The sequence below is a fragment of the Eleutherodactylus coqui genome, chromosome 4 (genome assembly GCF_035609145.1).
Source record: "Eleutherodactylus coqui strain aEleCoq1 chromosome 4, aEleCoq1.hap1, whole genome shotgun sequence".
NCBI lineage: Eukaryota > Metazoa > Chordata > Amphibia > Anura > Eleutherodactylidae > Eleutherodactylus > Eleutherodactylus coqui.
In genome coordinates, this window is record NC_089840.1 from 32,658,587 (window position 1) to 32,767,518 (window position 108,932).

Consider the following 108,932-nt stretch of genomic DNA (forward strand, 5'->3'; position numbering starts at 1 on the left):
AATCCCCGCCTGCTGAATGGTCTGCCTCTGATTGGTCACAGCCCTGACCAATCAGAGGCTGAAAACACTCACACACCCATTCATGAATTCATGAATGGGTGAGTGACTGCTGCCTCTCAGCGCTGAGCCAATCAGGGGCAGGTCTGACTCACATCCATTCATGAATTCATGAATGGGTGTGAGTGAGGCATGCCTCTGATTGGCTCAGCGCTGAGCCAATCAGGGGGCAGGTCTGACTCACACCCCCTTCACACCCACTGCAGGACGGCCGCACGGAGCTCCGGTTGCAGGCAGAAGGTGAGTCTACAATTTTTTTTTATTTTAACACATTTTAGGATGAATTGCAGGTAAGGGCTTTTATATTTAAGCCCTTACCGACAATTCATCCCGGGCTCGCCTGCAGCGCATTGCTTTCAATGGAGACGGCTGTTTTGCCGTCTCCATTGAATGCAATGCGCTGGACAGCTCCGGCCCGTTTCTAATGAAACGCGGCTAGGAGCAGATTTTCGGGCGATTTGCGGGCGACTTGCGCGCACCGGTCACGCGATTTGCGGATGCGCATCCGTCATGCGATCCGCAAATCGCGCGAAAAAACGCCCGTCTGACTAAGGCCTAAAAGTCAATCGGGATGAACAAATGTGCACGCAATATGCTCGGAAATGTGTGAAACACTGCAAAACACAATACTGGACATAAAGAAGCACAAACCTGTGGACAAGGGCAGTAAACCACCAAGCCCAAGAAATAGGGCACTTACAGGCTATGTACACCTTCGCAGTCTCATTATTCTATCAATGACTTTTAGTAATTGGTTTTCATTAACAATTTCAGATTGTTTGGTTTCTATGCTTGTAGTATTTTCCAAGGCTGGACGACTGGAATTTTAGTAATTTTTGTCAGGCAGAGTAAGCTGAAAGTTCTTCCCCTAGCCTGTTCCCCTGTTGCGAAAGTACATGCACTGCATTTCCACTGAGCTATTGCAGAGGGTTTGTATGACAGTGCCGGGGAATGATGGAGGAGATCAGAAGGACAGAAAGCAGAGTAGAGAAAGCTACTATTACAGAGGGTTATAATTAATCTCAGGTGAATTTCCTTCTCTTATCAGCAGTGAGGGGGAACTGACCAGCAGCTACACAGACAGAAAATGGGGAGATAGCTGTGTAGAATTGAGTGGGCGTGATTATGCTACACAGCCTCTGAAAGAGGAGAGGGGAAGGGGAGCTGAGCTTGTGTGCATTCATAAAAAAAGACCAGCTGATCGGTCTTAGGAACACCCCTGAGTCAGAAATATATGCAAACAAGTATGAGGCTTTCTAAATGCATGAGAGGGAAAACTCAATGCAAACGAACAGATGAATGCATTATTATTTTTTTCTGCAAAGACTTAGTAAGATAAGTGTGTATTGATTTTTCATGTACAATGTTTTCCATAGCTTTCTGCAGCCCTTTTTGTTTTAATTACACCCTTCTCACTTTCAAAATCACATAACTTTTTTTTTATTTTTATTTTTCCGGCAAAACATCTACCAGAAGCTTATTTTTGGTGGAATATCTTGTATTTTTCAAAGGAACCATTTAACGTACCATATAATGTATTATAGGACATTTAAAAAGTGTGGTGAAATAGAAAAAAATGCAATTCACACATTTTTGGGGGGAGGTTTGTTTTTACGAGGTTCACGGTGCAGTAAAAATGGTATGTTATCTTTATTCTACATGTCAGTATCATTATGACCATACCAAATTTATGTAGTTTTTTAAAAATGTAATACTGTTTTAAAAACACCTTTTAATAAAAATTGTTATCATTTGACCCCCATAACCTTTTTACTTTCCATTGATGCAGCTGTGTGTGGGCTCGTTTTTTTACAAGGTGACCTGAAGTTTTTATTGATACAATGTTGGCGCACATACAACTTTTTAACTGCTTTTATTCAATTTTTTTCATAGAATTTTTTTATATTTAGTTTTTCCAATGATTAAAAAATAAAATTGTATTCTACTTGTTTTTCCCTTTTTTTCTCTTTAGTCCCTATAGCGGACTTGAACTTGCGATCGTTTGATTGCTCATACAGTATAATACAATAATATAGTATTTCATTATATTGTATTCTGACTAGCAGTCTATTAAGGTTGTAAGATAGATTGATGGACTGTATGCCGTAAGATGAACTTGATGGACTGTACAACATAAGATAGACTGGTGGACTATATGCCATAAGACAGACTGATGGACTGTACACCATAAGATGGACTGTACACTACAAGACGGATTGATGGACTGTACACCATAAGATAGACTGGTGGACTATATGCCATAAGACAGACTGATGGACTGTACACCATAAGATGGACTGTACACTACAAGACGGATTGATGGACTGTACACCATAAGATAGACTGATGGACTGTATGCCATAAGATAGACTGATGGACTGTATGCCATAAGACAGACTGATGGACTGTACGCCATAAGACAGACTGATGGACTGTACACCATAAGATAGACTGATGGACTGTATGCCATAAGATAGACTGATGGACTGTATGCCATAAGACAGTCTGATGGACCGTACGCCGCAAGGCAGATTGATGGACTATACACTGTAACACAGACTAATGAACTATACGCTGTAAGATGAACTTGATAGACTGTACGCCATAAGACACACTAATGGACTGTACGCCATAAGATAAACTGATGGACTGTACACTGTAACACAGACTAATGAACTATACGCCGTAAGATGAACTTGATAGACTGTACACTGTAAGACAGACTGATGGACTGTATGCCATAAGACAGACTGATGGACTGTATGCCATAAGTCAGACTTATAGACTGTACGCAGCAAGACAGACTAATGGACTGTGCGCCATAAGTCAGACTGATAGACTATATGCCATAAGACAGACTGATCAACTGTGCGCCGTAAGATGAACTTGATAGACTGTACGCTGTAAGACAGACTGATGGACTGTACACTGTAAGACAGACTGATGGACTGTATGCCATAAGACAGACTGATGGACTGTATGCCATAAGTCAGACTTATAGACTGTACGCAGCAAGACAGACTAATGGACTGTGCGCCATAAGTCAGACTGATAGACTGTACACCATAAGACAGACTGATGGACTGTACGCCATAAGACAGACTGATGGACTGTACACCATAAGACAGACTGATGGACTGTACACCATAAGACAGACTGATGGACTGTATGCCATAAGTCAGACTTATAGACTGTACGCAGCAAGACAGACTAATGGACTGTGCGCCATAAGTCAGACTGATAGACTATATGCCATAAGACAGACTGATCAACTGTGCGCCGTAAGATGAACTTGATAGACTGTACGCTGTAAGACAGACTGATGGACTGTACACCATAAGACAGACTAATGGACTGTGCGCCATAAGACAGACTGATAGACTGTACGCCAAAAGATGAACTTGATGGACTCTACACCATAAGACAGACTGATGGACTATACGCTGCAAGACAGACTAATGGACTGTACGCCATAAGACAGACTGATGGACTGTACGCTGCAAGACAGACTAATGGACTGTACGCCATAAGACAGACTGATCAACTGTACGCCGTAAGATGCACTTGATGGACTGTACACCATAAGACAGACTAATGGACTGTGCGCTATAAGACAGACTGATAGACTGTGCGCTATAAGACAGACTAATGGACTGTACGCCATAAGACAGACTGATGGACTGTACGCTGCAAGACAGACTAATGGACTGTATGCCATAAGACAGACTAATGGACTGTACACCATAAGACAGACTAATGGACTATGCGCTATAAGACAGACTGATAGACTGTGCGCTATAAGACAGACTAATGGACTGTACGCCATAAGACAGACTGATGGACTGTACGCTGCAAGACAGACTAATGGACTGTACGCCATAAGACAGACTAATGGACTGTACGCCATAAGACAGACTGATGGACTATACGCCGTAAGACAGACTGATGGACTATACGCCATTAGACAGACTGATGGACTGTACGCCATAAGACAGACTGATGGACTGTACGCAGCAAGACAGACTAATGGACTGTACGCTATAAGACAGACTAATGGACTGTACGCTATAACACAGACTAATGGACTGTGCGCTATAAGACAGACTGATAGACTGCATGCCATAAGATAGACTGATGGACTGTACGCTGCAAGACAGACTAATGGACTGTGCGCCATAAGACAGACTAATGGACTGTACGCCGTAAGACAGACTGATGGACTGTATGCCATAAGATAGACTGATGGACCGTACGCAGCAAGACAGACTAATGGACTGTGCGCCATAAGACAGACTGAAGGACTGTACGCCATAATACAGACTGATGGACTGTATGCCATAAGACAGACTGAAGGACTGTATGCTGCAAGACAGACTAATGGACTGTGCGCCATAAGACAGACTGATAGACTATATGCCATAAGACAGACTGATCAACTGTACGCCGTAGGACAGACTGATGGACTATACACCATAAGACAGACTGATGGACTGTATGCCATAAGACAGACTAATGGACTGTACGCTGCAAGACAGACTAATGGACTGTATGCCATAAGACAGACTGATAGACTATATGCCATAAGACAGACTGATCAACTGTACGCCGTAAGATGCACTTGATGGACTCTACACCATAAGACAGACTGATGGACTGTGCGCCATAAGACAGACTGATGGACTGTACGCAGCAAGACAGACTAATGGACTGTACACCATAAGACAGACTGATGGACTGTACGCAGCAAGACAGACTAATGGACTGTACGCTATAAGACAGACTAATGGACTGTACGCTATAAGACAGACTAATGGACTGTACGCTATAAGACAGACTAATGGACTGTACACCATAAGACAGACTGATGGACTGTACGCAGCAAGACAGACTAATGGACTGTACGCTATAAGACAGACTAATGGATTGTACGCTATAAGACAGACAAATGGATTGTACGCTATAAGACAGACTAATGGACTGTGCGCTATAAGACAGACTGATGGACTGTACGCTATAAGACAGACTAATGGACTGTACACCATAAGACAGACTGATGGACTGTACGCAGCAAGACAGACTAATGGACTGTACGCTATAAGACAGACTAATGGATTGTACGCTATAAGACAGACAAATGGATTGTACGCTATAAGACAGACTAATGGACTGTGCGCTATAAGACAGACTGATGGACTGTACGCTATAAGACAGACTAATGGACTGTACGCTATAAGACAGACTAATGGACTGTGCGCCATAAGACAGACTAATGGACTGTACGCCGTAAGACAGACTGATGGACTGTATGCCATAAGATAGACTGATGGACCGTACGCAGCAAGACAGACTAATGGACTGTGCGCCATAAGACAGACTGAAGGACTGTACGCCATAATACAGACTGATGGACTGTATGCCATAAGACAGACTGAAGGACTGTATGCTGCAAGACAGACTAATGGACTGTGCGCCATAAGACAGACTAATGGACTGTACGCCATAAGACAGACTGATGGACTGTACGCTGCAAGACAGACTAATGGACTGTATGCCATAAGACAGACTGATAGACTATATGCCATAAGACAGACTGATAGACTATATGCCATAAGACAGACTGATCAACTGTACGCCGTAAGATGCACTTGATGGACTCTACACCATAAGACAGACTGATGGACTGTGCGCCATAAGACAGACTGATGGACTGTACGCAGCAAGACAGACTAATGGACTGTACGCCATAAGACAGACTGATGGACTGTACACCATAAGACAGACTGATGGACTGTACGCAGCAAGACAGACTAATGGACTGTACGCTATAAGACAGACTAATGGACTGTACGCTATAAGACAGACTAATGGACTGTACGCTATAAGACAGACTAATGGACTGTACACCATAAGACAGACTGATGGACTGTACGCAGCAAGACAGACTAATGGACTGTACGCTATAAGACAGACTAATGGATTGTACGCTATAAGACAGACAAATGGATTGTACGCTATAAGACAGACTAATGGACTGTGCGCTATAAGACAGACTGATAGACTGTGCGCTATAAGACAGACTAATGGACTGTACGCTATAAGACAGACTAATGGACTGTACGCTATAAGACAGACTGATGGACTGTACGCTATAAGACAGACTAATGGACTGTACGCTATAAGACAGACTAATGGACTGTACGCTATAAGACAGACTAATGGACTGTGCGCTATAAGACAGACTGATGGACTGCATGCCATAAGACAGACTGATGGACTGTACGCTGCAAGACAGACTAATGGACTGTGCGCCATAAGACAGACTGATAGACTATATGCCATAAGACAGACTGATGGACTGTACACCATAAGACAGACTAATGGACTGTACGCTATAATACAGACTGATGGACTGTATGCCATAAGACAGACTGAAGGACTGTACACTGCAAGACAGACTAATGGACTGTGCGCCATAAGACAGACTGATGGACTGTACACCATAAGACAGACTGATGGACTGTACGCCATAATACAGACTGATGGACTGTACGCTGCAAGACAGACTAATGGACTGTGCACCATAAGACAGACTGATGGACTGTACACCATAAGACAGACTAATGGACTGTACGCCATAATACAGACTGATGGACTGTACGCTGCAAGACAGACTAATGGACTGTACGCCATAAGACAGACTGATGGACTGTATGCAGCAAGAGAGACTAATGGACTGTGGGCCATAAGACTGACTAATGGACTGTGCGCCATAAGACAGACTGATGGACTGTACGCAGCAAGACAGTTTAATGGACTGTGCGCCATAAGACTGACTAATGGACTGTACGCCATAAAACAGACTGATGGACTGTATGCCATAAGACAGACTGATGGACCGTACGCAGCAAGACAGACTAATGGACTGTACGCCATAAGACAGACTAATGGACTTACGCAGCAAGACAGACTAATGGACTGTACGCCATAAGACAGACTAATGGACTTACGCAGCAAGACAGACTAATGGACTGTGCGCCATAAAACAGACTGATGGACTGTATGCCGTAAGATGCACTTGATGGACCGTACGCAGCAAGACAGACTAATGGACTTACGCAGCAAGACAGACTAATGGACTGTGCGCCCTAAGACAGACTGATGGACTGTGCGCCCTAAGACAGACTAATGGACTGTGCGCCCTAAGACAGACTGATGGACTGTGCGCCCTAAGACAGACTGATGGACTTTATACTGTAAAGACAGACTGATGGATTTTACGCTGTAAGAACTTAAACAGATGAACATGTTTTTGTTTGTCTTTGCGCTTTGGAATATCCTGCCCCCAAAACGCACAGAATAGAGCCCATTGATTTATTTTTTCTTGAATTCTTTATTTCTCATTTTCAATTCAATTACAATTAACCATAATCCTGTTTGCAATGTCAAGTATATACATTTGTCAGAAGTGTGTAAATCTCTATTCTTAACAATGCTTTAGGAAAACAATAAAAGACTCTTTATTCTCTTCTCCAGCTCCACTTATTGTTTGGTCTTATGAACCAGTATACTCTTAGCCTGAACCCTTGTAGTCGGTTGTTGTTTAGATTAGGTCAGTTCTTCAAGTATGACGACCAAGCTGGAACTCGTGACCTGCTTCAAGTTCTTATGGTTCTGGATATGAGAGATAACAGAGCTTACATATTTAACCACAAACTCATATAACGACAAGACACAAAGAGACTGGAGGATACAATGAAGGGGGGGGGGGGGGGGGGTCAGACACAAAGGGGAAGTTAAGTAGGGAGGGGTAGGGGAGTGCTGTGACCTTTAATTGTTTGTGTTTAGAAGAGCTCGGTATTCCGCCGAGTCCTGAAACTCCATCCAGTAGTACCAAATCTTCGTGAACTTTTCCTGGGTTCCTTTGTGTATCGCTGTAAGGTCCTCCATCTCCATCGGCCCCTGTGTCGCATTGAGCCACATTGCCACCGTGGGAGGGGTGGTCTGTCGTCAGAGTCTCGGGATGCAGGACCTCGCCGCGCTTTCCCATAAGCATACAGGTATTTGTGCGCGCATTAGCGTAATGATTTTGCGGAATGAACAATGCTTTTTTGCGCATGCATCGGCGTATTTTACTGTACATTTTGCGCTCATAAGGCATGTTCATTTGCAGACGGCAAAAATACACACTGATTGAAATGGCTAATTAGTCTAATTAGTACCAGATGTGTTATTTTCCTGTGCAATTACGAAGTGTTTCTTGCATCTCCCAGCACATTCCCATTGACTTTTGTTGCGCAGGAAAATAGAACATGCTGTGGGGTTTTTTTGCGGAACCGAAAAGAGCAGGAAAAATACGCAAATGTGAACGAACACATTGAACTTAATGGGTTCTGTTCTCTGCATTTTGTAGGCGAGATTTTCCTGCCCGCAAAAACAAGTAAAAACATGCCTGTCTGTTTAAGCCCTTAGGGCTCATTCACACAATGGAATCTGCGCAGCTAACTTACATGTGCAAAAAAACATGACTATTAGAACCAATGGTGTCCTCCGGGAACATTCAGATGAAGGAATTTTAGCCGCGCCCCCCAAAAAAAAATCGCGCCTAAAATTTCTCTGCTGCGTGAAAATATCAGTCCTGACCTATTTTTGGTGCTCAAAGCTCAGAGGCCTATATAGACTCATATGGGTGACTATGAGAGCTGGCCAGCAAAGGGAGATGAAGGGATTCCTTCATCGCCAGAGACTCCCTTCATCTCAGTACAGCTGTAGGGGTTCCTCTGCAGGGGAGATGAAGGCAATAGGATGCTGGCACCCCCTGCAGTGATTTTCGGGGAAGGGCTTTAAATATAAGCCCTTCCCTGAAAATCATTGCTAGTTGTAGTAAAATATAAAAAAATATATATACTTACATCTCCACCGCTGTCAGGGCTCAGGTGCGTCAATGAGTGGCCGAGCACTGCCTGTGATTGGCTGAGCGCTGTGACCAATCACAGGCAGTGCTCAGCTGTCATTCATTGAATGGCTGAGCGCTGCCTGTGATTGGCTGAGCGCTCAGCCAATCAGATACAGCCCTTTGAGCAGGCGGGGATTTAAAATCCCTGCCTGCTAAAAGAGCTGCAGAGCAGTGCAGGGAGACCAAGCAGCTAGATGCACCTGAGCCCCAACAGCGGCGGAGAGGTGAGTATATATATTTTTTAACACATTTTAGGGATGATTTTCAGGGAAGGGCTTATACTTTAAGCTCTTCCCTGAAAAATCACTGCAGGGGTTGCTGACAGCCCATTGCGTTCAATGGGGCCACCAGCAGCAGCAGCCCCATTGAAAGCAATGGGAGAACATTGTGATCTCTGCTACAGCTGTCACAGCTGTGACAGCTGTGGCAGGGGATTCTTTACTCCCTGCGGGGAGTCCCCTTGTCACTGAACACTGTGACAGTGCTGTCACAGTGTTCAGTGATGAGGGGACTCCCCGCTGGGAATATTGACACGTACCACGGACCTATGCGGTGCACGTATGTCCTATCTTTTGCAGGTATGTGCGTTTGCACGCCTGTAAAACACGGACATGTAAACATATCATAGGAAACTAATGGTTCTAATAGATGCGCAGTTTTGTGCGCGTGTAAACACGCTTGTGTGACCGAGGCCTTAGATGCATCAATTTGCTTTATTTTATAACAGATCCGTTAAACTGATAGGTAAGGCCTCCTTCACACGACCATATGTGTTTTTACATTTGCCAGTACGTACCATATGATCGCATGAATTAAGATTTGACGTGATCGAGTTCCGGTCTTTAGTTGCGTATTTCATTCCATTTACACGGGGAGCTGCTGCATATAGGCAAAAAATACGCTGTAGCGTGGAAAACCAGCGATCGGCAGAAATCCTCGGAATGACTGATGATGATTTATCCGTTCAGTTGTTGCCAACTTTCAGTCACCTTGTGGATCATCATACGCCATTCTTCCCTGTTTTCGGCAGCTTCCTTCAGATTTTCCACAGTCATGTTTGTGTCAGCCTTGATTATGTCTAGCCAGCGTGTTCTTTGGCGTCCTCTTCTTCTGGACCCACTGACTGCGCCGAGCATTAATGTTGTTTCCAGAGAATTGGCTTGGAATGACTAATAATTAGAGATGAGCGAACGTACTCGTTTAGGGCACTAACTTGATCGAGCATCGCTTTTTTCGAGTAACTGCCTAATCGGGTGAAAAGATTCGGGGGGTGCCGGGGGTGAGCAGGGGGTTGCGGAGGGGAGTGCGGGGGGGGGGGGGGGAGAGAGAGAGAGAGAGAGAGCTCCCCCCTGTTCCCCACTGCTACCCACCGCTCAACCACAATGCTCGATCGAGCAATTGCCCTAAACGAGTACGTTCGCTCATCTCTACTAATAATGCTTAATTAGTGCCAGCTGTCTTCTTTGCCCTGCGTTGTACGCAGGTAAACTCCCTCCTTTTTTTCTAGCTTCCATAGAAGTCTATGGGAGCCCACAGCGTATTTCGGCAAAAGATAGGGCAAGACCTAGCTTTTCACGCAGCGTATGAAACCTGCAACCGAAAATAGTCGCACATGTGCTATTTTTCCCAACACAATTATTTTATGCTTCGAAAAATCATTCATGGATGCCCTAGCTACAGTGGAAAAGTGTGAAATAAAAAAAACGCCATGTAAATGACCCCCAAAGGTCCCAAAATTTCAGTTCACGCCTCTGAATACTGGAGTCTGTTGCAGAAGCTCCAGAGGCATTACAGGACATGATGTATTGATATTTGGCGCTGGTTTCCCCTTCCTGATTCTCTTTGATTCCAGGCCAGAAGATGACTGGTTAGCATCTATTTGCCCCATTCTATACAGGACTAGTGTCCTTCTAGCTCAGGCATCACTATATATACTCCATATATACTGTAGAGTATGTGCAGGACCTTATTCGCACTGGCAGGCACACTCTGATATCGACCCTTGCATTCCAGTAGGACATTAGAAGTGCCAACACGCATATCTTTTATCACCGCTTCTGTGGCGCTCTGAACACGCTAGAATTCCAGCTGATTATTAGGCTCCACAAAGGCGAGCAGCGACACCGAGTCTCAGAACGGAGAGCTTTATGGCCTTTATGTCTGTCTTTTAATCTGTTTTATACTTTGCTTCTTTTGTGAATCCATTAGCAGTTTTATAACTTGTCTAGTGAGTGACATTCATCAACCTCAAAGCAGACTTACTATTGAAGATTGGACACTTTGCTTTGCGCTACATAGATGATGTGTTTTAGACATTTCAGACAGTTTTTTTTAGCCACATCTAATAAAGGGTCATGGCTTTGTGGGAAAGGCATGGCGAAAAGGCAAGATTGTATGACAAAAGTTGTGCACAATGGTTGGCACGATTTTTGGTGTAAATGAAGCCAACTAATAGGTGGTATGAATTTCGATTGGATAGTGTAAAGACATGGCAGGTTTATCATTCACCAGAGCCGCTGTCATAAATCTGGCGCATTATAAGATTGTTCAGTCTGAAGGTGCTTTCACGCAGAACAATTATTGTTTGTATTACTGCAATCCAGCAAGAATCTGAACCGCATCTATATGACATGGCGCTCGGTCATGTTGGGAGAGACACAAAGCTGTACCAAAGTATTGCCACTGGGTGGGTAATGCCACATTGTCCAGAATGTCTCTGTACCCACTGGCGTTGAGGGTGGACTTCACTATAACCAATGGCCCTAGTCCTGACACCATAAGAGAACCTCCTCCAAACCTCACCGTTGGGATGATACAGTGATGTAGAAACCGCTCTTCAGGCAAGCACTACAGCCAAGTGCCGCCGTCTCATCGGAAGATGGTGTTCTGTGATTCATCTGTCCATTACTTCCGCTCATTTACAGTCCAAGAACAATCCTCCAAGCTCCATTGCAGGCTCTACCATGCATGCACTGCTGTGATGTCGGGCTTGTGTGCAGCTGCTCGTCCGTGGTGACCCTTCATATCCAGCTGCCTACTGATGGTTCTGGTGCTAATGGATGTTCCAATGGCCTGTGAGACCCCCTGGTGTGGGCAGATGATGTCCATGATGCCTTCACAGCTCGTACAAGGTTTCATTGTCCACGTTGTATCAGTTTATGAGGTCTCACCGAATGTGGCTGCACTGGGCACACTGGATGGTTCCCATTTCCGAATAACATTGTCAAAAGTGGACTTTGGAAGGTCCAAAAGCGCTGGATGTCCCATACTGATTTGTTGCTCAGGGGACATCCCACCAGCATACATCTGTCAGTATACGTCTGATGCTTTCTGTACTGGGATATCCTGTGTGATCCTCTCCTTTAGACCTAATTCTCACACATCTGATTTTAATATCCCCTTCACCATATATATGGGGAGGGCATAAAGATTCCAATATACTATGTTGACAAAAGTATTGGGATCCCCAGTAGATATATGTATATATATATATATATATATATATATACTGTAAGTATAAGGTAACGAGCATGTTCTGCAGCAGCACTCCCTATAAATTGCTAGATAGTAGGAGGGTAAAGGGCTCAGACAAGTTGTATTGTCTGGTGATAGCTGTCACCCCGATGCAGAACTAATCTGCGCCTGTTAAACTTCCCTAACAACTCGGCCAGTTCTGGCCATTGTCGATACGTCTATTCCAATTTCCATAGCTGCTGCCTTATTGAAATCCCAGCACATGCCGTCCCCAGAAGGCATGTTCTCGTCGGCCAGACTGACAGCTATTGACAGTTAGATGCAATGGGCAGCAGGGGAGCTGGACCACACAGTGCCACTTGCATTTAGCACCCTTTAGGCTGTGTGACTTGGGAATCAATGTAATGGAAAGATTAAAAGACCTCTCCCTTCCCCGCTGATAAATAGATTACAAGGGATTGGCTTATATAAAACCACGGCTTGAACTGCTGCTTTGTTGTTTTTTTTTCTCCCTTCCTTAAAGTCAGCTTAAGAGGGGGGCGGCTTGGAATGATCTGAACCTTTCACTAGCTCCAGCCGCTTTGTAGTTGACAGGAACACTCAACAACTTGTCCTGGCTTTCCACGGCACCGCTGGGAGAATCCCAGGCCTGGCCCGGTCTTACATGGAATACGAGGAAGACGATGATGACATTCTCTTTGCCAAATGGATGAGTAGCTACTGGGGACATAGTGGGATCGAAGAAAGTGAGAGGAGCCATAGGAGAAGGCAATCCCGTGCCTTGTCAGAGAGAAGGGCGTCTCTTCCATGTCCGGTAGGTCTAGAATGTGGATTATAGATATATGTAACTCATAACTAAGCAACCCGAGGATAGGTTCACAGTTACATGGAGCGATGACCAGTTGGGTGGGATTAATAATTGGTTTTAGAGTGGGCGATAATTATCGCATCTGTGGGAGGAGGTATATAACCAATCTTTTGTTGGACACCAAGGATCATCTTGTGGGGGTACTACTTCTCCTTGTGAAGGCACCAGCTTTTAGAGGGGTTGTCAAGTTGTGGAAAAACTTTGCTAAGTGGGGAAAATGTGAGAAAATAATATAGAAAGCATTGCTTACCTGTTAGAGGGGTTGTTCGGGATTTTTATGAACTCTTATTATTGATGAGCTATCCTCAGGACAGGTTGACTCATCAATTGGGACTCCCGCTGATCAGCGGATTCCCAGACCCGCTGTTAGTGAGGACAGCACAGGATAGGTCAGCCATAACTGATCAGTGGGGGTCCACTACTTGGGGTCTCCGCTGATCAGCTGATCGCCAGGCCTAGTGTCAGTGCAGACAGCAATGTAAGCAGATAGCGCTGTCCATATTGCAGTGCCCAGTTTGGTACTGCAGGCACAGCTCCCATTTAATGCTATGATCACTGTGATAATCTGAGGATAGGAAGACAGGTCATCAATAGTTAAAGTCTGTAAAAGCTGGAGGCGACTCCTTTAGGCCGCTTTCACACGGGCGAGAAAATCACGCAAGATTTGTGCGTTGCGAGATGCACAAATCTCGCATAAATATTAACCCTATACTTTTGAATCGCGTCATATACATGAGCAGCATGTCCTATATTTTCGCGTTCCTCGGAACGCATCGCCTATTGTTTTCAATGGGACAGGAAAACACATTGCACAGCATGTGATGTGCACGTGAGTGCGATGCGAGGATTCCCATTGAAAACAATGGGAAACACTTGCCGATCCTCTGGCGCGCTAAAATCCGCGTCGGTGGACCACTACTTTACCTGAAGTGATATGAGGCATTTTTAAAGAAAAATGCCTCACATCTGCGGGTGAATCGGACATTCGGGAGCATGATATAGGACCGAATTTCATGGCCCGATATCACGCTCGCCCGTGTAGGAAGCATTAAATCCTGAGCTGCTCCAACATAGCGGCTCCGGTCCTCCCCACCGGTCTTTGTTTACATGGCTGTAGTGGTCACATATCTGTATACTTACATGACGGCTGCAACCAATCACTGGCCTCAGCCGTTCATAGCACAAGAGCTGAGACCAGTGATTGGCTGCAGCCGTCTCATGGGTATATGGACATGTTACCCCTGCAGCCATGTAAACAAAGGAGTGTGTCTATAGGCTATAAAATGTGCAAAAGGTTGCAATTGCACCTGGGTCCTGGAGGCTGAAGGGGCCTAAAATGTCCCTTTTGGGCCCTGTTATAGATTTTGCATTGGGACCCGGATGCTTTAAGTTGGTTCACACTCATTTTGGCTCTTTGATAAAAGAGTATTAATCAAAGAACAGTAAAATAACAAGTTCTGAGAAATTTACATACAATTGATGCTTTGATTGTTGTTTTCTTTTTCTTTTGTTTCACTTTTTTTTCTTTTTTTGCAAAAGTTTTTTAAAAAGAAGCGAAAAGTTCCCATAAAGTCCGGGCCAGATCTGTGTGAAAGTAATTTTCTTTGTACCTGCAAAGATCAATCAGACATTTTTTGGGATGACAAATAAATCACGTTTTTTTTAAAATTTACTTGAAAGTTCCAAATTGTAACATTTTTTGTTCCATAAAACAAGATATTTAGTTGTTGGATGGATTGGCCATAATTTCTGTGCAATATTCTCTCAAAAATCGGAATCTTTTATGTAACGATGGTGAACCGAACCTGTCCAGTTTACTATTTGTGTCACATTTTTCAGATTCTTTGAAGACGTTTCTTGTTCTTTTTATTCTTTTTGCAGAGGTTTTTAGTTTCACTGGCTTTGGTAAGAATGCATATTTGGTATTTCAGCCGCACTTCAGTAGCGGTGAGCGATTCCAGCGACCTGATTGATTGTTGGGTACACACACCCCTTTGGAGATGTGCGCGAGTGGCCGGCCCGTTAAATAAGCAGCAGCAGGGCCGTAGGGTTAGGGTTTAGGGTTGGGCTTAGTCGGCAACTAAGCCCAACCCTAAACCCTAACCCTAAACCCTAACCCTAAACCCTAACCCTAAACCCAAACCCTAAACCTAACCCTAACCCTAAACCTAACCCTAAACCCTAACCCCCCTGCTGCTCTCGTGAAGTAGCACTTGTGCACATCTCCAAAAGGAGGTGTGTACCCAACAACCAATCAGGTCGCTGGAATCGCTCACCGCTACTGAAGTGCGGCTGAAATACCAACTATGTGGTCAGAATACAAAGATTTCTTATCTGCTTGTTTTCTGGGACTTTGGTTGTTTATTTTTAGGATTGCAGTTAATGTGAAAGTGCTATGGAGTTAGTCTGTAGTGAGTTACGCGGGCGCCATACTGGGTTATTTTCTTGTACTGCTATTTGGAATATACTTTGCCCATTTTTTAGCAACATAAACCATAGGAAGATAAGAATCCACCGCTTGCATTCCCCTGTGGAAGTGCAACGCCATTTCTACTTTAGCGCCAGAGTGGTAGTAAGACGGCTGCCATTCAATATTTCTTGAATACTTTCTATCCTTATCAGATTTAAGATAGCGAGGGGAATTCATCAGGTCTCTTTCCTAGAGTTCCCCTTTAAAGGGAACCTGTTAAATCCCCAATGGTTCCAAGCCTGCAGTCGTTACATTACAGTGACAGAGAAACTGATTTCAGTGGTTTGTCATTGCCACCAATGACTTCAAGAGTTCTGGAAAACTTTATACCAAAGATTGCTGCGAGCAGCAGAGCGGAGTCCGCTGCAGCTCATTAATATTCATATATTCATTGTTCAGCCCGCCTCCTGCCACTGATTAATGGAACTGATTAATAGGTCTCTCCAAATGCAGAGTAAGGCCCAAAGATCCAAATTCAAGCCACGCATAGCGAAGCATGGGCGACAGCAGCTGACCTAAAATATGCAGATTTGCTTTGCGGACCTTTTGCTGTTCCCGCATAGATGGTTTCCATTGAAGTCAATGGAAGCCGTCCGATCCGCGGCCCGTATACAATTTGCATTGCAGACAGACCGCAGATTCCACAGGAAAGCAGGAGTTTAAAAAACAAAACCTCTACTGCACATGTGCGCCAGCTGGCACTTCCACACGCATCCGTAGTACAGAAAAAGAAGCCCCGGACTGGTAAGAGGGGTCGCTGGCCGCGGGCAGGGTCGGATTCCATTGTGGGCTCCCACATGTGGAATCCGACCCACCCATGAGGCCTAATGCAAAAAGACCTGGTAATCAGCAGCAGGGAGCAGGGTGAGCAGTGAATAGATTAATATTAATGAGGCGCACCACACTCATCTCTGCCCGCGCTGCAAACTTTAACCCTTTCCAATCCACTGTCTGACGTCTGAAGACATTCTGATTTAAGGCTGTACAGCTTCGATGTCGGAAGACGTCCAGCAGGGTATTCATACTGTAAATTACTGGCCGCTCTGTGATCGGGGGCCTCTCCAGCATGTCCCATACAGTAGTACTGGCTCTAGCCAGCAGATGGCGCCATTGTATAATGGCAGAAAGAGAAAGCCCCCTAGGAAACCCTGAATCCATAATTCGATTGCAAAGGGTTAAAATGTAAGTTTTAAAAAACTCCCCAAGCGATCAGTATGAGTGACAGACACACTGATTTCAGCTCTCTATCTCTATATTGTAGTACCCACAGCCAGGAAACCGTTAAGAATTTGACAGGTTTCCTTTAAAGATACAAGGGTCAATATCAGGTGCCAGGGTACCAGGCAACCTCTTAAAGGGAACCTGTCATCACTTTTGAGCCCCATAAACTCTTCAGGGCCCCATAAATTATTTTTTATCATTATTCCAGGGGGTTCCATCATATAGAGATCAAGGCTTTTTCTTACCGATGCTGATTGCTACAGGACACCCCTGCACAGAGATGTCATGGACACCTAGTCGCTTGCATAAAATGTTCTTTGTTGAATCTTGTAACATTGAGCAGAGGAAGTAATTCATTACACATGGTTAATCATGCAGACAGTTCATGAACGAGTAAGAAGAATTACAACGATCGCCACAGTGTCAAATTGAAATAATAAAAAAACAACTATTTCTGACCACTAGAGATGAGCGAACCTACTCGGCCACGCCCCTTTTTCTCCCGAGCGCCGCGATTTTCGTGTACTTCTGTACTTGGGCGAAAAGATTCGGGGGGTGCTGTGGGTGAGTGGGGGGTTGCAGCGGGGAGTGGAGGGGAGAGGGAGAGAGAGAGGGCTCCCCCCTGTTCCCCGCTGCTACCCCCCACTCCACCACGCCTCCCCCCACCCCCCGGCGCCCCCAAATCTTTTCACCCGAGTACGGAAGTACTCAAAAATCGTGGTGCTCGATCGAGTAATTACTCGAAACTAGTAGATTCGCTCTTCTCTACTGACCACCATAACTTTTCTATGTTTCCATCATACTGCTGTGTGAAGACTTGTTTTTCTCAGGGCAAACTGTGGTTTCTATTGGTTTCGTTTTGGGGTGTACATATGACTTCTTGATTACTTTTTGTTACATTTTTTTCTTGGTTTTGGGCTGCCTGTCCACGGCAGCGATATTCTGACGCATGGGAGGGACAGAACTGACAGGTCGCCGCGGATCTCGCAATGACAACTTCCCCTGTGGACAGCCAGCCTAATTAGGGTGGCCAAAAAACTTAATTCTGGCGTTGTATATTTTTGTTTCTGACATCCTTCACTTTGTGGTAAAAATAATGATCAGACTTTTATGGATGAGGCAATATAAAATGTGTTTATTTATGTTTACATTTAAATTTTTTATTATAGATAAAGTCAAAGTTTTTTAAACTTATTTTTCAGTTTTTTTTTATAGGGCAGCTTCAGACGAGCGTATGCGAAAATACGCTTGCCTTAGTGCAACATATTTGCGCAGTGAACTAGGTTGATTTGGCGCTTGTCTACTACTTTGTGCATACAGGCCCAGTTCATAAGCGCGCGACACCCCCACCATCCTGATTTATTAGGCTATTTTGCCAAATGAAGTCCATATGTATTCTTTCCCCTGCTGTTTTGCGCAGTGCATTGTGTGCAAACTTGCACACATCCCAAAGACCTCTATAGGGACCTTTGCTGCGCAAATCCGCAGACAGATAGAGGCAGACCTATTTTTTTGCACATGTATCAATTCTGCACAAAAAAAATTGTTAATGAGAACAAACCCATTGACATGAATGGATTCTATTCTCTGCGTATTGCACGTGCTGATTCCACACACGCATTGTGTAGTGAAATATGTTCATCTGAAGGAGCCTTTAGTCCCCTTCAACCTGAACCTGCAATTGTTTGATCACTTATACAATATACCGCTATACTTCAGTATTTCGGTATATTGAATTTCTACAGGCAGAAATACAAGGCAACTCTGGGTACCTGCTTGCCATGACCTCAGAACAGCCAACCACAGTCTTATTGACAAAGGCATTTAAATGGTTAGGCTGGGTTAACATAGGGCGGATGCTAATCCCGTGTTTGGCCAGCCATGTGGAGAATTTGTCAAAAATAATGTCCACATGGAACGGCCAATCCGTTGCGGCAAAGCCGGCGCTGCTGCGCGGATTCCCGAGACGCAGTATGTCAATTCTTTTTTTTTTCCTCTATGGGAAAGCTGTCCACAACAGAAATCTCAGTTTTTTTTTGCTGCGGCCAAACTGCGAGATTTCCGGTGGGATTCCGCCCTGTGGGAACCCAGCCTTAATAGCCAGGATCGGAGTGTCAGCTGTCAAAGAAAGCCAAAACCTGCACTGTATAGAGTGGGCTTGGCTTTCAAACCTGCTCTGTACAAAACCCACGCATATCCAACATACATGTACATTGGATGTCACCAGGGGGCTATGAACCGTTAAAAAGGGAAGAAACGGTGGTGCCAGATCCGGCATTTGTGGGACAACAATGGCACCTAATGGACCCCATTGACTATTATGAGATCAATTGAGTTTCCGTTATGGAGTCTGGTATTGTACCAGAAAAAAAACCTCTGCATGTTGCGCTATTTTTTCGAGTAATTAAGCATAATCCAAATGAAAAAAAGTTCGGTACGGTGTGAGCCTGTGGAGCAAAGTGTGATTGTTCTCAGCAAGAGAAACCAAGTAATCTTGTAGATATGATACCTTTTAATGGCTAACAAAAATACATGATGTTACAGCGAGCTTTCGGATCTTTTATGGACCCTTCTTCAGGCTTCAAGATCTGAATGACACCAATGTGACCGGTCGGTTTCACATTGCATTGATTGGACACTGAGAAGTTTAAGAGATAAGCGGCAGTGATACGGCAATAATTAGCCAGATTCACCGTCCAACATTTACATTTGTAACATTCCCGCGCCGTGCCAATATTATCAGCCAGCACTTCTCTAATCTTCCCCTGGAAAGCGTTCTCCGTGCTATTAAGCTTCTATATCGCTGAGATATTATGACAGGATGCCATGTCCCCGGTACTCTAAATCCTTCTGAACAAAAATTGCATTCGGCATTTCTATCACTCTGCAGTTTAGTGTCATCTGTAAAGAGGATCATCTGTAAATCTTGTGCTGCTCCACTTAAAGCACCAATGGGATCTCGGTTCATTCTTCGCTTCTTTTGGGTCTGAAAGTAAGAGAATGCAATTTATCAGATTAAAGTTGTACTATTGTATCATGTGGCTGGTGGTTTACAGGCGATTCGGGGTAATCCTGTGTAGGACAAGTCAGAAACAAAGTTACACTGAAATCTGAGTTCTATGGCTTGTTGGGATGGGATTATAGGTTACCATATGGGATGTCCTTTATTAATAAAAGGCAAGGTGTATTGGGGACATCTCACTTCTTAAAAAGTATGTACCCCCCAAAAAAGTATGTGCCCCATAAAAGTATGTGGCCCTCCAAAAAATCTGTGGTCTCATGAAGAGTATGCTTTGATGTAAAAGCTCATATCTATGGAAAAAGCAAGGCAAATTAGTTCCTGTTTCTTACGAAATCATAACAAAAACTATAAAAACTGCAGGGAATACACAAAAGAGGATCCATGTCTCCTGCCCTGAGAGGATTATCATCCTACCGATGTTTCCATGTCTCCCTACCTGAGAAGATTATCTTTCTGGGGACACTCACTTCCAACAACTCCTTACCTGAGAGGATCATCCTACAGGCGCTTCTACGTCTTCTGCCCTGAGAGGATGATCATCCTACCGATGCTTCCATGTCTCCCTACCTGAGAAGATTATCTTTCTGCGGACACTCACTTCAACAACTGCTTACCTGAGAGGATCATCCTACAGGCGCTTCTACGTCTCCTGCTCTGAGAGAATGATCATCCTACCGATGCTTCCATGTCTCCCTACCTGAGAAGATTATCTTTCTGCGGACACTCACTTTAACAACTCCTTACCTGAGAGGATCACCCTATGGGCGCTTCTACGTCTCCTCCCCTGAGAGGATGATCATCCTACTGATGCTTCCATGTCTCCCTACCTGAGAGGATTATCTTCCGGCAGACACGTCAGCATCTCTTTACCTGAGAGGATCATTATCTTGCAGATGCTGCCATGTCTCCCACCCTGGGAGGAGGATTATCATTCTACAGATTCCATGTCTCCCTCCCTGAGAGGATTACCTTCCTGCAGATGCTCCCACATCTCCTTACCAGAGAGGATCATCCTGGATATACTTCCATTTCTCCTTTTCTGGTAGGATTGTCATCTTGCTGATGCTTCCATGTTTCCCGCCCTTGGTGGATTATCATCCTTTAACTGCTTTCTCGTTTTTTGCCCTGGGATGATGGTCATACTATGGACGCTCCCACATCTCCTGCCCTGGGAGGATTATCATCCTGCAGATGCTTCCACTTTTTGCATTCTGATTTTTAATAAAAAATGTAACTAAATCACTGGTTTTCTGGGGCAAATGAGAAGTTTTTTGCACAACAGCTTTATTACTAATATGTAAATAATGATGATCCTATTTATCTCTATGGGTGTAAGCTTTTTCAGTCATTAGTTTTGTCATGAGTTTTTTCTAAGGATCATTCATGATCTATTTTGTAGTGGTGAGATCAGTGTTTGAGCAAGTGGAAACCTGATACAAACTTGAGTTATTTTGACCAATTACAGACCACAAATTGTGTATGTAGAGATTATGTAAAATAACAGCACTAAAACCCCCAAAGAGGGCTTGAATGAAATGGGGACCAGATATTTGATACAATACTGGATCCCTATGTAGCAGGGTGTCAGATTCCTTCTGTTACTGTTGATTTATGAGAGACTGCAGTACCATGTTTGGACACACGGGAGCTCCAATGTAAAAGTGAACAAGCCTAATGTAAGATACCTGCTGGAAGGTTCTGGTAGATAGCCTGCGAGGATATAAAAGGATGTCGATTGTGGTTCTGAAACTTTCCGTTTGCCGCTGACTTATGAGACAGCTCTGTTAGGTGCAGATGTTCTGGGACTTTTAGGAGCTGCTATGAAATACTACCTACTCCTGGACCGTGGCTAAAAATCGCTAGCACTGTAACTCCATTGCCGGTACATAGGGAAGGCATATCTGGGAGCTTCCAGTGACCACCCCGGAAGGTAGAAAACAGGTCAAACTCTCCAAGAAGCTTAAGTTCACAGGAAATGTGTGCAAATCTCACTACCAATGGTTCCACCTTTTGGAGCCAAGAGAGCCGGTCTTTGGTGATTATTGTGTGCACGCATACTACAGGAGGAGCAACGGAAGTGTGGACTGTTCAATGACATTGGGTTTGATCTACCCATGTGGGGACTATTTAAAGGTGTCCGAAAGGTGCTAGGACATTTTGAAAACTTGTGTGATTTTGCATTTATTGTGTGACATATAATACTGAAAATCTGATATTCACTATTAACAAAGAGTGTATTTGAGAAATAGCTGCTTGCTTTGTGCTAAAGGGTTTGCAGTCAGTATAGAGTTGAAAGCGGTTTTAGCCGGTAGCTGGTTATTATTGATAATATTGTTTTTTGCCTGTTAAGGGGTTTTTCCTTACTGCTAGCCCCAAACCTATAACGGAATAATAACAAGCTATATTTATATAGTGCAAACATATTCCGCAGCGCTTACAAGACAGGGGGAATAAGAACAAAACCACAGTTACATGAAGTAATCAATTGATGGTAACAGTAGGAGTGAGGGACCTGCTCCAACGAGCTTACATACTACAAGTACTGGGGTGATACAGAAGGTAAAGGGGCTGGAGATGTGCGCGGTATGGCGAGGTGGAGAGTGAGGGATGCTATACACATACACAATAGTCAAATTGGGCTGTATAGTGGCCGAATCAGTATGACTGCAGGTGCCGGTTGATTACAGCTGGCAGGGATTGCAATCCGTAGGACAGGGAGCATGTTATCAGGCAGAGTACAGAGAGTTTTGCTTTTGGGGATATGGTATGCCTCCCTTGAGAGGTGTTTTTTTAGAGCATGCCTGAAGCTTTGTGTGTCAGTGATTGCCCAGATAGTTTTGGGTAGCGCATTCCAGAAGACAGGTGCTGTTCTGGAGAAGTCTTGGAGGCTGTAATGAAAGATTCGAATTAAAAGGGCACTTAATGTGATTTAGTAAGCAGAGGGAGGGCGCGGGCTGGGTGGTGGATTGAGATTTGGGAAGCAATGTAGGGTGGTGTAGTGCTATGGAGGGCTTTGTAGAATAAAAACGTACTTTGGTGAACACGTCCACTTATTTGACATCGTATCCAACATTCCTGGGCGCTTTGCCACATCCTGCTATACCTACACACTTGCATACATAGAAATGGTCCCTTTGCTAAGCTGCCATGTTTTGCCACATATTGCCACATTTATTACTGCTGTGGTGCCAGAATTCTGGCATTAGTTGAGCATTTTTGGTGCAAATGACATGTGGCTTTGTAAAACGTCGCTTAATTAGTCTAAATCTGGCTCCAGTAGTTGGTTGGTGTACACTGACCACATCTCTAGACAAAGATGCAACAAATGTATCAACATCTGGTGACATTGGATACATTTGTTTCATCTTTAAATTGAAGAAGGAAAGAAAAGCTGCCAGAATACTTGGTGTCAAAAATTCCCCTGCTGATGAATAAGCCCCAACGTACAGAGCTGTGCTAGATCCAAAGCAGTGCGGCTCCTGCAAACAGCTGATTGGGGGGAATGCCAGTCGTGAGACCTCCAAGCATCTGATACGGGTGACCTGTACCGAGAATAAATCATCAATGATACAGTCCCAGAAAACCCCTTCTAGCAGTATTTATATCCCTACTGACATTGTTTGCGAATGTGGTGTTGTTATTTTATTCATTGATCCATTCGCTCATCTAATTATTTATTGATCTGTGTATTCTTTCTCAGCTGCGCTGTTTGTTTTCGGGCCGCACGTTTGTCGCTCTGATAAACATGTTTGCTCAGTTTTAAAAACTGTATATATATATATATATATATATATCTTAAAGATAACCATATATTTGGATTTACAATTCAGATACGGTAATTGCCCCATATAACTAAGGGCTCCATCACACCAACGTATTTGCGCAAAATACAGAGAGAATAGAGGGTGTGTTTACATAAGACAACTATCGTCTGACTAGCGGCTTGAATCAGTTGCTACAGCGATTTGTTAGCGGATGAATGACTGTTGTCTGTGTACTTTTTACACTAGTAACTGTTCACTGGTTGTTCATAGTCTTGGTTGCTGAAGCGCACTCCTCACTGCAAAGTTTTTGGCTAGTTGTTAAAAGACAAACAACTGCCTGTTTGCACCCGACAAGAATTAATCAACCAGCAACTACTTTTACGTGAGCTGAAATAAAGCGATTAGCAACTACTGAATGAATTATCCCTTGTCACCCTGCTGGTGGCCATATTTATGTGAGATGGGCCAGGGGTTAGGCTGGGGTAACTCCCTGTTTCCCATAGGAGATTCCGAAGAAGAGAAGAGGAGGGTGGAGCGAATTCTATGAAGAATATGATTTTGATAGTGAAGATTGCAAACATTTTTTTGAAGATATATATATATATATATCTAAGTCCAGTCCAAGTTTTGCCACCGTATCTAACGGGGTGCAGTAATATGATTCTCAGAAAATCAAAGACCATGAACCTTAGGCACAATCCTTTCGACTGAAGGAAATATCGAAACAAGGGAATCAGAGGCGTAACTTGAAGCTTCGGGGCCCCAATGCAAAACCTGTAACAGGGCCCCCAACTATAATTCTTTATTCAAAGTACTGGGCTCCCTATATGGAGAAGAGAGGCCTTATGAACCCCCTAAGGCTCCTGGCCTGGGTGCAACCGCATCCCCTGCATCCCCTATAGTTACGCCCTTGAAGGGAATTAATTCAACTCTTCTTTATTAGTTATTAAAACAGCCAACTTAACGCGTTTTAAGGATGCAGCCTCTTCCTCAGAAAATGGCAGGTACCTGTCATTCTTCTCCTCCTGACTGTGGAAACCATTGGTCTATTCCTGCACTGCACTAAATTCAGACATTTTATGAGGAAGGGGCTACATCCTCGAAACGCATAAAGTTAGCTGCTTTAAAGGGGTTGTCCCGCGGCAGCAAGTGGGTCTATACACTTCTGTATGGCCATATTAATGCACTTTGTAATGTACATTGTGCATTAATTATGAGCCATACAGAAGTTATCAAAAGTTTTATACTTACCTGCTCCGTTGCTGGCGTCCTCGTCTCCATGGTGCCGACTAATTTTCGGCCTCTAATGGCCAAATTAGCCGCGCTTGCGCAGTCCGGGTCTTCTCTTGTCTTCAATGGGGCCGCTCGTGCAGAATGCCGGCTCCGTGTAGCTCCGCCCCGTCACGTGCCGATTCCAGCCAATCAGGAGGCTGGAATCGGCAATGGACCGCACAGAAGAGCTGCGGTCCACGGAGGAAGAGGATCCCGGCGGCCATCTTCACCGGTAAGTATAGAAGTCACCGGAGCGCGGGGATTAAGGTAAGCGCCGAGCGGTTTTTTTTTTTCCGTCCCTGCATCGGGGTTGTCTCGCGCCGAACGGGGGGGGGGGGGGGGGGGGGGTTGAAAAAAAAAAAAAACCCGTTTCGGCGCGGGACAACCCCTTTAATATCTAATAAAGAAGAATCGGGTTAATTCCCTTGTTTCAGTATTTTTTTTCAATCAAAAGGATCCATGGTCTTTGATTTTCTGAAAGTCCCATAGGAAATTGGGCCAGTTCACTGGGTCAGGTTTTATTGGCCAACGGAAGGTTCACCTTGGTTTGAGATAAAGACTGCATCAGAATGGTCATCATAGTGCTTTTTTCTGTATAGGCGGTAAACCGCATTACCAATCCCTTATGGCCGGGCTCCAGCTAAGTTAAAGCAGGGCTCATATGAGATGCAAAATCCCAGTGTTGGCTTCTCACCATAGTCACCCATTGTATCCTTCAAGGGAAGCTCTCGTAGGCAGACATCATACTGCTTGCTAAAACAACTTTATTAACAGTTTGGACCCACTGTGCTAACCGACCATCCTGGCTTTTGGACCAGACCTGATGTGGCTGCCAGCTGACCCCAGAGGTCAGAGGTAATGCTGCAAGGCAATCTCAGATGGGAAATCTTGCCCTTAGCAAATCTGGAAGATGGGAAGACCCCTGCCTAAAAGCAGGGTAGGCGTCCTGAGAAGAATGACCCCATGCTGGAACCTTAGGGCTAATTATCCATGATAGGGCACAGGGATGAAGTACTGAACATAGGGCACACAAAACAGGACTGACTTACCACAGAGACTGGAATGATGCACAGACTAGAAGGAAATGGAAAAACTCACACAGGCAAAACCACAAGGCAAAGAACATACAGAATAAACAGCAACAGGATCAAACAGACAAAACAGTTCTGAGACAGGCGACCTAGATATATCAAGTATCTGATAAAAACACACATCAAAACTGAGGCAAAGAGGGAGGATTCCCAGCTCCCTTAAATAGGAAGGTGATTGCCATTTAAGCTGCAGCTGTGCTGTGAGCACTGAGAAGGGTTAACTAGTGCAGTGCTGATATAAGGTAGAAGAAACAAGTAGAATACAGAAGGAGCATAGTGACGCCCGAGTCTCCCTGGAACAGCAAGAGGGGAGTAAACATGGGTAGCAGACCTAACACTTGGCCTAAGCTCTGACAGCCCTCCTCCTAGAAACCGGGCAGAAATCATAGAGCGGGAGCCTTCTACTTCTTAAACCTTTCTCCCCAAAGGCACTTCAGCAGCAAAATATGTATACATATATCTTAGCAGTAACCAAGTAAAGCAATAGGGCACAAAAACGATAACCCCCTTACATTTACATGGAATAAATGTCACTTATGTTTGCTTGATCAAGCGATTATCCGGATGATAGTTGTTCTGTCTAAAGCCACCAAAACCCAGCTAATAAGACTGAGGAAACACCAGCACTGATGAACAGGCTGATTTGTGTCCTTCTGACAGAGATTTATGTCACCAGTTTCAGCTCTTTGTCTGTTGAAATGAGCTGGATTATTGGGAAACAGTGGAAATTTAAGGGTATGGTCACACATGGCAGATTTGTTGCTGTAATATCAGTGACTGTGTCATACATCCGAACCCATAGATGTGAGTCAAAAATTATTTATGTGAGGTTTTAATGTAAAAAAAGCTTTAAAGGGGTTCTTTGACCTTTAACCCCTTAAAAGCAAAGTAAATTCATGGGGCTTGGTCCTGGACTTTAATTCCAGCCGATAGTAAATATACAGCACGAGATTAAAGCTCCTGTTCCTGCAATCTTGCAGGAGCAGGTCGGGTCCTCAGCTGCTAATCACAGCTGAGGACCCAGAGGGGAAGACAGAAGTGGTTCTTAAGTGCTTTTGCCTTCTCCTTTACAGGCTACATAATGCTCAATCAGCGCTATGTAGTGAAGGGAGAAAGTGTGTTACTTCCGCTGTTCGACCTGGCGATCACATGATTGCCGAGTGCCCCCTGCCACAGCAAAACTGCAGTGTCATAGCAGACCCAGACCAGGTGTTTTTTAGTGGCTACTGTGACTATAGGTGGATGTTTTTCCCCATAAGAGGGACTGCTATGGATGCTGCTGCAATGGATTCCCCAGCTACAGTGGAAAAGTGTGAAATAAATAAAAAAAGACAATGCGAATGACCCCCAGAGCTCTTATTTGTGCCTATATACTAATTTTAAAAATAAACAATTAGAAATGTAAAAACCTTTTAAATGTTTAACCTTCATACCACTAATAGTGATGAGCGAGCATACTCGCTAAGGGCAATTGCTTGAGCGAGCATTGCCCTTAGCGAGTACGAGCCCGCTCAAGAGACAAGGTTCGGGTGCTGGCGGCAGGCAGGGAGCTGCGGGGGAGAGCGGGGAGGAACGGAGGGGAGATCTCTCTCTGCCTCTCTCCATCGGCTCCCCCCTGCTGACTGCCGCAACTCACCGCTCCCCCGCGCCGGCACCTGAACCTTGTCTTTCGAGCGGGCAGGTACTCGCTATGGGCAATGCTCGCTCGAGCAATTGCCCTTAGCGAGTATGCTCGCTCATCTCTAACCACTAGTAAAACAGTCAGTGAAAAAAGATATAAAAAATAGCCAATATGTCATAGGAAAAAAAACGCAGCTGAAGAGAATAAAATAGGGCAGTAAAACTGCCACATGGGGAAAATCTCTAAAAAGTGGTCTTTTAGGCCAAAACATTCTGGTCTTTAAGGAGTTAAAACAACTTGCCCCATGTGCTTTCTCTTGCCATATGAGACGTATAACTTTATTTTATTTTCCCATCGATGGGGCTGTGAGAGGTTGTTCTGTGCAGAGCAACTTGTAACTTCTATTGGTACCATTTTAGAATACATGTGATTTTTTGATTACTTTTTCCTCGATTTTTCTTTAGGAGATGAGGGGACAATACTGCCAGTATGTATTTTGTTTCTAAGACATTCACCATGTAGGGTAAATAATTACATATTTTAATAGTTCGGAATTTTACTGATAATGCCAATTGTGTTTATTTTATTTGTTTGTTATATGCTGTGTTTGGTTTTCGCCAATCGTTGGCGCAATGTTGGGCATTATGGCCGATGTTCTCCACTTTGGTCTGGTCTGTCCAAAGGACATTGTTCCAGAGGTCTTGTGGTTTAGATGCGGCTTTGCAAACTTTAGCCAGGCTGCCATGTTCTTTTTAGAAAGAAGAGGCATTCTTCTGGCAACCTTTCCAAATACTCCATACTTGTTCAGTCTTCTGATTGTACTGTCATAAACCTGAACACTTAGCATGCTATGTGAGGCTTACAGAGTCTGAGATGTACGTAGCTCTGGGGTTGCTTGCTATATAAGCTATGCAGGGCGCATGGGGGGGGGGGGGGGGCGAATTACAGTGGAATAGTATTTGTGAATGTGATGCAGGGGCATTCATCTGGGAAGTGAATGAGGGGCATTCACCAGGGACATTCATCACAGACATTCACTAGTGGCATTCGTCATGAGCATTCATGAGGGACATTCACCAGGGGCATTCTTTGTGGACATTCACTGGGGATATTCATTATGAGTATTCACCAGGGACATTCATCGTTGGCATTCGCTAGGGGCATTCATCATGAGCATTTATGATAGACATTCACCAGGAACTTCACCAGGCTCATTCATCACAGACATTCACCAGTGGCATTCGTCAGTGGCATTTATCATGAGCATTCATGAGGGACATTCACTAGGGGCATTCACCAGGAACTTCACCAAGCTCATTCATCACAGACATTCACCAGTGGCATTCATCATGGATATTCACTGTTGATATTCATTATGAGTATTCACCAGGGACATTCATCGATAGCATTCACTTGGGGCATTCATCAAGAGCATTCCTGATGGACATTTACCAGGAACTTCACCTGGCTCATTCATCACAGACATTCATCAGTGGCATTCGCCAAGGACATTCATCACAGGCATTCGCCAGGGACATCCATCAGTGGCATTCATCATGAGCGTTCATGAGGGACATTCACCAGGGGCATTCATCACAGACCTTCGCCGGGGGCATTCATCACAGACATTCATCAGTGGCATTCATCACAGACCTTCGCCGGGGGCATTCATCACAGACATTCATCAGTGGCATTCGCCAGGGACATTCATCACAGACATTTACTAGGGACATTCGTCAGTGGCATTCATCATGAGCGTTCATGAGGGACATTCACCAGGGGCATTCATCACAGACATTCACTAGTGGCATTCGTCATGAGCGTTCATGAGGGACATTCACCAGGGGCATTCTTTGTGGACATTCACTGGGGATATTCATTATGAGTATTCACCAGGGACATTCATCGTTGGCATTCGCTAGGGGCATTCATCATGAGCATTTATGATAGACATTCACCAGGAACTTCACCAGGCTCATTCATCACAGACATTCACCAGTGGCATTCATCATGGATATTCACTGTTGATATTCATTATGAGTATTCACCAGGGACATTCATCGATAGCATTTACTTGGGGCATTCATCAAGAGCATTCCTGATGGACATTTACCAGGAACTTCACCTGGCTCATTCATCACAGACATTCATCAGTGGCATTCGCCAAGGACATTCATCACAGGCATTCGCCAGGGACATCCATCAGTGGCATTCATCATGAGCGTTCATGAGGGACATTCACCAGGGGCATTCATCACAGACATTCACCAGGGGCATTCATCACAGGCATTCACCAGGGGCATTCATCACAGACCTTCGCCGGGGGCATTCATCACAGACATTCATCAGTGGCATTCACCAGGGACATTCATCACAGACATTTACTAGGGACATTCACTAGTGGCATTCGTCATGAGCGTTCATGAGGGACATTCACCAGGGGCATTCATCACAGACATTCATCAGTGGCATTCACTAGGGGCATTCACCAGGAACTTCCATGATGGACATTCACCAGGGGCATTCATCACAGACCTTCGCCAGGGGCATTCATCACAGACCTTCTCCGGGGGCATTTCTTCCCAGACATTCACTGGGGATACTCATCAGGGGCATTCATCAGACAATTATTATTTTTTCCTACCTCGTTGTGTTCTGCATTGATGCCTGCAGGGATAATGATGCTCCTCTATTTTATGACTGCTGAAGTCTCATCTCCTTTTCCAGGCCCAGCTCTCTGCCATGCATGTGGCCCGATTCCACTCAGCTTCCAAGGCACCATCTCCTGTCTATCTGAAGGGATACAAGGAGCCTCATGGGGATAAAGACACCAAAAGCAACAACCACTCCAAATTAAGCAAAATCTTCTCAGTTGACACCTCAGTGCCCGAAAGCAAAGAACAGAAAAAGCGATCAAACTCTATACAGGAATTCTCTGAATCATTCGATAAGCAACTGCGCTTCCGGACCAAGCGCTCCACCTCTCTGGTAAGAGCTTACGATTGGATGTAGATCAGTCCTTAGATTGGCTCTAGGTGGGCCTCCTATCTACTCCACCATCCAGCACTATACTACTTGGATGTCACAGTGTCACATGGCATTACACTGTACCCAGTTATGCCATGCAGTGTCCAGAGAAATAGCCCCTACCCTAACTTGACAATACACAGAAAACACCGCAGTAAAAAAAACAAACAACTGGCCATGACTCTGCCAAGCAACGTCAGCTGGCTGCCTGTGGTCTCCAGATCTGAAGGTGGCCCCTATAGTAAAATGGTTGTCATCCAAAGAGAAGGCAGAATACCTGGGTAATTCAAGGGCTTTCATAAATTAAAGGGCTTTTCCAGGTTTAGAAAAAACATGTCTGCTTTTTTTCCCCCCAAACAGCGCCACATCTGTCCATGGGTTGGGTCTGGTAATGCAGCTCAGGTTCATTAAAGTGAATAGGGCTGAGCTACAGTACCGCACACAACCGATGGACAGGTGCAGCATTTTTTTAGGAAGAGAACAGCCCTGTTTTTGTAATTCTGCACAACTTTAAGTAAGTCTAGCCAACACCAAAGTGATATGTACAAGAAAGGTCATAAAATCTTTAAGAGGAGCCGTGTCTTACAATCACATGCATGCACGATAAAGAGCAGAGAGTAGGACTGCCTGGTTTAGGTCATCATTGACATGAGCAGTGAGTTATCTTCTGCCTGAGCTTTGCTGATGACACAAGCACAGAGATCTAGTCAGTCACTCTAGATGGGTGGGGGACGAAGTGCTTATAAATAGTGCCATGTTGTGTGTACAAGTGCCCGAGGGCTCCCATACAGTGCCTATAATGTGCCCCTTCATCCTATCTGTCCTCAGTCCAGCATGTAATTTACATAGTGTTTAGGCTTGGGTCAGGACTTCTTGGCCACAGGCTGCCTCATTCACCTTTTTTAAGCGCCTAATATCAATACTCTGGACTCACTAGTCCTTACACACCAAACTCACTAATCTCCATGCACCAAACTCAATAATCCCCACATCCAGACTCACTAATTTCCATTTGTTAGATTCACTCATTTAAACACACTGGATTTGCTAATCTCCATACCCTGGACTCACCAGTCTCCATGTACTGGACTCACTAATATCCATATCCTATACATGGGACTCACTAATCTCCATATCTCATACATGGGACTCACTAATCTCCATATGTCATACATGGGACTCACTAATCTCCATATCTCATACATGGGACTCACTAATATCCATATCCCATACATGGGACTCACTAATCTCCATATCCCATACATGGGACTCACTAATCTCCATATCTCATACATGGGACTCACTAATCTCCATATCTCATACAAGGGACTCACTAATCTCCATACACTGGACTCACTAATCTCCATATCCCATACATGGGACTCACTAATCTCCATATGTCATACATGGGACTCACTAATCTCCATATCTCATACATGGGACTCACTAATATCCATATCCCATACATGGGACTCACTAATCTCCATATCCCATACATGGGACTCACTAATCTCCATATCTCATACATGGGACTCACTAATCTCCATACACTGGACTCACTAATCTCCATATCCCATACATGGGACTCACTAATCTCCATATGTCATACATGGGACTCACTAATCTCCATATCTCATACATGGGACTCACTAATATCCATATCCCATACATGGGACTCACTAATCTCCATATCCCATACATGGGACTCACTAATCTCCATATCTCATACATGGGACTCACTAATATCCATATCCCATACATGGGACTCACTAATCTCCATATCTCATACATGGGACTCACTAATCTCCATATCTCATACATGGGACTCACTAATCTCCATATCCCATACATGGGACTCACTAATCTCCATATCTCATACATGGGACTCACTAATCTCCATACACTGGACTCACTAATCTCCATATCCCATACACGGGACTCACTAATCTCCATATGTCATACATGGGACTCACTAATCTCCATATCTCATACATGGGACTCACTAATATCCATATCCCATACATGGGACTCACTAATCTCCATATACCATACATGGGACTCACTAATATCCATATCTCATACATGGGACTCACTAATATCCATATCCCATACATGGAACTCACTAATATCCATATCCCATACATGGGACTCACTAATCTCCATATCTCATACATGGGACTCACTAATCTCCATATCTCATACATGGGACTCACTAATCTCCATATCCCATACATGGGACTCACTAATCTCCATATCTCATACAAGGGACTCACTAATCTCCATACACTGGACTCACTAATCTCCATATCCCATACATGGGACTCACTAATCTCCATATGTCATACATGGGACTCACTAATCTCCATATCTCATACATGGGACTCACTAATATCCATATCCCATACATGGGACTCACTAATCTCCATATCCCATACATGGGACTCACTAATCTCCATATCTCATACATGGGACTCACTAATCTCCATACACTGGACTCACTAATCTCCATATCCCATACATGGGACTCACTAATCTCCATATGTCATACATGGGACTCACTAATCTCCATATCTCATACATGGGACTCACTAATATCCATATCCCATACATGGGACTCACTAATCTCCATATCCCATACATGGGACTCACTAATCTCCATATCTCATACATGGGACTCACTAATATCCATATCCCATACATGGGACTCACTAATCTCCATATCTCATACATGGGACTCACTAATCTCCATATCTCATACATGGGACTCACTAATCTCCATATCCCATACATGGGAGTCACTAATCTCCATATCTCATACATGGGACTCACTAATCTCCATACACTGGACTCACTAATCTCCATATCCCATACACGGGACTCACTAATCTCCATATGTCATACATGGGACTCACTAATCTCCATATCTCATACATGGGACTCACTAATATCCATATCCCATACATGGGACTCACTAATCTCCATATCCCATACATGGGACTCACTAATCTCCATATCTCATACATGGGACTCACTAATATCCATATCCCATACATGGGACTCACTAATATCCATATCCCATACATGGGACTCACTAATCTCCATATCTCATACATGGGACTCACTAATCTCCATATCTCATACATGGGACTCACTAATCTCCATATCCCATACATGGGACTCACTAATCTCCATATGTCATACATGGGACTCACTAATCTCCATATCTCATACATGGGACACACTAATATCCATATCTCATACATGGGACTCACTAATATCCATATCCCATACATGGGACTTACTAATCTCCATATCTCATACATGGGACTCACTAATATCCATATCCCATACATGGGACTCACTAATCTCCATATCCCATACATGGGACTCACTAATCTCCATATCTCATACATGGGACTCACTAATATCTATATCCCATACATGGGACTCACTAATCTCCATATCTCATACATGGGACTCACTAATCTCCATATCTCATACATGGGACTCACTAATCTCCATATCCCATACATGGGACACACTAATATCCATATCTCATACATGGGACTCACTAATATCCATATCCCATACATGGGACACACTAATATCCATATCTCATACATGGGACTCACTAATCTCCATATCCCATACATGGGACTTACTAATCTCCATATCTCATACATGGGACTCACTAATATCCATATCCCATACATGGGACTCACTAATCTTCATATCTCATACACTGGACTCACTAATCTCCATATCTCATACACTGGACTCACTAATCTCCATATCTCATACACTGGACTCACTAATATCCATATCCCATACATGGGACTCACTAATCTTCATATCTCATACACTGGACTCACTAATATCCATATCCCATACATGGGACTCACTAATCTTCATATCTCATACACTGGACTCACTAATATCCATATCTCATACACTGGACTCACTAATCTCCATATCTCATACATGGGACTCACTAATCTTCATATCCCATACATGGGACTCACTAATCTCCATATCCCATACATGGGACTCACTAATCTCCATATCCCATACATGGGACTCACTAATCTCCATATCTCATACATGGGACTCACTAATCTCCATACACTGGACTCACTAATCTCCATATCCCATACATGGGACTCACTAATCTCCATATGTCATACATGGGACTCACTAATCTCCATATCTCATACATGGGACTCACTAATATCCATATCCCATACATGGGACTCACTAATCTCCATATCCCATACATGGGACTCACTAATCTCCATATCTCATACATGGGACTCACTAATATCCATATCCCATACATGGGACTCACTAATCTCCATATCTCATACATGGGACTCACTAATCTCCATATCTCATACATGGGACTCACTAATCTCCATATCCCATACATGGGAGTCACTAATCTCCATATCTCATACATGGGACTCACTAATCTCCATACACTGGACTCACTAATCTCCATATCCCATACACGGGACTCACTAATCTCCATATGTCATACATGGGACTCACTAATCTCCATATCTCATACATGGGACTCACTAATATCCATATCCCATACATGGGACTCACTAATCTCCATATCCCATACATGGGACTCACTAATCTCCATATCTCATACATGGGACTCACTAATATCCATATCCCATACATGGGACTCACTAATATCCATATCCCATACATGGGACTCACTAATCTCCATATCTCATACATGGGACTCACTAATCTCCATATCTCATACATGGGACTCACTAATCTCCATATCCCATACATGGGACTCACTAATCTCCATATGTCATACATGGGACTCACTAATCTCCATATCTCATACATGGGACACACTAATATCCATATCTCATACATGGGACTCACTAATATCCATATCCCATACATGGGACTTACTAATCTCCATATCTCATACATGGGACTCACTAATATCCATATCCCATACATGGGACTCACTAATCTCCATATCCCATACATGGGACTCACTAATCTCCATATCTCATACATGGGACTCACTAATATCTATATCCCATACATGGGACTCACTAATCTCCATATCTCATACATGGGACTCACTAATCTCCATATCTCATACATGGGACTCACTAATCTCCATATCCCATACATGGGACACACTAATATCCATATCTCATACATGGGACTCACTAATATCCATATCCCATACATGGGACACACTAATATCCATATCTCATACATGGGACTCACTAATCTCCATATCCCATACATGGGACTTACTAATCTCCATATCTCATACATGGGACTCACTAATATCCATATCCCATACATGGGACTCACTAATCTTCATATCTCATACACTGGACTCACTAATCTCCATATCTCATACACTGGACTCACTAATCTCCATATCTCATACACTGGACTCACTAATATCCATATCCCATACATGGGACTCACTAATCTTCATATCTCATACACTGGACTCACTAATATCCATATCCCATACATGGGACTCACTAATCTTCATATCTCATACACTGGACTCACTAATATCCATATCTCATACACTGGACTCACTAATCTCCATATCTCATACATGGGACTCACTAATCTTCATACCTCATACACTGGACTCACTAATATCCATATCTCATACATGGGACTCACTAATATCCATATCCCATACACTGGACTCACTAATCTCCATACACTGGACTCACTAATCTCCATATGCCGGAATGTCTTTTTTTGCAGCTTGATTATCCAGTTATTGAAAAACAAAATTGTCTGTTATGCACCAATGTATCAAATGTGTATTAGGACGGCCTAATAGGGTGAGCAATAGCGTACTCTTACATGGGACTACTGCCAGGCACTTAAAGGGGTATTGCGGGTATAGACTAACATTTCACTATCTAATGTACATCATTACAATAAGTCATATTGTAATAGGTTTACTGTATCCGGTCAAAATTTTCTTAATTTTCTATCCCTGCACACGACCGTCCACCTGAAAATGATCTCCACTTCTTCTGACATCTTGTCCGCATTTGCTACTTCCTTCCCTGTCTATAGCCTCCAACGTCCTGTGAGCAGTGCATTATGGGAGGACAGGAGTGCTATATTGCTCATGTGCAGTGCTGGAAGCTCCTGCCTGTCAGCTTCAGCCGCCTTCTCTGGCACTCTGATTGGGGGAGAGGTTGGTGCTGGTAAGTTGTAGGACCTATGAGCTGTGGGCGGAGCTACAGTGTTGGCGGGAGACAAGCCCTATGCATGCTGGGAATTGTAGGTAGCAGTCTGTTGTGTTTACTGTGGAAGTGATGCATGTAAACCAAGTGGAAGATCAGCAGCTGCAGGGGATGAAGAAGAGGGTCCAGAGGGCCGGATAAAAGTTACCAGTTGCTGCTTCTTAGCTGGACCTCCTAGATCGCAGCATTTTCAGAAGTTTTTTCATCCATTCACACGGGCTGCTGTGGCTTATTAGTGAAAAAATACTCCACAGCCCGGAAGTCCTTGTCGGCATAAATCCTCGGAACGACTTCTAATGCCTAAATAGAGGCACCTGTAATGTTTTTGCAGAGCTGGACATGCCTAAATTCACCCTCCCTTTTTTTCAGCTCTCATAGGAGTCTATTGGAGCCGCCAGCGTATCTCGGCCGAAAGATAGGGCAAGATCTTTTCCGGGAGTGTATAAAATTGGCTGCCGTATTCGGTCGCCCATGTCCTATTTTATGCGGCGCAGTTCTTTTATGCGGCTAAACATCGCTCATCTGAATGAATACACTGAAAACCAATGCATCAGATGGTTGCGATTTTCGTCTCAACGTATAAATGCGGCTAAATAGTTGTGTAAAAACGAAAGAGGCCTTACATGGGATGACTATCGCTGAAAAGCACTTGTTTGAATGATTACTGTTGTTTAAACGAGTAGAATTACCCATGGGCTAGCACTAGTAGCTCCTAATAGATGTGCTCAGCAGTTAGTAATTAGTGGTTGCAATACTGCTAACACTCTTCAAACAACAAATAGGCAATATATCAACAATGAGTAACGATTCACCAATGGTACATTCAATCTAAGTTAATAACTGTCTGAAAGCTTGCCTGTAATAAAAGTGTACACCTAAAGTAAGAAGTCCTGCAAAGAACTGGCTCAGCTCTGGAAATGTCCTTATACTTTCAGAATGTGTATGAACCAACGGGTTTACTTGGGTCCAACTGAATAAAGTCTGGTGACAGCAAGCCTTGGTAGCCCTTTTCAATGTCTCAGTTCGTGTGGCTTTTTTTTTTTTTACCAAGGGCCGACCTCACTTACGAACTCTCGACAATAGCTGCACTGTAGCATGATTGAAGAGCCTTTTGACATCCGCTGGTGATCCCTAATATGAAGTACTGCAGAATGGATGTAACTTGCTCTCTCCCAGCACGTTACTCCAGCAGTTAACTCAATAGCGGTCCCTCCAGCCATAGCCTCTTGTAAACAGTAGCCATAGAACAAACCTGTATCACAGCAGCTCTCCCTTAGGCCTCTTTTATACGGCAACAACGATTTAGCTGCGAGATAAAGCAGTGATACCGCAGCTGTGTTTGGTGCGATATTGCAGCGTTTTCTCACGGCGATATTGGGATTTGGTGGCACTACAAAGTCGTGCAACTTTGTAGCGCTCCTGTTGAGGGGGTTCAAAAATCCCACCTCCAGGAAGCACTGGCAGCGAATCACTGCAGCGCTTGATAGACTAATCACAGCCATTCAATGCAATGGCTGTGATTGGTTCATCTAACGCTGCAGTGATTGGCTGAGCTACAGCACTCGAGAACCAATCAGAGCTAGTTCTTCCTGGAGGTCCAATTTTTGAACCCTTTCACCAGGAAGCGCTGGCTGAAGACTGCATACAAGTGTGCTGGAACTTCGAGAGGAGAAGTGCGGGCAGAGCGGACAGCGCCTGTTAGGTAATGTATTATTTTGGGGTTTTTTGCAATGCAGCTAGGGCTTAATTTAGGGACAAACAGTAGGACCTCCTACTGTAAAAGTTGCATGTGACACTGCCATTGAAAAGCACTGGTTCTTAATTGATACGGATCGCAAACGCAAAAAACATGCGCACATAAAAACGCCTGTCTGACTGAGGCCTCATAGGGAAACATGGGCTACAAAACATCGCAAATCGTGGCTGTATACAGCATGCCACGATTTTTGTTTTCTCGCAATTTAGCAGCCTACAAAACATTGCTAATGTGAAGGAACCCATTGGGAAGCACGGGCTTCATATACATGCGATTTGTAGAACTGTCGCATTGCAAGAAAATTGCGCGATTTTGTCGCCTGTGTAAAAGCGGTCTTAAGTAAATTTCTCTGTGTTACTAGCTGTGAGCTATTGTTTTCTGTCTCTCTGGCTCCAGCCACTGGATAATATCGTAATACTAGTAGGCCTCTAGGACCTGTCTTGGAAACGGGGCTTCTTACCAGCAGCTTAAGGAGGCTTCACCTAAATGCCCCCCCCCGCCCCCTACAGATGCATATAAATGGTACTGCTACTTGTACTTGGCACTATCACATCATTTCTTTATGGATGTCAGTGTGTATGGATTAATATGTTCTATATGTTATACATTATGTAACACCTTCATGCAATACATCAGTGCTTTACTGATCCATGAATATAAGGGAGGTATTTACATTGTAATTTCCTAATATGATTTTATAGGCATAGATTTATCTCTGTCAGTCTCATGCATACATGTCATTATTTTACAAGTAAAAGTACTAAAATAAATCTACAAAGTATAGTGCCCACATATTTAGAGCAGCAGTGCCCAAAAATGTCCCCAGATAGTGTCATGCATTGCCCATCTGACTTCTGATGCTCAGTGCATCATTGACTCCTCCCCCTAATCTCCAGCACACTGAAGTTGGATGGTGCACTGAACGTTCTGTCTGTGTGGCGCCTACTGGCTGCGCAGGGGTGTGGGTGATTGCAATGGCAGCGGTGGTGGCTCTGCTAATTTCCCCTCTCCCAAAACGCCACAGTGTGAATGGTGTTCTGATTTAGCCAAGTCAGGCAGGGTAAGATGATGGTTTGTCAAGTTCATGACGCCAGTCCGTATGTAGGCCGAGACCTACTCCAGACAAAATAATAAGTAAAATGTAAAAATAAAAAGCGGAAATTTTCTGTCTTCCTGGGGAATAGTGTGGTACCTCAGTGCGGATGGTTCGATGGTGGGAAGGGACTCCAGGAGACAGGATTAAACAGTAAAACAAAGGAACGTTTTATTTGCAGAGTGAGATCTTCACTTGGTGACAGTTATACAGTTTGCATTTCATTGGCTTGAGGTAGATAATTACAATATCGAGAGTAGCATCTTACATCTTACTTTGCTGGATGGTTACTATCAGTTTAGGGCCACACATCTATACTCCTTAGTTTTTCTTTTGGTTACTCTCTCTCTCTCTGTTCTTGCTATATGTTCAACATAACCTGGCTTTAGTACTCACACTTATCCACTTCCCACCGCACTGGCTCCTCTGTTCTTACTTTTTTTTCTCTTCAACTCTGGCTGGGAACTCTATAGCTCCTTCCACTCCACCTATTTAACTGATCCTCCATTCACAGGCTCACTTTCTTCCTGCTGCCTGACTAACCACTGCCCAAGCTGCTGCTAGGTGATGGGAACCCAATGAGAATGGGGGACCTGTCAGTAATCAGAACAGTGATAAAGCAGAATGTGAGTGCAAAACCACTTGAAGTAATAAAAACATTTAACCATGAAGTGTCCACATAAGTGCTGTAGTGACCCTAAGCCAGGATACTACATCTGCAACTGAAGTGAAATAGTGAAACTCTCTGTACCCCATGAAGTCGGAGGCTGCAGAGAACTGAAAGTGACTGACAAATCCCTTATAGGCCAAATAGCCCTAAAGACTTTCCCAGTGTGGCTCATTTATATGGTACTATAAGTTCCAGGAGAGTTATTAAGGACTTTAAAACTCTGCCTCCTGGTGCGTCTGTCTTTCTCCCCGTGACTACAATTGGAGGGCGTCCTGCTCTGATGGAACAACTCACATGGTCACACCAGAAAAATAGCACACCCATACAATGTCATACAGTACATATATAAAGAGTGCCATACAGCGACCTGATAGTCCCCTACAGTGTCCATGTGGGGGGGGGGGGGGGTCATATCGTAACTCCTACAAAATAATTGGTTGTGTAGCAACAATCCTGAAGCTTTAGAGCGGCTTCACATGAGCGTATGCGCATAAACGCTTGCCTCAGCGCATGAATGAGGTTGATTTGCGCACGTGTTCTGCGTATAGTACTGTACCTTTTGCACACTCAGGTCCAGTTCACACTCGTGCACAACACACCCCTAATGAGGTCCAGATGTGTTCTTACACCTGCGGCTTTTTACCGTGTTTCACACATCACCTTGCCTATTTACAAACCTCCCATTGACTTCTATGGGGGGCCTTTGCTGCGCAATATGCAGAAAGATACAGCAGGTCCTATTGGGCCGTGCTAATGCTGGTATCGCGTACATGATATAAAAAGGCGTGTACGCAACGTCTAAGACATAGCAGAGCAGCGGAAAGTCTGCAAGAAAGAGGAATTGGTGCCAGCTGGGATCAGGGTTGCCAACCTGAATTTTTTGTTTTCCTCGACGAAAATCAAAGAGACAGAGTTTTTTATGGCCACATTGTAAAATCACAATGAATAATAAAGGATACAAAGTGATACATGTCTGTAGGTCAGATGGTGATATAAACTCATTACCACCAGGATGATAATTACAGTCATAAGAACCTGCTCAAGTATCACCAGACTCAGAAAATTCACACATGCCTCTAATAGTTTTCACAAACCCTGGAAAAAAGTGCCCTAATTTTACGGACCGCCCAGGAATTTCTGGATGGTTGGCAACCCTGGCTGGGGTACTCAACCAGGCCTTCTGGTATTGCCACGTCCTGGTACCTGAGCTATATCTCCCTGTTGATTGACAGGGAATCCCCTTCTGGTTTTAGAGTCCAGAGTTGCTTTGTTGACCCGGTGTCCACCGCTGCCATATGTTCAGCCGCTATTGCATTGTCCACTTTCGAGTATCAGAGGCCGTAAGTTTAAACATCCACTGCTGTAACCTTTCTCAAATAAAGAAACTGTTACATCATGCAACACCATTTGTGCTAGGCCATCCTGACAGCCCTGCAGAAGACCAGTGTCAACATGGTGCCAGCCTTGCGATTAGGCCTACCATGCCAGGTTTGGGTCTGGCACACAAGAGATTGACCTTTGTTGAAGGTTTACTCCATATTACCTCTGCTGCCCTCAGAGTTAACTTAGCAGCACGCATCTACCAGCCTACGGTAGAGCTACTGGTTCCTGCAGGCTCCCCAGTAGACCTCCTGCCAGTGACCTCCACTACACCTCAGGGGAACCTTTCATCTTTTTGGTGCCTCTTACCTGTAATAGCCCCCTTGGTCTCTTGTCTGACCATCATCTGTATGTGCAGGCGGCTGGCCGCTATCGACATGTGATCTAGGTAGTGGTTATAGACTTGTTGTCGTAGTAGCTTGGGTCAAGACATGTAGGTCTTAATGTAGGTTACTTCTAAGTACATGCAGAGTGGACCTCACTCAACCTTTCACGGGAGTAACATATGTAGTTGGTATCAGCATGTATATTATGTATCCTACGTATATGTATCCTATACCTCTCATACATATCACATATGTTATACCGAAGTAGCATCTCTTCGGAGTTTCAGTTTTCATTAAATATCAGAAATAACTAAAGAATTGGTAAAAATATCACCAAAAAGCATGATTTCGAGTTTTGACCTCACCTTTCCGGTCAGCCTGTATTCTATACCTCTGCTATGTCAATAGTCTCTTACTCATTATATTTTTTCTAGGGAGAGCATTCAATACCGAGGAGGAATTCGTCCTGCAGAGAGAAGGTAGGGGACGATGCCGCCCATCCAGTCCGACTTCCCCACCAATCCCGTAAAGAAAGAACGTATTTTCTTTTCAAAGAAAAAAAAAGTGACGTCGCTTCTTAGAGGCCACTGGGAGATTAGACGGTCATTGGTTGTCAACTTGATGATACTAAAATGAGTCTATTACACAAATTGTACAGTTACCCTCATATAATGTAATGTGCGGCAAAGAACTACATGATTGTCCGCCCATAAACGCCATCTTGTTTCTTTTACTCAATAATTCTGTACTAATTATACGGGTTTTCTGGGAGCTTTGAAAAAAGTTTCCAAGGGCAGAGAATGGGCTAAAATAAAGAAATAGGCAATACTCATCCAATCAATGCTCCCCAATTCAGTCCTAGAAGTTCTGCAGTGGTCCTGTGCCATTCATCGTTCACATGACCACTGCCGCCATGCTTGCGTGTAGGGAGGAATTGCTGTTGGCTGCTATTGAGTGTGTATGGCCATCTCTCCATACAGGCCATAGATAGTATCTTGCCTGTATTTAGCGAGAAGAGCTGAGGAAGGTCAATGGAAACCAAAGAGGTACCAGTACCAAGCTCAATGGAGCTCCGCGACCAGCAGTTTTGGTGATTGGTTGGCACTATGACCCACATTGTTAACAACTTCTGAACTGTGACAGACATGACAGAAGCTGTGCAAAATTACAAGAACCCCTTATCTATCACCTAGTGATGCTATAAGAGGATCATCACTGCTTCAGGAATTACTTGTATTCCCCATAATATAACACTGCTTCCTAGATCTCTGTGTTGTGCCGTTCTTGTGTTATTCCTCCTAGAAATTTATGAATACATTGACAACTGGGTGTTACCAGTAGGCGGGTCTCTACCATCTGATAATGTCCAATCAGTGCTCTCTGTGTAGAAACACCCCTTTGACTAGAGGAATGATAGAGCCGCACTGTCAATTTATTCATACATTTCCAGGAGGAGTAATGGAGGAAAGGCAGAATTCTAAGAAAAGTAGTTATATTATAGGAAAAGCAGGGATTTACTGATTTACACATGTGGGAAGCGGTGATGGGGAATTACAGATAAATCTGATGCTCACCTCTGAAGAGAGATTTGAAAACATATGATTGGTGGAAGAAGGTGACGTCTATAAATTCTCCATACCTCCTCAAAAACATGTATTACTCAGATTCTGCGGCGCAGGGGTGTGTCAGACTGCCAATAATATTTGCCAACCAGACCGCTGAGGTCTGGTTGGCAAAGGTCTCAGACAGAGCAGAAACTGACTGGCACAGCAATTGGAGGGGTTTTCCAATGGTTTACACCACACAGATCGGACATTGCTGGCATATTCTAGTGATACACCTCCAATGTCTATAATATGACAATCCCTTTAAGGGTGCGTTCACATGTTGCGGAAATTACACAGTGGAAATGCAGCAAAACCATAGGTTGGCCGGTGTCACACGGCATAAGTGCATTTATTTGCTTTGCGTACTTGTGCGCACATATGAGTGTTTTACTGTCATTTTTGCACATGCTATTCGTTTGTGCGCACATAAAAACGTGCGACCATTCATTGAAATTGGCAATTAATGTAACAAATCCACTGAGTATTGTGCATGCAAATTTTGCGCACGAAGAACACTACTCAAATACGTTAGTGTAACACCGGCCTTAGAGGTACAGTACAGTTACAGCAGATCCCTGCGGATTTTCGGCAGCGTTTCCGCAACGTGTGAACGCACCCGAATAGAGATTTGTTGCAAGTGCTGTGATGGAAATCTCTCCAAAGTACAGAAAGGGTTTAGAGTAGAGATGAGCGAGTATACTCGCTAAGGCTCATTACTCGAGCAAGTAGTGCCTTAGTCGAGTATCTGCCCGCTCGTCTCTAAAGATTTGGGGGCCGGCGCGGGTGACAGGTGAGTTGCGGCGGTGAGCAGGGGGATGCGGGGGGGAGAGAGGGAGATCTTCCCTCCGTTCCTCCCCGCTCTCCCCCGCCGCTCCCCGCCCCCCACCGGTCACCAAATCTTTAGAGACGAGCGGGGAGATACTCGGCTAAGGCACTACTCGCTCGAGTAATGTGATATGAGTATACTCGCTCATCTCTAGTTTAGAGCTATTGAGAACTTCATTATGGAGCTGCAGGACCCCCAACATGTCATGTGATCAGATCTAATAATGAAGGTCGTCTGTTATATGTTTTATACCATGTATAGCCTTGTATATCGATGATGAAGGCCTCTTTAACACGGGGAGCTAGGCGTGCAAAAATCACGGGCGGCTATTAAAACCAATGGTTTCCTATGGGAACGTTCGGATTAAGGAATCTGAACGTTCCCATTGGAAACCATTGGTTCTAATAGCCGCGTGATTTTTAAGTGCGTGATATTTCTGCGCCTAGCTCCCCATGTGAATGAGCCCTAACTCTCTGTGCCAAAGTCTAGAACTGTTTAACAGGCCAGTTTCCCACAATAGGCTTATCATGGACGCAGTTATGTACCTGCAATATGGACGAGTATCCTGGTCCCACTTCGGGTCTACTTACCTGAACTCAGAGCATCACAAGTATATATGGTGCACTGAGTTTGGATCAGTAGACCTGCGATGGAGTCAGGAATCTCGATTATGTTACAGATGCGTAAATGCGGCTATAACACGCTTGTGGGAAACCAGCCTAAACGATAACTATATTACAGACTGTAAAAAGTGCTTGATGAGAAAAATGCGCTTTATGGAAGAAATGTGCTTTTTGTTTAGATTTTTTTAGACTTTCCATGATTGTATTTTATGTCAGTTGTGCGTAATACGAGTTGTCATATAAAAGGCTGTCCCTGCTTGGATTACTATAATATTAGATTTTTTTCAGACTGTGCAGTTGGCTTCACATCTGCGTCGGGGGTTCCGGGTCTCCTGCTCCGTTTGGGTAGCAGGAAAGGGGGATCCCCTGGCCAATCGGCTCCGTCTTATGACGGAATTAAACAGCACCAAACAGATCCAGTTGACCATAGTGAGGTCTGTTCAGCTGCCTGGAATTATACTGCCCAGTATACTGTGCTGGATCTGCGAAGGGACCTCCGACCGCAGGATGCAACGCAGATGTGAAACCATCTATACGTGTTTTTTTTTAAACTATATTTACTACAAAATCACATCATAATTAGAGATGAGCGAGTATACTCGCTAAGGCACATTACTCGAGCGAGTAGTGCCTTAGCCGAGTATTTCCCCGCTCTTCTCTAAAGATTCGGGGGGCGGCGGGGGGCGGGGAGCGGTGGGGGAGAGCGGGGAGGAAACGGAGCGGAGATCTCTCTCCCTCTCTCCCCTCCCTGCCGCAACTCACCTGTCACCGGCGCAGGCCCCCGAATCTTTAGAGACGAGCGGGGAGATACTCGGCTAAGGCACTACTCGCTCGAGTAATGTGCCTTAGCGAGTATACTCGCTCATCTCTAATCACAATGCTACAGTTTTGCAAACCCATACTGTTTTGATACAGTTTCGCGGTAAGAAAAAGCAAGCAACCTTTGAATAAACCCATTATAATGTACTGCAATACCCATAACACAAACTCATTAGGAGCACGGCTACAGGTAGTACACTGCACAAAGAAGGCAGTCATAGTGTTTCCCCTTGTTGGATTCTGTAATAAAAGCTAAGCAAGAAAAGAATTAAGTGCCGAATTCGGCACATAATTGGCACGGATGATGGTCAACAGACTTTATTGCCTCTAATGGGGTCCATCATGTCCATTTCAGCAGACAAACAGCACAGCCTGCTGCAGAATTTGGTGCCCAACATGTAGTACACAGAATGTGAATATTGACCACAAGGATAGCCGCTCCCCTGAATTTGCATGTGCCAGTATAGGTGGCTGTTTTGTGGGTGCAGGCTCTCAGCTTTATTAGGGCTCATATGTATCAGGGTGCTGCACGGTGATTTTGTGAGGGGCCCTTCCTTTTGTGAAGGCTCCCTCCAGAGGCTGGTGATTCAGATCAAACCGGAAATGCAATAGGATCTGAGAGATTGGTCTGCACTGGGGCCGCTACCCAGGCGGGAGTTATCATCATATGCTGGGACCAGGGTCATGAGGCTATCGTGTGCTCGATCGGGCCAAGCTAAATTGGGGCATTGTCGTTGTCACTTCGCTTTAAATACAATTCCAGGCTTAGCCACCCATCGGATGCCACGCGGGTAACTCTGGATGATAGAGTCTCGCGCATCTTTATGCTGATTACTAAAACTCTTAATTTAATAGAACCGTTCCATAGGAAGCCTTAGTCGGGCCGCAGGAGTCAGGGAAATATAAATGAGAAAAGAGGGTTTATGTCCAGGCCTTACTTAGGCCGCAGGTAAACTACAAAGTCTCAAAGTCTCTATGTTGCCAGCACAGTGCCGATTAGTAGAAATCAACACAGGTGAGCCTCAGCCGGGATCTCACACATAGAGACTCTTTGAGTATCCATCCTCCCATTCAGTGGGTCTACTCACACATAGGCTGTCCTGGGACCAGTTCCTGCCATTGTTGGTGGTGGAAACAAAGAAGCCGGACTGACTATCGATGGTGGCGGAAGGCAAGGATCCCCTCCTGCTTTCCTTGAGCCTGCCTATTAGGTGGACCTGTTGTCCTGTAAGGGTCAGCTTACTCTCTCACTTCTCCGCAGCTCCGTCTAGTGCATCACACCCCAGAGGATTCCAGGAACCACGACTACTTTCGGCCACCAAGCTTGCAGTCTCGCCTCTCTATCCTCCACCACCACCTTACGGATACTCCAAATACCATAATCCCATATATAGCTATAGGTAGAATGTATTAATTCTCTTTCACCAGAATTCTGGCACCAAAAGGTTGCTATTTTAGCACAAGCAGCATTTTATGCCAAAATTGGGATGTTTTGAGGTTTTATATTATCCCTGCTACTTGTAGTTGGACCTTACAGCAGGCCATGTGGCCACCATGACCCCACACATCTACTGTAATTGGTTGGAAAATCTGTCAGTAAGTATTCAACCTCCCTGCAGTGCCCCCGCAGGTGAAATTAGATATTACATAGTGTCCATTCACAACAATATGTTGTCTGTGTAGTACAAGACATGATGGGTCCTCCAGAGAGAGACGCTCTTTATAATTGCTCTACTCTCTTTAGGTAAGGATTCTGAATAGAGGACCCCCTTCTATAATTTCAGAATTCACTAATCAGGTGTAGAAAAATGGGCTTTTTAAACTGTACAATATCTTTAAAGCCGAGGTGACCATAACTTGGAAGTTTCTAGTATTTTGTTTTTTAATGCTGCTTCCTTTGGTGAAGCATAAAAGTATATTTTTCATGCTGCAGCCACTAGGGGGAGATTTCTCATTGAGTTATTTGAGATCTGTACAAATCAGTAGATGGCATTTTATTGTGTAGAGTTCTGCATTAAATGGGCCCCTATAAAGAAGTGTGGCATTTGGAGACCCACTGACAAAAATCCTGCATGTGCCCTTGCCAACATTGGAAAAAGTTTGCTTTTACAACAGACTCTCTTTAGTGATTCAACATAGAAGAAAAACTAAACTGTGCAGAATTCAGTTAGTTAATATAATATTGTAATTAGAGATGAGCGAGTATACCCGCCGCAACTCACCTGTCACCTGCGCTGGCCCCCAAATCTTTGGAGACGAGCGGGGAGATACTCGGCTAAGGCACTACTCGCTCGAGTAATGTGCCTTAGCGAGCATACTCGCTCATCTCTAATTGTAATTAGTGATGAGCGAGTATACTCGCTAAGGGAAATTGCTCGAGCGAGCATTGCCCTTAGCGAGTACCTGCCCGCTCGAGACAAAAGGTTCGGGTGCCAGCGGCGGGCAGGGAGCTGCGGGGAAGACCGGGGAGGAACGGAGGGGAGATCTCTCTCTCCCCCCCCGCTCCTCCCTGCTGACTGCCACTACTCACCGCTCCCCCGCGCCGGCACTCGAACCTTTTGTCTCGAGCGGGCAGGTACTCGCTAAGGGCAATGCTCGCTCGAGCAATTGCTCTTAGCGAGTATGCTCCCTCATCTCTAATTGTAATATATGCTCATTCACTGGGGGTCACACTGCAATATTAACTTCCTATTTCCACAGATTTTTCTAATTTTTAAGCTAATTGTAATATGAGCGCTAGCAGATTTTGCATTGTACTTTGGGCTGTCTTTAAGATTTTATATACTTTTCTATGAGCATTCAGTGATCCAGAATATGATAATCTGGCACTCATAAGGTCCTGCTCATGGCAGTTACATATATATCCCATTGGTATATAACAGAAATGCCTGTATCTTGTAAATGCTTAGCAAATAAGTCTATAATTGTAGTCTTGTTTTCATGATTGCCGTCCAGTATATGCGTTTATAGCCGAGTTATACCTTTACAGTATGGAGAGCAATGTTTTGTGTGTATTGTCATATATTGTGCGCTGCTCACATTACTCTGTGCCTCACAACGCTGTATTCTTATAAACCAACAATAAACCTTATAAAAGAAGCCTGTGTACTCGTACTGTTTATTGACGGAGTCACTCCTAACTACAGAGGACAAGGGTTACACATATCCATATAGTTTCCAGATTACAGCCGCTGACTATCTGATATCTTGTGTGACGCTGACTATCTGATATCTTGTGTGACGTCACCTCTGTTACTTCCTTCTTTGAATTTCACTCAGGGCAGCTATTTATTATTCAGCAGAATTGTTTTTTCACAGTGATGAGAAAATCAGAAATAAGACATGCATCTCATGAGATCCCTAGATCCTTCCTTCCATCCTCCCTCTCTTCCTTCCTTTTTCCCTCTATTCCCTCCTTCTTTCCATTTTTCCTCATTCGTCCTCTCTTTCTTTCTCTCTTTCCTAGCTTCTTTCCTTCCTTCTTTTCCTCATATTGTCTCACTCTCTTCTTCCTTCTTTGCCTCATTCTTCCTTCCCCTCTCTCTCTCCCTTCATTCCTTTCCCCTGTCATTCTTCCTTTACTTCCTCTCTACCTTCCTTCCTTTGTTCTTTCTTTCCCTTCCTCCCTTTCTTCTTTCCTTCCTATTTTCCTCATTTTCTATCTTCCTCCCTCTCTTCCTTCCTTTGAGGAATAGACGGAAGGAAGGAAAGAACATTCTCCCTTCATGCTTCCTTTCCGTTCCTCTATTCTCTCTTTTCTCTATTCCTACTTTCCCTTCCTCATTCTTCCCCCTCTTCCTTCCTTCCCTTCTTTTGCTCCTTCCTTCCTCTTTTCCTCATTGTCTCTCTCTTCTTCCTTCTTTCCCTGATTTTTCATCCCCCTCTCTCTCTCCCTTCTTCCATTTTTCCCCTCATTTTTCCTTTACTTCCTCTCTACCTTCCTTCCTTTGTTCTTTATTTGCCTTCCTCCCTTTCTTCTTTCCTTCCTATTTTCCTCATTTCCATCTTCTCTCTTCCTTTCTTCTTCTTTCTTCATTCATTCTTCCTCTTCCTTTGCCTTTTCTAGCTTTCTTCCTTCCTTCCCTAAATTGTTTCCTCTCCCTTTCTTCCCCTTTTTTGTTCCCTCCATACATAACTTTCCCCTCCTTTCCTCTTTTCTTCTTCCTCCCTTCCCTCAATCCCTTCTTCCCTTCCTTTCTTCTTATTTTCATCTCTTTTTCTGCATCGTTCTTCCCTCCATCCCTTCCTTCCTTCTTTACTTCCTTTCCTCCTTCCCTCCATCCCTTCCTTCCTTCTCTTGTGTTGTGAAGAAGTATTTGCCCCCTGTTTTACCTCTTTGTTACACTTGGATGTTTCAGGTCATTTTTAATATTAGACAGAGATAACCCAAGTAATCACAGAATTCTGTTCAGCCATACCTGCCCCTCTGTGAGAAGTAACTATTGCCCCCTTAGCTACTAAATTTACCAGTCAATCATATTCATTTGGCATCTGAGTCTACACATTGCTTACATAGAATAGAATCCTAGACTGGTAGAGTTGGAAGGGACCTCCGGGGTCATCGGCTCCAACCCCCTGCTCAGTACAGGATTCACTAAGTCATCCCAGACAGATATTTGTCCAGCCTTGGTTAGAACCTGCTTGGTTTGACGTTGGCTAGAAGATCTCAAAAAGCTGCACATGGTGCCATGTTCAAAAGAGATTCCAAGTCTTTGGTATCTACCAGTATGAAATGGGTTATAAAGCCTCTGCTAAGACTCTGGGACTCCCGCGAACCACAGTGCGAACCACTACTCACTAACAGAGACTCCTTGGAACAGCTTGCTGTGCTATTTCATCTGCCATTATGTGCCTGATCTGCGCCAAAGCTTCCGGCACAAATGTGAATGGAGCCATTCAGCTAATTTTGTGTGTTTTTTTGGCTGCCATGCTTTGCTACTTAACCTGCCTTGTGTTATAGAGAAACGAATTGTTACTGTAGCACTTATAACAATGTAACATTTCTCTGTACATTGTGGTTACTTAATGTTTAAATACTTGTAGGGTACCTGCCAGCATCTCTGGGGCCACCAAATCACCAGTATTCCATCAAGCAGCTGGGATTCAGATGCCCCTGTGATGAGCGGCCGTATCCCCACTAGCTGTAAAAGAGGCGGTATAATTTACTGCAGAGCGGCACTGAGATCATATGCTTTGCGCATATGAAGATGAGGACAATATACTGCGCATACATCTGATGCCACTGGAGATCAGTCTCGGGCTCATCCCCTGGAAGGCTCCTTTTACCCTGCACTATTCTCCTTTGCACGAGCGAACCAGCTGATGACGTCATCAGATTCATCGTGACACATTCGCTAGGTGAAACATTGAATGAGAAGTGTCCACACTGAACGACAAATGAATGAGTCAACGATGACTTTTAGCCCTGCAGAAACTGAATGACGAACAAGAAGCGCATGATTCTCGTTCAGTCATTGGCTCGCGTTTAGATTGACCGAGTATCGTTCACTTTAGTTCTTTTGAATGATAATCGTTTCATCTAAAAGCACCCTAAGAACTTTGACAGACGAGCGTGTAATGTAATATGCCCGCTCCTGCGCAATTTTTTTGCATAGTGAACGAGTGTATTTAGCACTCGTTCCTGCTCTAGTACGGAGTGTATTTGCACAGGCACCGCTCATCCCCACAGGCGGGGGAATTACTCCACCTTAAATTAAAAGGCTAATTTGCCTTACACGGTGCGGTCGATCGGAGGTAAGCACTGCGTTTAGCCCCCACCTGCGTGGGCAGATGTGTGTGTTTGTGTACCTCCTATATATCCCTATGAAGCTCTTTGGTGCGCAAAAACGCACAAGATAGGGCAGGCCCTATTTTGTTGTGCCCACAAATGAAAAAAGTGAGAATGAATCCATCGAAATCAATGGGTCCCATTATCCGCGTTATGCGAGCAGGAAATCCCCACCCGCATAATCGGCGGCGTATCATGCTCATCTGTTTAAGCCCTAAGTGTAACTTTGTTCTCTTGTTAATGGCGCTCGTTACAAGGGCATCATTACTAAACTAAACCCAACTGTATTACAACATGATGATGGCTTAGTGTCCTGAAGGTGGTGGCTGGTAAACGCAAAGAGTTATGATGTGTTAGTTTGTGCACGGTCTATGGCAATCACTGTTCTCTTGACTAACAAGCATTTTAATGACTAGTTGACCTCATCTCACGTCCTGTTGTCTTCCTCCCGGGAGAATCCTGGGCACACGGAATCGCACCTGATCCACCTTCACCTTCAGGTTTCTGGACTTGTATCAAAGCTGATAACATTGTGTTTTCCTTCCATGTATATGTCCAAATTGTGAGCTCCCTGTGGGCAGGATGATCTTACCTCCTGTTATTATCCACTCTGTGTTTCTATGTTAGTATGTAACATTGTGATTCAGTCCCACGTTCTTTTTTGTGTCAAGTATTGTACAATGTCGCCACATGGTATATACACAATGGTACACATATCTGGCCTTGCTAAATGGGCCATTTGCAGGATTTGGGCAACTGTGTACATGTGCATGGGCAGGAAATTCATGGGCACAGATATAAAATTGTCAGTTGAATCCAATGTACTGATGACGGGTTCCCATAGGTCTGCAGAGCCATCATCGTAGTGCCAGCTAGTGCTCCATACCACAGTGCCCCCTATAACAGAGCAAGCAACACTTAAAGGGCTTGTCTGGTTACTGGAAAACATTCCCCTATGATCTGAGCCCAACTGCACTTAAATAAACGCACCCATTCATTGCCGCCATGATCCAGCACTGTTACCTTGGCATCCTCCCGGTGTTCATTGTTAAAGAATATCACATGACTGCTGCAGCCAATCCGAAGCTACACCACCACTGCCCGTTCTGCACCGTTGGCGTTATGGGACACTGTTTTCCGATAATTGGACAACACCTTCAATGTGTTAAATAAACAACCTTTTTTCTTCCAGTTTCAATAGCTTTTCAATGGCTTTCATTGTGTTAAGATTATCAGCGTTGGGTTAAATTTTTCTACAGCTGATGGGCCCCCCCATGCAAAACCTGTAGCAGGGGCCCCAACTATAATGCTTCATTTATCATACTGGTCTCCTCATATGGAAAAGAGAGGGCCACTTTAAGGCTACTTTAAGGCTACAGGGCTCATAAGGCACCCACTATAGTTACACCCCTGGTATATGTGTGTGTGGGTGGGGGCAATTAATATTTTATCCTGGATAATATTGGCATTAGATTTGGTCCCAAAATTAATTAATTGATTTTGTATAATGATTAGAAGTCATTGAGTGTGACAAAAGGGCACCATTAGAAGGGGCAATTATTTTTTACAATGCTGTTTATGTAAGCTATGGATTATAGACGTCTTATAAATTTCAAAGGCTTTGAATGTATTAAAGTTTTTTATATTGTATAATCACCTAGAAGTATAAGGGAGCATTATTTACTGTGCTGTGGAATGATGTTGGGCTGTGGAATAAACTCAGTGACTGCTATCACACTCCCATGGCATCCTCCATCCTTTACCTTCGCCTCTTCTGGTCAGCATCACGATACAGGTGACGTGATGACATCATCGTGCCGCCTGTATGACGGAAAAGGCATTGGATGGCAGATTAGGAAGAGCTCAGCTTTCTACAGTGCTGCTGTCGTAGTCAATTGCATCTGTGTCTGTAAGATGCGGATACAATTGATCTGGAAGAATGAGGACTGCAACAATTCCACCCTTGAGTGGGCCCTCCAAGTTCAGTGGGCTCCAGCATCTACCAATATTTTCTGCATGCTGATGCCAGCCCAGGCTCTAAATATAACAGAAATTAACTGAGCCAGGGGCGTAACTATAGGGGATGCGGTTGCACCCGGGCCCAGGAGCCTTAGGGGGCCCATAAGGCCTCTCTTCTCCATTTAGGGAGCCCAGTACTATGAATAAGGCATTATAGTTGGGGGGCCCGTTCTAGGTTTTGCATTGGGGCTCAGGAGCTTCAAGTTACACCTCTGAACTAAGCCCTTGTAAAATGGACACTAAAGTGGTGTCAGTTTTACTTATGTAAGTGAATGGTTCTGTTTGCTTCCGTTCAGGGGTTCCATCACAATGCAGTTTTCAGTGGTAGTGACGAAACGCCTTGACATAATCACACAGCGCAGTAGGACCACTTTCTAAGTGATAGGAATCCCACTGTTCTTCTAGCTCTTTATGGTGTGAGATTTAGGAGGAATTATTGAGATAAATTGAGATTTAGGAGGGATTATTGCACTCCAAGCAGTAGCCCTTCTTATTGAGCCATCCAGCCCTTTGGCCAGTTCTCCTGCATACCTTTTGCCTTGTTCCCATATCCTGCAAACCCAGTCCCTGTCCTAGCTCCATCCGGTTCCTGATTAGGTTCATTATTGAAGCCTGACCTTGCCACTCCCTCCTTGTATGATTATTTTGCTCCACCTCCTGATACCGACTTCTGGCTTCCCTTCTGACTATGTTACCCACTTCATCATCTATACTGCAAACCAAGACCTCCCATTGCTGAACCCTGGCTTCCCTCCTGACAATGTTACCTGCCTCATCCATCTGTACTGCAAACAGAGACCTCCCATTGCTGATTCCTGGCTCTTCCCTGACTACTCTTCAGACCTGCGGTTACTACTGTTGAGGCTCCAACCTAGTGCCTGAAACTGCTACAGATGTATAACTTTAATCCCTCTATAACTTTGGAGCTCCAGTTGAGAGTCTCGATTCCCAGTTCCACAATATTTAATATTATTTTATAACTTCATAACTAAACATTTGTAGAAATATGCCATGGGTCATCCAGTAATGGAAGCCAGTGTGAACAGGATCTTATATTTCTAAGGGTCTTATATTTCTATTGCAGCAGCTTCCCACCCATATTAATATGTCCATTTCCATCTTGCATGAAGAGTAACCCTTTATACTCTTTGAAAATACTTGACACTATCCACTAGTACTTTTAGTTGATCGAAGTGATCATTTTTGCAGCCTCCATGACTATGGACAGGATGCAGCAATGTGAGGCTTGAGAGCTATTGATCAAACAAATATTGAAGTTCTCCTTATCTGGTCAACAGAGAGTTGACTCACATAACTAAGAGGAATGTACAGTACAGGCTCAGTGTACACATAGTAGAACTGATTTATTTATCTTGACAGCTGCTACCATAGTGGGTGGTTTCCAGTAAAAGATTCCTTTTTAGCCTATTGGGTTTCATAGCACTGGCTACGGTGTTGTTGAGGCACTATTGTAGTGCAATGTATGTCACTGTTATGTGTTTACTGTCAGTCCATATCATGCATGTAGCCTACTAGAGTTGCAATCAAAATTATCCAACCCCCATTTCAAATTAGGTTTTTATTTGCCAAATTCACAAATGTCCAAATGTTTGCAAAAAAACCGAACAACAATCACATAAGAACAATTTATCTCAGCATAACTAATATAACAAGTAGTTTCTCCAAATCCAACGCTACTGCAATTTCAGAATGATTTCAAACACACCTGATGCAAGTAATGAAGTCCTTGATTAGTTGCATTAGGTGTACTTGAGTCAACACCTGATTTGCACGTGTGCTCCTATGAGGGTTTCTTTTCAGGGGGTTGCATAATTCTGAGACAGCAGTAGTCATTAAACTGGCATTTTGGGGCTTATTTACTAATCTTGTGTAGTAGTTATTGCAAACTTAGACTAGACGGTCTTAAAACAGCAAAAGTAAATGTAGTGCAATGCATGTTATAGAGTTTTATGGCGCAATTTGCACCAGAAAACTGTTGAATTTTCAAGAGTCAATTAGCCCCTTTGGGTTAAATTTGGAGAAGCCCCTTGTTACATATAGTTAGACTGAGCTATTTAAATTATTTTTGTCTGTTTTTTGCCTAACAGCTGAAAGTTTATAAATCTGCCAAATAAACCCAATTTGCAAATGGGGGGTGGGGTGGGGGGTTGAATAACTTTATGCATATTTGCCGTTTATTACTCATTTAGGCCGCCTGCACACGAGCGGGTCGGATCCGGCAGCGAGAATTCTCGCCGCGGGACCCGACCCGAGAGCCTGCAGGGACGAGCGCGTACTCACTCGCGCCTGGCGGCCCCGGCTCTTTCATGTGCCGGCTGCCGTGCAGCCGGCGCATGCGCAGACCGGATCCGGCGGCCGGGTGAGTGCGTGCCCCGCACAAAAATAGGACATGCCGCGGTTTGTTTGCCGCGCGAGATTTCGCGCGGCCAAACCGCGGCCGTCTGCATAGGAGTGCGTATTGTAATGCACTCCTATGCAAACTTTCAGTGGCGGAAATCCCGCGGGAAATCCCGCGGCGGGATTTCCACCCGTGTGCAGGCGGCCTTAGTGTCTGACTATTCAGTGCCCCTTTCTGTTCAATTGACCTCATTGCCCATTTAGTGCCTCTCTCTTTTTTAGTGTTCTCTTAATGCCCATTTGCCATTGCCTTTAAAACACTTCCGTGCCCTACAGTTATTTTGCTTCCACAAGGTAATAGTGCCCTCTATGTCCCTCCCTTAAGGTTATAGTGCCCCTTTTGTGTCCCCGTAAGTTAATAGAGTCTCCTTTGTGCCCCCATAATGTAATAGTACCCCCTTTGCATCCCAGAAGTCCTCCTCAGTGCAGAGTTTAGGTCTACTTGTTTAATATATGGCTCTGTCTCCTCTGCTCTGATGTTCCGAGGTGCCAAAGTAAAGGAGATAGAGCCAGGAGAAGACTAAGTGGACCTAAGGAGGGCAAACACTCAACCCTTTTATTACCATCAAATATAGAAAAAGGGTTACGGAAAAACATTTGGGGGGACATTGACTTCAAAACACCCTGTCGCAATGGAGTACTTGCCCTGAAAAGAACAACCCTGACACTGAAAACTGACTCTAATCAAACCTAATTAGCAACAGAACAGAAGAAAAGGGGGCATAGAGCTAAGAATATAAAAGAGTGGGGCAATAAACAGTGCAAAAACAGACACAAATAACACTGCAAATCTATATCAGTATATGAGTAGTCCCCATAATGGACAAGAATGTAAGATGCCCTCAAGGATTCAGGCAATACCAGCAACAGACCAAAGTACTTTATAACTACAATGTAACACTAAAATAAGAATAATGGAGAAAGGGAGGTTCCAAAAACGTTTTCCTTGAACCTTCATAGGTTCATCAAGTACTGGTGCCAAAAAAAGAGCAACTTATGCCATATCTGGGTTGGGGCAATGGCCAGCTTCATCATACCTGAGCCAACTCACTAGCACTGATGGCAGTGTCTTGAGTCTGTCCTTGACTCACAGGTCCAAACCAAGTGCAACATGGGTACATAAAGCATAGCAATGATACTCAAACACAATGTGGGTACATACAGCGTAGCAATGATACCTAACAACAATGTGGGTATATAAAACATGGCAATGACACCCAAGTACAACGACATCAACATTGGTAAAAATGATTGAAAATTCATCTCCCGATAAAGAGTATAAATGGGTCTGGTTTTCCACCAATCAAGAAACAGAACACCTTAATGAAATAGTTAATGCTTTCAAACTCGGCAGCGCTAATTTAGAACTGGGCAGCCATCCAGGAGCGACTATTGTAGCCTCAGGACGTTCTGTGTCATCTCTGTGTTGTTTGTTCATGACCTTGTAAATGTGTATGCTAATTATAATGATAATGATTTGTTCTCCTCTAAAGGATGAAGATGAGGACCCCTGTGTTATTTGCCACGACGACCTTCACACTGACAGTTTATGGGAACTGCACTGCTCACACAGATTCCATAAGGAGGTACGGAGATGGACAACATACGATTAATTCCATAACTTTCATAGATGTATGTAGTTGAGAAAGTATAGGATCAGCAGACACTGCGCTGTAGTACTAGGGAATAAACTTTGGCACAAAACTTTTCCTTGCCTCTTCAATGACTTGCATTGTGTTAGGATAACTTGTTGCATCAAGTTATCAGCGTTGGGTAAGCTTTGTTCCATCTATATATATAAGGACGAAAGCCCTCACTGACTCACTGACTGACTGACTCGCCACTAATTCTCCAACTTCCCGATGTCGTAGAAACATGAAATGTGGCACAAGCATAAATTATGTCCAAAATAGGAAAAGGTAATGGGTCACAACTCGATTATTCAATTCTAGAGCAAAAGAACTAGCGTCCAAATTTTACGTACGGAATCTAATTCTCTCACTTCCCAATGTCGTAGAAACATGAAATTTGGCACAATTATAGATTATGTCTAAAATAGGAAAAGCTAATGGGTCCCAACTCGATTATTCAATTCTAGCGCAAAATAATTAGCGTCCAAATTTTACGTGCGTAATCTAATGCTCTAACTTCCCGATGTTGTAGAAACATGAAATTTGGCATGAGCATTGACTATGTCATAAATAGGAAAAGTTAATGGGTCCCAACTCAATTATTCAATTCTAAGCGCAAAAGACTTAGCATCCAAATTTTACATACGGAATCTAATTCTCTTATTTCCCGATGTCCTAGAAACTTGAAATTTGGCATGAGCATTGACTATGTCATAAATAGGAAAAGTTAATGGGTCCCAACTCGATTATTCAATTCTAAGCGCAAAAGAATTAGCATCCAAATTTTACGTATGGAATCTAATTCTTTCACTTCCCGATGTCATTTTATATAAAGGAAATGTCGCATGGTTACCTCCATGTGGTGTTTCCTGGGTAACGCAAAGAACCATGCAAAATGGTGAACATATTTTTTACCCGGTATCTCTAAATTAACCACGACTTCATAAGATTTTCCGTGTAAACACCAGATAAACACCAGTACCAAATTAACTCGGGCGAAGCCAGGTATATCAGCTAGTACATAATATGGCTAAGAGTATGTGGACCCCTGATCATAATGCAATATGAGCGTGTTGGACATCTCATTCTAGAACCATGGGTGCTAATATGGAGATGGTCCCCTTTTACAGCTATAACAGCCTCCACTCTTCCGGGAAAGCTTTCCACAATATGGTGGAGTGTCATTGTTGGAATTTGCACCCATTTAACCAAGAGCATTTGTGAGGTCAGGCCCTGATGTTGGACAACAAAGTCTGAGAGAATCGGCTTTCAGATAAATGTCCATCCTGTTATTTAAAAGGGTCAGTACCAAATTTGACTTTTATCACTGATCTGAAACCCCCACGATCCTGAAAACGGAGGTCCTGTTTTCCCCCCTTCTCCTCATTACAGGCTTGTTGCACCCTCCATGAGGAGGAGATTGAATAAAGCGATGGTTGCCCATACACGGTACCACTCTATTATTTTTCAGTAGGACTGACACAGATAGCCGAGTGCTTGTATTTGGCTATTTTCGTCAGACCCAATTAAATGAATAGAGCTTCACTGCAAATGTGCAATTGCCGCTTCATTCAAGCTGATGTCACTATGGTGGAGGTAGTAAGCTTACAGTGACAAGAAGGGGACACAAGACCTCCTTTCTTGGGACTGGTAGGGGGTCTCAACTTTGAGACCCCACCGATCAGACTTTTATCACCTATCCTATGGTTTATTTTGGGATAACCCCTTCCAAAGGGGTATTGCGATCAGTAGATAAAATTACAAGTTTTCACCCATCCACTCAGCGGTTGGACCCCCACCTATCCTGAGAATGGGGGTCCCCCCTATTTCACAGTTTACGATCCCTTCTCCCAATTCTTTATTGTAATGGTGAATGGGTTGCTGGATGCACATGCACAGTAGCGGTTCCATTCATCTCAATGACACAGACAGATAGCGAGTGCCATGTTTGGTTATTTTCATCAGCCTCATTAAAATGAATGGACCCAAACCGATCTATCAGTTTGTACCCATCTATTGGATGGTTGAAAACGTGTAACTTTATCCACTAACCAAAATACCTCTTACAGCATAGGTAAAGATTGCTAGAATGGCAGCTGCTTTCACTGAATGGTTCTCTGTTCTGGCTCACAGAGGGGGTCCTAAGTGGGGGTCCTCACTCTTTGATGCTTATATGTCCTAATAGGGCAAATAAACAGGGCTTACCTTCTTGGTACAACTTCTTTTAAGGGACATTCCACACTGCATCACTTCTGCACATCCATGTTGTGTACAGTTGGAGGCGAACAAAAAATTCCTGTTGCATCACGTTATCAGCATTGGGTTAAGCTTTGTTACATATGTAATATAGCTAAGAGTATGTGGACCCCTGATCATGACGCAATATGAGCGTGTTGGACATCCCATTCTAGAACCAGGGATGTTAATATGGAGATGGTCCCCTTTTACAGCTATAACAGCCTCCATTTTTTCGGGAAAGCTTTCCACAGTATGGGGGAGCGTTATTGTTGGAGTTTGCGCCCATTCATTTTTTTAATCACCCCCTAAATGTGCAATTAAAAAAAATTATTAGTCATTAAACATGTGATTAGAAGACTCATGCAGGGGTATAACCAGGGGCGTAACTAAAGACTCAGGGACCCTGATGCAAAACGTGAGCTGGCCCCCCCCCCTCTATCTGTATCTGTACCCGTACCCATACCTAAACCATGCTGCACAAAGACATAACTTGAAGCTTCTGGGCCCCAATGCAAAACCTATAACAGGGCCCCCAACTATAATGCTTTATTCATAGTACTGGACTCCCTATATGGAGAAGAAAGGCCGTATGGGCCCCCTAAGGCTCCTGGGCCCAGGTGCAACCGCATCCCCTGCACCCTCTATAGTTACGCCCCTGGGTATAACTATAGGAGTTCAGAGATAGCTGTCATTCTTAGACACCAGTGTTATAAATGGCACATGGTAGGTGTGGCCCCTGCTACATTGGGGCCAAGAATTTAGACCTTTGGACTTAAGAACTCATCCTTTTTAAAATAATTTTAGAACTTTTTCTCCATTAGTGTAAATATGTGAATATCACGTTATACAGAGAATACAGTACAGTACAATGTAGAGAATATTTGTAGCGCTGACCAAGGCTACATGTCAAGAGGGTAACATCATCTGTCTCCCTCCGCAGTGCATTGAGAAGTGGCTGTGCAAGAAGCAGACGTGCCCCACGTGTCGCGTTCACGTCATCACATCCAAGTCTTTCTTTTTATCATCTTCCCGGATGAAAGTCCCATGAAGAACAATGTTGTAAATCTTTTCTTTCCAGATGCAAAGAACTGAGGACGCCTGGCACTGCCACCTGACGGCCGGACTGACTTTTATATGATAGAACCTTATTTTTACAGATGATCCCATTTTGTGGTACAGAAGATTCTAGATTTTACATTTCAGATCTAGTTTTTGCTATAATAAAGTTATTATTTGGTATATACTGGTCTGTGCACTTACCTGTCATAGGAACAATTCTGGGAATATTAACAATCACCATCAGGGAGGCTCCACCATGGCACTTATCCCCCGATGTGTCCGAGGTGAAAAATGATGTCACTTTGTAAATAATCTTATTTATAAAATGTCTATTGTTTTGTGTCAGCAGCTCCTATGGAGATCTGTTACATCCAAGCCGGACGCCAATCACAATGTCTGGATCGGATGAAAGCTTATGTCCTATAGGAAGAATATAGATGGAAGGTACAAGCACAGATAATACAAAGCTATATAGGAAACCAAATAAAGGGGAACCTATCCGTAATCTACTAATGCGAGCAGACCCTACCTAAGAGCGGAGCTCCTGCCCTGATGAGGGTGACCCCATGTTAGGGAACTGGGGGGCAGCCCTGACTCTCCCTAGTTGCTAACAGGGAATGTGGCACTTTACTAAATGTACCCCAAATATACAAGTAATAAGATGTAACAACCCTCCAGATAAAGTAAATAATAACCAGAGAGAACTTATATGAGTAGAAATGCAGGCCTAGACCATAAGCTGAGAACTTGACCAGGAAACACATTCAGACTGAGAGTATAAGCGGTATCCTAGAATCATAGCATGGTAGAGTTGGAAGGGACCTCCAGGGTCATCGGGTCCAACCCCCTGATCAGTGCAGGATTCACTAAATCATCTCAGACAGATGTCTGTCCAGCCTTTGTTTGTACACTTCCATTGAAGGAGAACTCACCACCTCCCGTGGTAACCTGTTCCACTCATTGATCACCCTCACTGTCAGAAAGTTTTTTCTAATATCTGATCTGTGTCTCCTCCCTTTCAGTTTCATCCCATTGCTTCTAGTATTTCCTTGTGCAGATGGGAATAAGGCTGATCCCTCTGCAGTGTGACAGCCCTTCAGATATTTGTAGACAGCTATTAAGTCTCCTCTAAGCCTTCTTTTTTGCAAGCTAAACATTCCCAGATCCTTTAACCGTTCCTCATAGGACATGGTTTGCAGACCGCTCACCATCTTGCTAACTCCTCTCTGGACTTGCTCCAGTTTGTCTATGTCTTTTTTAAAGTAGGGTGCCCAGAACTGGAAACAGTATTCCAGATGAGGTCTGACTAAGGAAGAGTAGAGGGGGATAATTACCTCACATGATCTAGACTCTATGCTTCTCTTAATACATCCCAGAATTGAGTTTGCCTTTTTGGCTGCTGCATCACACTGTTGACTCCTGTTCAGTCTGTTATCTATTAGTATACCCAAGTCTTTCTCACATGTGCTGCTGCTTAGCCCAATTCCTCCCATTCTGTATGTGCTTTTTTCATTTTTCTTGCCCAGATGTAGGACTTTGCATTTCTCCTTGTTAAATACCATTCTGTTACCCGCTGCCCACTGTGCAAGCTTTTCTAGATCTTTTTGAATCCTTTCTCTCTCTTCCCTAGTGTTAGCTATCCCTCCTAGCTTTGTGTTATTGGCAAATTTGATCAGTTTCCCATCAATTCCCTCCTCCAGATCATTTATAAAAATGTTGACCAACACTGGGCCCAGGATAGAGCCTTGTGGTTCCCCACTTGATACATTCTTCACTTGGCTGAGCAGCCATTTATGACCACTCTGAGTACAATCACTGAGACAGTTGTGAATCCACCTAACAGTTGCCTTGTCAATCCCATATTTGGTCATTTTTTCAAAAAGTATAGTATGAGATACTTTGTCAAATGCTTTACGAAAGGCAAGATACACTATATCCACCGCAGTCCTCTGTGAGGAGGAGCAGGAATCAATGTGTAGACTAAAGATACCTCCATGCAAGACGACTGTCGGGCACATAAGCGCCCAACAGCCATGCCACAGGCTATCGCCTGACTATCACTCCTGTGCTTTACACAAAAGCGATAGTCGGCTTTCCGGACACCAGCTTCCATTCACAATAAACAGGAGTCGCTAAAATATTGCTAAAAACCAAGCGACTCCCACCAGTGAGCGATTTCCAACTCAGTGCCCTGTCGGTGGCCGTGTGTACACGGGAAGACTATTGTCCGAATTTTTACAGCGAGAATTTGGGTGATATGCTCCTTGTGTAAAGGTACCTTAACACCAATTAGCCAGCTGGGATTCACACTTCCTAACTAACTAATCAATCCACACACCAGCAAAGAAGTGTCCCCATCAGCATCTAGCATCGAAATGAACTGAGCATGCAGCGGTGTGAGGATCACGCGGCTGGGGCTGATGTTATGAGGGCACCCTGGTCCTGATCCTCCGACACGACTGGCGGGCCGTGCCAAGATCTATCTATCTGCATGGTAGCAGACTACAAACAAACTCTGTGCAGCTGGTCCTGCAGCTTATTGTCATCCATCCATACCTTACCTCTTGCTTCCATAGAGCAAAAAAATACACTTTGAAGTTTGATGCAGAGCTGGGCTCTGAGTTGCAAGGGCTGGCCTCACCGACCACTTTCTGCCTATAGAATAAAGATGGACAGCTCTCTCTCTATACAGAAAATGGAAGAAAGCTGTCACTCTGCATAAATTAGGGCGGGGAGAGGCTGGCTGGCGCACCCCTATGACTCAGAGCTCAGCTCCTTCTCAAACTTGAAATTGTATATATTCTGAAATTCTGCAGTGTTTCCAATTAAAACACTCATGGGAGTAACAGGCACCCTGTCCCAGGCTTATGCTGCCCATGGTTCAGGGAGCCTGAACCTGATGACAGAATCCCTTTAAGCGTACGTTCACATGTAGCAGATTTGGTGGGAATCTTTGTTGCCGCTTTAAGTAAGCGAACGTTGCTGGCTGTTCCCAGCTTTGCTCCTAAAAGTTTCCCTGTGTGTGTGGACCATCATGTGGATTTACAGTTGAGGAAGGAACGGTGGCGTCACCTGTGACAAGACTGTTTAAGGTTAACCACATATTGGGTTACCCTCGTGAAAGTCCCCTCCAATGGCATCTTGGAGGGGACCCAGGCTACCCTTAGGGTGGGAGATGGTAGAGCCCCATGACAAGGCCCAAACTCTTCGCCACTATCTCCTCAGCTATGGGCCTACTCCTTGGACGCTGCAGGCCAGGGATTTGTGGCGTCACGAACAGGATGATTCCTGAGTGCCTGTTCAAGAAAATGGAGAGAAAAGTGCCTCTGCCATTTTTCCCAGACCAGAGAGAAGAGTTAATACCAGTGTCTTTGTGTCTACAAAGTTCTTCTATTATTCCAGCCCTCTGAGCCCTCTGAAGAGTCTACCAGAGAGACAAAGCTGAGTGCCTGACAAAGATGCAGAGAAAAAGAGAAAGTTCATAGTTTCAGTCTCATTTCATTGTTGCAAAAATGCACTAGAAGGTAACAAGGGACTGTGTTGTGTTGTTGGATCGAGTGGAACTGCCTGCACTTCATAGTGAGCAAAGTGCGGATGTGGACTTAGACTGTGTGCTAGAGCAAGATGGTGCCCAGCCTTCTTGTTCGTCTTCTTCACCCCCACCCAAGCCCATGAAAATTTCCCGTCTTGCTGTTCTCACCAAGGCTGTGAGAAAAGTAGGGGTGGCCATCCCCATCGCGGGGCAAAGGAAAAAGCTAATCCAGTTACAGCAAGCTGAGGACAGCCCAGGGGAGAAGTCATCCAGCTCAGTGAGTGGACCTCTGGACTTGTCTCTACCGACTCACCAGAGCACAGCAGGAGAAAACATGGCCCCCTGCCCTGCGCTATGTGTCAGCTGAGTATCCCCTGCCTTGAGCCAGGTTTTACTGGGGGAGATGAACCCGAATTACAAGGTCTCACCATGAGCACTTCCTCAGCGTTATCACCGCCAAGAAAAAGAGGCCATTTTGTGATCCTGCGCCATTTTTTCTGCTGGCGTGTGCATTTCTACTGTTGGACTGTAAATAGTTTTTCAGGTAAACAAGAATTGCCGACCGTTCTCGGCTTTGCTCTTAAAAGTTTCCTAGTGTGTGTGGACCACTTATTTCATTGTCTGGTTTCACTGCGGAGGAAGGAGCGGTGTCGTCACTCGTAACAAGACTGTTTAAAATAATTTAAAAAAAATAAAAATAGGAGTGGAGTAAAAAAAAGCATACAGCTCACAGGTTCGCGCTGAACGCGTTTCGGCTATAGTAGCCTTTGTCAACAGCTATGAGCTATGAAATACACAAGACATTTATAGACAAAATACAAATTAAAATAAAGAAGCCATACCTGTGTGCTAGCTTGTCAGGAGGAGAAATGGCTGAGGAATGGTGTGGAGGGTGTGTTCAGGAGATAATTGCACCACATGTTGTAACTAGCATACAGAGATTTGTTGCAAAGGAGTTTAAGGCCTCATGTCCACGGGGAAAATAAGAAAATCTACAGAGCAGAAGTCAAGAAGAAAAAAAAAAAAATTAGATCTCATAGATATATAGTTACATAAATGATCTCTGCATAGTAATAAAACGATTGCAGGGTATATGAGTGTTTAAAATAATCCACGTATTGGATTACCCCCGTGAAAGTCCCTTCCAGCAGCAACTTGGACGGGTCCTGGGCTACCCTCAGGGGGGGAGATAGTAGAGCACCGTGACAAAGCCCAAACTCTACTCCGCTATCTCCTTGGCTGTGGGCCCGTCCTCGAACGCTGCACAATATGCCATAATTTTAAGATCACTGGCGGTCCAATGTCTCAAACTCCTACCATGCTTAAAGGAGATGTCTCGAGGAAGCAGTGAATTTTTTTTTTTTGCCCAGTCCCCCTAATTAAACATACATTACTAATTACCCCTGTAAATTACTTTCCTAGCTGGTTTCTACTTACCGTTCCAGCGTTTCAGCAACTTATAAAACTTTTTCCCAAGATGGCCACCAGCTCTTTTCGCATCGCTTGCTGTAGCCCGACGTGCGCGCTCCCGAGACGCTACCAGCTGTGTCTCCATGGCAACCAGACGCCCCGCAGCCGCCGACCGGACCCCAGGAATGAACATGGCCGACCAGTCACCCACCGCCAGGCAGCAGGTAACCGGCGCAGCCCCCCCCCCCATCACAGCGGCAGCCCCCCCCCCCCGGCCCAGCGCTAGTTCCCCCATCACAGCGGCAGCCCCCCCCGGCCTAGCGACAGCCCCCCCCGGCCCAGCGCTAGTTCCCCCGGCGCAGCGGCAGCCCCCCCGGCCTAGCGGCAGCCCCCCCCCGGCCCAGCGACAGCCCCCCCGGCCCAGCGCTAGTTCCCCCGCCGCAGCGACAGCCCCCCCGGCCTAGCGACAGCCCCCCCCGGCCCAGCGCTAGTTCCCCCGGCGCAGCGACAGCCCCCCCCCGGCCCAGCGCTAGTTCCCCCGGCGCAGCGACAGCCCCCCCCCCGGCCCAGCGCTAGTTCCCCCGACGCAGTGGCAGCCCCCCCGGCCTAGCGGCAGCCCCCCCCCCGGCCCAGCGCTAGTTCCCCCGGCGCAGTGGCAGCCCCCCCCCCCCGGCCCAGCGCTAGTTCCCCCGGCGCAGCGACAGCCCCCCCCCCCCCGGCGCAGCCCGGCGCAGCGGCAGCCCCCCCGGCCCATCACTTACCAGGACAGCTGGACGGCGGAACAGCTGGGCGGCTTCTCCGGACAGCTCGGCAGCTCTGCACCTTCCTCTAACAGAGGAAGGTACAGAATGGCCGCTCCAGCGCGCTCCCGAGCAGTGACAGCTCGTCTGCGCATGCGCAGAAGAGCTGTAGCGGGGAGCACACTGAAGCGGCTCGTGCTGAATGGAGAAGACCGGACTGCGCAAGCGCGTCTAAAAAAGCAAGCTGCCGGCGAATTTAGACGGAACCATGGAGACGAGGACGCTAGCAACGGAGCAGGTAAGTGAATAACTTCTGTATGGCTCATATTTAATGCACGATGTATATTACAAAGTGCATTAATATGGCCATACGGAAGTGTATAACCCCACTTGGTTTCGCGAGACCACCCCTTTAACTCTGGAATTCCTAACGTTTTTAACTCACCTGGACCCCTAATGTGAGTGAATTAGACTCACAGTTAATTCTGAGCAGGTTATCACGCCTTTCGCAGAAAATGTGGTTTCAAAGAACCTCTTTTGTAACTATTTGCTACTTTTTGGTATTTCACCATTAAGTAGTTGAGAACTAAGACACCTTATATATTATCCTTGAAACTCCTTATTAATTTCTTTGCTTACACAAGATATTGAAACTAGTGTTATGAAATAATACTGCACTGTTCATTTCTTTTCATTGCTCACTTTATTCTTACAATTACCACGTACAGTTTTTTGCATATGTCCTGTCTTGGGATCACATGATCAATCTATCTGACGTAACAACAGGTGAGCTCCCACTGGCATGAGGAGAAACAAAGTTTTGTACAGACAGAATGATGTTTTTCTGCAGCCCCTATGTTGATCTCCTTCTATTATGTTCCTCAACCAAATCATCAGTAAGGAAAATTTGTCTTCTGGTTTTCCTTTTATTCACATTCCAGTCTGGATTCTTCGCCAAAATGACATAAAATGCAACTCCAGCTAGGTCAATACAGTTCATGAATACTGTGAATGGCCATCTCCTTCTTTTCTTTTACAAGTGTAGTTGTGTACCATCTGATCAAGAGTATCGACACCTCCTTTTGTGTTATTGTGATGAAGAATTATTTGTGGTTTGTAAGAGTTTTCCGCAATAACCTCAGAGGTGCGGTGCATTGTGGAGAGAGGTACAACACTCTTCCCTGCTTTGTGCTCATAGGACACTATAGAGGGGTCTCTTATGAAGCCGAAAAAAGAGAACTTTTTACTGCCCTGTGTTAGCTGGGAAGAAATTCCTTTGGTATGAAAGTCTTGTTTTGATGCACTGTGTGCCCATTTTTTTAGCAGGCGGTCAACGAGTTCCATTGATGTAAAGAAATTATTCCTGGAAGAGCACTATCGCTAATTCATTCACTACCATGAATGCAATATTTGTTCCCCTCACGTTGCATTCTTTACCCAGGTACGGCAAGCCTTTCAGTGGGTGAAAGTAGCTGGAGTTACATATCCAGAGGATCTTTATTCCATATTTTGCTGGCTTTGAACTCATGCACTGGGTAGAGAAATAGCGATCTCGGAATGGGACCAATTTGCTCCTCAGAAGTCAGATTCACACCTGGAAGGTAGTGCTTTTGAAGATTGTGATTTATCTGTACCAATTTCTGTCATTGCTTCATTTTGTGGCTGATTGGGGTTGTAGTTGTCACAGGTGACGCCACCGTTCCTACACCCCGGAATGACCTTCGGCAGAGAATAAATACAGACAGACACAGTCTCTGAGTACCACGGGTCCGTAGGAATAGTTAGAGCCTGGAATAAACTTTTACTTGAAATCTTGAACGATTACACAAAGCAGTTCACTTTAAGACTTTACAGTGCGGGCAAATGACTTTCAAACACAATAAAGATTATTCTCTTGCAGTACCTCCACCCCGACTCAGAGACGTGTGGGTGAGACAATTAAGGGTGTACCTCTACGCGGTGATCCTGGCTCTGGATGGCCACGTAGGAAAAATTAGACAGAGAGGTAGTACCTCTGCACTGGCCTTGTGAGAAGAAGTAATTACTTACAATTGCTCTCTCACTATTGGGGACTTACTCTACTCACTTCCAGAATTCAGACATCACGGGAAAAGCTCTCCTCCTCTTCCATCTTCACCACAAGGAAGCTGAAGGTGCTTCCATGTGGCTCTGTGTTAGATGAAACTCAGATAGCAGACAAGATGGAACTCCTGCTACTCCAGAAGATGGAACTACCACACTTCCCGCTCTCAATTACTCCCATATATACCCTCTCTCATACCACATGACATGACATACTATACTTGATACATTTACATGCTGACTTGGATTTTATTACAGTTAACCTCTCAAGCGCCGCAGTTGTGCAACACACACACTGGAAATGACAAGACAGATTTTGCACAGTGCATCTACACAGGACATGCATGTATGACATTTATGGAGGGAACCAGGATGATGTGCTGGGACGCTACATAACCAATTCTGCAGTGGAGGACTTCTAAGCCACAGGAGGAGAAAAATTTTCTGTTGCTGCTTCATTAGATGGAAACTCATTTGGAATCAGTATATCGGCATCTTCCGGTGGCTAGATGTCAATCCTATCCTGTTCTGGTTGGAAAACGACCTGTGCCCCGGAAGTGGGATCCTCGTAGGTATCCTCATGCTTACTGTCAGTAGTCATGAATTGTTTTGGCACTATTGGACCTGCTTCAGGTGCCTCATCTTTTTCAAGGTCCTGACGTGTGACATCATGATTAATACCAGGCTTTGGTGGTGATAGACTGGACTCCATGATGGTAGCTGGGTCCGAGGTGACATCCTGAGGCTTCACCTCAGGAATTGTCATAGGTGCCTCACGGGTTAAATGGTCTTCACTCACAGGTGGCATTAAGTAACTTTGCTGATACTTTGCCTACATGCCCACCCGTATCAGATCTTGCTTAACATTATCTCCAGCTCATGTTTCTCCCAAAGATCCATCAGTCTGGAGAAATTGGAAAAGGAGAAAAAGATGAGGAAATTAACTGGAGAAAAGAAGGAAAAGGAAGCAGGGGAGGGAGGGTACCAGGGGAATGGGAATGGAAATAGGGTTCTCCTGTCCAGCTTAGTTGGAGATCTGAACTAATCACAAGGTCTACCCACGGTCTATGCTCAAGAGCTGACCGGCAATACATACCAAGTCAACGCGTGATAGCCCCGTCCCTGAGTCATACATTCAGTTCTGGTGAGGAGCGAAACTGTGACCACACCACCCAAGTTGTGTAAAATTGGGTAATCCTTAGCTCATCTTCAGCATACAACTCTTCCGTTTACCTTAGGTTGTCTATTGACTTCAACCACATCAGCCTTAATGGTAGACTTCCATTAGCTAGGAATAATCTGCCTCACGGCCAGAAGAAAACATCTCAGAGGAGAGCTCCTAATTTGGGACAATGAGCCCAGAATCATTGACAACAAAGCAATTTCAGGTGTGAGATTGATCAGGCTTTTGCATATAGACTTGTACAAACCCACCACCTCCTGCCAAAGAGGTTGAATTAATGAGCAGGACCACCCTAAGTGGATTAATGCCTCTTGCTAATGGAGGCACCTCCAACACAGATATGGATACTGGGGGTAAATTCTGGACAACCCAACCTGTGTCTTGTACCACCGTGTCAGAATTTTATAATTAAGCTCCTGCATTCTACTTGACATATACATTTTATGAGTTAAGATGTACGCCTTCCTCCACAACTCCCCTGAGGGGCATCTGCCTAAATACCGCTCCCTGTCTCGCTCAAGTGTCCTGTTCTCCCCCTGTGTTTCTGTCTTTAGGAGTGTTCTATATAATTTTCAATAATTTAACTGAGATCGATAGGCACAGACTCTTGAAGGCGGTCACAGGCCTCCCCAAATGCTGCAGATTGCCAAGAGACCTTACATAATGGCAGAGTTGTAGGTACTGGTACCACTTGTATCCAAGTTAAACATGGCCCAACAGGGCTCTAGAGCCTCCATGTCTGCCTGTATCATATCCTGTATCCAAGCTAGAGGCGGTACAACAGGTTACTAGAGCCTCCATGGCCGACTGTATCACTTCATGCATTCAAGCCAAAGGCAGCCCAACAAGGAACTAGAGCCTCCATGTCTGCCTGTATCACATCTTGTATACAAGCTAGAGGCGGTACAACAGGGTACTAGAGCCTCCATGCCTGACCGTATCACATCTTGTATCTAAGCTAGAGGCGGTACAACATGGTACTAGAGCCTCCATGGCCGCCTGTATAACTTCTTGCATCCAAGCTAGAGGCGGCCCAACAGGGTACTGGAGCCTCCATGGCCGACTGTATCACTTCATGCATTCAAGCCAAAGGCAGTCCAGCAAGGTACTAGAGCCTCCATGTCTGCCTGTATCACATCTTGTATCCAAGCTAGAGGCGGTACAACAGGTTACTAGAGCCTGCATGCCTGACCGTATCACATCTTGTATCTAAGCTAGAGGCAGTACAACAGGGTACTAGAGCCTGCATGCCTGACCGTATCATATCTTGTATCTAAGCTAGAAGCGGTACAACAGTATTCTAGAGCCTCCATAGCCAGCTGTATCACTTCTTGCATCCAAGCTAGAGGCGGCTCAACAGGGTACTAGAGCCTCCATGCCCACCTGTATCACATCTTCTATTTAAGCTAGAGGCGGTCCAACAGGGTACTAGAGCCTCCATGCCTGACCGTATCGCATCTTGTTTGTAAGCTAGAGGTCGTTCAACAGGGTACTAGAGCCTCCATGCCCGCCCGTATCACATCTTGTATCCAAGCTAGAGGCAGCCGAACAGGGTACTAGAGCCTCCATGTCCACCCATATCACATCTTGTATCCAAGCTAGAGGCGGTACAACAGGGTACTAGAGCCTCCATGCCCACCCGTATCACATCTTGTATCCAAGCTAGAGGCGGTACAACAGGGTACTAGAGCCTCTATGCCTGCCTGTATCACATCTTGTATCCAAGCTAGAAGCAGTACAACAGGGTACTAGAGCCTCCATACAAGTGGTCACTTACTTATATCATCCTTACAATGAGACAGAGAAAGTTTCCTTCCATCCAACAACTTCTAGGGGAGAGATTGTTTTTTCTATGAGTGTAATATAAGCATTATAGATTTATACCGTATATAGATACACACTGATATACCTGGCTTCACCCGAGTAAATTTGGTACAGGTGTTTATGTGTTGTTAGCACGGAAAATGTAATGAAGTCACAGTTACTTTAGAGGAACCGGGGAATAAAAGATGTGTACATATAGAGGAGCATTAGATTCTCCTCAGGCTGCATGTACTGATGTCCCTCTGTAGAATGTGCTACCCCTCCCACTCTCCTCATTTAGGATCTAAAGAATGCTTGTGCCAAATTTCACGCTTGTACAACACCGAGAAGGTACATTACATAGGGGTGCACTTACTTTTGCAATTAGTATTGAATAATCGACTTGTGCCCCCTTTACTTTTTTTATTTAGGGCCCATGCCAAATTTCATGTTTTTGTACGACACCGGGAAGTTAGAGAATTAGATTAGGTACATTACATAAGAGTGCCAATACTTCTGCACTTAGCATTGAATAATCGAGTTGTGTCCCCTTTACTTTTCCTATTTAGGACATAAAGAATGGTTGTATCAAATTTCAAGTTTGTACAACACCGGAAAGTTAGAGAATTAGTGTTGAGTTAGTCAGTCAGTCAGTGAGGGCTTTCACCTTTATATATATAGATATAGGTACAACAACTCGGTGGTATATACAGTATATTATATATCTGTCTGTATAACAGCCCGGTGGTATACAGTATATTACATACATATATATGTATAACAGCTCGGTGTTGTATACAGTATATTATGTACCTATTTGTATAACAACCCGGTGGTATATACAGTATATTATGTATCCATCTATAGAATAGCCCAATGGCTATATATATATATATATACAGATAGATATATAATATAATGTATATACCACCGGTTGTTATACAGATAGATATATGATATAATGTATATCACCGAGCTGTTACAGATATATATATATATATATATATATATATATATATATATAACAGCCCAGTGGTATATACATTATATTCTATATCTATCTGTATAACAGCCCGGTGGTGTATACAGTATATTATATATATATCTGTAAACAACCTGCTGGTATATACAGCATATTATACAGGGTGTACCATCCCCATTCATCCCATTTTCCATCCTGAAAGGCTGCAATGCCTAATAGCTACCAGCAGGGAGCGCGCACCGTCCACGTGGAATCTACAGCCCGAATGACGGACATACAGAAGAACCAATCACGTGGCCGGCTGTGCGCCCACCCGCGGAGTCCTGACCAATCCCCGGTGACAATCAGGATGCTCTTCTGTACAGTTAGAGGCGATGAAGTCTCGTCTATAAGCCGCTGCGCCCCGTACAACTGAGCGCTGCGCAGCGCAAACCGGTGAGTTACCTCTCCAGGGTGTATCTAAGGGTGTATCTAAGCTCTGCACACCATGTCTGCGGTGACATGCACACATTCCCTGTCTGCTCCGCGGCGGGACTCGATGGAAGTTTTTCTCTAGTTAGAGGTGCAGCTCCGCGCGATGTCTGTAGACTGCAGTATACTGGTACCTGAGGGTACTGCTGTGTACTATATGCATATTGTACAGTGTATACAGAGTGTACACTATATATTGTATAGTAGTATATGAGCTGTATATAGAGAGTACATAGTATATACCAGGACCATATATGGTGTGCATATACACTATATACTGTGATATGAGGCAATATATACGGTGATGTGTTATAGCTACGTGTATATAAGGTATACAGTATACACTGTGATGTGAGGCTGTATATACTGTGATGTGGGGCTGTATATACTGTGATGTGGGGCTGTATATACTGTGATGTGGGGCTGTATATGACCTGTATACACTGTGATGTGAGGCTGTATATACTGTGATGTGGGGCTGTATATGACCTGTATATACTGTGATGTGGGGCTGTATATGATCTGTATATACTGTGATGTGAGGCTGTATATGATCTGTGTATACTGTGATGTGGGGCTGTATATACTGTGATGTGAGGCTGTATATACTGTGATGTGGGGCTGTATATACTGTGATGTGGGGCTGTATATGACCTGTATATACTGTGATGTGAGGCTGTATATGCCTGTATATACTGTGATGTGGGGCTGTATATGACCTGTATATACTGTGATGTGGGGCTGTATATGACCTGTATATACTGTGATGTGAGGCTGTATATACTGTGATGTGGGGCTGTATATGACCTGTATATACTGTGATGTGGGGCTGTATATGACCTGTATATACTGTGATGTGGGGCTGTATATGATCTGTATATACTGTGATGGGAGGCTGTATATGACCTGTATATACCACGATGTGGGGCTGTATATACTGTGATGTGAGGCTGTATATGACCTGTATATACCGTGATGTGGGGCTGTATATGACCTGTATATACTGTGATGTGAGGCTGTATATACTGTGATGTGGGGCTGTATATGACCTGTATATACTGTGATGTGAGGCTGTATATACTGTGATGTGGGGCTGTATATGACCTGTATATACTGTGATGTGAGGCTGAATATACTGTGATGTGCGGCTGTATATGACCTGTATATACTGTGATGTTGGGCTGTATATGACCTGTATATACTGTGATGTAGGGCTGTATATGACCTGTATATACTGTGATGTGAGGCTGTATATGATCTGTATGTACTGTGATGTGGGGCTGTATATGACCTGTATATACTGTGATGGGAGGCTGTTTATGACCTGTATATACTGTGATGTGAGGCTGTATATGACCTGTATATACTGTGATGTGGGGCTGTATATGATCTGTATATACTGTGATGTGAGGCTGTATATGATCTGTATATACTGTGATGGGAGGCTGTATATGACCTGTATATACTGTGATGTAGGGCTGTATATGACCTGTATATACTGTGATGTGGGGCTGTATATGATCTGTATATACTGTGATGTAGGGCTGTATATGACCTGTATATACTGTGATGGGAGGCTGTATATGACCTGTATATACTGTGATGTGGGGCTGTATATGACCTGTATATACTGTGATGTGGGGCTGTATATGACCTGTATATACTGTGATGGGAGGCTGTATATGACCTGTATATACTGTGATGGGAGGCTGTTTATGACCTGTATATACTGTGATGTAGGGCTGTATATGACCTGTATATACTGTGATGGGAGGCTGTATATGACCTGTATATACTGTGATGGGAGGCTGTATATGACCTGTATATACTGTGATGTGGGGCTGTATATGACCTGTATATACTGTGATGTGGGGCTATATATGACCTGTATATACTGTGATGTGGGGCTGTATATGACCTGTATATACTGTGATGTGGGGCTGTATATGACCTGTATATACTGTGATGTGGGGCTGTATATGATCTGTATATACTGTGATGTGGGGCTGTATATGAACTGTATATACTGTGATGTGAGGCTGTATATACTGTGATGTGGGGCTGTATATGACCTGTATATACTGTGATGTGGGGCTGTATATGATCTGTATATACTGTGATGTGGGGCTGTATATGACCTGTATATACTGTGATGTGGGGCTGTATATGATCTGTATATACTGTGATGTGGGGCTGTATATGACCTGTATATACTGTGATGTGGGGCTGTATATGACCTGTATATACTGCGATGTGAGGCTGTATATGACCTGTATATACTGTGATGTGAGGCTGTACATACTGTGATGTGGGGCTGTATATGATCTGTATATACTGTGATGTGGGGCTGTATATGACCTGTATATACTGTGATGTGAGGCTGTATATACTGTGATGTGGGGCTGTATATGACCTGTATATACTGTGATGTGAGGCTGTATATACTGTGATGTGGGGCTGTATATGACCTGTATATACTGTGATGTGAGACTGTATATACTGTGATGTGGGGCTGTATATGACCTGTATATACTGTGATGTGAGGCTGTATATGACCTGTATATACTGTGATGTGGGGCTGTATATGATCTGTATATACTGTGATGTGGGGCTGTATATGACCTGTATATACTGTGATGTGAAGCTGTATATGACCTGTATATACTGTGATGTGGGGCTGTATATGATCTGTATATACTGTGATGTGGGGCTGTATATGACCTGTATATACTGTGATGTGAGGCTGTATATACTGTGATGTGGGGCTGTATATGACCTGTATATACTGTGATGTGAGGCTGTATATACTGTGATGTGGGGCTGTATATGACCTGTGTATACTGTGATGTGAGGCTGTATATACTGTGATGTGAGGCTGTATATGACCTGTATATACTGTGATAGGAGGCTGTATATACTGTGATGTGAGGCTGTATATGATCTGTATATACTGTGATGTGGGGCTGTATATGACCTGTATATACTGTGATGTGGGGCTGTATATGATCTGTATAAACTGTGATGTGGGGCTGTATATGATCTGTATATACTGTGATGTGGGGCTGTATATGACCTGTATATACCGTGATGTGGGGCTGTATATGACCTGTATATACTGTGATGTGAGGCTGTATATACTGTGATGTGGGGCTGTATATGACCTGTATATACTGTGATGTGAGGCTGTATATACTGTGATGTGGGGCTGTATATGATCTGTATATACTGTGATGTGGGGCTGTATATGACCTGTATATACTGTGATGTGAGGCTGTATATACTGTGATGTGGGGCTGTACATGACCTGTATATACTGTGATGTGAGGCTGTATATACTGTGATGTGGGGCTGTATATGACCTGTATATACTGTGATGTGAGGCTGTATATACTGTGATGTGAGGCTGTATATGACCTGTATATACTGTGATGTGAGGCTGTATATACTGTGATGTGGGGCTGTATATGACCTGTATATACTGTGATGTGAGGCTGTATATGACCTGTATATACTGTGATGTGAGGCTGTATATACTGCGGTGTGAGGCTGTATATACTGTGATGTGGGGCTGTATATGATCTGTATATACTGTGATGTGAGGCTGTATATACTGTGATGTGGGGCTGTATATGACCTGTATATTCTGTGATGTGGGGCTGTATATGACCTGTATATACCGTGATGTGGGGCTGTATATGACCTGTATATACTGTGATGTGAGGCTGTATATACTGTGATGTGGGGCTGTATATGACCTGTATATACTGTGATGTGAGGCTGTATATGACCTGTATATACCACGATGTGGGGCTGTATATACTGTGATGTGAGGCTGTATATGACCTGTATATACCGTGATGTGGGGCTGTATATGACCTGTATATACTGTGATGTGAGGCTGTATATACTGTGATGTGGGGCTGTATATGATCTGTATATACTGTGATATGGGGCTGTATATGACCTGTATATACTGTGATGTGGGGCTGTATATGACTTGTATATACTGTGATGTGGGGCTGTATATGACCTGTATATACTGTGACGTGGGGCTGTATATGATCTGTATATACTGTGATGTGGGGCTGTATATGACCTGTATATACTGTTATGTGAGGCTGTATATGATCTGTATATACTGTGATGTGAGGCTGTATATACTGTGATGTGGGGCTGTATATACTGTGATGTGGGGCTGTATATGATCTGTATATACTGTGATGTGAGGCTGTATATGACCTGTATATACTGTGATGTGGGGCTGTATATGACCTGTATATACTGTGATGTGAGGCTGTATATACTGTGATGTGGGGCTGTATATGACCTGTATATACTGTGATGTGAGGCTGTATATACTGTGATGTGAGGCTGTATATGACCTGTATATACTGCGATGTTGGGCTGTATATACTGTGATGTGGGGCTGTATATGACCTGTATATACTGTGATGTGAGGCTGTATATGACCTGTATATACTGCGATGTTGGGCTGTATATACTGTGATGTGGGGCTGTATATGACCTGTATATACTGTGATGTGAGGCTGTATATGACCTGTATATACTGCGATGTTGGGCTGTATATACTGTGATGTGGGGCTGTATATGACCTGTATATACTGTGATGTGAGGCTGTATATACTGTGATGTGAGGCTGTATATGACCTGTATATACTGTGATGTGAGGCTGTATATGACCTGTATATACTGCGATGTTGGGCTGTATATACTGTGATGTGGGGCTGTATATGACCTGTATATACTGTGATGTGAGGCTGTATATACTGTGATGTGAGGCTGTATATGACCTGTATATACTGTGATGTGAGGCTGTATATGACCAGTATATACTGTGATGTGAGGCTGTATATACTGTGATGTGGGGCTGTATATGACCTGTATATACCGTGATGTGGGGCTGTATATACTGTGATGTGAGCTCAGTCACGTCCTTTCTGCCGGTCTCCTCCCTGTGATGTCACTGTAGTGTCCAGCCCCGGAGTCAGGAGCCGGCCGCTGCCAGGAGGGAAGAGGGACTCCCCAAGCTAGATATATATATAATGACACTGATCTCTATAACATAAATGCCGTATCGGGGGGTTCAGCCTCTGTAATGTGTCATCTCTATGTAATATATAAAGCTGCTGGAGGTCCCGTCAGCCGCTGTAGTATAAAGTATGGGGGCCGCTCGGGATATACCACCTCAGCTTTAAGTTGGGGGACGTCAGGGCTCACTCTGACAGATGTATGCTATTTTGGTTCGTGGATACCGGACTGACTTCACTGTGCGCCGCCGCGGGTTTTTGTGGCGTATCTGCGTTTTTTCCATCTTTTCTTCTGTTTTTCGCACGCACAAAATAATAAAATCCCCAGACGCTCGGCTGGTGTCACTTTTTTTGTTTCACCGTCTCCTGGCAACATGTGTAGAAAACACAGTGCACACACATGTAACATCCGTGTTTGCTGTGGTTTTTTAAGCAAGCTTTACACGGGGCTTAACTTTATTTATGCGCGTATTCACACGATAAGCGTTGCGTTTCTGTGCACATGTGTGTATATTCCTGTATTTTTGCACGCATGCTCTTCGTATTAGCACACGCAAAAAATGTACCCACTGGAGAGTCCACACAATGTAATCTTAAGGCCCCCTTCACGCGAGCGTATGCTTATTTGGGCGCACATGAGTGTAGCATTTTTGCAAATCAAGGAATGTTTTTTTGCGCAGGCATCGGTGTATATTGCCGGACCGCTGCCGACCAGCTGTTTGCTACTTCAGTGTAAGGAGTAACAAAGCTAGAGTGCCATACATGGTGCAGTGGACAAGTGGGGTATTGCAGGCATAATTCTCAGTGAAGTGAACACCATGCCGGTATACTACTGTATGTACAGCGCTCTGTGCTTCCTGCTCCGTGCACTGTGACAGCAGCCCAGCAAACAACGGATCGGTGTAGGTCCTAAGCATAATATATAGACCACCTATATCTATCCTGGTGATATAGACCCCCTTTATCTATCCTGGTGATATAGACCCCTTTTATCTATCCTGGTGATATAGACCGCCTATAGCTATCCTGGTGATATAGACCGCCTATATCTATCCTGGTGATATAGACCGCCTATATCTATCCTGGTGATATAGACCGCCTATATCTATCCTGGTGATATAGACCGCCTATATCTATCCTGGTGATATAGACCGCCTATATCTATCCTGGTGATATAGACCGCCTATATCTATCCTGGTGATATAGACCGCCTATATCTATCCTGGTGATATAGACCGCCTATATCTATCCTGGTGATATAGACCGCCTATATCTATTCTGGTGATGTAGACCGCCTATATCTATCCTGGTGATGTAGACCCCCTTTATCTATCCTGGTGATATAGACCGCCTATAGCTATCCTGGTGATATAGACCGCCTATATCTATCCTGGTGATATAGACCGCCTATATCTATCCTGGTGATATAGACCGCCTATATCTATCCTGGTGATATAGACCGCCTATATCTATCCTGGTGATATAGACCGCCTATATCTATCCTGGTGATATAGACCGCCTATATCTATCCTGGTGATATAGACCGCCTATATCTATCCTGGTGATATAGACCGCCTATATCTATTCTGGTGATGTAGACCGCCTATATCTATCCTGGTGATGTAGACCCCCTTTATCTATCCTGGTGATATAGACCGCCTATAGCTATCCTGGTGATATAGACCGCCTATAGCTATCCTGGTGATATAGACTGCCTATAGCTATCCTGGTGATATAGACCGCCTATATCTATCCTGGTGATATAGACCGCCTATATCTATCCTGGTGATATAGACCACCTATATCTATCCTGGTGATATAGACCACCTATATCTATCCTGGTGATATAGACCACCTACATCTATCCTGGTGATATAGACCGCCTATATCTATCCTGGTGATATAGACCGCCTATATCTATCCTGGTGATATAGACCGCCTATATCTATCCTGGTGATATAGACCGCCTATATCTATCCTGGTGATATAGACCGCCTATATCTATCCTGGTGATATAGACCGCCTATATCTATTCTGGTGATATAGACCGCCTATATCTATCCTGGTGATGTAGACCCCCTTTATCTATCCTGGTGATATAGACCGCCTATAGCTATCCTGGTGATATAGACCACCTATAGCTATCCTGGTGATATAGACTGCCTATAGCTATCCTGGTGATATAGACCGCCTATATCTATCCTGGTGATATAGACCGCCTATATCTATCCTGGTGATATAGACCACCTATATCTATCCTGGTGATATAGACCACCTATATCTATCCTGGTGATATAGACCACCTACATCTATCCTGGTGATATAGACCGCCTATATCTATCCTGGTGATATAGACCGCCTATATCTATCCTGGTGATATAGACCGCCTATATCTATCCTGGTGATACAGATCGCCTACGTCCGCCCCGGTGATACAGACCAGCTATATATAATCCTAAGATGAGCAAAATATAGGAAGAAAAGATGAGAAGATGAAAATATGGAAAGTAATTCTTCACTTTTGCATAAATCAATGCAGTGCTCGATGAACCGTTGCGATGGCTGTGATTGGTTCATCGAGCGCTGCATTGATTGGCTGATTAGGGGTCAAACAACCAATCACAGTCATCGCTTCCTAAAAGTGGGCTTTATGAATCCTGTAACCAGGAAGTGATGTTGTACGAACGGCTGAGGACTGCAGGACCGCGGAGGAGCTCTGGAGGGCAGACCTGGCCGAGCCTGCTGGGTAAGTATAATAAGACTTCTCTGAAAATAAGACCTAGCACCTCGTTTGGGGCAAAAATTAATATAAGACAGGGTCTTATTTTCGGGGAAGCACTGTGTCTCCAACATACGATCTATATGGCTATGTCTATAATACATGGCACATATGGCTGTGTCTGTACCACATGGCAAACTCCACTACATATGTAGCCTAAGATATTAAAGTGGATTTTCCAAATGGTGGAATTTTATGAGGACACCATATAACTTTGTGGCCGGTGAGGATCCGACTGCAGGAGTCCTCGCCGATCCCTACAGCGGGGTGCTGGGAAAGGTTCAGTATCTGGAGCAGCGCCATGCCAGGGAGAACGGGAAGACGTCTCTGCACTTAACCATCATTCAGGTGATCGAGGTACCCGCAGCCCGCTTCGTGGTAATGTGCATAAATCCAGTAGAGAACACCTGTTTAACCCTTTGAGTGACGTTATATAGCGTCTCTTTGTCCCGGATCTGGAACTGGTAGATCGTTAACAGTGAGGAGTGAACTTTTGAAAAGTTTGATTCGGTCGCTTTGCTGAATTTTGGCAAAAAGTTTGGTTTGGTCAGGAGAGAAAAGAGGATGAAGAAGAAGGAAAACAATTATTTTCTTTCTTGTTGCTTTTTTCTTTTTTCTTCTTCCTTCTTTTTTCTTCTTCCTTCTTCTTTTTTCTTCTTCCTTCTTCTTTTTCTTCTTCCTTCTATCTTTTTTTCTTCCTGCTTTCTTCTTCTTCCTTCTTTTTTTTTCTTCCTTCTTCTTTTTCTTCTTCCTTCTTCTTTTTCTTCTATCTTTTATTCTTCTTCCTTCTTTTTCTTCTATCTTTTTTTCTTCTTCCTTCTATCTTGTTTTCTTCCTGCTTTCTTCTTCTTTTTCTTCTTCTTCCTTCTTCTTCTTTTTTCTTCCTTCTTTTTTTCTTCTTCCTTCTTCTTTTTCTTCTATCTTTTTTCTTCTTCTATTTCTTCTTCCTTCTTCTTTTTCTTCTATCTTTTTTCTTCTTCTATTTCTTCTTCCTTCTTCTATCTTCTTTTTTCCTTTTCTTCCATTTTTTTACCTTCTTTTTCCTTCGTCTCAATAGAAGGAAAAAGAAGCAGAGCTTTAGCTGGTTCGCCTGAGACAAACTGCCAGAGGATTGGGTTCCCGCCAAACCGAACTTGCAGTAAAGTGTGACCGGAGACCACGTTCGCCTGTTTCAGTTCCCCCGACCCTCGCAGTTAATATCAGCAGAGCGTTGGATGTATTCAGCCATCTGCCTCATGTCTGGACATTGTGAGAAGCCGTAGACCCGCCTCGTACGTGACCCCGCCACGGATAAATAAGGCAATATGCGAGGAATGTAATGTAACTGGAGACGTCGGAAGCTTCTCGCAGTGCCGCCTCTATACATCCCCACACCGATGTGTGAAGCAACAGCAGAGGGTTGTCCAATGCAGAACCCCAAAGTAGGAAGGGACCTTGTAATCCGGGGGTTAATTACCACAAGTGTTTGGAAGACGAGACGTTTTGGGACTTCGGTGCGGTTATCCGGTTGGATAAGGTCCTAAGACCCTCCGTATGTGCAAGGAAAATCGGTGCGTATGTACGAGCGTGCTGCAGACCGTCTCAGCCGCAGCTCGTCACTTCTGCGTCTTTACCGCAGATTTCAGCCTCTTCATTGAAGTCTGTTGGCCAAGATCCTAAAGTTGACACGCTGCGCATTTAAAATCCACACCGCGTGTCAATTTCCACCGGGTGTAGACGTGACTTTGAGAATCTCATTCACACACCCGCGCCGTGATTAAACGGCTGCGCAGTCTAATTAGTCCCCGGTGTTATCGATTAACACTGCGCAGCTCAGTATGCGATTCTGTGTGGATAGCTTGCACATTTGCGCACCCCCATAGACTCCCATGGTGCTTTCAATGCGCAAATGCGCTCACAGATAGAGCATGCAAGTGCAGAAAATGAGCCCAAAAGTAGAATGTTAGGAACCCATTGAAATCAATGGGTTCTAATCTCTGCGTTTTGCGTGCGCAAAATTGCGCGTTTGCAGACGCCCGTAGGGTGCGTTCGTGTGTGGCTGATTTGGCGCGGATCTGCAGCCGATTTCACCCTTTTAATGAAATTGAAATTGAAGAGGTGAAACCTGCTGCAGATCCGCAGTAAAGTTATATATGAACGCACCCTTAGGCCCCCTGCATACGCATGCAGAATCCGGCTCTGACAGCAGCGGCGCCCATGCGTATTTGCTCTGTCTCTGTCTTTTCTGGACTGCAGATGGACCCAGCAGCTCGTCGCTGCACATGCGCAGTACAGATTTTTTTTTTTCAAAAAAATGTTTTCCCGCGCTGTTGCTAGGCGATGATGCGGAATCTGCGACCTGTCCGCGATGTTCATTGTGAACGGGCTGTGGCTTTGATGGCTTCCATCGACTTTAATGGAAGCCGTCGTGCGGAGCCCGCATGAAAATGGAGCATGCTGCGATTTTTCATACGCGAGCGGAAATCGTAATTGGTTTCCGCTCGTGTGCATTGCATGCTACGGGCGGTATTTCCTACAGAATCCGGAGGCCGTCGCCTGTGTGCGTTCACCCTGACAAACCATGGAGGCGAGATCATCTCCTGGTAATGCTTATCATTCTCCTCTAGGTGGCGTTTCCCGTTGTGGGGGCGATGTTTCATCACATACTTCTTTATTCACAGGGCCTTAAACACAGGACTGAACGATGGCGAACTTTAAAGGCCACGCGTTACCCGGGAGCTTCTTCCTCATCTTCGGCTTTTGGTGGTCGGTGAAGTACCCGCTGAAGTTCTCCTGCAGGAAACACAAGAAGGTTTGTTTCTTTGGCTCGAAAGTTGGTTTTCAGCGCGTGGAAGTCCTGGAAGGAGCGGTGAAGGCCATCTTTGCTCTAATAGGTACGCAGCGGATCTATTGTGTTCTCTCCTCTAGGTTTGGCGCTAACGACCTATTACTAATGTCAAGTTAACCGAAACTGCGGCCAGAAACTTAGATTTTCACAAAGGAACAATTGTGTCGGCCCGTGCCAAGAACGCGCTCTCATCCATTTTCTGTCGCCTTTGCAACTTTTTCGTGGGCCGATCAGCCTGCCAGAATAAACGGGGATGACGTTAAAGCGACAGCAACGTACCGTATGGAAGGAAAGGTTGTGGGTAGAGATGAGCGAGTAGTGCCTTAGCCGAGTATCTCCCCGCCCGTCTCTAAAGATTCGGGGAGCGGTGGGGGAGAGCGGGGAGGAACGGAGGGGAGATCTCTCTCTCCCTCTCTCCCCCCCGCTCCCCCCTGCTCCCCGCCGCAACTCACCTGTCACCTGCGCCGGCCCCCGAATCTTTAGAGACGAGCGGGGAGATACTCGGCTAAGGCACTACTCGCTCGAGGAATGTGCCTTAGCGAGTGTACTCGCTCATCTCTAGTTGCGGGGAGTACCTGGGGAACAGAGATTTAACCCTTTGTTCTTTTCATTTTTGTATGCCCCCCTTCCAAGAGCCCTAGCATTTTATTTTCCTACCGGCATAGTCGTATGAGGGCTTGTTTTTTGCCACTTGTATTTTTTCATGGTACAATTTAATTAGAGTCGCTCATCATGATCGTCTGGGCAATAAAATTGGGTCAGCCCCACTCAATTTTTGGCAAAAATTGGCTTTCTGAGAGAGACTGTATATGTGTAACTTCAATAAATGTGGCTCGGTAACTCAGTGGTTAGCACTGTTACCTTGCAGTGCTGGTGTCCTGGGTTCAAATCCCATCAAGGACAATAACTGCATAGACTTTGAAAAACTTCATACAAGTGTTTTTTTTCTTGGACAGATTTGTATCTAGAACTGCAAGGCAGCAGTGCCAAGGACAACATCTGTACGGAGTTTTATTGTTCTTTTTGTGTTTTATTCTAATTCTCCTCTGGAGAAGAAAGAACAAGTGTGGTGGCTCATTTGTTAGCACTGCTGCCTGGAAGTGCTGGAGTTCTAGGTCCAAATCTGGCTGAGGGCAACATCTGGATAGAGTTTTTCAAAGTCTATGCAGATATTGTCCTTGATTAGATTTAAACCAAGGAGCCCAGCACTGCAAGGTAACTGCTAACCAATGACCCATATTCATTGAAGAGGCAGAACCAATATCATCATCAAAGGTCAGAATTTGCCCTCCGTCGGGCTGCTCTGGGTTGGCATACCTTTCTTTTACTTACTAGGAAAGAGCCGTCTGCCGCTCTTCTTTCTATATCATCGTAACAATTGTTTGTCGCCATACTACCGATCATCTGCTTATGTAATCATTATTGATGAGCGCCAATCGACATGCTCGTCATCGGTTGGCGCTCATTATCATAGGCCCATGTAAACTAACCTTGGGCCTCTCTCACACGGGGACCTATGGCCGCCTGCACACGAGCGGAAATTCAGCGGCGGAATTTCCCCTGCTGGAAGCCTGCATAGGATTGCGTTAACAAACGCAATCCTATGCAGACGGCCGCGAGAAATATCACGCAGCAAAAAAATCGCGGCATGCACTATTTCTGTGCGGGACTCGCCCACCCGCCACCGGCTCCAGTCTGCGCATGAGCCGGCGCATCAAACAGCCGGACCCGCCGGGTGCGGGTGAGTACGCGCTGGTCCCTGCAGGCGCTCGGGTCGGGTCCCGCGGCGAGAATCCCGTGATTTTTGCGCGTAGGTCCCCATGTGAGACCGGCCTTAGAGTGCAACTACCTGAGTGTATTCCATGCTCGTGTAATAGCGATAATTGCCCAGCTACATGTGCACTAATAAATGGAGCCTGGCAGTTATCTAGAAGCGCATGTATTCGCAGCAGCCGCTACCGCATTTGTGATAGTACTTTTATTCAACTTCTAATGCAATTCTTTCTATAGGTTCATTGTGTTTCCTTAGTTGATTTACTGCAATCATCATCATCATCAAATAATCTGAAAACAATAAATAGTGTAAATCATAATGTTCTCCGAGGCCCGGCCTCACTTCCCTCGTGATGGAATTTTCATCACTAACGTCTCATCTCATAACAGGAGGATGTCTAATTTATCAGGTTGTTAGAATGTAGAGCAGCCCTGAATGCGAGGAATGGATAGAGGTCATGGCTATAATGTGTCACAGTGCGCTCTAAGGCCACCGTCCTCACACTCCTCTCTGTCACGCGACAGATGCTGCGTCCTTTTCAGTTCTGCCCATAGCGCATGCTTGTGTGCCTGCTCCCATACATGAAGGGCCTGTGCATGCTTGGCTTCCCCAACCTATCTCCTTTTAGCTCCGGCTATATTAGGCATCCCTACCCTAAGGAGGAGGTCTAAACAATTTGTTTCCACCTTGTGTGTAAGCTCTCCTGGTTTTCTGACTCCTGACTATTCTGTCTTCTCCATTCCTTACCTCCGCTATGTTTATCTGTACTTCTCTCTCTGCCCGCCCCATCTCTGACTATTCATTGTATTGCACCTGTTCTGCCAGCCTTGACCTCTTCTGTCTACCCCTCTGCTTACACCCTCAGGTACTGCGCCTTCATCTCCTGTAGAGTCAGCTGCAACATAGCTGAGACTACTTCTGTGAATTGCGGCTTGGGGATCCCACAGCAAAGACCAGATCCCAATAGGTGGGGTGAAAGGGTGAAAACCAGGGTACCCCAGGTGCTTCCTCCAGATTTAGCCCAGCTTGTCGCAAAGTTGATCCAAATCCACTCGCTGACATATTGTCACCTGTGGGGTATTTTATATCCTCATCCTTGTCTCTTTCAGGAATGTTAGCGGAGCAGTTTGTTCCGGACGGTCCTCATCTCCAACTCTACAACCAGGAGGAGAAGCAGTGGAGTCATCTGATGAACTGGCAGCACTCCACCATGTACTTCTTCTATGGCCTCTCAGGCGTGGTGGACATCATCACCCACACCACCAAGGCTGTTCCCGTAGCTGTGGACAGGCTGATGCTCTCCATTGCTGTTTTTGTGGAAGGTATGTCCTACAGATATATTGGCATGATACTTGCTTTACATTACACTCTGACTACATATTAAGGCGAGAGGCTCACAGCCATAAATGGAAGTCGCGCCCAACAAACTTGGGCGTAACTCGCATCAGACAGTGCATGGACACCTGTCCGTGTGCTACCTGATCCACCTGGACCATGCTCATTGAATGCCCTACTCTCTTCCATGAAAATGGAGAGAAATAGGAAATACCATGAGTTTTGGTCTGTGTGAATAATTGCACGTGTGTATAGCTTCTGTGGAATTATATGGACGACACACGCATTAAAATACGGCGGTGTTCCTTTTACTATATTGGGTCAGAAAGGGTATGCTTTCCCCTTAGGGAGAGCACCTAGAAGGTGTGAGGAGACTTGTAAGGCCATGCATGCTCCTCTGGGAAATATGCAAATAGGGAAGATGGAAAAATACCTCTGCAGCGCCACCTGTTGGAAGGCAGCGTTCCTGCAAGTCATTGTCAGACTTTTTAGACAAGCCTTATAACAATGACTGGCAATTGAAAGCCAAGCCAGAATAACCTTACACAGACCCCTGTTACCCACATTTATAGCCTCTCACTAGCCAAGCCAGAAACCTACTGACATTGACTTGCAGGAATGCTGCCTTCCAATAGGTGGCGCTGCAGAGGTATTGTTCCATCTTCCCATTTACTCTTTTGGTGATGAAATGTCCTTTCTCCTTTCAGGATTCCTCTTTTATTACCACGTCCACGGCAGAGAGATGCTGGATGTTCATATTCACCTGCTCCTCCTGTATGCAGTTTTTGGGGGCGCCCTGTGCATCTTTCTGGAGGTCTTCTTCCGGGGTAACATAATACTTGAACTGTTCAGGTCCAGCCTGTGCATCTTACAAGGCAGCTGGTTCTGGCAGGTAGGTGAAGATCCGGAGGTCCTGACATACCCAAATGTCTTTACATAAAGGATTTAACCCTTTACAAATGAGAACTACTGTTGTGATCAGCTATGACTCCTAGAGCCCCGGTGGGCAAAGGTGCTGCCAGCCAGACAGTTGGATGGCTCATGTCCGCCAGGGCAGAAGCTGGTCTTACAGAGGTCTCTCCATTCTGACTCACACTGGGCAACCCCTTCAATGACATTCCTAATAGGGGCGACCCTTTTACATTCTAAAAATTGCTAGAAGCGCGCCAAACTATCAAAATGTCGGAAAGCGAACCGGCCATGATACAAGAGAACCCAATTATTTAGCCTTTCCGTACGTTCCTGGGGAAAGTGGAAAGGTGGCCGCTATTCAACGCTTTGAGTGCGGGACGAGCCCTGTAAGGCTTCTTACAGCTGATATTGGGGACATTTCCGGTCTGACACTTATTTCTGACAATGAGCTTGAAAAACTATTCAGAATTCCATGAAGCTAAAAGTAGAAGACTGCGAAGTATAAGATAGAACTATTAATGCAAAATAGTGCTGCCATATAGTGCTCAAATAATGGGGTTTACAGTGTTATACAGTTCCTAATACTGCCAATAGTACTGAAATAATAGGGCTATATAATGTCATACAGTACCTAACTAGTACTGTTATATAGTGCCGAAACAGTATGGCTATACAGTGTCCAACTAATATTACCATGTAGTGCTGGAATAATATGGCTGTACAATGTCATTGAGTGTGTGATATTGTCATATAGTGCCAAAATAATGGTTGTAGAGTGGCATATAGTGCATAACTAATACTACCATATATGGCTGAAATAATATGACTATACAGTACCTAATACTGCCATACAGTGCCTTAATAATATGGTTATACACTGCATTACTAATTCTGCCATATAGTCTTGAAGTAATATGGTTATAGCATCATACAGTGCCTAACTAATACTGACATATAAATGCTGAAATAATATAGTTGTACAGTATCACACAGTGCCTAATACTGTCATATAGTGCTAAAATAACATGGCTATACAGTGTGTAATACTGCCATATAGTGCTGAAATAATATGGCCATGCATTGTCATACAATGAATAACTAATATTGCTATACAGTTTCATAAATAATATGGCTGTGCAGCGTTATACTGTTATAGCTAATACCGCCATCCCCTCCCGAAGACACTGCACTATAAATTGCCCTAATGACACCAAGTAATTTGGCACCTTTTTTCACTGCACCTGGGGCTCACTTTGCAGCTGGATAGAGGAGGTGGCATCACCGTCACCCACAGAGGGCTGGGCACCTGGGTGACCTACAGGATCTGCAGCCGCCTGTCACGTACCAGAAAATGCCAGCGAGATCTTCCCATGTTTGACTGATAGATCTCTGCTGCCCTCAGGTGGTCACACTTGTATTTGCAGCAGCCATTGTAATATTCGGAGGATACGAGTGAAGGAGCCGCCCAGACAACTAGTTCTTAGCTATTTCATGACTAAAGTTTGAAAAGATAAAAGTTGAGAGTCTTCAGTCGTTGATATATTTAATGGCTAACGGGAAAGCGAGCTCTCAAGATGTCTCTTCATCAGGCAAGGTTCATGTCTTCCATCTACCGGGTAACGCGGTACAGTGATATTTTTTTCCCTTTGGGCCTGGAGAAACAAAGATGTCCGCAGTCGGATCAGTATGTAGTGTCTTAGACTACCGATGCATACTAATACACAGTGAGTGGCAGGTAGTCAGAGAAGTGGTTTGGCCATCTTTGTTTGTCCAGGAGGGTCGCTTTAAGGCCTCCTTCACACGACCGTATGCGTTTTCACGTTCACCCATACACGCCGCATAGTCGTCTGAATGAAGATTTGCCACGATCATGTCCTGATCTTTAGTCACATATTTTCAGCCATTCACACGGGCTGCTGCTGCGTATTGGGAAAAAATATGCAAAAGCAATGAAAACCATCAATCGCTGTAAAATGCTCAAAATGACCAATAATGGTTAATTACGGCGAGCTGTCTTCGTTTCCCAGTGTTGTACACAGGCTAGCTTCCCCTCCCTTCCTTTTTCCAGTTACCATTGAAGTCTATGGGAGCTTCCTGTGTATTTCGGCAAAGGATGGGGCAAGACCTATCTTTTTTTCGCAGTGTATAAAATCGGCAAACGAAAACGGTCGTGTATACGCTATTTTTCCCGGCGCAATTTTTTTTTCACATGGCTAAAAATCATTCATCTGAATACATTGGAATCCAATGTTTCACATGGTTGGGATTTTTGGGCGATTTATTTTTTAAATACCTGTAAATACGGTTGTGTGAATAAGCCCTTATGTAAAGCTCCACCTGCATAGAGGTTTTCTAATCCGCCAGTGCACAGTACACGCTGCTTCCCCCTGTACTCCCAGCTGATGGGCTGCGGTTGTGTAATCCTGTATATTTCCTATATGGCGCGATAGTTACATTGTGACAAGGGAGGTGAACTGTGCTTCCAATTGTATCAGCGCTTTTGTATCTTTTTGTATCCGTTTCCTTGTTTGTACACGGCGATGATCTCTTCTATTAACTTTTGGGAGCATTCTCTTGACTTGGCCATTTTTCTAACATGGAATCAAAGTCAATGAAGCCCTAGCCAGTCCAGATATTTGATGTGTTTTATCTCAAGCACACCTGATACAAATAGTGAAGCTCTTGATTGATTGTATCAGGTGTGCTTCAGGCAATACCTGATTTGCAAATGTGAGCTCTTATGTGGTATTTTATTTAGGATGCGTTTTAATTGTTGCAAAAGCCACTTGAGGCTGAGATTCTTCTCCCACATCGGCAGCCAATGGGCACTTGATCTTGTTGGTGAGGTCGGCAAAATTGTGCAATTATTGGCAACCACCGCTGAGTAGATTCTCTGCCACAAGTGGTTTTGGATATGTGGGAACGCAGCCTTTGGAGGTGGAATAATTCTAAGGGTGCATTCACACGACTGTATATCAGGTGGGTTTTCATGCCCGGCCGATATACGGCGTCTCTCTCTGCACGGGGAGGAGGCTGGAAGAGCCAGGAGAAGTGCTCTTAGCTCCCGCCCCCTCTCTGCCTCCTCTCCGCCCCTTTGCACTCTTTGCAATGAGAGGAGGCGGAACAGGGGCGGGGCTACATTCCGGGAATTAGCTTGGATTGAATAATTCTGATTGCACCTGTAATACAGTCCTCTATTCTTTTATAACTATGTGCCTTCTGGCCTCTTACAGATTGGATTTGTGCTGTTTCCGCCCGGAGGAGGACCGGAGTGGAGCCAGACGGATCACAGTAACATGATGTTCATTACTATGTGCTACTGCTGGCACTTCGCCTTTGCACTCTTCATTGTTGGTGTGAATTATAGCGTTGTAATGTGGTAAGTAACATTGTGTGTATTCAGAGACATCAGACGCACTATATCCCAAGCCTAGAACACAGAGATGTATGTGTGCAGTATGGACAACCATCTCTGTAGTTCTAGCAGACCAAACTATAACTTCAACTTTCTCTGTCTTAGGGCTCCTTCACACTGGCGCTGCGTTTTTTAGCCGGCTGCGTCATAGCTGCATTCCCCGTTTTAACACCCGTCCAGGCAGCCAGGCCTGCTAAACTCCCTCCCCCTTCCCAGCTGTCGGCAAAGGCTAGGGGACAGGGTGGGGCAGGAGCTAGTGTGCTAAACTCCCACCCCCTCTCTGCCCCTTGCTGGCTGCTTGCAATGAGACAAGGCGGGAGCTAGTGTGCTAATCTCCCTCCCGTACCGCCTATCCCACCCCCTCCCTTTGCCGACAGCCAGTAAGGGCAGAGAGGGGGACGGATTTTAGCAAAGCCGCTGCTAAACTTCCTCCCCCCTCCTTTTTCCAGCAGTTCTCATAGGCTCCCATAGGAGTCTAAGGGATCGGCCAGTGCATTCCCGCCTAAAGATAGGTCCAGAGGGCATCAGTTGGTCGCGATTATCGGCCAGTGTTTCATTGCTCGTGTGAATAAAGCCTTATTCATTGACATAATTTGGATTGCGGAATCTGCGATCATCACCAACGGAGACAATGCGTGGCATTCTGCATCCATTAACAAGAAAAGAGCATTCGCCTGTCCGCTCACATGAGCAGATAGCGATTTGCGATTTTACGTAAATTAAATCGCAGTACACTTTATTCTTTTGCGGATTCCGCATGGATGGCTTCTTTTGAAGTCAATGGAAGCCATCCGACCTGCAGCCCTTCCACAATTAACATTGCGGAAAGGTCACGGATTTCGCGTCGTCACCTAGCGACGGCGCGGGGAAAAAAAGAGATTAGGATTTCTGCCAACTGTCAGAATTCCGGGCTGCAGCGTATTTTTCACGCAATATGCCCGTGTGAATGGATGAGAAAAAGCAAATTAAGCTTAGGGTGTAAGCGCATCGCCTCTGTGAATGAGGCCTTATTCACATGAGTGTTTTTACGCTTGACCATGCGAAGCATTGGATTCCAATGCATTCATTCACATGGCCTCGTAAAAACGCCTGGCCGGAGAAGATAGGACATCCAAACGGGACAGGTGAGTCCTGTTCTGCATATCGGCAGGGGTCTTGGCAGTGAGACCCTCACTGATCAGCAAGTCCTATGGATAGGGGATAACTTGCAATTGTGGTACAACTCCTTTAACATAGTGCAGCGAAGTAACAGCGTCCTGATCAGCTCAGCTCTGCTACATCTGTGGCTGGGCCCCGTCATCACACGGACAGCTTGTTTCACATATGGAAACACTTCACTTTCCACCCTGTTTTTGGCTTGTGACGGACTTCAGGAAAGCGCTGAGTGCTGTGAGCGACCGCCGTTCAGCGTTTGGATGTGACGGTCGCGTTTCTTTAATAACTTCTGTTCATTCTTCGCAGGGTGGTGAATACAAAGTTGAAATCAGCCGAAGCTATGGAGATGGAATTACTGAAGTCCCGGAAGAGAGATCCGGACTCGGAGGATGATATATAGTAACTTCTGCTGCTGGCGCCGAGGGGCCTTACCATGTACTGTATAACTGACTGTAGAAAGTGACCAAATACGGATTCTTTACCTTCACAACCCTAAAAGACATATCCGCTCTATCATCATGCAGGGGTACATTTCACAGCAGGAAAGTATATGCCCGCTGTTATTGCATATCTGTCACTCTGAACGGTTCCATATCTTTAGGCCTGGTGGATGTCTCAGGGCTGCGTTTAGTATGGAGATGCCATAGAAATGCGCGAGCCTCTACTTTACCTCCGTGGGATTCCATTTTCATACAGGGGTGTACAGAGGATTTTCTGTCGGATTCTATATATTGCTTCTAGTGGTGTAATTCTATACGTACGGCATTGATTGGATGGCACGTGCGTGGTGGCATGCAGACAGTGTTTATGGGCAGAGGGGCTGGTATTCTTCCTTGGCTGTCGTATATCAGAACTAGAATCTGGCGCCAAATACAACATGCAGTGCATACCATATTATGGAAGCCGTCTGCACAGAATCTGCCTAAGAATAGAGCATGCTGCAATTTCTTTCCCCTCGCAAGTGGAAAATCGCAGTTGATTTCCCCTCGTGGGCAGGAAAAACAGCTTTTCATAGCATGTTATTGCAGGTATTTGCTGTGAAATCCGGAGGTGGACGCTCGCTAAGGATTCCGCAATGCAAGTCCGGTCGTGTGCAGGCGGCCTGAGAAGGAGTTGACCCTGTCCATCACTCTACAATAGTTGGCCATTCCTTCTCGAGGAGACCCGTTTTGCACAGCGGTACATGCCACCATTTTGAAATTGAAGTACATACAGTAAGGGCCCCATGTACCTCCAGGAGTGCCATATTGTGGCCCCACGACAATGCAGTAATATGGGATTGAGACTGAAGTAGTCACCATAAGGATAAGCTCCGAAAGATAGGGAACCGTTCACTGTGCAACATGTGCCAAGAGGGAACACGTGGGAAGGGGCACATACTTTTCTGTGTACATATATAATATGCGGCCCTACCTGTTCCGATAACATTCCGATGAACGTCAGATAAATGGTGCCACTTACAGACATTCTATAGACAAAAAATTTGCCATTGACGCGCTGTGTCGCGGTGGGGAGGGGCCAAAACAGGCACATCACAGTGGGGAGGAGCCAAAAACTGGGGCGGGGTCCAACACAGCGTGATGCTCGTTCGAGTAATGAGCACCATCGAGTATGCTAATACTCGAACGAGCATCAAGCTCGACAGAGTATGTTCGCTCAACTCTACTTCTGATATACAAGTGCTGGATCCTACAGAATCGTGCCGCTCACTGACTGATGTGTGAAAAGGGAAATCATGTGAGTGGATTAGATAAAGGGTATTATATATATATATATATATATATATATATATTAAAGGAACGCTCTATTAAGGATCAACATATTGTGTTAAAGGGAAACTGTCACCAGATACCGTACCTTGGGCAGCATGAACCCGGGACAAGTGGGCACGGTGTGGGCATGTATGTTTAATTCTGAGTAAATGCACTTGAACGTTTGACTTAGAACGAAACTCTGAGTCACGGAGGCCCCCTCCTGTCCGTCCCTGCCCAAAGCACCTAGTGTGACAACTCCCTAATCCATTAAGCCTGACGAAGAATCCTAAGTAGGTTGGAAAGCTCGCTATAACATTATGTCTTTTTGTTAGCTCTTAAAAAGGTATCAAATCTACAAGATTACTTGGTTTCTCTTACTGAGAATCGTCACATTTAACTCTCTCCGTTTCCACAAAAGGGAAGAGAGCGGTCAGCCTACATCATCGGGTGGGGAGAAGCGTTTCAGAATAAAACAGATGTGCCCACAATGTGCACACATGTCCCGGGTTCAGGCAGCAATAACCGGGTGACAGGTTTTCTTTAAGACCCCCATGCTCATTAGTGTTTAGTCGTCTGAACCTGCCAGTAACAGTGAGGCCAGATGACTGTGTAATGTGTATAGCGGCCGCTTAACTTGTCCCTAACAGATGATGTTGGGTCATGGAAGGATCGGAGATGGCAAATTTCAACTCCCAAAACTTTTGTTCCCTGAGAGATAAGCCGGCGACAGATGTGTCTGGCTGCAACTTAAGTCCCTATATGAGCAAGTGCTGAGCGTTCCTGTGTATGGGGGAGCGGCTGTTGGATGGCTGATCGTTCGTCTGACAATTTTTGAAAGTGTATGGGTGTCTATACGCTCAATGCAAAGTCTCAGGGTGGACACCCACTGGCGATATTTTCTTTCTTGCGCTGCGAGAGCACGTGAAAACTCTCGCCTTGCAGCGCAAGAAAGACGCCGAAATACAACCGGCATATCGCCAGTGTTTTCAATGGGGCCAGCGGCAGCAGCGCTATATATGGAGAATACCACGGACTTCTGCCACAGCTGTCACAGCTGTGACAGCTGTGGTAGGAGGCTTCTTCATCCCCGCGGGGATAAAAGAATCCTCTGCCACAGCTGTGGCAGAAGTGCAGAATGATATCCCATTGCTTTCCTGAATCCCTGCCTCCTGAAAGGGCTGTGCTGATTAGCTAAGGGCTCAGCCAATAGCAGCTAGTGCTTAGCTATTGGCTGAGCGCTCAGCCAATTACAGATAGTGCTTAGTTATTCATTCATGAATAGCACTATCTTAGATCTTTAAATCTTTAAATCCCCGCCTGCTGAAAGTGACAGCTGTGGCAGAGGATTCCTTCACCCCTGTGGTCCCCATGGGGATGAAGGAAACTCCTGCCACAGCGGTCACAGCTGTGACAGAAGTCTGCGGCATTCTCCATTTCTTTCCAATGGGGCTAGCGCTGCTGCCGCTGGCCCCATTGAGAAGACTGGTGATATCCTGGTGTGATGCCGTTTTTTTTCTCGCACTGCGCTGCAAGACTTTTCCTTTACTCTCGCAGCGCAGTGAAGAAAAAAAAGGCCAGTGGGTGTCCGCCCTTAGGAGGAGGTACAATAAACAAAAGTTGGGTACCTCCCCGTCAGACTCAGTACTGAGTGTTTAAATACTTATAAAAGGATTTCTTTTCAATGTAAATACATTGGGGCTTATTTACTAATACGGACTAAAAGTTAGACAAACTTTGACTAGACAGTCTTAAAATGCACCACATTTATCACAGTAGCTCTGCTGAACGATAAATCTGTTGCATTTTACGATTAGTTTAAATTTGGACCACCTATTAGCTTAGTAGATGGCAATAATTGCATCACAATGTTGGTGTAATTTGTGGAAATTTGGCACAATTTAAGCTATGCTTCTTTTTGGACAAGTCAGAAAAAGTGTCCGAAAGTGTCTAAAATACATAGTAAATGCGGTGCAAAGAATGTGAGAAAGTCGTCTTACGCAATTCGCACCAGAAAACTTTTGAATAGTAAATAAGCCCCAATGTTTCTCTCATCTAACGTGCGATTGTGATAATTGGATCCTGATGAGGGGAGATGGAAGTGCTGATTTCCACCCTACATAAAACTTGTACGTATCCACATTCCATGTTCACACGGTACATACGGGACACACCAGCTCTGCCATCACCCTGACAGCCATTGTTGTAAATTCGGAGGACCAATAACTTGTACTGATAATTCTCTATATTGTATAACTGCCTCTGCTGTAAGAGGAGATGATGACGCTTCCAGCTTCGACTCTCAGGAAATGTTTCTCTTTTTTACTTGTCTTTCCCAAATGGATGCATTCCATTAATAAACGAGTGCAATATACATAACATCAGTGTGAACGTCTATGTGCCCCAAGAGCGCGGTGCGCAGAGATGACGGACAGCGTGAACGTCTATGTGCCCCAAGAGCGCGGTGCGCAGAGGTAACAGTCACAGCGTGAACGTCTATGTGCCCCAAGAGCGCGGTGCGCAGAGGTAACAGTCACAGCGTGAACGTCTATGTGCCCCAAGAGCGCGGTGCGCAGAGGTAACAGTCACAGCGTGAACGTCTATGTGCCCCAAGAGCGCGGTGCGCAGAGGTAACAGTCACAGCGTGAACGTCTATGTGCCCCAAGAGCGCGGTGCGCAGAGGTAACAGTCACAGCGTGAACGTCTATGTGTCCCAAGAGCGCGGTGCGCAGAGGTAACGAACAGCGTGAACGCCTATGTGCCCCAAGAGCGCGGTGCGCAGAGGTAAGGGTCACAGCGTGAACGTCTATGTGCCCCAAGAGCGCGGTGCGCAGAGGTGACGAACAGCGTGAACGTCTATATATCCACGCCAGAGGAATTGTCCCGTGAGCCAAACGCTCTTAATCCCCATACTTATCAAATCTGATGTCCACTGCAGATACGATCACACTATGACTGAGGCCTCTTTCTAATGGAGACCTACGTGCGCAAAAATCACGCACGTAAAAAACTTGCAGCTGTTTGAACCAATGGATTCCTATGGGAGAGTTCAGATGAAGGAATTTTAGATGTGTAATAAATAGGGATGAGCGAGTATACTCGCTAAGGCACTACTCGCTCGAGTTATGTGCCTTAGCCGAGTATCTGCCCGCTTGTCCCGAAAGATTCGGGGGCCGCCGCGGGGCGGGGAGCTGCGGGGGAGAGCAGGGAGGAACGGAGGGGAGATCTCTCTGTCCCTCTCTCCCGCCCGCTCTGCCCCACTCCCCGCCGCAACTCACCTGTCAGCTGCGGCGGCCCCCGAATCTTTAGGGACGAGCAGGGAGATACTCGGCTAAGGCACATTACTCGAGCAAGTAGTGCCTTAGCGAGTATACTCGCTCATCCCTAGTAATAAACATCTGAACATTCCCATAGGACACCATTGGTTCCAATGGCCGCAAGCTTTTTACGCGCGTAGATCCCTGTGTGAAAGAGGCCTGAGGGTGATAATTGGGCCGAGAATCTGCTGGTGTATGGGGAGGACATTTGGTGACCGCAAGTTGGAGGTAATAAGTGACCATGTGTACCTTGTGAGAACAGAGCCACACTCCACCACAATCACCCTCAAGAGGTGAGTTCAATAGATGAACACTTCGGCCTCCATCGTTACTTGGGTCTTTTCCTCTTCTCTTTGGTCTTGCAGTGATCTACGAGATCTCGTATCCTGTCATCTACAGTGATCGGTTGAGATGAGTCCATACCAGCTGCAATACCTTCTGCAGTGGCAGCAATGCCCATGTCTGATGTGGCAGAATATAAGAAAGTGATAGAATCTCTATGGAAGTAAGATGTCATGTACCCTGAGCAGTAAAGCTAGCTGCATAGCTGTGCAGCCGTGGCCTCGCTGACTCTATTGCACCTCCTCTTTTCTTTGTGCTTTCCCCTATTCCTCCACACTGACTTCAGTTAGGGCTCTTTTACACGGGCTGATATATTGTTCAGTGTAAAATGCACATCTCGACTGAACGCCGAATGAGAATTCGTTCACTTCTTGTTGGTCATTCAATCTCTGCATGAAAAGAAATGTACGACAGACCAGTCCGTGTAAACTGGCAGTCATTTACTTATGAACGACTGCCTGTTTATTGTGAATAGAAATGGGCAGGAAGAAACGAATGCACGGCCCACTCCGCCTCCATTCACTCAGCGAGGATCTTTAGGCCTCGGTCACACAGGTGTTTTTGGGTCCGATTTGCAGACGCGATCTGCAGATTGATAGACCCAATGCATAGAATGACAGCTGAGAGCTGCCTCTGATTGGTCCCTGCGTTCAGCCAATCAGAGGCACCACTCACTCACCCATTCATGAATTCATGAATGGGTGAGGGAGAGCTGCCTCTGATTGGTCACAGCCCTCAGCCAATCAGAGGCAGCCCATTGAGCAGGCGGGGATTTTAAATCCCCGCCTGCTGAACACTACAGAGAGCAGCCGGACGCGGCTGAACTCCAGCTGCAGAAAAAAGGTGAGTATACTTTTTTTTATTTTTACACATTTGCAGGATGCTTTTCAGGGAAGGGCTTATATTTGAAGCCCTTCCCCGAAAAATTCATACAGCGCTTGCCGGCAGCCCATTGCTTTCAATTGAGCCTGCTGTATTGCCGCCTCCATTGAATTCAATGGGCGAATATCGTTCTCCTCTACCACAGCTGTGGCAGAGGATAGCGGGCAGCGCTCCTTTGATCGGGCCCTTTCGCTGAAAACGCTGCTAGGTGCAGATTTTTCAGCGAGTCGTCGGCCCCGGTCACGCGATTTGCGGATGCGCATCCGTTATGCGATCCGCAAATCGTGGGAAAAAATGCCCGTCTGACTGAGGCCTCAATGTATAAAAGCATAGAAACGAAGTATCACTGGGGAGACATCTTGGGCATCTACACCCACAAGTTATGGCCTAATTAATGGCTCCTGGTGCTTGTAACCAGTCAAGTGGGTGGAGGAAACCTGATGTCATCCATTGGCAGAGGAGATCGCCAACTTGATTGATTTGTAAGTATCGGGAGTCATAACTAGCCAAGGTCCGTGCTGTGGAACATGGGGGTGTACTAAGAAAACAAGACGTGCCTCTGGACCTGCTGATAAGACAACATGATAGATCCTCTTTAAAGCAATTGTTCCACCATAGCCACTTATCACTCACCTATCCTGTGGATAAGTGGTAAGTGTCTGATCACAGTGGATACTATCATGCATGAGAACAGAGTCGTTCCTTGCGTTGACTGGGATTCAATCGCCGAATACCTACAAAGGTGTCCTTGATGACCCCATGTCATTGCCAACAATGCCTTACATGGGCCCAGGAAAGTTGTCAATGGACACATGGCAGAAGATCATCCGGAGTGATGAGTCCCATTTCGCTCTGAACCACATCGATGGCCAAATCCACATTTGGTGTAAACAGCATGAAGCTGTATCCCAGGGTGCACCTTTGGGGTACAACAGGCTAGTGATGGCGATATAATGGTCTGGGGAGCGTTTTCCTGGCATGGCTTAGGACCATTGGTCATCGTACCACAATCCTTGAATGGTGAACCCTACAGGGACCCGTGGGCTGACCATCTGCACCCATATCTTCAAGACGTCTTCCCTGACCAGAGGCTGATTAATCGTTTAGATTCTGATGATCTAGCAAGAATGTGAACGATTATTGTGCAGTGTGACTGCATGCAGCGACTTATCTTCAGTCTATACATGCATAAAATCTAAACCTTGATCGGCCCCTGTGAACAGGCAGTCATTCATCTATGAGCGACTGCCTGTTTATTGTAAGCCGCCTCCATGCACTGAACGATGATGATGATGGTACCTGTAAAAGGGCCCTATAGTCTATGTACACAGCAGTATGGAGGTGATGGCGGGCCACTATGTAACTATGTGTTATCTGTCTCCATGCCCTACTGATTCATAAAAGGTAGAATTCCCGAGAGTTTCCTGCTGATAATGAAGATTACAGCCTGCAAGAAAATGAGATTAAAGTCCACAAATCTCCAGACTTCACATTTAACATCATTTTCCTGGTTGATAGATGGTATTACTGCAGACCTTGCAATTACATCTTGGTTCTTAGTTTTTCCTTATGCTTACATGATAAGTCACCTTCATCTGTGGTGATTACACGGGGGTCCCGGAGTCATTTATTAGAGATGTTCTTCAAGGCTTTATCTGATTACACTAGAATTGTCTTCAAGTTCTGGTTGCTTGGGGGAAAAAATGTACTAAAAACGGGGTCTGGGCTAAAAGGGCTTGCAGCAAGATTGACTTATCACCTATCCACAGTCTGATCGGTGGGGGTCTCCCCACTGAGACCTCCACTGATCCCAAGAATGGGGGTTCCATGTCTCCCGGTTCTCCTCACTGCATGCACCTGCGGTGACGTGAAGATTGAGCGGCACTGCGGTCGCACGTGCGCAGTGCTGCTCCATCTTAAATGGGGATGAGGGAAATAGTCAAGTACAAGCGCTCGGCTATCTCTGGCAGTCCCATTGAAGATGAATGGAGCGGTGCTGCGCATGCGTGACCACTGCTCCATTCAGTCTCCTGTTTACTGTGGAAAGTGTAGTGAGCCCACAGTGTGGAGAATGGGGACACAGGACCCCAGTTCTTGGGATTGGTGGGGACTTCAGAGGTGACACCCTCCCCAATTAGACTTTTACCACTTATCCTGTGGATAGGTGATAAAAAAAATCTATTTTGCTACAACCCTTTAAGGATGTTTTTTCACTGTATTTCCGGCATATCCACTGGATATCTGACAGGTGAGGGTCCAATCTCTGGGACCTCCTCTATTGTGGAAAGGGCCGCTTAATGGAGAGGGGGTCTCATTTAAGTCTGTGAGACCTATGGGCACAGCCAGGGAACCTGTGGATATTCCATTAAAGGGGTTGTCCCGCAAATTAAAGTAAAGCTAAACACTTCTGTATGGCCATATACATGCACTTTGTAATATATATCGTGCATGAAATATGTGTGCCATACAGAAGTTATATACTTACCTACAGCCCCCCCCCCCCCCTGTGTTGGCATCCCCATTGCCATGGCTCCGACCAAAGTCCTCTTCTCCTCGCTGGAACCGTCGCGCTTGCGCAGAGACGAATCTTCTCCAGGATGGTCCGTGCGCACGAGCTGCGTCCTGACCCCTCCCTCGGCCGTCTTCTTCTCCGCGTCATCGCGTTGCTCCGCCTCCGCCACGTGGTGCCGATCAGCAAATGAGGTGGCTGGAATCGGCAGTGGAGCGCACACTGCAGAAGAACGCCCACGGTGCACCATGGGAGAAGACCCGCGGTGCACCGTGAGAGAATTCCAGTGGCGCCATCTTGGAGAGAAGATTTTTAAAAGTTGCTGAAAGGGGATCTAGGTAAGAGAATTTTTTTCTTTAAAAAGTAACAGATGGCTACGGTATTCCCTTTGAGGAACTGGGGGACTGGGCAAAAAATTTTTTTAAGGTTTTGGCGCGGGGCAACCCCTTTAATTCAGTGCAAAAACCCTTCTAAAGTGAATGTATCACCTATATTTTTTTTTTACAAATTAAAACCAAATATTGAGATCGGCAAAGGCGTCTGACGGCTGCATCCTCTCACCCTTCTTGCATGCGGAAGTGATCATGCTTAAAATGGACCTAGGCAAATTGAAAATTGGGGTAATGATAGGTGGAAGAAACATTAACAATCTCCGTTATGCTGATGACACAACTCTGCTTGCAGAGAAAGAAGCTGGTCTGAAGCAGCTGATATAAAAAAATCAAGGCCTCTTTCACACCGGCTACAAAATCTCGCTACAGGCTACAAAACATCTCATGCGAAAGAACCCATTGGAAGCCATGAGCTACAGGCTGCATCCACACGGGCGACACGATAGCAATGCAAGAAAATCGCAGCAATGTCCACGATCCAAATTGCAAGTGCTGCTACAAAGTTGCGCGACTTTGTAGCAACACTTGTGAGGATTTCTCTACCCTGAAAATAAGCCCTAGCTGCAGGGGGAAAAAAAACTCACCTTAGAAGTGCTGTCCGGCTCTGCTGCATTTTCTCCCTGGTCCCGGGCACTGTTCTTCATTATCTCTTCTGGCTGGGGATTGAAAAATCCCTGCCTCCTGGAAGTGCTGCGGTGAGCGCTGTGGTGCTTAGCCAATCGGAGCCGATGCTCGATGAACCAATCGGAGCCATTCATTAAGCGCTGGCTCTGATTGGCTAAGCATCTTAACGATTAATCTTAGGGATTAGTGTAAGGTTTTGACAGTAGGATTTCCTACTGTCAAAGTTGCATCGCATTGCATAAAAAATGTGATGCAACAGAGAGGAAGGCTCCATAGGGAAACATGGGCTACAAAACATAGCAAGTTTTTGTAGTCTCGCAATGTCGCTGGCTACAAAACATCGTTCGTGTGGAAGAACCTATAGGAAAGCATGGGCTCTGCGTACATGCGATTTGTAGCGATAATTTTTTAGCGAGATTTTGTAGCCCGTGTGAAACAGGCCTAAAGTTTGGGGTCACACGGAACGAAATTTCAGCAGAATTCTCGTGGAACGGCTGCGCCGAAAAACCTTGAGAATTCCTGTATAACAGGTTTTGGAGTGGTTTCGCCATCGGCTTTCCGCTACAGCTTTCTCTCGCCATAAAGAGGAGAGAGGCTGCTGCGAAGAAGAATTGACATGCTGCAGAATTCAATTCTGTGCCGCATGCCAGTTTTCGTGCGGCTTGGCCGCAGCATGTGGACGAGATTTTTGCGAAATCTCGTCCACTTCGCTGACTAATTCCAGGATTAGGAGCCCTGTGCGGAATTGAAGTATGGACTTTCCGCACGGAAATTCCGCAGCAATTCTGGCCTATGTGAACCCAGCCTAAAACTGAAAGTGAAAAAATGGGCCTCTACCTGAATTTAAAGAAGACTAGAATTATAACTGCAAAAAATGGCCAAATTCAAAACAAAATAGACAACGAGGTCATAGAATGTGTGCGAGACTTCATCTTCCTTGGCTCAAAATTTTACCAGGATTGAGAATCTATGCCAGAGATAAAACGTCGGATAGGATTGGGGGAAGCGCAATGCTAAACATGGATGAAATCTGGAAAAGTAGGGATATCAGCATCACAACTAAATCAAGCTCAGACTCACGGAGGACAAGATGACCGGGCTCAGACTCACGGAGGACAAGATGGCCAGACTCAGACTCACGGAGGACAAGATGGCCAGACTCAGACTCACGGAGGACAAGATGGCCAGACTCAGACTCACGGAGGACAAGATGGCCAGACTCAGACTCACGGAGGACAAGATGGCCAGACTCAGACTCACGGAGGACAAGATGGCCAGACTCAGACTCACGGAGGACAAGATGGCCAGACTCAGACTCACGGAGGACAAGATGGCCAGACTCAGACTCACGGAGGACAAGATGGCCAGACTCAGACTCACGGAGGACAAGATGGCCAGACTCAGACTCACGGAGGACAAGATGGCCAGACTCAGACTCACGGAGGACAAGATGGCCAGACTCAGACTCACGGAGGACAAGATGGCCAGACTCAGACTCACGGAGGACAAGATGGCCAGACTCAGACTCACGGAGGACAAGATGGCCAGACTCAGACTCACGGAGGACAAGATGGCCAGACTCAGACTCACGGAGGACAAGATGGCCAGACTCAGACTCACGGAGGACAAGATGGCCAGACTCAGACTCACGGAGGACAAGATGGCCAGACTCAGACTCACGGAGGACAAGATGGCCAGACTCAGACTCACGGAGGACAAGATGGCCAGACTCAGACTCACGGAGGACAAGATGGCCAGACTCAGACTCACGGAGGACAAGATGGCCAGACTCAGACTCACGGAGGACAAGATGGCCAGACTCAGACTCACGGAGGACAAGATGGCCAGACTCAGACTCACGGAGGACAAGATGGCCAGACTCAGACTCACGGAGGACAAGATGGCCAGACTCAGACTCACGGAGGACAAGATGACCGGGCTCAGACTCACGGAGGACAAGATGACCGGGCTCAGACTCACGGAGGACAAGATGACCGGGCTCAGAATCACGGAGGACAAGATGACCGGGCTCGGACTCACGGAGGACAAGATGACCGGGCTCGGACTCACGGAGGACAAGATGACCGGGCTCGGACTCACGGAGGACAAGATGACCGGGCTCGGACTCACGGAGGACAAGATGACCGGGCTCGGACTCACGGAGGACAAGATGACCGGGCTCAGACTCACGGAGGACAAGATGACCGGGCTCAGACTCACGGAGGACAAGATGACCGGGCTCAGACTCACGGAGGACAAGATGACCGGGCTCAGACTCACGGAGGACAAGATGACCGGGCTCAGACTCACGGAGGACAAGATGACCGGGCTCAGACTCACGGAGGACAAGATGACCGGGCTCAGACTCACGGAGGACAAGATGACCGGGCTCAGACTCACGGAGGACAAGATGACCGGGCTCAGACTCACGGAGGACAAGATGACCGGGCTCAGACTCACGGAGGACAAGATGACCGGGCTCAGACTCACGGAGGACAAGATGACCGGGCTCAGACTCACGGAGGACAAGATGACCGGGCTCAGACTCACGGAGGACAAGATGACCGGGCTCAGACTCACGGAGGACAAGATGACCGGGCTCAGACTCACGGAGGACAAGATGACCGGGCTCAGACTCACGGAGAACAAGATGGCCGGGCTCAGACTCACGGAGAACAAGATGGCCGGGCTCAGACTCACGGAGAACAAGATGGCCGGGCTCAGACTCACGGAGAACAAGATGGCCGGGCTCAGACTCACGGAGAACAAGATGGCCGGGCTCAGACTCACGGATTGTGGCTACGTAATGCGAGCAGAGTCGCTAGAAAAATCTATAATGCTTGGACAGGTCAGTGGAGAAAGAAGACCCGGCGCCAAAGAACAAGATGGCCCATACTGGCATGGATATCACACAACTAAAAGATGCAATACCGAAAAACATGGAGGGAGCTCGCCTATAGGGTCACCGAGGGTCGTAAACGACTGAAATGCTAACATCTACAACAATAATAATTGACAAAATATTCTTTATTTTAATCATTTTTTTTTTTTTTTTACTGTAGATTTTTATTTTGTTGTCTGTACATGACTGGGGGCAGCCATCGTGCCTGAGCTGCAGTTAACAGCACTCACAGATATGTATTACAGCAGCTATATGGGGCACATAAACTTGTAGTATGGAGATACAGACTTCCATGAGAGAGTGCTGTGGGTGTGCTCTGTGATTTGTGCAGAGGTGAGCCCCCCCCCCCCCCCCCCCCCAGCAACTGCTGTGCTTCTGCGTTATCTGCCTCCTGCTTTAAAATTGAGGTGTTACCTTTCATTGTAATTCTGCCTGTGGTGTTAGAAGTTCCCAGTAGGCAGATGTTAGTACTTACCAAAAGTGGCCACAGGAATGACAACTGGTGATGGTAAAGACCATTGATATGTAAGGGGTGATGGCTACCTATCTGGTCTGATCTCACAGAAGATCAACTATAGGACACTTTACTGATAAAGTCCCTGCTGATGATGATAAAAAAGGGGTCAGATCACAGAGGTTGTTGAAGTTCAATATATATGGGGTTATGTAGCCACAAACTGGTCAGAGTGCACATGTACGCCTGTCTACCACTAAAAGTATCTACAATGGGCAAGTGAGCATCAGAACTGAACCATGAAGCAATGAAAGAAGGTGACCTGGTCTGATCGGTGGCGCAAATCACAGACAAATCCATTTCCCACCTCCCTGCACTACGTGTAGGTCATCCACAACCAGAGAATATACAAAACATCCACCAGCAAAGGATACGCGGAGCATCCAACACCGGGGGTATGCAGAACATCCACTACCAGGAGATATGTGGGGCATCAACCAGCATGGGATATGCGGAACATCCACCAGCAGAGGATATACAAAACATCCACCAGCAGAGGATATACAAAACATCCACCAGCAGAGGATATACAAAACATCCACCAGCAGAGGATACGCGGAGGATCCACCACCAGGGGGTATGCAGAACATCCACCACCAGGAGATATGCGGAACATCTACCAGCATGGAATCTCAGTCTGTAGTGTATTTTTATGATTATTACACGTTTGTCAGATAAGAAATCCGAGTGGATTAAACATTAGCCCGGCAGTAGGAGAACTCATGAGACATGTTTATATGTGCATTGTGTCACTCCCCGCAGCATGCAGCCCTTGCGCCGCTGTTTGTACACCTTATTTAGGATTGTGACCTGTGCGGTGATTGCTGCGGCCATCTCTCTCCTCACCTGGTATCTGATCCGTGAGTTCTACCATGGTATGTATATGACAGCCTCCACATCTACAAGTATAGCCAATCTAACTGCTCTAATGGGTTTCCTGCCCTCAAGATACAGCAGTATGTAGAAAATAGCTAGAAACCTATTAAGGTAATGATCCCCGTGTGTCCTGACGGTAGGGGTAGTACTTGTAATGTCTCATCACTAGCAATTCTTAGTGACAGGAGCGCTTACGAAAAAACGTTTTAGCAATAAAACAGACGTAGGCCTCCTTCACACGGGAGATGCATTTTTACGCTTGCCGCATTGCCGCTAAAAATCGCATAAACGCGAAATAGCAATGATTGAGTTGCGGCTAAAATTTGTATTTTCTCGCCCATTTAGAAGGCCAGGTGCGACGTATTAGCGAAAAAATACACTGCAGCCTGGAATTCCCTCGGTCGGCATAAATCCTCGGAATGACTTCTAATGCCTAAATACAGTGCAGTGTTGGACGCAGCTAAACTCCCTCCCTCCACCTCCCTTTTTCTGCAGCTCCCATAGGGGTCTATTGGAGCCGCCAGCATATATTAACCTAAAGATAGCGCAAAACCTATCTTTTCCATCCGCATATCAAATCGGCCGCCGTATTCGGTCGCTGATGTCCTATCATTCCCGGTGTGACGTTCTTACACGGCTAAAAATCGGCCATCTGAGCGAATACTTTGGAACCCAATTAGCCATAAAAAATGCTCATGTGAATATGGCCTTAGGGGGCTTTTATACGTGGTAGAAAAATCCACTCCAGACAAATCTGCATGAAAGTCCACGTCTTATGGACCTTCTACACGGGCCGACAGTCGGTAAATGACTGCTCAAGCACTGACGCCACCACTAAGGTCGGCAGCGCTCGTTCAGGGCGTTTACCATGACAGACTTCACAGCTATATCGCGGGCTTCTCATCTGCTTCTCGCTCAGCACTTCACCTTCCGTGTAAAGTGGGGAGCTTTTACAGCGAACGACAAGCCCGCGATCCAGCGATAGATTTTCAGCGAACTGAAAAGTTAACAACAAGTGAGCGATTTTTGTGCATTTACAGGCAAAAACGCCTTGCATTGCATCTGTGAAGTTCCGATCCTCTCTTGCAAGTTTCATGCACGATAGCGGATCGGCAAGTGTTTCCCATTGATTTCAATGGGAAACCTTACATTGCATCGCAAGCCTATTATCTTTGTCATCTAGGCTTGAAAAAGACTTGATGTCGAAACGTTGCCTGTTCTGCTGGAGCAATAAAGAAATTTGTCTTTTTTACACCTTTGATGCTGCCACGTATCTCTAATATTCGATCTCCTCATGTTTGTCGTGAAATCAATGGTTTCATTTTGACTAGCAGAATTCTCGTGCAAGAAAATAATGATTTGCCCTATCTTTCTCACATGTAGTTTTTCTAATTTAGTAATTTTTGAGTAAAAAAAACCTCTACGTTTAATCTTTTAATTAAAAACTTGTTTTATCACTAATCAAAATTTCAAGATTCCCTGGTTGGTACTAAAAATCAACCGGTGGGTGGACATAGGGGGTACCTAATCCAGATGCATACAAATAAGTTGAGTAAATAAAATAAGTAAAGAAATAATAAGGCCTTGCCTAAGGATTTGGCAAAGGGGTTAAACGGGAGTCCAAGGGGGAGGGATAAGACACAAGAGGTGTGTGGGGGGGGGGGGACTACGAGTAGAACCACTCCAAGGTTTGTCCGCCAACAGGATCTAGGCGTAATGTCACCACAAGCTTCGCTCTTTCTAAGAAATTAAGGTTTATGCAAACAGGGTGTCAAACTCTGTAGAGGACATAAATTCCACCCATGGCTGCCACAGTGTTTTAATTTTTCCGATGTCCTATAGCGTTCAGCAAAAAGTTTCCCCATGCGGCACAGTTGCACCATTTTCTGCTGCCAATCACTCATGGATGGCACACGATCTGATGCCGTGGAATCATCGCTCTTGCAGCAGCCAGACAGAATCTAAGCAATCCCCTTTTCTGTGACCCAATCGAACCTGGTAGAATAGAGAGTA

The 108,932-nt window shown here is 45.1% G+C and overlaps 2 protein-coding genes across 2 annotated transcripts; both read left to right on the forward strand.

The window, feature by feature from the left end:
* Positions 1–13,148: 13,148 nt before the first annotated feature.
* LNP1 (leukemia NUP98 fusion partner 1) lies at positions 13,149–61,452 on the forward strand. The gene is made up of 5 exons (XM_066598536.1): positions 13,149–13,298; positions 30,541–30,801; positions 42,769–42,813; positions 57,928–58,020; positions 61,244–61,452. Exons 1-5 carry the CDS (start codon positions 13,149–13,151, stop codon positions 61,349–61,351), a joined length of 657 nt encoding a protein of 218 aa, XP_066454633.1. The 3' UTR covers positions 61,352–61,452.
* Positions 61,453–82,755: 21,303 nt separating this feature from the next.
* On the forward strand, positions 82,756–96,940 carry TMEM45A (transmembrane protein 45A). Its single transcript, XM_066599184.1, has 6 exons — positions 82,756–82,942; positions 84,053–84,265; positions 87,103–87,315; positions 88,036–88,220; positions 91,474–91,619; positions 93,117–96,940. The coding sequence occupies exons 2-6, from the start codon at positions 84,076–84,078 to the stop codon at positions 93,208–93,210; spliced, it is 828 nt and encodes a 275-aa protein (XP_066455281.1). The 5' UTR covers positions 82,756–82,942; positions 84,053–84,075; the 3' UTR covers positions 93,211–96,940.
* Positions 96,941–108,932: the final 11,992 nt, after the last annotated feature.

Excerpts from the sequence above, each read along its gene's own strand:
- LNP1 (XM_066598536.1), top strand. The coding sequence starts at position 13,149 with ATGGAATACGAGGAAGACGATGATGACATTCTCTTTGCCAAATGGATG. Across the intron at positions 13,299-30,540 it reads GGGCGTCTCTTCCATGTCCG|GCCCAGCTCTCTGCCATGCA; the intron begins GTAGGTCTAGAA and ends CTCCTTTTCCAG. Across the intron at positions 42,814-57,927 it reads ATTCGTCCTGCAGAGAGAAG|GATGAAGATGAGGACCCCTG; the intron begins GTAGGGGACGAT and ends TCTCCTCTAAAG.
- TMEM45A (XM_066599184.1), top strand. The coding sequence starts at position 84,076 with ATGGCGAACTTTAAAGGCCACGCGTTACCCGGGAGCTTCTTCCTCATC. Across the intron at positions 84,266-87,102 it reads GGCCATCTTTGCTCTAATAG|GAATGTTAGCGGAGCAGTTT; the intron begins GTACGCAGCGGA and ends TGTCTCTTTCAG. Across the intron at positions 87,316-88,035 it reads CATTGCTGTTTTTGTGGAAG|GATTCCTCTTTTATTACCAC; the intron begins GTATGTCCTACA and ends TTCTCCTTTCAG.